The sequence below is a fragment of the Aulostomus chinensis genome, chromosome 20 (genome assembly GCF_037954235.1).
Source record: "Aulostomus chinensis isolate RoL2024-O1b breed Wild chromosome 20, RoL_Achi_v1.0, whole genome shotgun sequence".
Classification (NCBI taxonomy): Eukaryota; Metazoa; Chordata; class Actinopteri; order Syngnathiformes; family Aulostomidae; genus Aulostomus; species Aulostomus chinensis.
The window spans coordinates 12,500,055-12,615,847 of record NC_141339.1 but is presented as its reverse complement, the minus strand read 5'-3'; the positions used below and the strand labels follow the sequence as shown (position 1 = coordinate 12,615,847).

The following is a 115,793-nucleotide window of genomic DNA, read 5'->3' as shown; positions in this document are numbered from 1 at the left end:
CTGATTTGGTCTAAAGTCGGTTCAGCTGGATGCGCTGACTTGCTCCCGATTCAGAGATGCATTCTATGGAACCGCAGTGCTGTTATTACTCGCTATTACGCAACGTCAGAACGTCTTCCCCAGCCTGATTAACTTATCTCGAGTTCACTTCTCTTGTCATCGTGATCAAATGGCTTTCACAGTCTTCTCTAAGGAGGGGAGAGGTTAACGGCGGAGGATCATTCCCACACAAGTTGTAGTTAAAGGTTATGAGTTAAAACATACTTTTTAATTTAACATAATTTTAATTTAATTCGACAAAATGATTTCTGTCGCCTTTATCTCATTTTGAATTTCAGACAATTTGGGCTTTTTCTACAAATACTAAAAATACGCCACGAACGGTCTGAATCTGCTGTGTTGGAGGGTGAAAACTACCTTTGTCACATGTTAATCTCCCACTATGGGACGGAGACACATGCGTTATCCACCTGAGTACTGTTAGGGCCCTACTCATCAATAATTCAATCCACTGTTAAAACAGGGTGTTGTAAAGGCCCTGCAACAAACTGAAGAAAAGACACTCCCACAAACGATGTGCCGGCTCAACGTAAAAAAAATGAATGTCACAATTTGCGTGGATGTGTTCAAAGTTATTTCAACTTCGCAAGTATTGAGTACATCACAAGACTTCTCTCCTTTGGCAAACACAGTTCCTTTAGTATGAGCGACATGATTTGCCTTGTCCTCTAAAAAAGTATTTAAGCTGAGACAACTTCATTTCAATTGTGTTCGAATTACTCCTTTTAGTTTAATTCTCACTTATTTCTTTTCTTGTCATTCTACTTAGAAATGTCCGTTTTTAGCGCAAGAACTTACTCATCGAAGTCAGAATAAATCCCACATTGAAATTCCAGTTTTATGATGTAACTTTTTTATTTGAAACACCAGACAACATTTCACTCAACAGGACTCAGTGTAAGTGTACATTTTAATGGTACACAAAATTGTAACCCTCATAAAATAAATCATACAACAAAATAAAATAAAACTTACATCATTGTCTTAAAACTAACAATATGAAGTAGCCCTGTAAATCTCGAGCTCCTGAGACTGATTTGAGTTCCTTTGTACTAAAGTGCATTACTCTGAACTAAGTGTAGTTGATACTCTCACCTACTGTTAAAACACTGCAAATAACAGCACAACATTTCCTCTTTAATTTGAGGACAGCCTAAACACTTCCTAAAGTCACTAAACTTCACTTCTTTTTTTTAGCACAGCAGTTTATTTCTCAGCAACATTACCTTAGGCCTCGATTGCAGATCTTTTCAAACGCTTCAAAACTATTTTTCAGTTCTTTTGGGTAGCTGAGGTTGTGTGTTCTATATCAGCCTCATCAGCAGGGCACAAAAGAAATGGGCAGTGGGGAATTACGCACTCATAATTACTGTTAAAACAATGGGCTTTGTCATTTTAAGACAACTCCTGTGGCGCCTCAACAACATCCGCTTCGTCGCCGCGTTAATGGACTCCACTTGCTGCTGCTATGGCTGCCTGACAAACCGAATGTGGGCTCAGTCAGCTACCACAGCCTCGCCATGAAGCTACCGCTCCCCAAACCTTCAACGCGACTACAAACTTTAAATGAATTTGGAAGAAACAAAGTTTAAATTACTGAAATCCATTGCCAATTAACACCTGCGACTGAAATAAAAACTTAGACTAAAGTTCAACCGTACCACCACACCATTAGCCTCCTGCTATTTTATACATAACCACTCCTGACCAAGAAAAAGCATCTAGGGCTGTGTAAAACTATGTCTAGTACTGTCTAGTGATACAGTTATTAGCTGTTGTGAAGAAAACAAGTCTAAATTGTACTCACCAAGCCACAAAGTTTGAAAAACGCGTTTCTCAAAGTCTTGCGCTGCTCCGCGTTGTGTCTCCAAACAGGCGTACCACATGGTCTGTCTAGAGTAGAGGGCATACCTCCGCCAAGGCCTTTGCTTGGTTCTTTGGCGCCACCGAATTTGGTCAAATTTGGCCTCAAGGATTTTGCCTCATCTTGTTAAAAAAACAAAAAAAAACAAAAAAAAACAAGCTAAAAACAGACAACCAGATGAACAAAGAAAAAAAAAAACATGTATTGAAATGAAACGTAGTTTTAACCACATGTTGTCAGCTGCCTGCCTGGTTATCAAATGTAACTCAATCCATCCTCACATTAGCGTGTTATTCAACCACCACCACACCACTGACCAGTGAAACAATTAGTAAGAGATATTTAAGATTGTGTAAAACAGACCCTGCTGCAGTTGAAGGATTATAGGGAGAAAATATGAGGCTGATGTTTGCCAGATGTGGTAAAGTGGTGAAGTATGGGCCAAGGAGGAACCCATCATTTTATTTTTTGGGGGGGGGGGGGTAGTCCTAGCGCCACCTGGTTGTAACAGGAAATGACTTGGTGCTCCTCCTGGTGGCTTGACCAGATCCATCTAAAATACAGGGCCAAAAGATACTAGAGAAGGGTTCCTGTGATTTTACAGGAAAAGTTCTTACCATTGTAAGGTGGAAAGTTCTGATATGTTGACATTTATTTTGTGTGTGTGCTCTCTCTTGTTCCACCAAGTTTTATATTGGCTCAGCCTCAGTTTGGCTTCCAGGTTCTGCGAGTTTTCCACAATTCCATATTTCGACACGTCAAAATACGAAGATGACTCTGTTTCGGTAACTTGAAAGCCATACATAAATGAAGACACTGGGAAGAGGAACTGGCCCGCTTCGGTGGAACGCTGACCTCATAAATGCTGTGTTTCATACAGTATTCTTTATGCACAATAAGTCTCTCAAGGTGTGTTAAATGTAAATAAATCGATGTATAAAGAGATTTCAGATGTGCTCTAATATGTGGTGGGAACTTACTCCAAGTGACCAAAGAAGCAGTTTCGATTCCATGTGCATATGATTCATCTTGTTCAGCTGTCAAGGGGAAAAGGTTTACTTTACCTTCTCTAAGACGTATTCTAAATGCATTTATTTGAATGGTTCTATAACATAACTCGAAACGCTAAAAAGGCTCTGTTTGGTAGTGAGTATTTGCTTCACGTTTGTTAGGTTCAATAGTTTCCTTCAATCCCCAGAAATCAATGAATGGAAAACTAAATACCATGATTTTGAAACACAGACACAAAGATTTAAATGTATGTTGAAATGAAAAAGTTCCCCAAAAAAAATCAAAACCAAAACAAAACAAAACAAAAAAAACATTCCCCTCGCAGAAACTGGCAAATCATGTGTACACTGCCCTTAACTCAGGACACATATGATAATAATTTGTTGTCAATTATCTGACTGTACCAGTTTTTGAGATGTGTTTATTTAACACAGTTATGTTCAAACCTCCATTAAACACTGAAATTCATCGGCTGTCTCATGAAAACAAGCTCATATAATACAATAATAACTGTATGAGTAATTTGTAGTTATCGCACAGACTCCCTCCTCCCTCTCCTTGTGCTGACAGACATCTTTACCTTTGGCCTGCCACAAGGCTCAGACTTTGGAACCACAGCAACACATTTGCAAGTCCTGCTGATCACACAGTGTAAGATTGGAGTCCTATAAAAGCACAAAGACTGCAGCAGAGGGTTAGTCTTCACCGAAAGAGGAGGACTCTTCTTTCCTTAAGGTTTGCAGGAGCTTTGCTAAGCCCATCATGGGGGGTACCAGGCTCTGCCTTTTGCTGCTGCTGGGCACATACACTCTTGCCCGTAAGTATCGTGGTTTTAGTTTGCAGCTAAACAATGTAAGGATTGTTATATATTTTAAGACAAACTTCTAATTTTGTCTGTTTTACATTCAGTGGAATATTTTATATGATGGCAGCGGTCATACAATAGATGAAGAATGGTTCATTTCTGTTTTTCTTATGCATTTCTGATGATCAAAATGAGACACTTGTTAAGAATTTTACTTTAGGTGTAAATACAATTTTGAACTGGTTAAAAGGAAGTGTTTTTTGTAAATGGCAAACCCTTTTTTTCATTCTTTACAGAGCAAGAAGCTGGAAATGATGACCAGTCCCCAGTGTGCTTTTGTAAGTTACCACTTTTTTGCCAAAACTTTCTTATTATAAATTATTACAATATACGTGATATTTAGATTGATAAAACTTAAATGATGTAGTCACCTGTGGCAACCATTTATTATCCGTAAAGGGGTTTAAGCCATAAAAATATACCTGAGTGGAAAATTCCTAAATCTTGTAATATTCTATCTCAAATGCTTTTCAGTGGCTAAAAGGTTCAAGAACTTCAGGCGCTTTGTGTACGACTATGAAACTGAAACTTTTAACGGTGTGAACGGAGCCACTGACAACAAGAGCGGCCCCAAAGTTTCCTGCAAAGTATGTGCCCCACCGGCCCAGATCAACACTCGTGAGCCTTAAACAGAAAATAAATGTTCTAAAAACATGTTTAATCTGCTGCACAGGTTGAGCTTGATGTGCCCCAGACCTGCAGCTTCATTATCCGCACAACTGAATGCTCTCTGAGTGAGATCTCCGGTGTGGACGAGGACGGGAACCTGGTGTATCGTCCTGCTGCTGGAGCTGATGCTTTCCAAACTGCCATGGCCAAGTAACTTACCTTTACTATGCGGACATCTTTATTTTATGGTTTGAAATCTGTGTATCTAGAAAAGTGTCCCGCTAGGAGGAAGATTAGCTAAATCTGTTTTTAAATGAGCCCTTCATGTCATCAGGAACCCTCTGAAGGTCTCAGTTGAAGGACAGACTAATGTCGAACTCTTCCCTGAGTCTGACGAGCCTGTCAACATCCTTAACATCAAGAGGGGTATCGTCTCAGCTCTCCTGGTGCCCGTCGTTGAAGAGGAGAAGAACAAGGAAATGGTGAGAACTGCTCTTCCTATTTATTGCCTTATTCGTGTTTTCACATACACCCCAGATGATTCAGGGTAATGTCACCCTGTGGAGCTTTGTTACGATAAACAAGTTGCACAATGAGAAGATAAGCTGCCCTAGTTGCAGGCGATAAATGCGATCACATTATGTTCTCCTGTCACAAATCATCTGCTGGGCAAAGTCCTAGATAAGTTTATCTTACTGATGGCAACATCTACTTGCATAATAGGCATTAATCAACCAGATCAATCGCTTATCTGATTCGGGTATATTGCCATTGGACAGAAATCATGTTCACCACATCAGCAACCTGAGTGTTATTCATGATACTCTCATCATTTCTAGCCCACCGTTCATGGAGTGTGCGCAACCGAATTCACAGTCAATGCCAGAGAGGACATAGCCACAAGTGTAACTGTCAGTAGAGATCTTTCCAAATGCGATTGGTTCAGAGCCCGCAGGCAGGACACCAGTCCCCTGGCACTCATCTCTGGCATGGTAAGAAGTAACAACTCATTTCTGTACATTTTCACATACCTGATCCATCATTTCATAATCTAATAAAAACTGGACTTTTGGTTGTTGTCATCTATCCACCATCAGAACTACCCTCTGTCCAAGTTGATCAGCAGCAGCCAGACTTGCAACTACAAATTTGACAACCAGAAGAAGCACATGACCAGTGGAACTTGCACAGAGAAACACATCTTCCTGCCTCTCTCCCACCAGTAAGTTTTGCAGTAATAAAGCTTGTACAAAATCTTTTGTTATACTGTCAAAATGAATCATCTTTTAGATGACATTGAGTAGGCCAATACTGCTTAAACAGAGCTGAGCTAACAGATTTAGGCTTTCTTCGGTTATATCCTACAGAAACAATATTTTTCCACCAAATCCTACTGAGTTTTTAAAACATTTTCTACACACTAGATCCCTGTTGTGATTTGTCAGTGCTGCTAACTTTACAAGCAAGCTTGAATATTGTTAGCACGAACGCCAATGCTACACCCTAATGAGTATCCTAACTATATCTTGCTACGTGTGTCTTTAAGCATATGACAAAGTTTAATTTAGGAATATTAAAATGCAGTTTGTCATTTTATCATCATTTTATAGGTTTGTTATCATGTAATTGCTTCCAATTCGATACAAATTTCATATTCTTTGATTTAACTCAGCAGTTTTGACAAATGATTTACCATTCAATAAAACAAAGCGACAGATTTGTTTATTCATATGTTGCAATTGTGTGTTTCTGTCACCAGGAATGAATATGGAATTTCTACCCTGGTGAAGCAGACTGTGACCCTGAGGGAGACAGCCAAGATTAATGACAGAGTCTTTGACCGCGGTGAGTAGTTCAGTTTTGGTATGCTGTAAAACCTTCGAATAGTCTCAAATGTCTCTACATTTCTTGCATGAACTCACCGTTTATGCTCACTCTTATGCAGATGTAGCCAGCGTGAGGTTCTTACCCATGGATGTTGTTGATGACAAGTCTCCTGTACAAACCAAGGAAGCTGCCATGACCACAATGCAGCAGCTGAATACCCTGTCCCAGACCACTCAGGGCGAGGAGCGTGCCAGTCTCTTCCGCAAACTGGTGACCGAGCTCCGTGGCCTGAAGGCTGATATCCTGGGCTCTACTGCTCTGGAGATGATGGATATGTCCAACTCTCTGACAATGCAAGCTCTGGCTCAGTGTGGTACCCCAGAGTGCACCAGTGCCGCGCTGAAGGTTCTTAGGACCTTTGACACAGCCGCTCTTGAAGTGGATGCTACAGTTTATGCCCTGGGTCTGCTGTCCAATCCCTCCAACCTGATGGTCAAGAACATGCTGGAGATGGCTCAGTACAAGCAGAGCAAGCCCATCATGTACGCCCTAAGCAATGCTGTCAAGAAGTAAGTAAATGCATGGATCATCTTGTCGTAAAACTCAGAACTGTGTGGGTCAGTTCATGATACAAATGATGTCTTGCTTTCCTACTAGACTGTACCAGGCTGAGGGAATCATCACCCCTGAGATCGCCGCTGTCTCTGAGTTCATGTCTTCCCTTCTGGGCGCAGACTGTGCTGGGGATAAAGATCTGACCTTCCTCACCCTGAGAGTAGGCAACCATATTTGTTCTAATTTGCAGATCTTTTAAAACCTTTTATAGCAACTTTTAATCATTTTTTTTCTGTCCAAACCAGGTTGTTGGTAACATGGGAGATGTAATGGAGGCTGCTGATCCTGCTATTAAAAGCATTCTGCTGAAATGCATGAGACAGCCTGCAACCACTCTGTCTGTCCAGCTCGCTGCCATCCAGGCATTCAGACGCATGACTGTGACAGATGAGGTATCTAACTCGTCCACACTACAGACAGAAACTTTCCTTTTAGTAGTTTTATGTTGACTAGTGTCTTCATATTTTGTGACAAACATATTGCTGTATTTCTATCTAGGTTCGCTCTAACCTCCAGAGGGTCAGCCAGTACCCCAAAGGTGCTGTGCAGAAGCGCTTGGCAGCCTACTTGATTCTGATGAGGAATCCTCAAAACAGTGACACTGAGATCCTGAAGAAGCTGATTAAGCAGGAGCAGAACGTGCAGGTCAAGTCCTTCGTGACCTCCCACGTCTATAACATCCTTTCCTCCACTGACTCAGAGACCAGGATGTAAGTCTGGACTGCCCTTTGGTTGGCACTTTAAAAAATGTCAAATCATGCCTTATTCTACTGAAATACTGTACAGATTTAACAACTCAGCCACTAATATATTTTACTTTTTCTCCAGGCTCAGAGATCAGATTTTTGAGGCCCTGCAAGACACTGATGTTGCCACGCATGGTGACTACACAACTAAGTCTCGGAACTACAAGCTGGGCACACCTATTGAAGCTCTTCTGGCCAAAATTCAGGGAAATGTCATCTTTGATCCCAGCAGCCAATTGCCCAGAGAAGCCCTGCTGGAAACTACCCTGAAGGCCTTCGGTTACAACATGGACATCTGGGAGGTGTGTAATACAGTGATCTGTGATTTCTTGTAGTTTCAAATTGTAGTTAAAAGGTAACACTTGCAAAGAAATGATCACTTATGACAATGGAAAACCTAATGTGTTTTGTCCCCCTTGGTAGGTTGGCATGGAAGGAAAAGGCTTTGAGCCTACCATTGATGCTTTATTTGGAAAGAATGGCTTCTTCCCTGACACTCTCTCCAAGGCTTTGTACTGGGCTGAAGATAAGATGCCAATGAACATCAAAGAAATTCTGGAGAAATGGGTCGCTCCCCTGAAACTGGAGGGACAGAGGGTACATTTTGTGTTTTATATTCTGTTTAAAACTTTAAGTTTGTGTTGATTTATCAGTACAATTAACTCAATGATTTCCTTTTCTCAGGCTCCTGAAAATCTCATGAGGGAAGTTGTCCGCAATTTCAACAAACTGATAAAAGATCTGCAGACTCAGGAATCCCCAGAGGCCATGGCCTACCTCAGGATCATGGGAGCTGAGCTTGGCTTCATCAAGGGCAGCGAACTGAAGTTTATTGCTGAAAATGCATTAATGTACACAGACATTTTACTCAGGATCATTCCAACCCAGGTACTGTTTTAGATTACTTGTAGCCACTCAAAAAAAAAAAATACAAGCAAGACAGCATTTAAAATGACTGTTGAATCTTTTTTTTTTTTTTTTCCCCAGGCCATGTTTAAACTGATGTCCAGCACTGACAATGAAGTCTTTGTCCATTACATCTTCATGGACAACAAATTCATCTTGCCAACAGCCTCTGGCTTGCCTTTGACTTTTGCTTTGTCTGGCACCTTCACTCCTGGTGCAAAGGGAGGCCTTCGCAATGCTCCTGGCATGGTAAATATCCCAATATTCATCACAACCCAACCTATCCTCTGTTAGGTACTATGCTGCTGCTCTTCATGATTTATATCCTGCCAAATGTCCTTTAAGGTGTTATTGCAATGGTTATTGTAGTAAGAAATGAATGTTATAGAGATATTTTTAAGAGGTATAACATATTTTTTTCATCTGTTTTGTTCTCAGAAGGAACTGGTGTTCATGCCGTCTCTGGGAGTGGAGTTTGTGACCGAGATGGGAGTCCATGTTCCTGAATTTGTTGCCTCCGCTGTTGAGATGCACACCAATGTTTACCACGAGAGTGCCCTCAATGCTAAACTCACCATTGAGCAGAGCCAGGTCAAACTTTCCATCCCCGCTCCTCAGGGCACAACAAAGCTCTTCAGGATCAGGTAACATGACATACACTTGTGCTGCAGGTGACATAGCTTTTTCATGCCGGCATGCAACTAAGTTAGCATCTAGATCTAAGTTCTGAATCGTGACATATTTCCAAGTGAAACAGGATTTAAGGAAAAAAACAGGAAGGAATTTGATTTGAGTGCTGAAAATTTTGGGAGCAGACAGCCAAAGATGAACCAAGATATTGTTTTGCCTACTGAGCTGACTCGTGTATGTTAACTTGGCGACATAAACGCGCCACTAAAAGTTGAAGATTGATGGGTTGATGCCATTTTATGGTGAGTTAAAATTAGTTCTTTTCTTTCTTTGAAATAGCAACAAAGTGATGATTGTGGGTGCCGGCCAGGTGTCAGCTATCCCACACAGAGAGGGTGAAGAGAGCTGCGACCTGATTTCTGGATTCAAATATTGCATCCGCAAGCATTACACAGACAGCGGTGATATGACCACAGTTCCTTACTTCCCCCTGAATGGAGAGACAATGTAAGTTTTAAGGAAGGAAATACTATGAAGTAAATCTTGCATTTTTGAAGAGATTTTGTTTTGTGGCTTTCTAGATTCAAGAATCTTAATCTTTGTTCTATTCACCTTAGGTATGCTATTGACATCAAGCCAAACAAAGAGGTCTCTGAATTCACTGCTACCATCGCATACAAACTCCTCAGTGAGGGGAAGGACGGTCGCCACAAGGTTGATTCATTAAAGATGACCCTGAGAGCTGAGGGTACGCTCCCCACGAAATGATCTACATCAACTTCAGTTCTTTGGACAGCCCTTCCCTCCTTTTTCATTTGGGTTATACAGTATATGTGTATATGTAACTTTTGAAGCCATATAATTCCCATTCCTGTGATTTTAGGCGCTCAGTCCACCGAGGCTACAGCCACCATGAAGTACAACCGCAACAGGAATGTCTTCACCACCCAGATCCAGATTCCTGATTTTGATGTTGAAGCCGGTGTCAAGGTTGGCATGACTGACAGCAGCACTAAAGGCAAATCCCTCACTTTTGAGATCTCCAACAAGAATGTGCCCCAGCTCTCTCTGATCGGCCGTGCCCAGTGAGTCACCCCAGCCATGACAACAAAACAAACAAAATACATAACAATAATGAATGTATCAGACCTAAAGTTTTGCGGACATGGCAGTGACACCGGCATTGTCTTGATCATTTCCTAATCACAGGCTTCAGGCCATGACTGATGGCATGCTGCAGGTTCAGTTGTTGGTCCCCTCACTCCAGACTGACGCTGCCATCACTGCTACCATGAACAATGCTGATAGCTTTGCCTTGGAGATTAAGAGTGACATCAATCTCCCAAAGACCTCCTCCATTCAGGCAGTCACATTCAGATATGGTACGTCTGTTAAAGCACTAACGAATGTCATAGTTTGATCATTTCAGCTAATTTTTCACCCCCTTTTCAGTTGTAAAATTAAAATATCAAATTTCTTTGTATCTCAGGTGAAGAGCAAGCTGAGGTTCAGCTGATGTCCAACATGAATGCTGAAACAAAGATTCTGGTGCCTTACACCAAAGCCCTCCAGACCTGGCTCGGCCAGTTTTTGGAGGATGCCATGGATCAGAAGATTGTGAAGACTGACATGAAACTCCGTCATATTGTCAACAAAGCCGTAGAGGTGAATAAGCTGTAGAATTGGATTTAATCTTAGTTTTAATTCTCCCACACTATTGAATGACACATGTTTTTTTTTCCCATCAGGCCAGTGGTATTTGGATTGGCAAAGTGTCAGCTGATATTCCCTACATTGAGACTATGACTAACAGTATTGCAAACATGGAGATGCCCTCCATGCCAGAGAACCTCTTCCTGAATGTGTAAGGACATCACACGGGACTGACATTTTCCTGTGAATTTTAAGAAATTTAATGTTCATACTGATGAAATAGCAGAATAGTTTCGGTTTTGAATTGAACAAATGTTCTATGTTCATCCTTTCTCCAGAGAAAGCACATTCAAATACCAGTTCAACCAGGACAGGCTGATCATCAGTATTCCCATACCTTTTGGTGGCAAATCATCTGAAGAGTTTGCTATTCCTGCAAAGTTCACCTTCCCTCGCATCTTCATGCCACAGATGGGAGTACACATTGAGTCTCAGGAGATCAGAGTCCCCGTTTTAACCATTCCGGCCGAACAGGAAGTCATGTTGCCTCTGATGGGAATGGTGGACATATCTGCCAAGGTCAACAGCAACTATTATAATGTGGAGACAACAGTGTCTGCTGGCAATAACACTGTGGAATCTCCTAGCTACTTGGCCAAATTCAAAGTCATGGCTGAAAGTCCAATCAAAATTCTTTCCTTCACAGCTCAAGGTATTTTTTTTTCTCAATAGAAAATTTGTAGAAATTATGTTGTTGGTTTGTTTTGTAGAAACATGGACAGATATGATAATAATTCATATTTTTCTGAATTTTCTGTTTTAAAGGTGCCACAGAAATTACTGACACAGACGAGAAAACTCTGAAACTTACCGTTGATGGTTCCCTGGAGCACGAGCTCTTGAGTGCAAGTGCCAGTCTGGTGGAAACTGTTGGTATCTCAGACAACATTAAGTCAACAGTCAGAGGCAGCATCAATGCTGTGGTCCCTCTGGGTCTGGAGACATCCCTGACTATTACCAACCAGCTCATCTTGGAACCAGAAATGCTCTCTGGAGATCTGAACACAGATGGAAGTGTTACTATCGGATCCATGACTGCCAGCACCACTTACCTCCACACATTCTCTGTTGAGCCTGCAAAGAGAGAGGCAAGACTGGAGAGCACACTGAGAGTCAATTCTGACATCCTGAAGGTTGCACACAAGATCAAGGCAGCATATGAAAATAAGGAACTTCTGGTTGAGTCTAACACCAATGTCAACACTGAACCAATCAAGCACACAACAAAAGGTAGTCTTAGCTTTAAGGAGTTCAAGCTTATGATCCAGTCTAACTCTGTGACAAAGGCAGATGAGAAAATGCTTCGTAACCAGGTGGAGATCTCTTCCACTGGAGCACAGACCAGCCTCAGAATAGAGCATCAAGCTGATGATACAAAGAACCGTGCTTACTCTCTCTTAATTGGGTCCATCACTCCTTCTGGCATGGAGCTCAATGCTGATACCTCCATTAACATCTTTTCAAGCCTCGCCTCTAACAAGGCAACCCTGGCACTGAACGCAAATGGCCTGACCACCAGCTGTACGACCACTGCTCAGTTCAGCCCAGTGACCTTCGAGAATGTTTTCCGAGGTGGAATTGACGCTGCTGGTGCCACCATGTCACTCACCACAAAGGGCGCCATTAAAGAGAACAAAGCTGAACTCAACGTTGAAGGCAAGCTTTCAAGCGCAGACATCTACTTTAATGGCATCTTCAAGGGGAACCTGTTGAACCTCGACACCAGGAACAGAGTGAACCTCAGACTGAATGAAGATGGCTTGATCCTCTCCAATAACATTGTTGGATCTTTCAATGAGATGAGAACTGAAAATATCCATTCTCTGTCCCTTACAATGAGATCTCTTACCTTCCGCTCTAAGACTGACAACTTCCTTGACAAGAGGAACTCCTACATGCATGACATCACAGTCAACATGGAGCACTTTATAGCCTCAGTAGTTATGAAAAATGACCTGAAGATGATGGATATTAACTTTGTTAATGATGCCCACCTCAAGGCACAGCCCTTCACCATGGAGCTAACTGGAACAACAATGGGGGTCTTCTCAGAAGAGGAGCTCAAGCACACTTATGAAATTAAGTTTGCAGACATGGTGATGTCTATGAAGTGCAACACCAACGGCAAACTCCTGGGATCTCAAATGTCACATACCACCGACATGGAAGTTGCTGGCCTGAGCGTGAACTTAAACAATGTTGCCAACTTCAAATCACAAGCTCTTCAACTTGACAGCACAGTTAAAGCTTTTGCTGAACCCTTCACTTTTAACATTGATGCCATTTTCAACTCTAATGGGGCAGTGCATCTGTTTGGTCAGCACAGCGGTGAACTGTACAGCAAATTCCTCCTGAAAGCAGAACCCCTATTGTTCACAAACTCTTTTGAGTACAGAGCCTCAAGCAGTCATGAAATGGAAGACAGGCCCATCATCAAGACCAATATGGACAACAAATTCAGCAGTGTCCTGAGCCTCCAAGAGCAACAAGTCTCCCTGAGGACAAAATCCAACATCAACGAGCACACTTTTGATCACGAAATGGGTGCCTACAACAACGCAGAGCGAATGGGTATTGAGATGCAGGGAGCCGTCTCTAGCAGCCTCTTCAGTGAAGCCAGTCAGGACTATGCCATCTCTGGATTTGTTAAGTATGACAAGAACAGCGACAGCCACTTCATCCAGATCCCATTCATTGAGTATCTGCCTGCATTCTTTGAAAATGTAAAGAACACAATGATGACAATGATGGACCAGAGCATTCAGATGCTGAAAGACATCAACACCAAATATGAGGTCAGTACTAAGTTTCAGAACAAAATCTCTGAACTGAAGGAGGTCATCGAGAACTTCGACTTTAATCTCTTCATGCAAGACGTGAGAAAGTTTGTGAACTCAATTGAAAATGTCATGACCAACCTGGCAGAAAGGATCAGATCTGACAAAATTGTCACTGGAGCACTTGCAATCAAGGATGATATTGTGGCTTGGATCAAGACACATATAATCTCTGATAGGTTCAATGCAATTTACAACAAAATAGAAGAGCTCCTTCAGAAACATGACGTTGAGATGAGTGTATTAGACATTGTGGATGAAGTTATTAGAATCCTGAAGCAGTATGAGGTGAGGCAAAAGATTCAGGCAACATTTGCTGCTATCAAGTCAATTGACATCCAGCCTTTGATTAGTTACATTATGGCGCCAGTTCAGGAGCTCGTGACTGAGATTTATTCCATTGACTTCAAACAGCTGATTGATGACATGAGCAATTATTTCATGAGAATGATCCAGAAAATCCAATCTTTTGATTATGACACGTTAACTATGGAGATGAAGGAGAAAGTGGTAGATATGAGCAAGATTCCTTGTTTTGGAAAACTCTATGGGGAGTTCAAAATTAACTCACCTCATTACAACCTCAGGACCACTGCAGACCTGGAGAACACCACAACCACATCAGTCACACCCGATTTCAAAATTAACCTGATCTCCAAGGCTACGTCTACACTTAAAATTCTAGATTTCACAATGGATGCAAGTGCAAATGTTGCTATGCCCAAGATGAGCCGTCTGTCCATCACTGAGAGTATCAAGTTTGAGCAGTCCTCTTTCACCCTGGATCACAAGGGGAGCATGACATTCTATGGTGTGCCAACTCAAGCCTCTGCTGAGACAACTGCAAAGATCATGACTGAAATCTACACTTCTGAGCTTATCAATAATGCATTCTTTGCCATGGAAAATGGAATCTCTGCCAATATGGACACTGACTACAAACATGACCTCAACATGCCTCTTTTCAACATCTTCAGTTCTGCAGCGGTGAATCAGAAAAACATCCTTGTGCTTGAGGATGGCACTGCTCGCCTGAACATTAAAAATATGGCTAATGGAAAATATGCAGTTCAGGATGTCTCAGATGACGCTTCCCACGAGAGTGACATGGAAGTAGTCATGGATCTCCACACTGCCCATGTGACTTTCACTGGAGCAACAAGCAGCAAAAACTTCAAAATGAACCAAAAGGTGGAGGCTGATATTTGCATTTTCCGTCATGTAATTGTTGATGCCAAAGCTGAGACAGAAACACCTTTCATGAAGAACAGCATTGCAGAGATGAAGCTCCAGGCTAAGACTGAAGACATGAAAATTGACTTCACTTCTTCACATAATGCTGAGCTGAATGAGGGAATTCTGTCAAACGCTGCTGTTGCTTTGATCACACCTGAGGGACTTATGTTCGACACCAAGAATAAGGGAACAGTCAAGGTCGTTTTCCCATTCACTCTGTCTGGAAAGATGGATCTCCAGAATGACATCTCTGTTATCCTTAACTCTGAGGCACAACAAGCAAGCTGGACTGGTATGATTAGATTCAACCAGTACAAATACTCCCATTATATCTCCATGGATAACGGTGAGAAAGAAATAAGCATCTTCACCCAGATCAATGGAGAGGCTAATCTTGATCCACTGAAGGAGCCCATCACTATTCCCGAAATTAGCGTGCCACTTCTCTTTTTGAGGACACCAAGAGTGGAAGGGTTCTCCCTGTGGGAAGAAACTGGCCTGGGTAACCTCCTCACTACAACTCAGCAGAACTTTGACATGATGTCCAAGTGGACATACGTGAAGAATCCTGAGATGATCACCATTAACATCGATGTGGAGCCAGTCATCAACATCATCAACAACAACATGAAGGCCCTACACAAGCAGATGCTCATCAGCAAGGATAAAGCTGCTGATGCCCTCACTTCATCTTATGACCTAGTAAGGGCAGAATATGAAAAATACAGCATTGAATTGCCTAAAACCATTACAATCCCTGCCTTCAAAGCACCAGTGATAAATGTGGAGGTATCTACATTTACCATTCCCCTCCCTGACTTCACTCTCATCACAATGCCTACTCTGCATGTTCCATCTGCTCTCACCAAGCTGACTCTTCCAAAAATTACCCTCCCCAAGATTCAGCGCATCCAGATCCCAGTGATGGGTGATCTGACCTATGAGTTTTCCATGAAAACTGCAATGATCACATTCAAAACTGATGCCAGCATCCTTAACCGGGACAGCATTGTCTTCAAACTTGATGCATCCTCATCCTCTGAATTTGAGCTTCTGACTGGAACAATTACAGGCAACGCCAATATGATCACAGTTGATGGATTTAAAGTGGCTTCTGCCCTGTCTGTAAAACACCCAATGGTAGAAGTAAACCATGACAGTAGCATCATCTTGAGTTTTGAAAATGTGGATGCCTCCATCACCAATTCAGCAAAGGTCAATGTACCCGATATGCCAATGGAAATCTACCAGGAGATCACTGGAAATGCAGATGAAGGCCTTGTTGTCTCTATGTCCAATCCATCTGCTGGGCTGATTGCAATCCAGATGCAAATGAAGACCCCAGTCCAAGTGAAAGCACGACTTTATGGTCGCTACCCGGTAAGAGCACTTTACCTTAATTCTTAAGTCATCCTGGAAGTTAGAGTTGCCATGTGTTTCCTCGACCAAAAACAGCTGGAATTTATTTTAGTAGATTTTGGATTTGGATTGGAAGTTTAGGACATTTTAACAAATTACCACAGTTGATTTTTTGAAGTGTAAATGCAGGAGTTAGAAGCACAAAAAATAAAGGGAGCCATCTGTAGTCTTTTGAAGCTGCTGGCTAGCAGCCACTATTTTTAAAGCTCAGAAAAACTTCAAAATTCTCAATTGTGGTGTATACTGTCGCTCTTTATGTTGTAGAAGGTAATTTATGTTAACAGGAGAACCCTAAGTCAGTCACTTGACCACAATTTTTAAAAAAAAAAATCTAATTTACATCAAATCTAAGGAACTAGACACTCAATAATAGTAACCTAGCAGTTTTAGGACTCATTACTCTGTCTCTAAGCAACTGAAACTGTAGTGTATTTATGATTTTAGTAATTTTTTTTTTTTAATGTTTTTTCCTACAGTCTGAGCCAACAACAGACATTGATATCTTGGGGCTGAAGCTGTCTGTGATGAACTCTGAGAAGCTGAACCTTCAGACATCCTGGAATATGGAAATGCCATATGAGATGATGCTGGGACTCAAGGAAAAGGTGCCCGTGGTTATGGAAATCGTTTCTATGCCTGCTGTCAGCACATACAGACAGATTTCCAGACAGGCCAGAAACCTTGGAGGTTCCCTTGAACAGGCGAGACAGCAGGGTACAGTGATGATCAAGAGGGCTGTTAACAATCTCGCAGCAGTAAATCCTTCAAATATGCTGACGACTGCCACAGACAACGCCATTGTGATGCTCAAAGCATATCAACAGAAATTTGAAATTGTTCTTGACGCCATTGTTAAATTCCTAAGAGAAACCAGGTTCCAGATCCCCGGGTATGAAGAAAGGCTGTCAGGACTTGAGGTCTACCAGAAATTTAGCACCTTTTCTGCCGATGTGTCCGAGGAGGCAATTCAGAGGATTCCACAGTACTTTTCCTCAATGTTTACCGTAGTCGTTGAGTATATCGAAGCCATTGAATTCACCATCCCTGGCTCCAGCCATATTGTCAGTGGCAGAGATATTCTCGATGACTTGTCAACAGCTTTTAGGAAAGTCCAGGACAAAGTGATTGTCGCAGTGAGAAAAGTAGGAGAAATTCAGTTGGAAGACATCCTCATGAAATTTTCTGCATTCATGCAGTTTACTATTGAGCAAAGTGAGAAGTTTGTCCAAATGCTAAAATCTCAGAATGTAGATCCAGTCATCAACTTTGCTACCAATTTGTACGATGACGCCATGAATTCTCCAGCCCTGGGTGATGTTGCCAAGCGTATTGAAGAGATACACGGTGTTATTATGGAATACCTCCAAACTGTGAAAGCTAAACTCCACAACATTTTGGCCGACATCTCCAGTGAACAGCTTCAGGCTGACATTCAGTCCTGGATTGACTTGATGTTGAAACGTGTAAATGCTTTCCACAACAATGCCATTATGACCCTGAAGGAGAAAAGCAAAAGTGTCGAACCCTTTGTGAGAGTGAGTGACAGACAGATGGATGTTGACATTCCTTTAACATTTGTTGCCAAATTCATCTAAGCACAATGACTAACTAAGATATCGGCTTACTACTACAGTATTTGTATCTTCTGTGTAAACAACGACACAATACTATGTCTATTGTATGTAAACAAATGTAGTCTACACCCATGTTGTTTATCTTTAAATCATGAATGTTGTTCGATATTTCACAACCGGCTCTCAATTGTTCTAATACTCCCATGCTTCTTTTGTGTATTGTACTATTTAAAAAAAAAAAAAGTGGCTTCAATAAAGACAGTTTTTACTGCATAGCTTGAATCTCTGTGAATTTCTTTCAAATGCTGAACATATTCATGAAGAAAAACACATAGGATTTCATACACAAGCGTTCTTGGCACATATTACTGAGAGGATTGAACGTTGGAAGCGAGCACTCCAAATTTGCTGCAACAGCAGTGTGGAGGGAGACACAACTGCATAAAAAAAATCAGCAATTCAAGCCGGAGTTGGAACATTACGGAAGAATACTAGGGCCACCCATCCATCCATTTTCTTTCACTTATCTTGTTGAGGGTCACGGGTGGGCTGCTGGAGCCTATCCCAGCTGCTCTCAGGCAAGAGGTGGGGTTCACCCTGGACGGGTTGCCAGTCCATCACAGGGCCAACACATATAGACAGATAAATGGTTTCTTAAAATATAAATGCTTAAGATGGGAAAAAAATAGCAGTTTATTTTTTGTTTTAGATTGGCACATATCACCATCGCGTATTAGATGGCCATGCTTTCTTGGAGTGGGGGGGGGGGGGCAAACCTCTGAATTCTTCTTGTGCTGTCTTCTTGAAGGTAAAGCGGAGTGGACCACCAAGCTACTACTTGGATGTGCCTGACATGGGCTGGGGCACCTCTAGTGGAAACCAAATCATTGATTGGAGCAGTCATGATTACCTCAAGCAAGGCAGTAATACAGAAGAGACTGATATTGTTTTTATTTTATTTTGAAAAAGTGGGACTCCATGGCACAAATGAAAAAGGCATTAGAAGTGTTGAGTATGACAGCCACAGGTTTATCCAAACTGCACGCCAGAGCTTTTCCCTACTATCTCAGTCCTTGGTTGGTTTTGCTACTGAGAAGCTATCTGACTATCAAAGCAATGATGTTACCACCGGTGGTCCGTGGGCAAGTTACAACCTTCTTTTCAATGTTATTATATGCTTATGCAATTTCATTTGCACAGCTTGCATTCATATTAATTTTGTGGTCTCCACCAGTCACTGCGGTCTGCTTTTGATGGGCCGTTGCTTCTGCGATTGCGGGAACCACCATACAGAGGCCTTCTGTTTTCTTCCAGGTTCTTCTGTCTACGATGATTGGGCCGATCATAACGTTGTTCTTTTAGAGAACTGTTCTCTCTGCCAGAACTGTGCCTGTCAGTCTCTTTCCTCCACCAAGTACTTGCATCACAACGTGACAGGCCACGAGTACGGTGTTCACCCCGGGACCCACCACTGGGACGCCCCCAGTTCTCTGCCCTGCTCTCACACCAACAAGCAGGTCGAGTGAGGGGCCTCCATGACCTCTCTGGCTCTTCATCCAGGCTACGTCGTCCTCTTGTTTCATGATTATTGTTTCTTGTCAAGTAAATGTCAGCAGGAGCCTCATACCTGGAACCCCTGGAGTTGTCATTGCCCTCATTTTGACACTTTTCAAGGGAACTCTTCTGACAATCATTGCTGCCTCTGCTCAGTGACAGTGCAGCTTGTGGACCGATGGTTCCGTTGTCGATGAGGATTTTCAAAAGTTTATGAGTTTGCCTCGCGCTTCTCCCTGGCTTGGGGAGATCTTCATCATACTCAATGTCTGTGTTGGACTTTTTGAAGTCATCTCCAAAGTCAAACAAATCGAAGTTGAGCATTTTCGCAAGTTTGCAGCAATCTGTTTCCGTCATCTCATATATGTTGTTGACTTTGTGATCATCAGAATTCACAGAATTCTTTAATAATTTAATAATTGACTTTGATCTCTGAGCTCTGATCGTGGGGATAGGGAGGGTTATAGGTACTACTTACTATAAGTACTCCCTTTCACTAGTAATTTTAGGAGCCATGGCCTACGCATTGAATAATAAATCAATTTGAACATAAATGTTTCTGGTGTAAGTGCATCATCATACACTGATAAAGGTAAAGTGATAGAGCATGGCAAAAACTAAACAATATATTATTTACATTATATTTCCTGGTAGCCAGGACATCAGTGAGTGACTTAAGTCTTGAAAACCATGTGACAGCAGATGGAACATATGCCGCATTATTAAATGCAATAGTTGAGCTTTAAATGGTCACTAATAGCAAATTTCTTGTGATACAGAATATAATTTTGTCATTAATTTTAGTTTTATTTAATGGTGTTAAGGTGTACATATTTGTATTATTTTCAATATTCTATGCTTTTAGTTTATATTGAATATTATTATATTAATATAGTGTCCAAGGTAATGATGCGGTTATGAAGCCACCACCAGGGGAACAAGTCAGACTGGGCTTGTATCCTCCAGGTGAGTGTGACTGTTAAATAGAAACCTGTAAGTATTAGTTTATAAATGATATGAGAGAGAATTAATTACTAATCTTAACAATGTTGACATTCAGTGATTATCGAGGTGAACTCGTTCATCTGTATCAATAGTGCCTTTATGAAGTTTGTAATATAGTTTTTGATCTTGGTTCACGTTAATCCGTTGGTCCTGTAATTTGTAATGGTTGTTAAACATAACAGAAATCATTTAATAGTGTTATAAGTTTCCTTTGATTATGACTTTATTTGTACTGGTTTACTGAGACCGGGCTTGAATCCTTCAGATCCCAAAGTGCTTGTAAAAATAAATCACTGATTTGACATCGGAGCTGTCTGGGTGTCTTTGTTGGAGCCAACGTCTCTGACCGTCAGCCGTTAGTCCTACAACATCACCACATCACAACGCAGAGACTGTAGGCTGTCATTGTTAACATTTATTTAAAGCAATCTTAACGGGGGTGTTATGTACGGTCTCCCGTAAAACAAATATGTAGAGTGGAAAAGAAGCTTCTTTTTTATCTCCCCTCGGGTCAAGGATTGGCAACTACTGCTCCATCAGCTCATGTTGGTTCGGTCAAACTGAAGGTTGGTTTATTGCTACCTGAAGGTGCCAGGCTAGCTCATATGATCTTATGGTTTGGTGAGATTCCAGAAACTTCAGTTTACCAATCTGCAGAAGTACATTATGCCACCAACTTATTCTCACTGTTACAGTTCAAATAGGCGAGACACATCCATCAGTTGTGGCATCCTACCCTTATCCAGGCAAGGACCATGGGCTCAGACTTGGAGATGCTGATTTTCATCCTGGCTGCTTCACACTCGGCTGCGAACCAGCGAGAGCTGAAGGTCACAGTCTGATAAAGCCAGCAGGACCACATCGTCTGTAAAAAATAGAAACCCAATCCTGCAGCAGCCAAACTGGATCCCCTCAACACCCTGGCTGCACCCAGAGATTCTGTCAGTAAAAGTTATAAACAGAATCTGTGACAAATGGCAGCCCTGGTGGAGTCCAACCTTCGCCGGAAATGAATCCGCCTTGCTGCTGGCAATGCAGACCAAACTCTGGCACCAGTCAAACAAGGAGTGAGCTGCCGAAATCATGCAGACAAAACAACAATGGACACTACCAATTTTGGGAGATAAGCATAAATTTGCTTTACCTGCTCTCCATGCACTGCTCTGGCTGCAACTGAAACTGGTTTCCACTGGTTTGAAGAAAATACTGCTTTATGCTGTTAAAGTATAAAGAACTGTAATATACTGTTGTAATCCACTGTAAATTGACAGTAATTCATTACAAATACCATTTAGTGCTGTTAAATTAAGTTATCTTATGTTATCTTGCTGTTATTTTTAATTGACCATTTTAAGTGTTGATTTACATGAGAGGGATGAATATTTCACAGTATTTTACAATTATCATGAAATACAGTAGAATACTGTTGTAAATCCACAGTAAATCCACAGAAATTTGTTACAGTGCAGACAACCATTCACACTCACAGTCACACCTACAGTCAATTTAGAGTATCAATCAGCCTCGTCCCCTCTTGATGTCTTTGGACTGTGGGAGGAAGCTGGAGTACCAGAGAGAACCCACACAGGAACAGGGAGAACATGGAGACTCCACACAGAAAGATCCTGTGCCGGAGGTGGGACTCGAACCTGACAGTGCTAACCACTGCACCACTGTGCTGCCTTAGGGCCACCCATGAGAGAAAAAAAATGAGAGGAGGTAGATTCTTCTTCATCATGCACTTCGAGAAAAAAGTCAGAATGTCGGGAAAAAAGTCGAAATAAAATGTCGGGAATACAGTCCACCTTTCGAGACTATGCATGTGACTGCTTCTACAAAATGCTGTGCAGGCAGTTACATCAACTGGTGAAACTATACTTCAGACTCAGCTTTAGTAAAATAGAAATACTTTCTCTTTTAGCTCACAAACCCACTGTAGTTATCAGTGTTAGGACTTTGAAGAGACAGTGCCCAACACTGCGACTGTTCCGAAGGATAAACCGCACAGGCTTGGAAGAGAATCCAAGACATTCAAGACATTCATTCAAGACATTATATGTCGACTTTTTTCTCCTCATTTCCACTTTTTTGTCAAAGTGCAGGAAGAAAAAAAAACTACTTCCTCTAATCTTTTTTTTTCTCATGGGTGGCCCTAATTCTCTAAACACTCATTGGCATAAGCGTTTAGCACCGTGAACCTCTTGAAATGCCTCTAGAGGTTAGCATAAACTAAGGGTTTATGACATACGAACTATGTGCAAAGTGTTACAAATCTACCCAGAAAGAACATTCCTCCAATGAGCGCTGGGATTTGTAGCATATTCAAAAGTGGTGTTTCCCAACCACTGGTCTGTGGCCTTTGAGTTGGCTGGGAACGCTCTCTAGTGGGCTGTGAAATGCTTTCAAATTAAAACACACTTTTTGCAAAAGAAAATGAATTAAAGAAAATAAGAAAAAGTCCTATAAAATACATCTTTTAACAACTTCATCAATTTGTGACGCTCAGTCTGGCAGGCTAATCGGTAATGCTAGGCAGTGGTGAATAATGTTCCTGAAATTAAAAATGGCTGTGTTGCTATTTCACCACAAACTATTACATTTGTTCATGGATACAATCAGTGTTTCTTTATTTCCAGTTTTGTGACTGGAAGTGATGAAAGAGCCCACATGTGGGGTGCGGCTTGACTCTCATAAGCGAGACAGTAAAATCTTCCAAAGTGAAGTAACATCTTCATGCAATACACTTGCTGCATTTTTATATTAAAGTTCAGATGGATTAGATTAGAACGGATCTTTCTGTGTGGAGTCTCCATGTTCTCCCTGTTCCTGTGTGGGTTCTCTCTGGTACTCCAGCTTCCTCCCACAGTCCAAAGACATCAAGAGGGGACGAGGCTGATTGATACTCTAAATTGACCGTAGGTGTGACTGTGAGTGTGAATGGTTGTCTGTCTCTATGTGTTGGCCCTGTGATGGACTGGTGACCTGTCCAGGGTGAACCCCGCCTCTCATCTGAAGGCTGCTGGGATAGAGAGAGCCCCCCCCCGTGACTCTGAACAGGAATAAGCGGAAGAAAATGGATGAATCAATTCTGATTTTAATTGTTTTTAACAAATAATAGATGAATCCAAAACCACTTTCTATCATTTCCCTAGTGAATAATCATTTTAAAAAAAAAAAGAACCCAGATGTTCTGAACTCAGCCACAAACGATACAAGTTCCAAACACCCAAAATACACCGCTGTCATTTTCTCATTAGTCTTTTGTGTCCTCAGATCTAAATTTATCAGCGTTGGAAATAGCTTTGGTGACACACATGCGTCTTTATTATTAAACAATGAAAATGAGTGAGTCAGTATCAGTTTGGCAACTGGTCTGAACAATTGTAAAAAGCAACACCCTGTCATTACTTCATTCACTGGAATACATGAGGTGTTTTTCAGTGAAACTGACAGGAAATGAGAAGTTGGAAAACAAAAGTAAAATGCAGCAGGGATACTCTGCTTTGAGCCCAGTTCTCCTGAATAGGAAAACGCATCATAATGGACAAAATTCTCTGTTACTTTATTGATATGTTAGGAAATACTTACTGAGGCAGTAATATTTTAACACTGTAGCTGTTCACCGTTCCATCTGTTGCCAGTTAATGATGAAAATGCAACAGATGAAAAGGTTATTACTACTTATATATTTGCTATGTGGAATATTAAACAGCACAGTAAATGTATGGTAGGATATCTCTCAGCTAAATGTGTAATCTAAAAGTACATCATGTCAGTCGGGTGCAGTAAAAGTATGTAAAAGTATTAGGCATCATAAAACTGAAACACGGAACGGCATAGTGGACAAAGTACAAAATGTCAGTGCTTGAGTCAGAGTCTAAATATTGTCTAATATTACCTGAATCCAATAAAAGTAATTCAGCCAAATATTTTTACTTGATTTAATGCACTGGGTTATGTTCCTTTTATCATTCCTTCATTATTCAAATGTCCATTTTTCTAAAAGCGAACTTTCCCCATCCATTGAATACATGGTGTGTTTTCCTGTAATAGTAAAGCAATATGAAGTGTTTGACCAGGAGTATTTATATTTTGACACAAATGTAGGGATTTTGTAATTTCCACTACCACCTTTAGACCAGTGAGTCCATATTTCCTGCCATTAATCAGGAAAACAATGGCTGAAAGATTTAAAAACCCCATCCACTATCATTTATCTTTTGTGAGGCAGATAATGAGACAAGGCAATAAAAACATATAGATGGTGACACACTGATATTTTTATTGACTTTCCCAGAACAGTACTGCTTGTTCCCTCACGTGCTGTATTGGGTTTTTTTTCCTCACAAAATCCCTGTTGTTTCCAATCTAACGTTTTAATCAACATGATGTTGAATTACATGGACATGTAATATACAGAAACTGAACTTGGAAAAGATTAGTTTGGCACATTTTCAGCATTTCTCTTCTCCACAAATGTATGTAAAAAAACAAACAAAAACTAAACTTAACCGTCTTAGCGATGTCTTCACACCAACAGCATTGAAAATCAAGAGGCGCAAGAGAGGAGCAGTGTGAGGAGAAAAGCACAATGCATTCCTGTCCTGTAAGTCAGCAAAAAGCCCAGCAACAGAAGGCAGCAAGGAATGTGACTTTTACACCATCCTGACCAAGGTTGGATTTATAAAAGATGCACTTCTTTAATGTTTTTGTACATTAGTTACTTATTGCACGGCAGAAACATTGTAAACTTAAAAGAGTTATCGTGAACGCTCTGTCTTTCATAACCAGTAAAAGAATAACCCACAAAATAAATCCATTCGGGATCTTCCCCGGAACCCCACTCTCTGTAATTGATGTCCATAGCTGTCATTTGAACACACACTCCCACCGTCCTCAAAGAGAACGGTTACACAACACTTCTCCGCAGACACGGATCAACCTTGAGTTGCATTTATTCCACGCTGGTCAAGAAAATCAACTCAGTGACATTGATTTATGGTGCAAAATTCAAAGCCACAAGAATATTGATTTGCCCAAATAAATCTGAGGTACATTCATAGTCATATCACACACACGGTAAGATGAAAAACACTAAATTGGTGTATTTTTTGACTACATCACTTTTATGCTGTAAACTAACTTTCAAAAACATCACTACTTTAGCTTGTGACTAGTGTTTTAGTCAAAGGGATACCCTTTTACATTAGGTCATTATTATTAGAAGAGTGTGGTTATAATAACATAACATCACGATACATTTCCATTGAAATTTTTTCTTTTTTTTTTTGGATTGCCATCAAATGGCTTCATCCCATATAAGCGTGCGCTGTTGGCTCATGGAGCTCTGACATAGCACACGCTTCTTTTCATGACTCTTACAAAATCACCTCACATGCTCATTCCTTCCCCTGTTAGAAATACCACCGCTAAACAGTACACTGGAGAGAAAGAGAAAATTCAAAGATGGGTTTCCAAGTTGGCTGGGTTATGAAACAGCTGGTGAAAGACAGTCTGTGTGCTTTCAAATCATCTCAGCAAGGAAAAGAGTGGACTATTTACAGGGTGCAATAATGTTCATAAAGTTGTCGATGTCCCACCCAAACTCCTCACGTGTGTCCACTAAAAAGCTGAGCGTACATTTAGCACACTTTTAATAGAGAATTCCACTTGTACATATCATGTTGTGTCAAACTCCCTGAAATCTGCCATTTTCAAAACTGACAAGTGTGTGGTTCTTTAGTGACATTTGGCCAAATGCATACTTTTTAGAGGAGGATTGATTTCATTATTGATTGCATCACCAGTAAACTATATTTAATTCAAGTAGGCCAAAAAGCATCAGGGGACAAGTCCGTAGGCGTTCTTGTACAACCTTTTTTGTGAAGACAACACTGTGCACCTTAATACAGTCATTTGAAATAAAAAGTAGACATAAATAACAGTGCAAATGTTACCACGTTGCTTATTAAAAAGTGTCACCATGGCGGTTTAAAACATAAAAAGTGAGCAACAGAAATATTAAGAGGAGGTAAACAGGACCTCCATTGAAAGATAGAGATGTGTCCTTTATACCCCTCCAGCAGTCCAATAATCATGTGACCCGCAAAGGAAGATATTGCCAATAATTCACATGATCAGATGCTAATCGATCGAAGTCCCGCCTCACACCCAGAGTCACTGCCCATACATGTCCAGTCACGGATCCTTGCCCAGCTGTCCTCCTCACATCAAAACACAGCATTTGAGACAACTTCCTGACGGAGTTGTGCGTTTTTGCAAGGCCGCCCGTGTTGCTGTCTCGAACACTTCCCAGATCCCCTCTTTAGTTTTAGCAGAACACTCCAAATAGTCATATGCGCCAATGCGCATGGCCATGGCCCGGCCGTCCTCTGTTTTCACCGGCTCCAGCTTCAAACGGGACAACTCGTTCTTTACGTTTTCGTCGTTCCGCAGATCCTTTTTGTTAGCCACTAATATGATAGGCACGTTCGGACAAAAGTGTTTGACTTCTGGGACCCACTTTTCCGGGATGTTTTCCAGCGAGTCCGGGCTGTCCACGGAGAAGCACATGACAATGACATCAGTGTCCGGGTAGGACAAGGGGCGCAGCCGGTCATAGTCCTCCTGTCCAGCCGTGTCCCACAAGGCTAGCTGAACTTGCTTGTTGTCCACCTCAATGTCTGCCACATATGTCTCAAAGACAGTGGGGACATAGACTTCGGGGAACTCATCCTTACTGAATAAAATCAGTAGACACGTTTTGCCACACGCGCCGTCTCCCACCACGACCAGTTTCTTGCGTATGTCTGTCATCCCGGCGTTCTCCCAGGTTCTATGTACCGCTGTAGCAGAACCCTCCGCTTTTATATATACTCTAAGAGGAGGAACAGACGCCTCTAGTCGACATTCAGCAACACCACATTTACCAGAAACAACTGCGAACTCTTTATAAAGCACAGGGAGGTTTCCTAAATATAGCAACCCAATCGGAAATAGGGAAGGGAGATCCCAGTTTGTAAAGAACGAGGTGATTGGAGCTCATTGGTTTCCTTATGTAGAGGAGGGTCATGGACCACGAGGAACCACCCGACCCAGGATCAGCCCAAAAATGATCTAATTTCAGGATGATATATTAAAAGTAATTTAGATATATTTTTCGCGCCTTCGGTTATGACATTATCGACATTAAAAAAAAATCTAGAAATTCATTTCCTGCTACCAATCATATGGAAGTTATTACGGGGAGGGGGGCGGTCATTATGATGCGATGCTAATTTAACGTTATAAGATTTCAGACAGCAAATGACAGGAACACTGCAGCAGGCTGTTTGGTATGGTGATCAAAAGGTACGTTGAGGAGATACATTTTGACTTTGCTGTACGCATGTCTACGTAGTTCACGCTATTTACAGGGAGGGGGCGGTAGCGTAGGCAAACTCTTAGCTGCGACTATCAAGCTTTGGAAAATCAGCGCTCTCTCCAAGGAAACAAAACAATATAGAATTGGCTTGACGGCGTGCAACAAGAATAGACCCTCTCACGACACGACAACGCGTAAGTGTCTCGTCTTTCTTTGTTCACTTGGACTGCAAAAGCCCCGTAAAGCTATGTTTTGAACGCGGCCGCCGTTGTGTGAGTATTTCCCCTTTTGTTTAGCGGTTAAGGCCCCTCTGTTTGGAACTTGAAGGGGGGCCATGTTGTTTAGCCACTGTGTGTTTGGTTCATGTTTAAGCTCACACAACACCAACTTGGCAATTAGCGTTAGCCACCTCTTGTGTGAGCTACTTTTGTGTAATTGCCTTGTGCATTTTACCTTTTAAATATAACGTGACACAAAAACAGAAAATTGTCTTGTCTAACAATAGAGCCCCTCATTGATGTGCATTCGACCCCCAATTCGTGAATTTAACTTTGATGTCAAGCTTAGCCAACCAATAATAAACAGGCCAGCTGCGGCTAACGTGAGCTGGTTAGCTAAGCAGCTTGCTAACGCTCTCTTTAGTAAAGTAATGCAACGGCAACATATTCAACATACGCTTGTGCGAATAAATAAATTGACTCCAGGGAAACGGTAGCGTAATCCGAATGACGAACACTTGTTCGGTCAGCAGTAAATTACACGGATATGCCCAATCAAATCCGTCTAGCTAGCCATTTTAACAGCGGACTTGCTGGCTATGCTAGCTAACGTTAGCCAGCTAAAATGCTTGAAAATGGGGTTTCTACAACCAAGTAAAGTAATAATGAGTGAATTTGGGAACTTGATATATTTTCAGAATAAAAAGTTACACCTGCTATTACGGTTCAAATCTGCAATAGTTTGTAATCGCTGTTTTTTTTTATAAGTAGCGTTGGGAGTTGTGCGGTATGGTCTTGCTAGCAGGCTAGTGACAACCTTAGCATTCCTGTTATTACATGCTATTAGCATCCCTTGTTAGCCACTTGTTTTGTTCTGATCTCACCCATTCCGAAATTTCTAAGTATCTTATTTGTTCTTCTGAAATTCGCGTCAATGCCCCGTTGATACACAAGTGACGTTAATTTTGGATAGTCAGGGTTACAGTTTACGTCATTACAGAAATAACAATAGAATAGAGATTTTGAGTTAACGTTAGTAATTAGTGAACAAGCCGTATTCTTGCATAGACATATAGTTTGAGCAAGTTATCCAGTTAGTGTTCTTTGGGTATAACGTCATCCTCTCTGGAAAGCTAGCAACAAAGTTGATTTGTCTAAACTTGTACAGTGTAGTCAATTTGGTGTCACATGATAAGAGTGTAAGATTCATTATAAAAAAGACGATAACAGTATCATGACAGTTAAGTGAAATGGATGTTACATCAACTTTTGTATCGAATAACTCTTTTATTTGTATCACATTCATTTAATTTGGCTGCAAGTCAAATATATGATTTGACATTATACAGGGCAGCCCAACAATCCTGTGTTCTCTAATGAGACCAATGATTCATGTCAACATTAATATTTTTATCTCTATTTAATTGATGACCATTTACTTACTTATCATGTTCCGTGTTTTTAGGCTTTCCCGTGGAATGAGCATTCCATGCAGCATCCTAGGTATGAATGACGTGGCCTGGCAGGAGACGAGAGGTGGGATGCTGCATGCAAATGGTGCTCCTGAGGCTGGTGGTGTCAGAGTTCACAGTGGAGGGCCCCTCGCCACAGTTGGGGGAGCTGGACAGGCTCCCGGAGGCCCACATTTACAGGGAATGGACAGGGGTGCTAACCCTACTCCAGGGACACCGCAGCCGCCACTGAGTGGACGATCTCAGGATGATGCGACAGTTGGATACTTCTTTCAGAGGCAGCCTGGAGAGCAGCTTGGAGGTTGCACACCCAGCAAGCACCGCTGGCCCACTGGAGATCCCAATCATGTTGATCAGGTACAGAGCTCTTATTGAACTGTTCAGTGCAAGTTTGGTGTAAACATAGGAGTTTTTTTGCATCTTCTGGGATTAAAAAAATTCACATAATGTCTAAGTTGGTCATTTCAATCTATTTTACTTGTTTAATTGTATTTTGTGAAGGGAAATGTTTTGGCAGAAGGGTTATGTACTCCTAATGTGAAAGGAATACTTGAGAATATTAAGAAATTTAAATTTGTCAGGTGGAAAACTAAGCATGGACATAGTCATGATTTTTTGTTACCTTCTAGAGAACAGTCTCTCTGTCTCTCTCGCTCTCTCAATTAAGAAAAAGGCCTGCCTGACATGATTTAGATAAACCAACCCCAGAAAGCAAAAAATAATGAAGAAAATAGATTTACTTAAAGAAGATTTAATTCAAGAACTTGCACAATAATATGTCCACTCTCTTCAACCCCTCTGGGACCCAGGATAATGATGTCACCTACATCAGCCTGCCAGTTACCAGACACTGTAGTACATCACATGCTTAATTAGTCTATGATGATTTAAAGGCCCACTGTGAGTTACTGGTGGAAATGGAACAGAGTAGTTTCATGAGCGTGTCGTCACCTGACACTTCATGCTTGTTGGGTCAGAGCTAGCTTGGGATTATTTGGGGGGGGGGGGGGCATGTCATTGGTTGTTATGGCTTATCCCCATATTTCTTTTGTCCTTCATACGACCCTTACACACTTTTTTAATGGATCTGCAGTCTGCGACGTCACTGCTGGTTTTAGGCATTTTAATCACTTAGGACCGAGCAATTCTTTTATTTTTTTTCTTTCAGCTGCAATTTTGCTTTCAATGATACTGAAAACAAACAAGCCAATTTTACCAGATTTCCTTTCATCAATGATGTTTTCATTTTGTGATGTGAGGATAGAAAGATTGTGTCCATTAAGAAACATTTGTCATTCAAGAAGTCCAGTGAGGAGCAAAAACTAGCAAGGGAGCTTGTTTTAAATTGCTGTGATCTCAGTTTTAATTAAACAATTCATCAGGGTTTTGGCCATTATTGAGCAGCCCCAGCGAGATGACATAAAAACAGTTGTCCTCTAAAGTGATTTTACATCGATTAATTGATAATTGCAGCCATTTCCATTACTCATTGATTTGTCATAGCCAAACAGGGATGTTTCGCAGCAAACAATTCCATTAGGAAACAGAAGAAATGGCCTTCAAAAGAATAATATTTGTTGTTTCCCTACTATACAGTGGTCGCTTTCCTGTGACTGACTTGAAATAAGCAATTGGAATGTCTGTCACGTTGAAAGAACACAATAAACCTCAAGCAGCAACTGTTGAAAATAGTGTAGGTTCATTTAAGATTCAATGACACTTCATTAGCGATCCCTTCATGGTAGAGAAGGTGTGGTTCACACCCTAATTAATAGCTTGAGGTGCAGTACCCTGTCTGAAGCTGGTTAAACACTGAACCATTTGAACCTGTTCCTGACCCTGTTATTGAACCACACCTTGCGTAAAAGAGTCAGGCTGGATTTCATTTACTCCTGGCATTGTTTGCTGTGCAGTGTTGCAATGACCCATCAGCTCTGCTTAACCAGCTATTGTATGTGTAGGTGAAGTTCTGATACCAGAACTTTTGGCTGGTCATCTTCAGGCTTGGATGAAGCATGGGCAGACCACCCCGTGTTCATTCCTTTTTTTCTACTGGTTGAAATGTGACATTAGCATGTGTACCTCCTTTATATGTCTTAGTACTCCTATCTACCTTTTTGGTACCTTTTTTTTAAAATTTGGTACTGGTATCTATTATTTTCAATACTTTTGTAGTAACAGAGATGTAATTAAAAAAAAAAAATCCAAACTTCAGAATTTTATAAATTTAAATCATGGACACATTATTTCTTTGTATTACCAAACAGCGATGTGACACTGATCAATTAATTCTCTGGTGGGATAGGTAGGTAGAAAGTAGGTCAACTTAACACACACAACCGGCTGCGTAGAGCACAAATCCACGTAATAGATATTGGAGAAGAACAAAATGTACACGGTTTCAAAGGACATAACACTGGGCAAAGGATTGTCCTCACAACAGTGACCACGCTAAATTGATAGACGGTCGAGAGTGACAGATTTTGTCGAGGAATCAAAAATGACTGTTGTTTTCAAAAGACCAACTGTCAGACACAGATATCTTCATGGGTTGAGTCTTAAGGTGCAGTTTTGATTGAGCAACACAGAGGAGCCTCTAAGAAGCTCAGAGCATAGGAGGTCTGTAAAGAGTACACACTGGCGGATGCTTCTGTTTTCCGTACAACACAGTGATAGACATCATGCGGCAGTCGAGAGCTACTGTGTCAGTAGTCGATCCAGCAATGTTCGACTGACTGGATGTCCTGGCTTGTCATGTATATGATTTTATATGGGGTGTTCCAGAAAAGCTCTCCACAGTAGTCATCTCTCATTTGAAAACTGCCTTTCAAGAACACAAAAGCTTCAGCCGGAATGGAAGTTCACTCTTTTGGGGGGAAGAAATATTGGTGCAAAAATTGTGTTCACAAAGAATCTGCATCCCCTTTCTGTAGACCCCACCAGAGTCACACAATGAAAAGCTTCTCTTACACACACACACACAAACTGACATGCTAAAAGCGAAAAGGTTGGCGAAATATTGTTGGTGAAAAAGCAGAACAGATCTGACATAGTATGTGACATATACATCCTGGCATCCAGGACAAAGAATTCTACTGATCAAACTCTACACTGTGTAAACAAGCTTGTCCAGACAAAATTACATCAGAAGATATGACCTTGAGATTTTGGGAAACATTCCAGATGGAGGCACTCAAGGTGGACAACTGATCCCACTGATTGGAGAAAATGGAAGATTCTCCTCCATACGCCAGCAGTCAAAGAGATCAGGAGAGTTGTCAGAAGCCCTTGGTACTTGCAGATGGCACTGGCTGTGCTGTTTGCTTAGCATCACTCTACTCTTAGCTTACTAAAGGTGCTACCACATGAAAAAGATCTGTCTATTGTGTTTAGAGCAGACATATCACTCTAATACAGTTAAAGTCATCTGTCCATCAAGAGGGAAAAAATGGAAATTGAAGGGAATTATTGCTGTGCATCTATAAAAGGTAGTGCGCGAGCAAAGATTGGAGGCAATTGGTGGTATGCTTAAGTTTCAGTAAAAGACTCAAAATTCAAAGTGAGCCTTACTGAACCAACAACTTGTTCTCCCACAGTTTAACCTGACATTGCTACCGTGAAGTTAAAATTAGTACTTGATAATCCAGTGGCGACTGGAAAATCAACAAGCAACGTCATTTGGCTATTAATTATGTGAGTCTGTATTGATGCAGAATCATCGGCATCGCGATGAATCTTTGGTTTGGCTTCACTCCTTGGCTTTGCATTGCTAATTAATGGCAAGAAAGCTTAGTGTTTTAAAGAGGTTCAAGGTTTGCATCTGGAAAAATCTGGAAATACTCCACCTACACTTTTTGGTTGTTTTTTTCTTCTTGCCACCTCACCTACCCTACAAGTCTTTAGCAAGTTTGAGAAAATCAGGGCACCAGGTATAACCTAGTATCTGGCTTGATGCTGGTCAGAGAGTAAAATGTGATCCAATTGTTGCATAGATGAGTTTGGTTGTGCGAATGCGGGGATATTGTACGTTCATTTGTTTTCTATTGTGGTTCAGTAATGTTAGCCTTTTGAAGCGTGATGAAGCAGCAAAATGCATTACATGGTTCAAGTAGAGTTGTTTGAAATGCAGTTGTAAGGGAAAAAACCTGTCTGTCAGAGTTTCAGAGGTTTGATTTTTTTTTTTTTTTTTTTTTTAATAAAGTTGTGTTATAAAATTTATCCAACCAGGAATAAACCTGTTTATCTCAGCTACTTTGAGATCTTGGAGTGGCGTAACTGCAGGGTCACGTCATATACACTCCCTGATGTGCCTCGCTATAGTCACACTTATAATATCGCAGCTCTGTTAACAATGGCAAAATGAACAATCGAGGCATTTATCCACCAGCGCAAAGAGGGCGTGGCATTTTCTGTCAATAATTACGGTCGGCATAACCATTTTTGTTGCACTGTATCAGTTGTGGAGGTGCTTGACATACTGGAAAACCTTAATGACTCCAGTTTGTTAAAATCATTGGCTGGTCTGTTAAGTTACACACAGCCACAATTTAGACATTAGCCTGGGCGAGTGGCATTAGTGTGAGTCGGAGGGGGGCTTTCTTCTATCATTATCCACCTATATAATCATCGTATGTGCTCTGTATCAGTTGTGGAAGTCCTAGAAATGTTGTAAAACTTAACAATGTGTGTCTGTGTCTATAAAATAACGCCATGGTTTATAAAATGCAGGAGCTCAGAGTATTCACACATAGCACTGACTGCCGTGTCAGATTCAGTGACTAGACATCAGGATGTTCTTGCCTCCAGGACCTAAATGACGTCTGAGGAATATCAACACTTGACACGCGCCATACAAATCCACCTGAAGTGTTAATTTTTTTTTAAAAATCTTTAACTGTTTACTTTTCCAGTGCATGAAGCAGTTAGTTAACAAAAAGAATTTACTCCACATGTTGTTTTTATTTTAATTGAATAATTCATGAATCAAAATGAAACCATTTTGACGAACAAGGAACCAAATATAAGCCTCCCATATGTTTGTAATGTATGATTTGGGTTTTTTGGGGGGGGGGGGTGACCGGGTGCATGGACCTAAGCTTTGTTATGGGCATCAGTTCATGACAAGCGAACGTTTTCTTGCTGCTGCTGCTGCTGCTGCTGTACAGTAACTCTTTTGAACACAAGCAGCAGAAGCAAGCACCCTCTTCCCTGAATTTGTGGCACCAAGTGCTGAATGGCTTCCCGTTGCTACCATTTTACTCTATCCCTGCCCAGCACCGTTTGTTCTTAACTCAAGTAAGGCTGTGTCTTTGCCTCATTTACTATATTTTGCCTCCATTTCAACAAAGTTACATGGATTGCGAGCATTACCCACCCTACTTAGCCTCTGATTGGCTAACACTCGTTGGTCGGCCTTATACCATTAGTTGGTAGAGCTACTACCCCTTTCCTTCACCACATATTATGAATCCCATATGACCGTGTTTTTCTTTTCAAATAGTCAGACTGAAGTACCTTAAATTCAACTCTTCCTCCATCTGAAAGGACAGGAAATGGTGTTTCCTAGCAAACTGAAGAACCTGCCACACTTCTTGGGTGGTGACATGAGGTGACTAACCAGAGAGGTGACAGTTATTTGTTGTCAATTGCTGACTCCTCCCAGTTCATGTGAATCGGCGCAATCTCAGAAAAGCCAAAACTTGTCACACAGGTCTCTGTAGACAGCCTTGTTCACATTTTCAAGCATTACTTCAAGTTTGAGCCCCTCTTTGGTCCATACTCCCTCACACAGTCTCTCAATGACAACCTGGAAATTGTCCACAGCAGTCGTCACCTTTGCCTTCCTGTAGACGCGGCTGACTAGTTTCTGAATTAAAATGTCAACTACTACCCACCTATAGTCTGAACACATCAGGTGTTTTTGTTTTGTCTGGTGTGTTGCCCAAAAGGTGTTAGCCTTTTGGGCAAGGAGTTGAACTGTTGTCAGTTCAGGTAAAACACAAGACCTTCTTGTTCTTATACATATACATATATGACAGAGTAAATGTTCCTGCTGTCATCCTGACAGACTAAGATGTTGTAGAAAAATTTACTTTGTGGTAAAACCAAAGATTACAGAACTGGCCCTTCTTAGCTGAGGGACAGATTTAGCTAGAAATGAGGGATTTATTCTGGAACACACAAAGATTTTTGCATTTAATTGGTGCAAACAGGAATACACTTGTGTGTTGAAACATTAGTCTGAGTGTTTGCATCAATTAAACCTCTGAAACTGCCACGTACTGCAGTAGCTACCCTTCGATTCAAAACTGGGATTAAAATGGGGATTCTAGATAGCTTTGACGCTTTGTGACCTCATTACCCAGCCCGTGTTTCCTCCCCTCAAACAACAGATACCGCGCCAAGCTAGCGCAGTAAATAAGATTGAGATTATTACGATGATGTTTTTTTATGAATCTTTTCGTGAATTTCCTTTTGTGTTGTTTTTACTGTTGCACTGTTTTTGATTGTAGACAAAATCAAAATCTTTTAGAAAAGACATCTTGGCACTGCCTGCTTGAATAAATTAGATTGAAAAGAAATAAAAATAAGATCAACCACTGTAATAAATCCACTTGCCAGTGAGCAATTGCAAGGGCTTGATATACAATGGGATGTGGGATCAGATCCAGGTGATGGGCCTAGCCTGGTCTATTATGGTTGTGAAAGTATTTCAATCCCCAGAGTCCAACAGATGGAAACTCAACAAAAACAATATCCCACACTTTTTTTCCCCCACTGAAATGTGAGAGAAATGTGAAAGGGCAACTTCTTTCTCATGTGCTGTATCACCCTCAGCGAATATAGACGACTCAACCCGAGAAGCTGCACAAGCACATTTAAACTTTTCAATCAGTCACTCACCCAGCCACCGCAGCTGTTATGGGGCTTGCCGCCTCTGGCTTCAAGCCAGAAAAATGCATACAATACATACCTTCCTGTTAAACACAGCAGTGTCAACCCCTGCATTGCTGCTTGAACTCATGAACCATTTTGAATTTACTTAATCTAAAAGGTTGACACTCTTGTTGTTCTCTGCCCCCCCCCCCACACACACACACACACACCTTTTATTAGTTCTGTTTTCAAAGAGGTTTTCAGGTTTAATGTTCAATCACAAATCTTCAAGTGAGTTAATTCATTGTGTTTTTTAGGGTTTGCTATCATTTTGCCTGATGAAGACAGAGAGTCTGACTTTTTATTTTCACAGCATTTAAAGTTCAGGTCAATATTATTGCTCTGCCGTCGCTGTCAAACAGTCATGCCAAAGCTAGGTTTTGTATTTTGACAAGCCTACGTTTCACATGAACACACTGAGGAACCAGTGTGTACTATTGTATTGTATAATATTACAGTAAACTTGTCGAACCTCTGACGGGTCACAATGAAGTTATTTGTGCCCTAAAACATGATCAAGATACTTGGGTGGTTTTGCATTCGTTCATCACCCATCTATTCCGCTCTGAAATGAGAAACCAAACTAATGCAAGCTTTTTCCTTGTCTTTATCTTGCACTGCAATGTGTTATCTCTGTTTACACACTTATAAGACAAAATTGGTGTATAAAGTTTTATCCTTCTGTCCTCTTTTGTCTCAGGTACGTGCTGTTGATGAAATGAACTACGACTTTCAAGCTCTTGCTCTGGAGTCAAGGGGGATGGGAGAGGTAAGTATTTTTGTCATGGTTTTTTTTTTTTTTTTTGAGTGGTGAAATTAGATTTAAAATGATGTCTGTGAAATGGCTATTGGAGATCTGTAGTTTGCAACTTTTAGCGCAAACTGATTAAACTTAAATGGCTCAGTTTTCTTGATCATCTGAAGAACAGGATGTCAGCATTCTAACAGGACACCAGAAGCAGGGTGAAGGAGAGCCTTGTGCTCAAAACGTTACACGCACAGTCCATCGTCATCTTCCGCTTATTCCTACACATTAAGGGTCGCGGGGGGGCTGGAGCCTATCCCAGCGTCAACGGGCGAGAGGCGGGGTTCACCCTGGACAGGTCGCCAGTCCATCGCAGGGCCAACATAGAGAGACGAACAACCATTCACGCTCATATTCATACCTACGGTCAATTTAGTATAAATGTAAACCGGAACCTTTGCAGTGTGCAGATCAATTTTTGCTACTCTTGTTTTTTTTTTTCTCTCTGATCCAGCATCCGTCCCATCACAAGCTGCATTCCATTTATGAATGACTTGACAAGTTTCAGCTTCACTGAATCGATCAGTCTTAGATGGTCTTCCTTTCGGATTTCCATGCACCTGCATCTACATAGGGCCCCGGTCGCTTCCACAATGCATGTTACCTACACTCAACAATGTTATTCAGAACCTCTTGAGGACTGTGGAGTCCCTGTGGCTGATTTTTATTTATTATCCCCCCCCCCCCACTGTGTATTGTGTCCTTTTCGGGCATGTTTCTCAGGCTCATGTCCACCTCATCTCTACTCTATCCCTGCATGCTGCAGCTAGGCAGCTGAGTCCTGAAGCTCTGCCCTACGCTCATTCAGAGTTTGGTTTTATCAAAAATCGCACAGAGAAACAAAGTCTTTGGTTTATTAAGGGAGTGATTTAATAAAGCAAGGAAAAAAGAAGCTGTCATTTGGAGATCCCCGGTGTAGCATTTTCCTCTGTTTCCAGCAGACTCGGCGCCTCCTGATGAATTGTTTTTGGTGGGCATATATGAGTGGCCTTGGGTCACTTAGCATGGCTGTCTGTGATAAAACAAAAACCCCTCTGTTAAACGTCAGGCAATGTATCACTAGTGCCTAATTTAATCGCAGCTGTTGTGATTGGGTAGTTGCATTTCAAAGCACAATTTTGATTTTAAATCAATGAATCGTTAAGTCCCACTGTGTACACCTGGTATAAAGACATGTCCTGATGTGAGCCAATGGCAAGTGATCTGCTCTGCTGAGTGTGTTTGCACGTGGCTTCACACCAGTCTCCTGTGATCACATCTCCCCCCCCCCCCCCCCCGTGCCATAATAAACACGCAATATTTTTGTTTGCTACAATTTCATTGGTGAATTTGATCTAACCAGCAAATTCACATGATATGCCAAGAACACCCAGTCTTGTTTTGGAAGATCAATGACAACATTCATAAATGATCAATTTATACTCATCCACTATAGGTAACACAACAGCTTATGCATGTTGGTCAATAATTTCTGTGACTAGAAAACACTTGCTAGAGCTCAGACCTTCATAAAGGAGGCGTGTGGGATTTAGTTTAGTCACGATTGGGAAGGCTGATGATCCAGGGTTTCGAACTTTATCAACCTGAATTGCCAGGTTTATATTTTATAGCATTTTTTAATTTTATGTTCAGTAAGATCATAGTTAATGTAAATCATATCTCCACCTCTTACAAACAGATTTTTATTCAATGACTTTTTGTTGATCCAGGTTTTTTGCCGTGGTATCATTTCAGTATCAGTATCGAGATATTTTAGGCAGGTATTGTATCAACGTCATAATTTTGGTGTCATGACAACACGAGTTGTGGCCATATTCATATTTTAAAAATACAGAGAGTGATGCAGTGGTATTAGTTTTATGTCACTTTGAAGGAATTTTCTGTCTTTAAAGGATGTCAAACTTCATTAAATGAAGATGTAATGTGTCCAAACAATGATAATCTGTGGTTCGAAAACTGGGACCCTCCAAAACAGATAAAAAGATCTAATACATCCAGTAGGTTGCATTAGATCCCCTGAAGGGAGCAGGGAGACACAGAACCAGTTGGCCCTGATTTAACAGCTGATTACACTTAATGTACACAATGACAAGATGTAACTTTGTTCTTATAGCATTTTAAGATTTTTTTTTCGCCCTACTCTCTTCACTTGTCATTTCAATTTGAGTTCACAGTGATGTTAGACAAATGCAACTCATTGAAGTCAGTTTTGCTATTTTTGTTGCATCAACCATCATCAAGATAACTTATAAAGAGAGTTCGCCACCGTTGCTAGCATTGCATTGCCAGCATCTGTGCCCTCCGAGACTAGTGTGACCTCGCTTTCTAGCCAGTCCCAAGCATTGCGATCATTGCTGATCCACCGGTGTGTTAAACAGAAGCTGACCCAACATGGACCTGACTATCCATATAAAACATGGATTTGTACCTGTTTGGCTGGACCCCTGAAGACTTCTACATCATATTCAATATTTTGTTTGCCAAGAAATTCATCCACATCCTCTGTTTTCCATTAAAGACAGAACTCCTGCCTCTAATGCAGCATCATGTCTGTATAAATAATTTAATGTAAAAATGAAGTAGTAAAGTAAAAGGTTTACTAGTATTCTGACAGTTCTAGATGCGTCGTGAATATTTATGGGTTTTTTTTTCTCCTTTTTTTTTGGTGCAATTGCAACAGCTTTTGCCTGCAAAAAAGCTCTGGGATTCTGATGAGTTAGCCAAGGATGGGAGAAAAGGAATGCTTCTTGGAGAGGAGTGGAGGGACAATGCGTGGGGATCATCTCGTGAGTGACTCTTAATCATTGTTGTTTTCACTTAGGTTTTCTTTCTTAGGATCTATTAGAACTGTTTGTAAAAAAAATTGGTAACTACGGTTGGCAGTGTTGCCTTTTATCAGGCTGGATTTTTACCCACCCATCCATGACATGCACATCCATTTAGATATTTGATCACAACTTTTCATTTAGATCATTCAGTGTCTCAGCCAATCATGGTGCAGCGGCGACCAGGCCAGAGTTTCCATGGGAATGGTGATGCCAATTCTGTGCTTTCACCTCGCTCAGAAGGTGGAGGCTTGGGGGTGAGCATGGTGGAATACGTACTGAGCTCCTCTCCCGGTGACAAGATGGACGGCCGTTACCGGAACGGTGGCTATGTGAGTCTGGCTGTTCAAACTCACGGTTCCTCTCAACACTAGCTCACAGACTTACTCAGCATAATTGTAAATACAGGGTGGGGGCGATGCCGACCAAGATGGGAGAGAGAAGAGTGATGCCCAAGAGAAAGTGTCACCCTTTGAAGAGGATAAAAGCCCAGAGATGAAGGTGGGCGAGGATGGGGATCCTGCCAAATCCAACGGAAGAGGTCTACTAAATGGCATGGACAGAGACTGCAAAGACTTCAAGTAGGTTTTTCTTGTAAAGTAACAGACGGTAGTAAATTGCTTCACACTACACCTCCATCTCTACAGTCATCCTGATATTAACATTCATGAAGGTCTGACATGTCCGCACATTCAGAATGGAGCTCATTACTGATAATTAGCAAGTGAATATAAATGGAAAGGCTTAAGGGTTTCATATTGTGTTCGTCATCAGTTGTGAAGATACATGACCTGATGAAACTGATTTGGTCTCACAGTCCAACTCCTGGAAGCCGTCAAGCGTCTCCCACTGAGGCTGTGGAGAGGATGGGCCCCAGTCAGACGGGTTTGGAGATGATGAGCCAGCATCATGCCCATGCCCTTCAACAACAGAACCCCACCCAAAACAAGGTCACAGCTGAGGACTTTCAGAACCAGGAGGCCCAGAACATGGGCGGTATGGAGCAACAAGCCGGCGTGGAGTCCCTCCAGTTTGATTATGCCGGGAACCAGATTCAGGTGGACTCCTCGGGAACTCCAGTAGGATTGTTTGACTACAACTCTCAGCAACAGGTCTGTCCAACCACTAACCATTTCCACTAAGAGGTCAAATTGTAGGTTTGCAAACCAGATTGTGATCCTCCTCTGTTTCCAGTTGTTCCAGAGGTCAAATCCACTGACTGTTCAACAGCTCACTGCAGCGCAGCAGCAACAGTATGCTCTGGCTGCCGCCCAGCAACAGCATCTCGGTAAGTGAGGTCATATGTGTAACTCACTGTACAGTCTGTACTGTAATGAAGAAGCCGATCGACTTGCCTCAACTTTCCCCTTGATGGGATTTGTTCTCTCTGCCTAGAGTCATTTGAAAATGATATAACTTGGAAATATGAATATCCTAACCGTATCTTTTTATATTGCCTAGCTGGCCTTGCTCCTGCATTTGTGCCAAACCCTTACATCATTAACGCTGCCCCTCCCGGAGCTGATCCCTACACTGCCGCTGGTTTGGCTGCAGCAGCGACGCTTGCAGGTGATCCCACGGCACATCTGGTCTATTGTTTTCAATTGAAATGCGTAAAGATAGAGCAGCATTTATTGAAACATGCTCATAAAAGAGCCTGATCAGTTGTGTAAGAATATGCAAATCTTTTGCCACAGGCCCCACAGTGGTTCCCCCACAGTACTATGGTGTCCCTTGGGGTGTGTACCCTGCCAACCTTTTCCAGCAACAGGCTGCATCTACTGCCAATCACTCAGCTAATCAGCAAGCATCCAATCAAGGACCAGGGCCAGGCCAACCACAGGTAAGAGGTGGCTTTGTTTGATTTGTTTTCATGCTTCCACTTTGCTGCCAGCCCTGGCCAGAGGGATGATGTTAACAGGTCATGCATCCATTGTCTGTTCCATTCTTGTGTTCTCACTATCTCAGCAATGCCTCAATGGAATTTTTTGAGATTTGTCACAAATGGTGGCTCAGTAGTTAGCATTGTTGCCTGACAGCAAGAAGATCCCTGTCATTCCAGTCTTTTCTGTGTGGAGTTTTCATTTTCTCCATGTGTTTGGATGTTCTCCCCATTTCTGCATGGTTTTCCTTTGATTACTACTCATTTTTGAAATTGTTACTCATGAAACCAAGTGTCAGGGAGTTATAGCTCAAAAATACACTTAAAAGGCAATAGTCGAAAACTTTGGAAGCTCATTCATATGTGACTGTTTTTCTTCTTCAGGTGATGCGTACAGGAACCAACCAGCGTCCTCTTACACCGGGGCAAGGCCAGCAGAGTCAGCAGGAATCTCTAGCTGCAGCAGCTGCTGCAAACCCTGCATTGGCATACACAGGGATGCCAGGTTTGTATACGGCTTCATAACTGCCAGCGTAGAAGACCTAATTATGTTGTAACTGGCCAAAGAAGTATTTTCACTGCTTGTCAGGTAGGGTGTCTTTGCACAACTTTTGGAATAATTCCTCTGTCTTCAGACAGATTAAAATTTTTGACATTCGACGATAATTTTTGCTTTTTTTTGTTGTTTCCCTGTCCCCTCAGGCTATCAGGTGTTAGCTCCTGCTGCTTACTATGACCAGACTGGGGCCCTAGTGATGGGCCCAGGTGCTCGAACAGGTCTAAGTGGGCCAGTTCGTCTAGTCCAGACCCCCCTCCTCATCAACCCTGCTGCAGCACAGGCTGGTAAGTACCAAGACCATCTGTCATTGTTCATCATTTTCCACATGTGGACTCATGGTCATCCGCTTCATTTCCTCACCTTCCATTTGCTTTAGTGAGTCAAATCAGCGAGCCCAAGCAAGACAAATCAAATTGTAGGCCACAGAATTGTCACTTTGATCCACATTAATTTCCAAGGTGAATTCTGACAGCCAGAAATGATTTCCTGTGTTTTGATGCTTCACACTAAAACTCAGCCTTGCACTAGTTTTTGTAGTTGTTTGTGTTTATTTTTAACTCTGTGGTAATCACCACGCCTCCACTTTACTCTCTGTTCTACTTAATTAGTACAACTCTGGACCTCATCTGTCCTCTCATCCCTCCCACTTTGCTCTCTCTCCTCCCAGCAGCTGCAGTGTCAGCGTCTGGCTCTGGTAACAACATGTCTGGTCCTCCAGCCAACGGGCTGTACCGCTCCATGCCTCAACCCCAACCTCAGCCTCAGCAGCAGCAGGCTCCCCCACCTAGCAGCGGCCTGCCGTCTAGTTCCTTCTACGGCTCTGGATCAGTCCCCAACACATCTCAGAGCAGTTCCCTGTTCTCGCACACCTCTGCTGCCCCTCCACCAAGCTCCTCTCTGGGCTTTAGCAGTACCGGTGGCTCCCTTGGTGTGGGCCTGGGCTCTGCTCTTGGAGGCTTCGGCTCATCTGGTCAGTGGCTAATCCACAAGTTTCATTTGAAGAGAAATGTTTGATTTTGTTTTTTCTGGAGACTTTTGCTGACATTGTTTGATATTCCTGTGATGCTTTTGTGATTTGGCTATTACATAAAATTTATTTTTGTATCTCCTGCAGTAAATTCTCCCTTTTACTTTTGGGTGATAAGTGATTCTGTCTTCTCTGACTCTTAACACCCCCCCTTTTTTTTTTTCTTTCTCCTTTAATTTTCTTTATAGTATCCAGCTCTACCAGTAGCAGTGTGTCTCGCAGGGACTCCCTGTTGGCTAGTTCTGACCTATACAAGCGTGGCGGCAGCAGTTTAACTCCTATCGGCCAACCCTTTTACAATAGCTTGGGGTACTCCTCTTCACCCAGCCCCATCGGTCTCACACCAGGCCACTCCCCTCTCACCCCTCCACCCTCTCTACCGTCTTCTCATGGTTCCTCCTCCAGCCTTCACCTAGGTAAATGCAAAATAATGGAAAACATGTGGCTCTAATACACACTCCCCAGGCGTATATATTATGTTAATTGTTGGAATTTGTTCCTCATGTGAGTTGGTGAACAAACATGTTTCACTTTTACATTTTGCGCTATGATCGTTCTATAACCCTAGGTGGCCTGACGAATGGCAGTGGGCGTTATATCTCTGCAGCACCGGGAGCTGAAGCCAAGTACCGGAGCACTGGCGGGACATCCAGTCTGTTTAATTCCAGCAGCCAGCTTTTCCCACCATCTCGGCCCCGCTACAGTCGCTCTGATGTCATGCCGTCCGGGCGCAGCCGTCTACTGGAAGACTTCAGGAACAACCGCTTCCCAAATCTACAACTCCGGGATCTGCCAGGACATATGGTGGAGTTCTCTCAAGACCAACATGGATCCAGGTTGCCGTGTGATGCTTTTTGTCTTTAACCATCATTTTTTGAGGATGATTCTACTTCTGTAGTAATTCCCTGTTATTGTAACGAAATAGTCTCTTAAACGCTTCTAGCTGGGTGTTTTTAAAAGTGCACCTGGAATATTCAGCTTGTAGGAAACACTGGTGGATAAACTACAAAGTGTAATATTATATTTATAATACTTTTGTTCCTAGTTCATCTAATCTTAACCCCTTTTAATTTTGATTGCCAATCATTTAGGGGTTACAATTTATGAATAATTGAAATACTAGGATTATTTCCCTCTCATAAATGTCCTGCGGCTGTGTTCAAGCATGTACAAGAACCCACAAAATCTGTTTTCACAAATCTCTGTGCAAATTCTTCAGACATAAATTTAAGCTTAGTTTGAAACTGCTGGTTTTCTAGCGTTCCAACACCTGAACACAGTGTACGTTTGAGTTGGCAGTCTGGAATCTGGCATATTTCTTAGTTAAGCCTTTACTTTAATTCTGTTCTTGTAGATTTATCCAGCAGAAGCTGGAGAGGGCCACTCCTGCTGAAAGGCAGATGGTGTTTGGAGAGATTCTGCAAGCGGCATACCAACTGATGACTGATGTGTTTGGGAACTATGTCATCCAAAAGTTCTTTGAGGTTGGGACTGCCAAACTTAATCCTGGCATCATTTCAGTAACAGCACAAGATAAAGAAGAGAAGTGACAATGTTCCTTAGCATGTGTACATTCGACGTGATGTTTTCCCTCTTGCAGTTTGGAAGCGCAGACCAGAAACTGGCTTTGGCATCACGCATCCGTGGTCATGTCCTACCGCTGGCTTTGCAGATGTACGGTTGCAGAGTGATTCAGAAAGCCCTGGAGTCGATTTCATCTGACCAGCAGGTAATTGTAAGTGCGATTTCTCCTCTTTCAACATTTTCGCTTAGTTTATTTTTATTGGCATGTTCTTATCCATCCACCACACTGAAGTCATAGATTTCAACACAGTGACATATTTGAATTGGTTCCCCCTGTTCCCTCAATTCTGAATTCCAGAGTGACATTGTTCGGGAACTGGATGGCCATGTGTTGAAGTGTGTGAAAGACCAGAATGGGAACCATGTGGTGCAGAAGTGCATCGAGTGTGTTCAGCCTCAAGCCCTGCAGTTCATTATAGATGCCTTCCAGGGCCAGGTGGGTTTATTATGAGCTATGAATGACTCTGCTTCAAGTCATTGTCTATATATTCTCCTGTTCAGTTTGGTGGAAATGTAACTGCAGGTCAGATATCCATTAGTTACAGACCACAATCTCTAGTCTAAGAACTCTACATAAATCCGTAAAAAAAATTGTTTTATCCAGTAATACTGTATAGCAAGTACATGATCAGTTTCTCCTGCTCTACGCATGACAGCCCAGCCCTCCGGGCATACAAGATAACAAACTGCTAAATGAATACCTCATTGTATTAGAAGAAATGAGGCAACAGCAAATCATTGTGGGTTGTCCTCCTCACCTCCCACCCCTTTAGATCCTAATTTAGATCATTTTAAATGCAAGTCCATGATCCTTGTTAAAATGAGACATACACTCACTGAAGAAAACTTTGTCTGTGAAATACTGTAGATGCATGTTTCCCACTTTAAAACTCATCTTAGAAACCCACACAGCTGCACAAAGCACAGACGGAGCCAGTATAACAGGTACAAACACCTGTCAACACACACGCCCAATTCAGAGTCCCTGGGTTCACATGCACAGTTACAGTCCAACTATAGTTGCAGCTAGAATGAGGGGGGAAAAAAATTGTTCATACAGCAAAGCATTTCCACCTCCTGAACAATAGGTGGTGCTACAGCTGGTTGAAATCTGGATTTCCTCCAGCTCACCTAGCTTACCAAATGAGTTGGCGGTATAGGTGTCCCAACTCCTGAAACCAAGACAGCATGAAGTTTGTTTCCTCTCCTGTCTAGACAGGTTAACGGGTGAAACGCAGCAGTAGGATCGACAGAGCATATGCAAAACACGAGGCTAGTTTGGGACAGATCCCAGCTCACCCAATGGTCAGCACGGTGCAGCGGATCGACATGAGTGTTGGAATGCATTAATGTGATGTGTTCTGTAATCCAACACAGTCCTCGCACTCGTGTCTCTCTCCCCAGCTCTCAGTCACGCTTAGGTTCTCCACTGTTGATTTTCTACAAGGTCTCAACTCTCGTGAGATCTCAGAGAGTTGGTCTGAAACAAACCAAAACAGATATTTCTCCCTTCTATTATGTTGTCAGTCAATTATGATAACAACCTGAGCCCATCGTTGAGGGGGGAAATAGAGCACTCTCCCTGGGTGTAATATGATGATAGCCAGTAGCCCATTGGATTATATTGTAGTGTGGTCTTGGGCCACAGGCAGCTCTGTCGTTGCTCCATACTGGAACAATTTCCATAATGTTCATCATTTAGTTAAAAAAACAGTTAGGAAAACAGGGTCCAGAATTTCCCTTTTAAAACAGACTTTTCCCCTTCCTTACAGAAAATTGTCTCGTGAAAAGTTCCCAACAGTGACGCCATGTTTGTCTCTCTTGGCACTCAGTCGTCTGTAGATGAACTGTCATAGTAATCATCTAAAATTGTCTTTATCTTGATCAGAGTTGACCATAAACATTAGCACAGGTAACTTATATTGTCCTCCTCTTGCTGTTGCCTACTCCTGCAGGTGTTTGTGCTGTCCACACACCCTTACGGCTGCAGAGTCATCCAAAGGATTTTGGAACATTGCACCCAGGAGCAGACTCTGCCCATCCTTGAAGAGCTACATCAGCACTCCGAACAGCTGGGTCAGGTGAGCACATCTGTCTCCAATCGGTTTCTTGTAAAAGCCAAGAATGATCACTGATGTTTTTTGTTTTTTTTTTTTTTGTTTGGGTTCCCCCCCTCCCCCGTTTGCTAAATGTGGTTGTCTTGTGTATTTGCATGTCTCCCTCATGTTTGATCGTTTCATATTTTTAGCCTGTCATTGTGCCTGTGTAGTCATACTCTTGGAAGTGTTAAGAATAAGTGTAATTGTACTGTTAGCTGTCATTACATCTGACGTGTGATTATTTATACATCCACCCTGCCCCCTCACTTATTCCATCTAGAAATATCAAGGCGTATCATTGGAGATGACACCCAAAACATATTATACAGTGTCCCGCGATGCACTGTTCAAGGTCAGAGCAATTTGCCTCTCTCTTGCGGATTTCCCCGTGCTTCCTTCCTCTGTCTTCCCCCTTTTTTTGACTCTCTCTTTTGTAAAAAATCTGATATAACTTTTAGATAGATCTCCAACTCCCAACTTTTATGGGGCCTTCCTCTAACCTACTTAGCCACCTTTTTTCTTTTTCCTCTTTTCCCCTTTCTTGCTTCATGCAACAGAGGAATCACAAGGTTTCCCTGCTGTCTGATGATCCCTCCTCTTTGCCTACAGCATCACCTAATCAGTCTGCTCTGTCACATTCCTAATTTATTTACAATTGTTTGATAGAAGCTCCCCAAGATGGTGAAAGTTTTTGGACCACTTGACCTTGAGGACTTGACTGTAGGTTAAGCTCTCGAGCAAAATCGGACAGGTTAAAGAGATTGACGAGAAATGCATTTGAAGGCAAATTCTAAAAGATTTAGGTGGAGAACACATTACCTACCCAACAAATGACTACTTTCACAGCATAAATTCAGAGTATTGTTATTTGTTGCACGGTTAGGTGAGTCCTTGTCTCCATCTTATCACACTAAAATTACACCCATAACTGTCTATCACCCATTTCTGAAGGGGCAGAGATGCTATTGGTTGTGTTGCCTGGTCAGTAATCCTACCAACCAGCAGCATCTGTTTTGTCTGACCTTCCGCAGTGATGACGTAATGGTACTTGTAAGACTACAAATGGAGGTGTCTCTCATTCATCTACCTCTCATTGTTGGAGATGCATGATTATCTCACACCAGTTAAGTCCAGCTGTGACACGTAGTGCATGAGTTACCACAGTAAAAGTATTCCTCTTGGAAATATTGCAATGTTCTTCGTGCTCACTCGCTCTCTGCCCCCTGCAGGATCAGTACGGTAACTACGTCATTCAACATGTTTTGGAACACGGCAGACCCGAAGACAAGAGCAAGATAATCGCAGAGGTTCGCGGGAAGGTTCTTGTCCTGAGCCAACACAAATTTGCAAGGTACTCCCGAGATTTAATGCTGCAGTGGAGGTGAAGGCCGCCTACTTTTGTACTTGTTAAACTACCCGAATGTTGTTGCTGTTGAAACTTCGAGTCTCAACATCAACCACTGTCATCACTGTGCACTACACTTCTCAGATGGATACGGCAGTAAAAGCCCATCACACTGACACACAAACGAGGAACCTAATGAAGGGTCCACTCTTAACACCAGACACTGACTGGAAGAGTCAGCTGGCAGTGCCTCGTTTTTAGCCACATTCATCGACACTGGAAATAGGCGCCGTAAACACCGTTATTACACACATGACTATGCATGCACGACATTTGACGCTTTTCCTGATATCACACATTCAGATATTTGTCATTATCTGTACAAAAACAAGTTCACCCGACATTTGTATGTTCTGAATAACAGAAAACACATGTAAACATTGTAAATTCCAAAAAAAAAAAAAAAAATTTCCGCAAGTCATCAGGAAAAGCCCCGAAACTGCATATTTTCCCAAGCAGATGACAAAAGCGACTGAAGCAAAACTGGTCAAACACTGATGATATGATTTATTTAGGAAAAATAGAGAGATAAGGCGGTGGAACGATTGAAAGAGCAGACCGGGTGACAGGAAATGAGGAGAATAAATTATTTAAAGAGAAAAGACAAGATGAGCTGTGAATGCTCAGCTACTAAACTGTGTAATAAATACTCTTGACTCTTAAACAGGAAATGAATTCTTCAGTACAGTACTCGGTACAGCTTTCACCAGAACTGGCCTCATGAATAGATTTGATTCACTCCGATCATCCTGAAAGGGCAAAAAAAAAAAAGAAAGACAAATCAAATCTTTTCATGTTTTTGTAAAGTTTTAGGCCTTCTACACATTTGTTTATTGGCCAAGGAATAAAACAGCAAACTTCCTCATCCCCTGCTGCTCTCCAGCCTACCACAGCTAGAATGCAAACAAAAGAAAACATTGAGCAAATGAACCATGTTCTCTGGCTGCTCACTTCGAGTTAATTTGTCTGTTTTGTAGTAAATGCAGCCTCTCTGTTTTGTGTTCAGTAATGTCGTTGAGAAGTGTGTGATCCACTCTTCGCGGGCTGAGAGAGCGCTGCTGATAGACGAAGTGTGCTGCCAGAAAGATGGACCTCACAGCGCCCTCTACACCATGATGAAGGACCAGTACGCCAACTATGTTGTCCAAAGAATGATCGACATGGCAGAACCTGCTCAGCGTAAAATCATCATGCACAAGGTCAGTACATCAGTAAATGCCTCCTGCTTTGTTCGGTCATCCAATGATGATGTATCTGTTTGGTCCCTAAAACGCATGAAACCGCCAGTCACGTCAAATTCTTTAAAACAGTCCCGTCCAAAAACCGCCATTTTAGATTGACGCAAAGTCAGCCAGACTGAGCGTGGGCTCGCACAGACCTTGCGCTTCCACCACAAAACGTCAGCAGTTTCACGGCAGAAAGTTGGAAGCCGTTACATTTTTAGTGAATGTGGGAGGCTCCCATTTCCTAGAAATAATGTCAATTCCGTGATGTCAGTTTTGTGATTCTCTGTGACGCGTCGTGGTCTCGTGTGCATTCATGTGAAATCAATGAAGACGGCAAACCCATCTCATTCAACTTCATGAGATTTTTACAATCTTGCAGTTGCAAAAGTTTGCGACTTACTTTTTTGCTTCCAGTATTGGTGTTCGGGACATCGTTTTTATAATGAACCACTGGTGTTGTTTAGAAAGCATCTTGAGAAAAGCAGCTGAACAATTAAGCCTATTTGACGAGAATAATCACTCAAAAAAACAAGACCAGCTCCTGGAATCCTGGAGGGACTGTTTAGAGGGGAACTGTTGTTATGCAAGGGTCTGTGGTTCACGCTGGTATTTTGATTTGTTTATGTGGCATAAAATACATGAGTAATACCACCCTTGGGAATTTTGAATCTTTTTTTAAAGCTTTTTTTTTTTTAACAAAAAAAAAGTGACTGCTGACAAGTGGCTAAACACGACTGTAAATGTCATCACACGGATCATGTAGAAGGATGAAGCTGGTGATGGTGACGCGCAGGTGCTGCTCGTAGCCAATATTGGGGAAACGAAAGTCTTTAAATCAGACTTTCGATGGCCACAGAGCTTCCTCTCTGCAATACTCCAAACTCTGATTAACCAGCCCCCTGGCTTTCTGTTGTCGTTCACCCACGACAGTTTGCGGCGCTCTGAAAGTCCCCTTCATGATATTCACGAATCTTAATAATGTCGCAACAGCCGTAATTGTGACCTTTGCCCTCTCCCCCTGGTCCTGATCCTCAGATCCGGCCTCACATCGCCACTCTGCGTAAGTACACCTACGGGAAGCACATTCTTGCCAAGCTAGAAAAATATTACATGAAGAGTGGATCTGAACTGGGTCCCATCGGGGGCCCTACAAATGGCCTCATGTAGGCCTGTCGACACCCTGGGTCCCCAGAAGAAGAGGAAGAGGAGGAGGAGGAGGAGGAGCCCCGAACCCCCCTGTTCTGTGAGAGATGCTCCTTAGCCATAGGGGTTATAGCCTTTAACACCCTCTGTCCACCAAGTTTCGGGGGAATTACCAAAAAGAAAAGACAAGTCAACTTCACCTAAGAACGCTGTGACAACTGAGCCCTGCCACTCTGCCCCCCCTGGTGCTGCCCCCTACCCACCCGCTCACCCCGCCCCTTTCAGTGTGGCCCCCCCAGGGGACGCACAGTCAGCAGGCCCATTTTCCTGGGTAAAGCACAAGCCCATTGTTAATGATGTAATTGATGTATTTGACTGGTTTTCATATGATCTTGTACATTTAGTTTTTTACCTTGTAAATTCTGTGTAGAAAAGAAGAAAAAAAACATTTGCTGAAATTTACAATTCTTACAATTAACACCAGCAAGTGACTTTCTAAGGCTAAACTGAGTGATCCTTTTAAAAAGAGAAAAGAAACAAACACACAACTCCATTTGCTTTTATAACCAGACTTACCACAGTATGTCAGCTGTTCTAATTAAGTCCAGGTAATTGAATATTATATTTGTACACGATCCCATGCACACGTAGTGTCCTGCCATGCCAAAGCAGCTGATGGATTAGTTTTACAAATAACCGCGCATAGTAACGGACGGATCTCAAAGGCCTCCGTCCACAGGGGAGTACTATGTGTCAGGTGCCATATTCACCAAGACGTCTAGAAGAGCAGTTTTTAGCGACTTCGGGGATCGGCGCGTCAGTCATGGCGCAGTAGTGTTTTACGATGGTGGCTTTTTCTTGCCTTTTTTTTTTTTTCTTCTTCTTCTTCCATGGCCTCCTTTTTCCAAGCCAAGCGGATGACGGTTGGCCAGCAGCTAGCAGTCCCAATAGTTTTGGTACTAAATTTTCCAGACCGACTTTAAGCGGAGGCGTTTCATCTACTGACCCCCCCCTCCCCCCCTCCCCTCCCACGTGAGCTGTTATGACTCTTCCATCATCCAGGTTCTATCAGGTACTCGGGTTTTATGCAAGATAAAAAGTTACCGTTAACTTATAGAAGCAGAGTATGAGGTTTGGTTGTACAGTGGGCGTGTAATCTTCACATGAAATGACTGTAGTTATTTGGGGGGGGGGGGGGGGGGGGGCGGGTATGCGTTGGCATGCTGTGACAGGTTTTTTTTTTTTTTTTTTTTAATCCAAGGAATGATTTTGTTTTTTTCCTTTATCATGTTTAGTGTAACATCTGTCTTGTAGTTTTTGAGATGAACACTGCCCTAGCAGACTTTATGTACTGAATAATCATCTCTTGCATAAAAGTAGTTTAGCGATGTGTAGCATCTTTATGTATGAGTAAAATTGTTGCTTTTGGGTTCGGGGGGCTTGCAGCAAAGGATGGAAACCCCCACCGCCTGAAGGTCAGAGTAGTACAAAAAAAAAAAAATCAAGCAAAGTGTCATAAAATAGCTTATCCCAACTTTGCACATCTGAGATGGAATGAGCTTAGAAGTAGTGGGACTCTTGGAAGAAAGGGATGTTTAAAGACTTTTTAATGTTTCAATTTCTGTTTAATTTTTTTTGGAGGGGGGGGTGGGTGGGCGGGGGGGTTATGCAAGTGCGTTGATGGAGGCCGGTGGGGCCATCTAAAGCTATACAAACTCACCTGTAATGCTCGTAGTGACGGCTTCTTTGCTTCATATGAATAATTGTAGAATACATGTAGTATATGTGCAGTTAATTAAGTGTAAGATTATTAGTTTAAGAAAAAAGAAAACAAAAGTCTAGTTGTGGTGTTTGACAGGTCTTGCAAAATTTGTAGTGATGCTTTTATTCCGTCTGTACAGTTGTACATTTGTAAACGTTTATGCTGTAAATGGGATGTCTTTTACACTTTGTGGGGAGAAAAAGGCAAACTGTGCATTTTGATGTGTGTATATTCATCACTCCTTTCCCCTTGAATATAATGTATGAAGTTTTATTTGATCAAGTGTTATTTTAAAGAGAAAAAAAAAAAAGACAAGAAAAGAAAAAAACATGGCTTCACAATCCGGCATGGTTTGCTTTTAATTATGAGAAAGGCCAGCCTCTGTTGTACTGGAGCTGAAACATCCACTGTTTATAGTCTTTCTGATGTGTGACAATTACAGGAACACACACACACACATACACACACACACACACAAAAAGAAAAAACTGTTCTAAATCCGAGGCTGCATTTAGTCCTCCGCTACCATGGAAACTTCGCAGGATATGACAATTATTTTTGTACAGAAGAGTGCTGTATTTTGGAAACAGCTACTACCTTGTAAGGAAAAGCAATGTAAAATATTGTCAATTATATAAATATGAACATATGAGTTTTGTCACACTGTCAAAGTCATGTACATTTTCAGGTGGCCTTATGTACATTTCCAGATGTTAGATGAAGAAAACCAACTCATTTTTGGAAGCAGAATTGTGACTATGTATGATTAAACTGTTCTTCTAACATTTGACCTGCATTGTTTTGATTTTTTTCATGTGTGTGTATATATATGTGTGTGTGTGTGTGTGTATAGAGAGAGCGACAGATGGAACTGAGATCTATCATTCAGTAAAACCAAAGTCAGTTTTCTGAGAATGTCACAGTAAAGCTGTATGTTTGTTTGTTTTTTTGGTCTTTGAATTGATGAAAGCCTTTAAAGAATGTTCTGGAATCAAGCGCAGTTATTGATTTCTCATCAGTTTCACATGTACTTTTTAACGGTGTTTTTAAAAAAACAAAAAAAACAACAACTTAAAAATGTAAATCGGACAACAGATGTCCGGCAAACCTTTAGCCCTGATTTTAGTCTTGCAGACAAGAAGTAAAGCCAGAATGTCATTCATCTTTAATGGGTTAGGGTTAAGATATATTGTATATTAAAAAAATTTTTTTTTTACAATCAAATTTACTTTTTTATGAGACTGAAGGTCACATCAGTACCGAGTATTGGTGCTAGACTGGAAATGTAGAATGTACCTTTTGTATTTTATGTGAACAGTTTGTGCTAAACTCATTGCTCTTCATATGCTGCAAAATTCAGCTTCTACTCCTCATGACTCGACTGTAGACTTTTTTTTTTAAAGAAAAAATAGCTTCTAATTTGATGTAATTTAATTTGTTTGTTTTTTTTTAAGTACCAATGTCTGTCTGTTCAATAGCTTCCACGTGATATGACCCGGGTGCTCCAAAAGTGGTACCAGATATTACAACTGGACCGGAAATGTAAGGCACTCCACTTTTCACTTCATTTAAGTACATCTTACATTTTATAGAAACACTATAGCCCCCCCCCCCCCCATATACTACAAAAATTTCAGAGATATGTCGTACTCTGCATCTAAAGTCACGCAGGTATTCTTTCACCGGTGTGGAGGCCCCCCGCCCCCACCGGGTGAAATCCCTCTGAAACCTCATTCGATTAAGTTCCGCTTGTGATGAGTTCCAGCGTTCCATTGACTATCGGCGCTTCTCACCGCAGAGGCGCGGGGTGCGTAATTTAGGGGGCGGGGTTTCGCCTGGCAGTCATTAAACAAGAGAATACCTGCGGAAGAAGAGGACAAACTATCCGGTTAACCTTGTGATCCAAAACATGAGGATACCTTTCTTAACAACTCTGGTCCTGGATTTCTTCTTCATATTCGCTGTCGAAGTGCCGGTGAGTCATTTTCAGGTATTTGGTTGTTGCCCCCGAAGATTTCCTCAACGCCGAGATGTCAACTGGAGTAACATCGAAAACAACGACTTCTGAATGTTCCAGTGAGAGCTGAGAGCCACGACCAGGTGCTCCTCCCAAGATTTCTGACAGGAGTTAAGAGTTGTCCAAGAGCCGAGCACCGCTTGCGGAGAGCTTCAGAAAGACCTGGAATTAGCAGGTACGCACTCGGCGGCCTCGCTCACCACCCAAGACTCCATTGCTGAAGAAAAAAAAACATGTTGGAGCTCATTTAAAAGTTTGCTGCACAACGTTTAGACAAGCCTGCGAAATACTGAGAGAATAAAGTCTGGTCAGACGAGACCAAAAGTGAGCTCCTCGGGTGCGGCGATACACTCCGGGTTTGGAGGTCACATGGTGCTGCGCATCACCCCAAGAACACCACACCAACAGTGAAGTTGGGAGGTGGGAACTCAAGGTGTGGGGCTGCTGTTCAGCACACGACACCAGCAAACGTCACCTAATTGAAGGAAGGGTGAGTGGAGAAATGTACCGACATTCTTGATTAAAAAATCCGGGCCAATCCTCCAAGATTATGAAACGAAGGTGGACATTTCAGCAAGACGGTGATCCCAAACGCACAGCCGAGGAAACCCACTTGGTTTCAGAGAAAGCGACTGAAGCTGCTAGAACGGCCCAGCCAATCACCTGACGTGAGTCCAAAAGAAAATCTGCGGGAAGAACTAAAGGTCCGAGTTCACGGAACCTTCCAGATTTGACCAAAATGACCATGAGAGGCAGTCCAAAGCTGAAATACCGTTTGAAAGGATGCACAACACGTTTGCTTCAGATTCCGCTGTCGCTCTTCCCAAGCCCTCTCATTTGCCAACCAGTGGAACGACCCTGCCTCTTCCACAAGCGCTCCATCCACGAGTTGCTACCCCAGACAGCGCCGCATGGAACTGCTGCAGGAACAAAGACGTCCCCTAGGTGGCGAGCAGGGGAGCTGAAAATGTTTTCAGATAATAAACCCCGAGCCGTGTGTGTCGCAAGTGTTGCTCGGTCATGCCTCTCACGGCTGCACCGGTTAATCTTTCAGTGTACCACCACACACAGTGATGCCTGTGCATGAACTTCCACACACGTGTGAAGATATCTCGAACACCTTTACGATGTAAAGAAAGCAGACGGACACACACTTCCCGGCTGCTCTTGGACGAGCGTCTCTTCACGGAGGGAGACGCTGAGGCTCCTCAGGATCCAGCTCCTCCTGACGTTTGTGTCTTCACTGTGAAGCAAACACGCCAACAAGACCACAAAGCAAATGGCATCAGCTGCTGCACCCATTTTTACAGTTGAAAAGCTGTCGAACCTGCCCGCCACGTCATTCTAAGGACTTTGACGTCATTAAAAGTGTCGTGTTATGTTCTTATTTCTTCTTGGGGTGGGGGGGGGGGGGGTTGGAGTTTTATGGAGTTTTTATTAGTGCTCTATCTAGCACTCTTAGATACGGCAGCCCAGAAGGGACACGGAAGGACAAAACTGTTTGAAAACAAAAACAAATGTGGAATTAAACCGTGAAAACACGTACAATTTTATCAGTTCTCAAACTTCTTTTGCTTGATCTTGCAAATAAGGGTATTTGCCAGTACCCCCACCTCCATGACCCCTCCAGGTCTCCATACTTAGAAGCTTCCCTCAGTACTTATCTTTTTCTTTTTTAAAATCCTCCATTTCTCTTCATGTAATCAGGTTTCTATATGCTCCAAGGTCTTGAGGGGAGCAGACGTGGACCGTTCTGGGTCAGAGGACTTGTCAGGGAAAGGTAAAGCCTGCATGTTTATGACGATCCACTTTTACTCTCAGGTCTCCAGCACATCTCACCTTCTTCATTTGTGTCTCCCCAGTGATCGTTAAGAGCTCACAGGGTCTCCTCAACGACAATCTGTGTGCCGCAAAAGCAGGAAGTGGAACCCAGAACACGTCACATGTACGATGACGCGCGGTAACGCGTACGATTTGCCTCACAGACAACGTGAGCAGGAGAATAACAACTATGCACCTGGTTTCTCTTTAGGGTTCTTCAAAGCCGCACCTTGGTGATTCCGGTGTTCTCACAAAAGACACCAGATCAGGATGTGTGTTTTTAACGAAAAAGAGCGAGAGCTTCTTCGAGAACGAGGGACTTTTTGCAGGTACCTTACAAACGAACTTTGAAAATGTGAAGAGGGGGGGGGGGTGGGCATTGAATATGGATTTCTGGGCAAGTATGTTTGTTAATGTGTTCAGGAGTTGTTGCAGGAGGAACAGTAGGACTGGCCCTGGCTGTGGCGGTGTCAGCAGTATTGATCTTAAGATGCCAGGCGGATGGTGAAGGATGCATCCGTGGCCAGCAGGGGGCACCATACGATCAAAAGCACAGCAGGAGAGAGAATGTTGCATAGATAAACGGTGTTGATGCACAATATCCGTTTGGGGTTTTTGGGTTTGTTTTTTTTTTACCTCGTTTTACCTTGTAACGGACTGCAGTTAACCCAAGCCAATATGGCTCGGTACCGCTCTCTGGTCTGGTTTTTTAAATCAAAAAATGATTTGAATTTAAAAAAAAACAAAATAGAACTCATTGTCAGGCTTTCAACTCGGAATTCTGAATTTAAATTGAGAATTCGGAAAGGCCTTTTTTTTTTCTTTTACTTGAAAATAATCCCATACAACACTAACCCTCTTTTCCTCTTCCCCTGAACGCCGTCTGTCATTCAGCTGTCTAGCAGGAAGTTAGGTGGAGCTCCCGGGCCAGGAATTTCATTCTTGCTCTAGATAAATATGATCAGTTCCTGCCGCACTGATAATGCATTCATTGTCACTTTTAAAATCTGAAAAACGTTCTATGTTTGATAATTTATTGAATGTCCACCATGAGAGTTTAGAGATTATTTATCAGGTCCTTCTGGGGCTGTAGTAATCATAGCATTTTGTAGTTTGAAATTTATGTTGTGAAATGTTTTCAATATATAAATAGAGTCGAGGGAGGACAAATGCAAATATAAACCTTTTTTAACATCTTCAATTGGATGTTTGTGTTCAATATTCTGAATGTTGTAAAAAAGTGAAAACTGAACTGAAAGTATCTGAGGGCTAATTTCAGGACTAATTTTCCATGGCTATAAAGCATTTATAACCACTTAAAAAAAAAGAAGAAGCAACAACTGAAACACAAAATGCAATATTCGTGTGGTCAAAGTTGATGAAATTTAAATATCTTTATTGTATGTTTTAAATATGTTTATGTTCCGGGTACATGTGCATTTTAAAATAAATCATTAAGTGCGTTAAACTTTTTATTTTGGTCTATCATTTACAGTTAAAAAAAAATTCTACATGATTTTTGTCATTTTAGGCAAGTAAGAAAGGAACCAGACAGATGGGAAACCCTCTAAAAAAAATTATTACACACAGGAAATAATTCCTCCAGAAAAAAACACAATGTAAATAACCAATACATTAAATGAAGCAACTACATAAAAAAATCACAAATGAACAAAAAGTATCCGTACTTTAGTAACGCATCGTTTATATTTTATGATTTCTTGAACCAACCGAACAAACAAAAAAAATCACGAAAATAATTGTGGCGAAGTGTGGCACAAAGCCCACCAGAGGGCGTTAATGCGCACCTTCTTGTAGCCAGAGATGTTCTCGTTGGAGAGATTTCCGCTCCATGAACTCAGCGAGCACAGAAACGCCATCTTCGTCAGGTACTTCCTGTGACGATGTGGCAATAAAATAAGTTGTTGTTTAATATTATAAAGATAAGATTGACTAAGTCTGAAAAGCAATAAAATCCAATTGCGTACAAATAGGTTTCACTTTTGTAAGCTACGTGCTTTGTCCGTACGCTCATCAACGGAGCATCTCTGGGCTGGTCCCTCCTCTTCCTCCTCGGCAGAGCATTTGTTTTTATCGGCGGAGTCGTGCAGCAGCTCGCTGCGGAGGTGGTGGGCGTTCCTCTGAGTTCGTTCTTTGACTGCTGATAAGGTTTTATTTTATTTTCCCCCACGACCATCAGCTCTCACAAATGTTTCTCCCTACACTTGTGGAGGACATGCATCATTTTAAGCCGAGTCGAGACAGACTGTACACCACCAGGTGTTGTGGATGTTGCCATGTCCGGACGGGGACTATCATCCTGGGGACGTGGTACATGGTATGTAAAATGGTTGGTGAGGGTTAGAATGCTAATTTTAGCTGTCATTGTGTCAAGTGGGCGAAACTACCAAGTTATGTAACGAACGTTGAACCAAACAGTACCCGGTCTGGTGTGTTTGATATTAGCATCTCCAAGCAATAGCCTTGTCCCACTTTCAACTATTCCAACCAGCCGTTTAACGTCGAGACTAGCACAGAGCGCTACCGTTAGCTTGCTTACATCCCGGGGTTGTCCAGTGTTTCTCGATGCACAAATGTCCCAACATTGAAAACAACTGTTACAGTAATATTGAGCGGGTCCTACTCCTTTCACTCAACTGGTCCATATCTAACGTTGCCGCTTGAATGTTTAGAAATAAATGACATTCGGCCTGGCTAGCGCGCTAGCTAGCCGACCCCTGGCTGGCTCAACTACGGTTAACAAAGCATAACGAGTGTAACTTCGAAAGAATCCTGTGGAAACATGAATGTATTGATAGTATACGGCTAAAACCCTGTGTGCGTTTAATGTGATTTCAATGATATTTCCTGTTTATGTTGTTAAGAGACGTATTAATAACCAGTTGCGCTTCCTCTGCGCATTTTTGTAGCGCTAATCCCCTTCTGCTTCACATACTTCTTACTTCAGATAGCGAAATTGAAGAGCTGTTGCGGGGTTTTTTGGTGTGGTAATTTATCATCATTTCCCACATTTAATGTCGTACTAGTAGTCACAATAATGATAAGCTTGTTCTGTTAAATCCACAAAAGGGACGTCAAGTTTGTCAGGAGACTTGGTGCGGCGTTTCAACTTCGTTACAACTCGGCTCAACTGGAGAGCCCTTTTTAAGTAAGACTATGAAAAGATACTAAATTGATGAGTGAATAAAAAAAATGGTCACGGAGGGCTGGATTTGTTCACATTTTGTGCTACCACACAAAAAAGATCAACATAAACTAGTAGATATATGAAAGTACCAGCGCCACTCGGTGCTGCTGGTCCCCTGCCAGTAGCCTACCTATAGAAATTCATCTCTGCCCCCCAAAATTACGCGAGTGTCCAGAAACTAAGCATTAATGAGTCCTCAGGTAAATGAAATTATACTCAAATGAATTAAACTATATTCTTCACGATAAACAGCAACAAAAATACACAATTTAACATTTAATTATCAACTTTAATAAAAATAACATAACTTATATGTATTGTGTGTGTGTGTGTGTGTGTGTGTGTGTGTATATATATATGTATATATATGTGTGTGTGTGTGTGTGTGTGTGTGTGTGTATATATATATATATATATATATATATATATATATATATATATATATATATATATATATATATATATATGAGATTAAAAGCCTCTGTTTAAACATTGAATAAAAAACTAATACACACTGGTGTCTGTAAACCTGAAACGCTCTGATACAAGTTTTGAGGTGATGGTGGCCCCAGCTCTTAGAGGAAGGAGAGGCGAAAGGTTGCACTTGTCATGACAGGCAAATTCTGTAGATTTGCTCATGATTTTCTGAAAATTCTGTTAAAATTTCAATCTAACTGCTGTACTGTTTCCTGTCTATCCACTGGATCAAATCTTGGTTAGTCACTGCACGGAAGGTGGAATGTAAATGAAAAACGCACCGCAAATCATATATATTTGATTGATAAGGTGTAGTTGAATAGAAGGAGTCTATTGTAAGTTGTGTATTGTTATTTTCCTTCTTCTCAGGTTGTCAACCTGTTGATGGGCATCCTGCTCACCGTAGCTGTTACCCACCCAGAAAATGTCCCCTCTATTGACTTGCAGTACGAAGTTATTGACCATTACTTCGCCTCTGACAGGATGTCTGGTAAGCTACAGAAACTATTATTTATATGTATGTATGTATGTATATATGCACTTACACAAACACTGTGTCAAAAGTTTAGACATGAATGAACACATGGAATTATGTAGTAAATAAAAAAATGTTTAATAACTCCAAACATGTTTGATATTCTAGATTCTTCAGAACAACCACCCTTTGCTTTGATTGCTGCTTTGCTCACTCTCTCTCTGAGCTTCATGAGGTCGTCCCCTGAAATGGTTTTCCAGCAGTCTTGAAGGAGTTCCCAGAGATGCTGAGCCCCTGTTGGTCCTTTTGCCTTCACTCTGCTCCATCTCATCCCAAACCATCTGGGTTGGGTTTAGGTCAGGTGACTTGAGGCCAGGTCATCTGACGCAGCACTCCGTCACTCTCCTTGGTCTAATAGTCCTCCCACAGCCTGGAGGTGTGTTTGAGGTCGTTGTTCTGATGAAAAATAAACGATGGTCCAACTAAACGCAAACCGGATGCGATGGCGTGTTGCTGCAGGATGCTGTGGTAGCCATGCTGGTTCAGTGTGCCTTCAGTTTTGAATAAATCCCCACCAGTGTCACCAGCAAAGCCCCCTCACACCATCACACCTCCTCCTCCATGCTTCATGGTGGGAGCCATGCATGTAGAGACCATCCGGTCACCTTTTCTGCGTCACACAAAGACACGGCAGGTGGAACCAAAGATCTCAAACTTGGACTCAGACCAAAGCACAGACTTCCACTGGTCTGATGTCCATTCCTTGTGGTTCTTGGTTCAAACAAATCTCTTCTGCTTGTTGCTTTACCTTTAGCAGTGGTTTCTTAGCAGCGATTCAACCATAAAGGCCTGATTGGTGCAGTCTCCTCTGGAGTTGATGTAGAGATGTGTCTGCTACCAGAGCTCTGTGTGCCATTTATCTGGGCTCCAGCCTGAGGTGCTGTTAACTTGTGATTTCTGAGGCTGGTGACTCAGATGAACTCATCCTCAGCAGCACAGGAGACTCTTGGTCTTCTTTCCTGGGGAGGTCCTCATGTGAGCCAGTTTAGCACTTGACGGTTTTTGCGACTGCACTTGGGGACACATTCAAAGTTTTTGCAATTTTCTGGACTGACTGACCTTCAGTTCTTAAAGTATTGATGGACTGTCGTTTCTCTTAACTTAGCTGGCTGGTTCTTGCCATCACATGAATCCTAACAGTTGTCAAATGGAGCTGTCAGCTGTGCACCAACCTGACTTCTGCACAACACAACTGATGGTCCCAACCTCATTAGGAAGGCAAGAAATTCCACGATTGAACCCTGACAAGACAAACCTGGGAAGTGAAAACCATTTCAGGGGACATCATGAAGCTCACTGAGAGAAGGCTGAGTGTTTGCAGCGCTGTCACCACAGCAAAGGGTGGCTACTTTGAGGAATCTAAAGTATAAAACATGTTTAGAGTTATTTAAAAAAAATTCTTCACTACATAATTCCATGTATCTTGCTTCATATATTTGATGTCTTCAGTATCTAGATCCTGTGCATGAGTCAAGATAACATCCCCACTGAAGCATCTTGAATGAATAGCATCAGATTGGATATTCAGCTGCTTTCACTTCCCCAACAACTGCAGCTGTGCTGAGGTTTAACATGTGATTCCCCACACTGACAAGAAACAACACTGCGCTGTTGTGTACTGGTTGCTTGGACGTGTTATCGTTCATCTGGAGGTGTTTGCGTGTTAACGTGCCGGGCCTGATGGTGCAGCTCCACGAGAGGGACGTTCCTTTAAGCCAGTGGTTGTGTTGTTTATTGGCTCGCTGAAGGCCTCTTCATTTTACTGAAACTGTGACTTGGCGATGGGGGGGAGGGGGGTACAACCTTGGTGGGTTGACCTTCCCACCGCAGCTCATGCCAGCACTCAGGGCTGGGGAGGTTGTCCACATCCCGCACAGACAATGTCAGCATTTAGACGGCTACAGCTGTTCAGACCTCAACCAGGCTGTCCTAAAGCTTTACATGACTGAGTCGGCTGCTCCTCTCTGGCACACAGCACACCGCTTTGTATCTGCAAGTCTCCTCCAGATCTTCAGAGATGATACACCGCTTGTAGTTGCGGGTTAAACATTTAAGAACTTCCGTTAGTTCTGCACGATACATTAAATTGAACTGTCAGCCTGTGAAATGATACAACAGCAAAAAAAAAAAAAAAGGTCTATTTGTGTATTTTTGCACGAATGTGTATTTCTGTATTTTTTTTAACACTAGGTCAGTTTTGTATGTTTTGAGTTGAGAAATGCAAGTTTTTGGCAACGATTTGTGTGCTTCTTTTCTTAACCAAGCAAGCAGAGTCATGATACTTCTGATAATTTAGTTTGACTTTTTCACTAAATTGTACAGCACTAATTTCCCCTTTCCTTCGTAGAAATGGATTTGTTGGCAGTGGAGTTAAGGCAGCTCGGTCACTTTTTCTTTCCCGCTATGAGGTAGCTCGCCGTGCTGAATGAAAACCGACAGTGAAACTTAAGTTCATACTGACATCGATTGTGTTGGTAAAACTCAAGTTGTCCTTGGGTCTTGGATAGCCAGACCCTCAGACATAGAAAAAGGAGGGAAAAGGAACATAAAACAAAGAAAGCAAGCACCAAAAAAAAAAATCCCCACTTCTGTTTTAGGTGTTTCTGCGTTACCCTGCAGCAGCTGTGGTCAATTCATGCACGCACTCGTATCCCATCTGCGCGAAGGCAACAGCGAAGGCAGCGTTTAGGTGGTTTTTTTTCCGATTGACCAACAAGCACATTTGGCCTCAGGCATGAACTGATAAGATTTCGGTTTTTAAAGGTCAAGATCACTGTGACCTAAAAAAAAAAATAAAAAATGTCGGATGTGGATTCAATTGTTGAAATACAATAAAAATGTCCAGTAGCATGATTTCTTGACAACATTTGATGTCCAGAAGGTCAAGTTTCCTGGCCATTATTCAACACCGCTTCAATGTTGAAGGAGTAAAGAGGAGTTCTATTAGCGGAAAAGACCTTTACACCTTCTATTGAATATCTCATGAGTCTGTACCTCATAAGCTGTAAACTGCATCTTGAATATCTAGCAGAAGCCTGTAACCATTTCCTGTCTTGATAATGTCTACCCCTGTCCTGTGGAGCAGTTTGTCTTATCTCAGATCTCACTCGGCAAACGATATCTCAAGCATACAAACATCTTTTAACCAAGCAAAAACGAAACTGAATTCAGTCCATATCATAGAAGTAGTTCTCAGCCTCTGAAACGCGCTGGCCCCCTTTTATTAATTGAAAGAATATTAGCACTTTAAGCTGACCCGAAGATTCAGGAGGTCGGTTGAGATGTGCTTCAGGCAGTTTAGCGACAGACTCATGCAGCGATGTGCAAGTATTCTGCATGTGTGGATCTCTCACGCATCATCCTCCCAGTTTGATTGACGGAGAGAAAGAACGTGGTTATGAAAAGGAAAAGCAGGCCTTTTAATTATCCCAGACTGAGCTTCATCATGTCTTTGCTGACGCTACACAGCTTAGAGCGAGCAGCTTAATACTCCCCAGAGCACACAGGCTTAAGTAGAAGCTCAGGAGATGCTGCCCCCCCCATCATGCAGCTGCTTCCAGTGTTGAGCCATACTGACTTTATCAGTGCTGAAGCTCTCAGCGTGATTCATCTTTGCCTGCATTCATTCATTAATTCATTTATCTCGTCAAACAGAGAACGCCTGTGTGGGATTCGCCATCTCTCTGCTGATGCTCACCATCAGTGCCATGATGGTGTACGGAGCCATTACTGTAAGTCTGCCCACCCCTCACACAAATAAATGCGTGCCTAAACAGCATTGCTTTCAAGAGGTCAGTCAGAATCCTGACTCAACTGGAGTGCAGCTCACCGTCTGTCGTCTTTTACCTCGCAGGCCTGCTGGCCGGACGGCACCAGAACTGACAGGTTTGATAGCCTTCTGACATGGACCCATTTTAAGCTGCTAGTTGGGCAACTTAACTGCACAGTTACACTTAAGCTGTGCAGGTTGATGCTCCCAGACCACCCTAGTAGCCCAGACTCCCTTTTGTTCTCAGTAGCGTAGAGTAGCGGTGTGGAGCCGCTGAGCCCATCGTGTCCCAGTGGAACATCCCCACACACCACATCTGCACTAGTTTGCTACAAGATGTTGGAATGGAGTGATGTTGTGGTGATTTGTGCTAGAAAACTATATTTAAAAAAAACCCCACAGTTCCAGTAGAGTTTCCCAACCAGAAGATCCCTCTGCTGCTTGTCCTTGTTCCCTCTGCATTACGCTAAGACGAGCAGATTCTCATTTATAGCTGACTTTCAGTGCCAGTTTCAATATTAGAGAGTAAATTCCCCATCACATACAAGTTTAAAAACTTGCCTTGATGCTGCACACTTGTAATGCAGCACTGAAATGATTGTAATTGAGTAGAGTGCTCCCTGCTGGACAAACTGACTAACAACACCAAGGTACCGAAGACCCTATAATTTATTTATTTTTTTGCATGAACCAGAAGTTCATTCTGTTTCTGTTTATGCACTAAACTCAGTGTACAACCACATTTTATTTCATAGTAGGAGTTGCTGGGTCAGTTCTCCTCTAATTAGGCCAAATGCATCATTTCATCTTATTTCCAACAAAAGCTGATACAGCCCCAAACGTAGACACATTTGAAATAAATGCTTCAACACGATTTGATGTTATATTCTAGCCAAAAGTTTTAGTCCTTATTTAGCTACATTACAACATTTACTCTAAACGTTTCTAACCACCTTTGACCCTCTGGCCACACCACACCCCTCCCACAGCCTACAAGTTCTTCTGTTGACCAAAGTGCCAGAGAAAACAGAATGTTGAGCTCTTCTCTTGAATGCATCTCAGAAACAAATGTGTCAAAGATCCGACTTGTCCTACACGAGCACTCTGAACATGGTTGATGTCCGCTAAAATTGGTCCAGTTCTAGCAAGGATGTAAAATCCGGAAAATACCGCTGCTGCTCAGGATGTTAGTGCATCATCCACTGTTGGACTAGAACCCACTTCCAGGATAGAACGTGGAGAGATGAGGTTGGAAATAATCCAACTTAATCCTTTTCACAAAAATAGTATCTGACGATCGGGTTGATTACAGCTGTCTCTCGTCCTGTTCCCGTTTGTCTTCAGCATCGTGACGGCTGGCTCATCCCGTTCTTTTGCTACCAGTTGTTTGACTTTGCTCTGAGCTGCTTGGTGGCCATCAGCTCTCTCACCTACCTGCCCCGTATCAAGGACTACCTGGACCAGCTGGTGAGTCCACAGCTTCCTGATTCCACCCTTCCGTCATCCCTGTACTGGCAACACTTGACATCATTTCTGAGCAATTCTATTTTATTTAAAACTGATGATGTAATTTAAGATGTTTTCACACCTCTGGTCCGATTCAATTGATGACTTCATCACCTTGGTGTGGTTGGTTTCAGAGGAGAATCCATGAGAAACCAAAAAACTGAACACCCCATCATGTAGTTGTAATGAGCTCACAAGCTTGTTTGCCATTGCTTTATTTATTGGTTCACATCATCACACTGCCCACAGCTCCCCCGCGTGGGAAACATGGCAGGGAGTCTTCAGTCAGCCACCGGTTGCTAAAATAGGCCCAGTTTGATCCATTAAATGTCCCAGTAATAAGTTTATAGCTACAGCAGCCGCAAGTTCCCATGGAGTTCATTAAGATAAATATCATTTGGGGAATTGATTTTGTTGTCACTTTTGATGGTGACATCATATCCATAAGTTGGAAAAAAAAAAAACTTTTATCAATTATCTGACACTTGATCTTTTCCTCCTCAGCCGGATTTCCCCTACAAGGATAACCTGCTGTCTCTGGACTCCAGCTGCCTGCTGCTCTTTGTGCTGGTCTTCTTTGCCTTCCTCATCATCCTCAAGGTGACACAACCTTCGTTCCTCACCTGTAAACACGTGTTCGTCATCTAAGTACTTCTTAGACTCCTCGAAAGCAAAGGAAAATTTCATGGAATACTGTGACATTTCAGAGATTGTTTCGTCCCAGACAGAAGTGATGTTTATTTACTGTCTGCGTGTGTCAGCTGAGCGTAATTACACTGGTCATATTTACCTTTTCGTGTTTTTTTTTTTTTTTTTTTAAAGATTAATTGCAGTAAGAAGATGACATCATAGTAGAGGCCTGAAGGATTGTCTTGAATGCCAGACATGTCTGTGTGTTGTAGGCGTACCTGATCAACTGTGTGTGGAACTGCTACAAGTACATCAACAACAGGAACATGCCAGAGATTGCCGTCTACCCTGCCTTCGAGACACCCCCCCAGGTAGCCACCTCACACCCCCTCGTATCATCAGGAATATCTTGGGCAGTAGTGCAATTTACTTGGATCGGGCCCTTCCTCTCAGACTCTAGCACCAGAGGCCTATGCAGAAGCCCATCCTGGCTCAGAGTTGCTAGGTTTCTTCAAGAATTGTGCTGTAGTGCTGAAGGGAACTCTCTGCTATGTGTAATGTTTAACTCAGGCCAGCAGGGGTCAGTCATGCCTCATGTTCGCTGTCCCCTTCAGAGAATGGAGCATGTCCCTGCTGAGCTCCCCCAAGTCAAACAATCACATCAGGCGCTTTTATGATCCGTGAGCTTCTGGTGAGAATTATTGCTGTTTAACGTGGCTGCTGTCTTCTTCTCTGCTCCAGTACATCCTGCCCACTTACGAGATGGCCATGAAGATGCCAGAGAAGGAACCACCTCCTCCTTACATGCCTGCTTGAGTACTTGCCCCAACACCCAAACACACACACACACACACACACACACACACACACACACACACACACACACACCACATGCATTTCTACATTCCCCTCACAAACCCTTTCAAAACACCATCCCCCACTGTGTATATGTACGAGCCCTCTGAAAATAATTGGTTCAACCCTTTTCGCTGCATTTACAGCTTCTAAAGAGCATCCCAAGGTGGGTGGGTGGGGGGTTTAAAGGTTGGAAAGACTGAAATGAATGAGCCCAGCCTTTTTATGTTTCAGTAAAGGGATACATGTGAATATGAAATTGCTTGAAACGCTATCAGCAATCCAGCACCATCCTGTCTGTAGATTGATGTACGACAATACGACAATCCACTTATTCTAGCTCTTATTGTTGAATTGTGTTACCCACCACCACCTCTAATTATTAGGATTTAGATTCTTCCATCTCTGTCTTGAATGGAGTCTGTAGCTTTCTTTTTTTTCTTTTTTTTTTCGGTCTGGTATTTATTTAGCTTTGCCGTGGTTCAGTTCTCCACCAACCCCTGCCACTTCCGTCACACTCTGCTGCTGCTGCTCCGACGGTCGACTGCATCGTGTTAGCAAAGCTAGTGAATAGTTTTCCAGCTGAGACTTGACAGGGAGGAAGCAGACGACGAGGACGACGGATGATTTTCCTCTGCTTCTTTCCCAACCTGGAGCAAACGACTAGTCTTGTGAACATTAGTAGTTGCATGCTTTTATACCTGCCCATTATTTTACCGCTGTTATGATTTTATCTTTAGTGGGGAAAAAAAAAACATTTGACTTCAATAAATGTTTGAGAACTTTATATCTTTTTTTTTGTTGTTGTTTTTTGTGTCACAGCTATATCATTTTATCATGGTTTCCTAGTTTCTTGACATGTTTGCAGTTTTTTTTTATAGGAAAATGTTTTTTAAAAAATAGTCTTAAATGTCAATATATGTGATCAGCACCTTCATATACTGGGGCTTAATATGTTCAGTGTTTGCTGAATTAACAAGAAAACAAACAAAAAAAATCTCGATTTAGAGTTTAGAAAGCCACATTTATTACATTCTACTACTTATCTGGTGGTGGTCACTTTTTTTTTTCTCCTCTGCTCAGCTTTGTGTGAGGTGTATCCACCCCCAATTTGACCTCTTACCGTCTTGGCCGATGGGGCTCTGGTAGAGATCTTCTCAGGCTGCCGGATCCCTGGAGGATTATCTTTTATTTTCTGTGATGAGAACAACATTTGGGGCTAATCTCAGATACCAACAGCTCAGTTGTGGCTTTAATGTTGGCCACATTTTAAACCAAACATTCATGAAATGTGCGTTAAACACATTTGGTCTTATCCAGGAATAAAGTTTTTTTTTGGTTGCAGTTGCCTGGATGACTGGCAGTTAAAGGAGGAGCACAACAGGTGTCAAGAGCAAGGAGCTATTCATAGCCATGAGGCATCTCCTCCTGTCTATAAGACTAAACTGAGGGCTTAAAAACCCCAGTTTTAGAACAAATTTGTGATAAAGAGGGAATGAGGCCCACCATGATCTTACTAACAAGGAAAGCAGCAGATAGAATGTGTGCTGAAGATTATTATTTTAATGCATCATAGAAGTAGATGAATTGATTTGTGCCATTGAATGTTCAATGTTTACATTATTTAACGCATTTCCATTTTTGAAGCTTCAATATGTATGATGCTGTTAATTTGATGAGTGTTTGCTGTGAGGAAGAGGAGGAGGAAGGTGGTGGTGAAACCTCTTTGCTCAGACACAAGTTGAGTAAAGGTGTCAGGAGGACTGAAGGACTATTTTCTGGCGCTCTGCCATTCTAGGCTTCATTCTGTGGCCTAAAGGTCATCTCCCCCACCTCTGGATTGGACAGGCAGTCTGACGTGTGGGACTGAGACTCCTCATATTTGGAGGCGGAGTTGAGTGGGACTCTCAGACATAGAGAGGAGACCACCAGGACTCTGCATGCAGATACCATGAAGTCTTCAGTGTGGAGCTTCTTGTGCAGCGCCTCCCTGCTGCTGTGCGATGTGCTGGCAACGTATCACCTCGGAGCAGGAGACGCTCCTCACCTCATCACCTCTCAGAGCCTGGCTCAGACCAGGAACAACGGCCGGCCACCCGCCCGGGCCCTGAACCCTGCAAGTATGTCTCACTGATGCCTCTCTTGACAGGTTATGAGTATTTAGCAGGAAGAAGTAGAAAGTAAGTTGCGAGTGTAGTGTAAAATACAGTTCTGTTACGGAGTATTTCACTTGATGTGACTTCATTCTCCTTTCACATTTTACATTGAAGTCTTGCACTTTTTACTCCACTTATTTTAATACAACATTTTAAAAACAATTCCAAATCCTACTGATAAGATTGCGTTAGCAACTTCCCAGATTGTCTCAGTTAACTGAGCATCTAGGAGGGTTGCTTCATCAATTGGTTTCATTTTCTAAATATATTAATATGCAAATTTGTGAAGACAATATGTTCTTTTTCTACTGCTAATTATTAAACTACCCTTCAAATGTATCTCGTGGCCCTATGGAGGTCCAATCTAATTTAGACTCCAATTGTATTAAAAAAAAAAACCGCTAACAAACAACATTATAGTCTTATGTGATAATAGATCAGTCAGGTATTTTTCTGCAAAATGAGTATTTTGATAGTACATACATTTAAGTACATTTTCTGATGTACATGTCGAAAATGTCTTTGAATCCAGGACTTACATCCGTACTTTCTTCTTTTATGAAACAAAGTTCAGTTACATTGTAAGATTGTTTTTAATGATGCGTTTGCAGCAATTTTAATGTCATAATCAGTCAAAATGGACCCAATGAAAATTAATCACACAGAAAAATCATTTTTTGTTGTCTTTTAGTACGATGATAATCAGCAAGTTAATTAAAATAGTGCAATAGGTGATAAAGTAAACTAAAAAGGGGAATAGTTTTTCCTCAAAATAACAATAAATTGTTACAGAAATTTTTTTAAAAAACTAAAGCGCTTTAAGTAATGTCATGCTAACTTTTTGGGAAATAAATCTATTTGCTATTTCTTAACCCATCAAGAGGATAGACGCTGTTCTCTCTTCTGTGTGTGCAGGAGGGATTGAACTCATGAATGCTAACACTTTGCATCCACTATCATTTATTGTGCTAAGCTAACTAGCGGTTAGCCAGGCTTTGGGTAGGGCAGTAAATCGGCATATTTCCCTGAAGGCAGCATGTTCCTTTAAACTCCGTATTCGAGCGAAAGTTCCATTAAACATTTTCAAGCCACAGTAGATCAATTTAATGTCTCCTTCTCTTCAGTTACTGTCATATTTATCAAAACCTTAAATCTTATGTACATTTTTAAGCAGTTTTTTTTTGTAGGATGAAAAGGACATATTAAAGTAATACTTCATCCCAAAATTGTATTTTGCCTTTTGAGTACTCACAAAAAGATGCAGAAGAGCCAGTCACATATATTTAGCTTATATTGAAAAATTGAAAGAGTACTATAATAATCACAATAAGTCCCTAAAACATTAGGTAATGTGCTTAAGTGTTTGTAAAAGTATGTCAATGGATTTAGCTTCAAGCTAAATGTACGTAGCTGTCTCTTCCTGCATTTTGGAGTCTCACAAGAAATGGAGTGGTGAATTTGTGAGGCTGAGACAATTATTTGTGAGAACTTGAAAAGCAAATTATACTTGAAAGGTTAAACTGGTGCGAGTCAAACTGTCATTGTTCAATAATATAATCTAACCAGCTGTAAAACAAGTTTTTACACTTTTCTCGTATAAAAAAAAATGCATGAAGTCTACATTTGTGAGCGGTTGTTTCACAAGTGCAACAGTACGGGCTTGTTGTAAATGCCTCAGGTGGCTGCACGTACTCTCATGCTTCCACTAATCATGTATCTCTGCTCTGAGGAAAGCAAATAAATTGTTGTATATTGCATTACAACTTACCAAGTATACACAATGTCAACTTACAAAACCCTCCTGTTTACCTGCCTTTATCCCACTAATGATCTCTATCACTTCTCCTTTCTGGTGGCCCTGTAGTTCACAGAAGTGACTACACGTATAGAGGAGGGTATCACTACCACTACCAGCCACCAAGGATCCCTCCACCGGTCGTGTATCCACCTTTCCCCCTCTCTCCTCCAGTGACTTACCACAGACCCTCAGTCCCACTGCCACCTTATTACCACAGATTCAAAGGGCCGCTGCTACCACACAAACCCCACATGTACAAAGGTCCGGTCCCACCTGTAGCACACCATCCTCATCACAGGATCAAAGGTCTGTTCCCTTATAAATTAACAGGCCCGTGCCCATCAAAGTCAGACCCAGCAGTACCAACAACGCCTGTGGCATACCTCCCTACCATCCCTCCAACTCAGCAATACACAACAGCGCTGCCAACTCTGCCAGCAACTACTGCGGCACCGGTGACAACCATCATGCCAGTGGTGGTGACCACTGTGCCCCCGGTGCAGACCACCACTCCTGTGACGCTACCGGTCAGTACCCAAAGCGGCTTCAACACCACCGTCAGTCCTATGGAGACAGGTAGAATATTACCAGTCAGGTTTGCTTTTGCAACCCAACCAGTATACTCCTCAATGTTTTCCCAGTCAGGTCCTTTTGCTTGAAAGTAGGAAAGACTAGATTTATACTACAACCACTTCAGTAGTTAGTACTCTCTTTCTGATTGATACCACTCATGTATAAGCCAGCAGCGGGCTAACTTAGCTTGGTATTAGCAGGATGAAACGCTAATCCTGCCTCTTTAAAGTGTTTTGTTTTTTTCTTTTCCCGGAGAAGTTTATAGATGTGTGAGTTTGGGTCACACATTTCTATTTTTGATCTCAAACTCCTGTGCCATCTCACTCGCTTCTCTTACTGGTTAGCCTCATACTGACTGTTCGAGTCACCGTGCCAAGAAATGGACCTGGGGGACTTTTGACATAGCATTGCTAACCTGCCCCTCCGCAAACATTCATCGCACTAAATTGACTTGTGGTTGGCGAGTTAGCAGGGGCTAGCAGCCAGTCTCTGTCGACCTCAGGAAGTTAATGCAGAGGAGAGAATGGTATCTATGGACTTGTCTGGTTCTGGGGAGGACAAGAATTCTCCCCTTAAAGTTGGAGTGAACCTTTAAAGAATTTTCTTTGTCACCCCCAGGTGTTACCAGGATTTGTGCTAAGCTAAGCTAACCAGCTGCTGGAGGTAGTTTCATTTTTGCCCTACAAATAAAACAGCGTTATCAATCTGCTCATCTAACTCTCAGCAGAAAAGCAAATGATACTTTCCTTCCCACAATGTCAAATTATTTTTATCAGTTGTAATCGTATAAGTGGTTTAACTGAATTTTACACTTTACTTCACTGATGAGACAAAAGAAGTGTCCTTGTCAGATGGAATTGCATTTAATCATGATAGAGTTTCTGAAGAATAACAAAATCAACCATTTCACAACTTTTATTTTGAATGTAATTGAGTTAGTATTATTGTTTCAGACACGCGGAGGGGGGGGGGGGGGGGGGTTCTGGAACTAAACCACAGATACATGTATGTACATGTGTAAGTGATGGACAGGCAGGACTCCTAACACTGTGACGTCCCTTTTGCTTTGTACGGCATCCTTTCATTCAGGGATATGCGATGAAAGGATAAGACCAATGAGATGTCTGATGGACTGTTGACCGCAGAATGAATACAGTATGTCTCCTCACAAGCCATACTGTATCATTGGAGAACCTTTATCATGGCAGTGATGCACACGTTTTCTTTGTCACCACTGGAATGTTCTCTGCGCATCTCAGACTCTATGAATATTAAATACAGTTCCTAGCAGTGAACTGTATGACTCTGTTCAACCAACAAGCGTGATTGTGTCTCTGAGTCATGAGTTTTGCTGTTAATGCTGCGGTGGTTTGGTTGATCACCAGAGACGGACTCTCAGTGCAGGAGCCGTCCCCTGGACCTGGTGTTCATCATTGACAGTTCTCGCAGCGTGAGACCTGGGGAGTTTGAGAAGGTCAAGATATTCCTGGCTGACATGGTCGACACTCTGGATGTGGGTTCGGAAGCCACCAGAGTAGCTGTGGTCAACTACGCCAGTACGGTCAAGATCGAGTTCCTGCTCAAAGACCACTTCAGCAAACTTGACATGAAGAAAGCTCTTTCTCGTATCGAGCCCCTGGCAGCCGGCACCATGACGGGTCTCGCCATCAAGACGGCAATGAACGAGGCCTTCACCGAGCAGTCCGGAGCCCGGCCTCGCTCAAAGAACATCTCCAAAGTGGCTATCATCGTAACAGACGGGCGACCTCAAGACCAGGTGGAGGAGGTGTCCGCTGCAGCCCGGGCCTCTGGCATTGAGATCTACGCTGTCGGTGTGGATCGCGCCGACATGCGATCCCTGCAGCTGATGGCCAGCATACCTCTGGATGACCATGTCTTCTACGTGGAGACATACGGCGTTATTGAGAAGCTCACCTCCAAGTTTCGGGAGACTCTGTGCGGTAGGACAAAGAGGGGACCGCGAGACCCACCATTCACCCTGGTTCTAGTTCCTCAGTAGGAGGCACCTACAGTCTAACGGGGGTTATGTTGCACATGTGTAATCATTTGAAGTGTTGCAGATGAATCAAAAATCTAAACAGCAGATGTTTCAATCCCCACATGGACTGCAGATGTCAGCACTAGAACCTGATTGTATCTGCAAAACTAAACCCCAGTAAAGTCTTTGGGCCATGCGGCCCTAAACTTTCAAACTTAAAAAAAGAGATTCATAATTGTCTGTGTGCGACAGACAAAATTGTTTCGCAATCAAGGCGTCATCATAGCGACTGCTTTGAATTAATTCCATTTGTCCGTGAGAACCTCACTTTTTCAAATTAGAACAGACAAGTACAACGTCCTTGTATGCGTAGAGGCCGGCGGGATGAAGCCTTACGTGACATTTCTCCGCACCTTTTTGAGGGTGAAATGTGTTTTAACGCTCAAAATATCTTCATAAACACGAGAGTTTGGAAAAATGAGGGTCTGTTTTAAACACCTATATTTCTATGTAACTGCTGTTTGTCTCGTCCCGTTGGCTTGATGTGAATTACCTGTTTGTCCTTGTCATGTGGGTTGTGTACTTCAAGGTTCTGTGATTTTACCTGTGTTGTCCAACACACAGTGAACCTAAGCAGTTTGTAAATGACCTTGGCTGAGATGTGGTGAAGGTGTATGAATGGACCCAACGTATGTGACGTGTTGTCAAGTTGGAAACACCAAAAGTAAAGCTTGCAATTTTGTTTTGAAAAATCTCAAGCAAGGAAAAAAAAAAAAAAAAATTACACCAAACGCTTAAACTGCATGCTAGCACATGTAACTGTACCCATGCTGCACCATCCCTTAATCCCGACTTATTCTAGGTCTGGACCCCTGTGCCATGGGACATGACTGCGAACACATATGCGTCAACAGCAACGCCTCCTATTACTGCAAGTGCCGGAATGGTTATATCTTGAATGCGGACAAGAAAACATGTTCCCTGAAACGTAAGATCATACTGTATGGATTCCTGAGCTAAATATGTGTATAGAACTTTAAAAGAAATGTGCTTGGCTTGAAAGCAGGGCCTTTCACAACATCACAACCAATTGGTGCATCGTCCCTGACCTGTATATAACTGCTGACTTCAGAATTGTTGGACAATAATCGGGTAATATTATAGAATTAATTCATACAGTGCTGTAATACTGCTTTATATTGGACATCATTTAAGGTGCTTGGTGAGGTTTCTGTTCTTTCAAGCTTTAGTTTGTTCAGGATAGTTGAAGAAAGAAGAATGGGTGTTTTTGTGTGTCTTCTTCTCGACCCTCTACTTGATCCGTTACGCTGACGTGAAATGTCTTTCTATCGGAAAAGAGGTGAAGGTGGAGGTGAAGGTGGAGGATCCCTGTAAATGTGAAGCCCGACTGGCCTTCCAGAAGCAGACCCAAGCGGCCATCCAGCAGATCACAGCCAAGAATATCCTTTCTGTTGGAAACCACCTGGATAAACAGTGTCGGGGGTGGAGGCATCTGTTAACTTCTACCTGCCGACTGCGTTGGTGGGGTAATGTTTAAGAGAGCCATGAACCAACTATTGCCATGGATTCCACCCTTTCATCAGCCAAACTATCACAAAAATTACCAGCCAGGCATTCAACAAACCCGGTCGACGTGTTCAACAACATTTTAGCAGATTTGCATAATAAAGCGAACATTTAAGTACCAGGTAAACACAGAGGTAAACACTCTCCAAGGGCCTTCTTTTTTTAGTGGCGTACGAATATTTATTTGTTTCTATGGGACAAAAAGGAGAATAAAGGATTAAAGAAAAAAAAACCACTCAAACAATTAGAAAGCACTTGGGAAGGCACATACCTCCAACAAGGTAACCTCAGCTAAACCCAATATAACAAAAAAAAGAGAGGAGCCGTATAATTTTTGCGTAAACCTAACAGAGGAACAGGGCCGATCACATCACATCCTACATTTCCCAGTGGCGCATGTTGACTCTCTACTATCAGTTGCTGTTTCCTTGACTGAGCTCACTAGCCGACGTATCTGGGAGAATAGAACGCCTGGAGAACATAGTGGGCCGAGTTTAAAGACGGACACCGTGTAAGTGCTGGCGGGGTTTTTCTGCGTCACTGGTATTAAAACTTTCCCGCCCACCACACAGTTTGACCACTTGTTTATTTGCTTTCTGCAGGGGGCAGCTAACTGGTTGGCTTCCAGTGGGACACGCGGACCACTCCAACACGGGCGTTGCTTCGTCTCATTTCAACAGCAGATCGAGCGAAACTGTGACGAATAAACCAAAATCCCTCCAATTACAGAGTTGCGGACTTCCAACAGCGAAGACACAATTGTCCGAACCTTTTTAAAACTGCTGTAATGGCTACTTTTTCTTCCTCCACACATTTATATGAACATTGTGGGATTTATAATCACCCCATCATATTATTTCCTGTGTCCTGTTTGTGCAGACATGCATATTGTACATAGTATGGTTTTTGTTTATATTTTTTGTGAAAATGTCTGATTGGATTTACTTCGATTAAATAAGTAAGAGTAAGAGATGCTCTACTCTGGCAAGTTCATTTAGTAATAAAGTTTGCATATTTTCTTTATATGTACTCTTTTTCAACAGTTGTGTTTTTTATGATGTACTGCAGTAATAAATAATGACCTCTTGGGTTCGTGAATGTTCTGAGTTGATATTTGCAATGATCTATACAATAAAATCCTCACAAAGGACTTTTTTTTTTGGCCACACTGTTGTCTTCTTATTGAAGCGTGTGTGTGTGTGTGTATGTGTGTGTGTGTATGGGGGGGTCCTCAAACTCTTCAGCCTCGGACCCCCCAGGAGCCAGAGCTCCCAATCATGGAGGCGGCTGAAGCATAAAAAAACAATAGGTGACAATCAAACGTGGCCTACATTCACATCCGTCATTGAGATTTTATTTGAATGAGCAATCATTGTTAGGTTTTGCCACAATTATGGCTTTAAAAAAAAAAAAACGGTTACTTATAATCAGCGTTACTTGGTGGGAGATTTAGGGTTGATGGCATGATCAGCCATTAAAAAACATTTTTTAACAAAAGGAATATGCTTTATTCTCCTTTTGATTTGTTCATCTTGGTCTTTTTCTTATGATTGGGTGGGGTGTCGTGCGTGGTGTATACTTTTTAAAAACGCAAGGAATATAAATTTTCCATATTCATATAAAATGCAATAAAAGGGGTTTTTGAACGCGTCTGAATATTTCCATGAGGGATTGGTCATGTCAATGAGCAGACATTGGATATGAACTCATTCGATTTTCACTCATTTATATATTTTATCAAATATGGTTTCTGGAAATCATCACATGATCCCCCCCAAAGTGTATTAATAACATAAATACTGCAGCACTAGCAACATTTTTAACTTTCAGTGTTGATGCAGAATCTCGGAAGAGAAACTGATATAATATGTAGAAAAAGCATACTTGGTGATTTGTGTGTGCTGCAAACCCTTTTTGAGAACTCCTGAGCTCGAGAATACAGACAATATTGAATGTAAAACCTACTTTTCACCTGATCTTATGAGGCTGCAGTCAAGCTGATTTGATTTGATTTGATTTGATTTGATTTGATTTGATTTGATTTGATTTGATTGATTTGATTTGATTTGATTTGATTTGATTTGATTTGATTTGATTTGATTTGATTTGATTGATTTGATTTGATTTGATTTGATTTGATTTGATTTGATTTGATTGATTTGATTTGATTTGATTTGATGGAACAGCGCACAATTAAACTCGTCCCTGGGTAGGAAGACAAAATCTAGCAGGATATCTTACTACTACCAACAAGAATAGCAATGATAATAATAATAATGATGCTATCAGGCTCCACACAAGATGTACACTGCATGGCTACTGGCTCTATATATTCTAGCTAAAATCATGTATTTAAAGATGAATCTACTTGTTAACAGTTTTATTTTTCGCTCTTAGCTGATGACTCCTTATGGCTCAAATCGAATAACCTTCAGCAGAAAATGATTTTATAAAATACTGTGACACTGTTGTCGCTGTTGGTTAAGAGCCTATTTTAGCAGGTTCAACATGTGTTTTTGTACATCAAGGTATTATATAAGCTTCTCTTATACTACTGTACAAATTTGAAGTCATATCGTGTATTTTGGTGTCAATATAGAAAGGTAAATATGATCTCTGACATTTATGTTAACAATGTGTTACAAGTCACTCTTGACCTGCAAGATCTCAGATACCAGAGGTCAGGGGAAGATGGCTGCTTGACCTCAGCAACACACAAGATGGATTAAAGTTGACAGAGTGAGTCTGTTGATGTGGCTAACCTGGACTGACGCACGTTTGATTTTCCCAGAACCACCAACTGTTTTATCATCGTCATATCTTTTTAACACCCTAAGTATTGCCAAAAAAACAACAGCCAGGGGTCATGGCGTTGACCCTGGAATGACTGGGGTTATTTGCCAGGAAGAGCGCGGACAACAGAGCGCCTCTGTCTGCTATGTCTGTGTGAGGTAGTGAGTCAACACGCCAACATTTACCTCAAGTCTGGTTTGGATCCTTTCCCTCCTTCCTTTTACCAGAGCAGCTGTTTTATGTTTGTTTGCCGTTTCAGTGTCTTTCATGGTTACCACACACACAGGCGGTCAGAGAGGTGAGCCCACCAGTGTGTCGACAAGGGAAGACGAATGGGATTGACACACCACTGCGACGTGGAAAAGACACATAAAAGCTCGGCGCAGTACATTCCTGTTCAGATGGGTTACGCTGAGAGAGATGAAAACAACAACAACAAAAAAAGGACTTTAAAGCTGTTTTGTATCTTCGTAAAGTGTTGAGGCGTTAGACTGTGGAGGACATGTTTCAAATCCTCTTTTTTTTATATACGTACAGGAGAGAGATGAAGTGAGGCTGTTTAAAGTAACCATATGTAGTCATACCTGACAGGAAATACCAGGAAATGTGTGTTTTACAAGCTGTAGGATAGTTTGTAGTCAGGCATAAGAAATACTTTACGTCTCATGTCACACAGATGAATGCTTCCTGAGAGGATTCACAAAAACTGAATCTTGAGGATTTTCATTTTATGATTTGCCATAAGGACCTTAAGGAAGGTAAAAACTTAATAAAGCAGTACTGAGATTAATGGGATGTCCCTGTGAGTATTCAGTACAATAAAGGGATCAACAGAAAATCAAAAAATATTTCCAACTCTGTTAGAAAAATAGAGAATGCGTATTTTTTAAATATTAATGTGGGATGAGTATGACCTGCACATACAGTAGAACTGTAACAACAATTTGAGTATTTATCGCCTTTAAAGATGTTTTAATGCTCCTTGGACATCTTGATTTAGCCCCACATAATTATTTTTGATTAATCAGTGTATTTCACTAAACAACCCAATAAAATCCCAGTTCAGTCTGCATGAATCAAATTAAATTTTTTAAAAAAACTACAAAAAGGGGCTGTATTAAAATTTGATTTATGCAGTGAGCAAGTAGCTGAACTGAAGCTCTGGTTAAATCAGAGAGTGACCCCGGTGAAAGGTCAACTCTAACGACGAGTGAGAGCGAAGAGGACCCCTGGATAAAGGTGCGTGATGGATGTGTGTCCCGGCTCTGCCTCACCCAGGTGGACTTTGATACTCTGTGTTGAATTCTCTCAGTACACAGCAACATTTAGGACGTTAGAGGAAGTTCCATGTAGCTGCTGGACACAACAAACTTTACTTCAGGAGCAGCTTTGTTATCATTTCTAGTATAAATGACGGAACACTGAGATGTCACAGCTGTATTAAAACCCTTAAATGCATTCGCCTCGTAGCCCGTGTTTCCACCCTGTCTTGGAATGTTTCTGCCATTTTCAAATCGATGTCAGCAATAAATGTCTACATCCTCTTCCTGTGGGTCAAACTGCTTGATCTGTTTCAACTCGTCCACACACTCTTAAGATAAATGAGGCCCAAAAAAAGGAAGTGCGCGGCTTCCAAGTGATGTCTTCTTTCTTAAGTTGTCATTTATTCTGCGAAGAGTTGACTTCTTCACCTTGGAGATCGTCTAAGAATTCCTCACCACTTTACTTTGGGGTTGCCCCCTTGTTGTGTTTGTACTGCAGAGAATGTCAACATTATCCTGGGGTGGTGTGACAGACCTTTGACTCTGTGATGGTTGCTTTTTGTTGTTGTTGTTGTTATTGTTAAAATTTAAATTTTTTATTTGGAAATATAAATTAATATAAAAAAACTATCATACAAACGAAATAGCTCATAACAGGAATGCGTCTCAAAAAACATGCTTGAAAGGAACAAGAGAAATTAATGCTTTCATTAATAGGTCGTTTTCCTGAGATCTAAATCTGCCAGTAAACGCAGCAATGTTAAATAAATATAACATACGCAACCTATTCGCTCAGAATAAATAATACACTGAGTGTACTGGTTGTTTAGCTTTCTCGCTGAAGGTTCCACTAAACCACGCCTACTTCAAACGTAGTAAAACATGATTGGTCTACGTCACATCCGTAGTTGCGAAACACAATGGCGGAAGATAATTCAGAAGTATTTCAGTATGCCAGTGTTGAGTTTAATAAACAGAATTTCAAGCAGGCAGAAGAACTGTACACCAAGTTTATCTCCTCCTGTACACAATCCAGGTATTACATTTCTTTTTGGAGAAGCTAGCGGCTAAGCCACTTGCGGCGAAGTCAGTTTCTCAACACTAAATTAATTCCTGTTAGCTTGTCAGACGGTAGTTTTTACCTCGTATTTATCCACTTCCTCTTTCGGTTTCGTGTTTTCACAGGAAATGTGATGCTAATTGTTTGGCCAAGGCTTATAACAATCGCGGACAGATAAAGTACCTGAGGGTGGACTTCCATGAAGCGGTAGAAGATTACACCTCGGCAATAAAGGCGGACAGCGAGCTTGAAGTCCCTTTCTACAACCGCGGGCTCATAAAATATAGACTAGGTAAGAATAGTCTTTTGTCATAAAAAGGATGTTTTAATCATTTTTATTCTTTAAACAAAGGTGTAAGGTTATGTAGCCTGAGCAGATTGAACAAATCGCCTACTTCTAGCGATGTATTTCAAAATAAAATCTCACTTGAGGAGGCGTTGCAGCGTCTCTAAAAGTTTTTTTTTCATGAAAAAGATTTTTAAAAATTTACAATTCATTAAAAAAGTGCAATGAGTGTTCGTTGTATATGAAAAATCCTTTAAAAGGCTGCCAAAATAAATCGTAACAATAGAACATCATTTTTTTGTGTCTCAAATTCCCAGCAGGGTTTCACTTAATGGAAAAAAAGAAAAGAAAAGAAGAGAAACTGGTAAATAAAATCTGGCAGGCGTTACAACTATGATGTCTTTTCTTCTTCCTCTAGGATATAAGTGACAAGTGAGTCGAGAAGGACATGTCGATACCGATAATGTGAAAAATGACCAACTTTGGTGTGAGGCCACTAGATGGCACTGTGGTTACACTTATCAGACTGCTGACTTCGGAAGTGAAAATGCTGACTGTAATAATATCTCACCAATCATAAAAATCTTTTTTTTTTTTAATCACACAGGTTTCTTTGAAGATGCCAAGAGTGACTTCCTGCAAGCGCTAAAACTCAACCCAGATTTTGAAGATGCCAAAGTGAGCCTTCAACAGACACTGGCAGACCAGAAGCACAAGATCAGCAGAGGATACTGACATCCGGATGACCTGCAGAGCATGAGAGCGTGTGTCCTGCAATAAAACGTGTACCAGTGTGCTTTCTGTTATTTAATCCAAAGAATGAACATTTCAATTATTTAAATGTGTCTGCAAATGGATAACCCTTTAAGTGGCAAACAAATGAAGAAATCTCATGCAAACACACGGCTGACACTTGCAAAATCATTTAGTTCGTGAAAGGAGCTGGAGCGCAGGCCACATTGGAATGGATGCTGTTAAAAACATGATTACTGAGCATTTCTTGTCTACGCTGATTTCATTCTGGTGAGAAAATGAGCTCATAAGTGGCATTATTTGTTTTGTTTTTTTCTTTCAGTGGGCCAGGCAGGCTTAGTGACTCACTTAGGAAAAACAATGAGCTGGGTTTTTACTGTAAACGGGCATCATTTTACTTAGTGACACTCAAGGTGCTTTACAGTGTCACAGTATTACCTCATTTCAAACACCAGCTCATCAGTGTTTCGCTCAAGGACACCTAGGACCGCAGGCCAATCTGGTTTATTTTAAATCCTTTTTTCTGTCTACGCTGTTAATTCTAAGTGATGAATTCGCATTTGTTGTCACAGCCTCTCTCAAAGACACAAGCAGCAGGTAATAAAAATGAACAAAACAAGATGCAACTGATGAAAGAGACACCTTAAAATTGTTTTTGATTGTCCAGACTTTGATACATCTCCAAATTTGGTTTGTATCGGATTAGAAAATTAAATAAATAAATATATATATATATATTTAAATCTTGTGGGTTTTTTTCTGCTCTCCATGCTGCATAAAATGGATCTGTTTGTTTAAAAACCAGGTTTGGACCATTAATCTGAGCAAGGCCTTAAACTGGACTGACCCGGGGGCTCAGACCTGCACTCTTAATTACCGAACAGCCATTGTTACCTCCTAAGCTTTGCCACCTTGTATCAGTTAAAACTGGATTTTTGGAGGTTTGTGACCATAAATGAACCATGATCACCAACTGGTTTTCTCAAATGAGGCACACGGTCACAGTTTCGAATCCTTAATTTCATGACAACCTCAAATAATTTTTGAAAAATAAGTACATTTCTGATATGTTTTGAACCAATGACCAATAAACCAGGGGTGTCCAAACTGGTCCAGTAAGGGCTGTGGCTGCAGGTTTTCATTCCAACCGAGCAAAAGCAACACCTGATCCAACAAATGAGCTGTGTGGACACAGCTTGATTGAGTTAAGTAGAATCAGGTGTTGCTTTTGCTCGGTTGGAATGAAAACCTGCAGCCACACTGGCCCTTACTGGACCAGTTTGGACACCCCTGCAATAAACGATTCAATCATCATATGGGTTCACGTGAAGCTGGGCTGCCCCGGAGGACATATCAAACACACCTGTTGCTGCGACGTTAATGTGTCACTGAGGAGCTTCACCTGTGAATTGTAATTCACTGACATATAAAGCAGCTGATGATGGCTGAGTAAAGCAGTCAGCCCATTCACTTCAGAGTTGGGGATTCCTGGGGTTTTAGTACCAACCTCTGATAGTGGTTGGATTTCTGTCATTTTTGTTTGACTCCGTTCAGACTGTAATATGAGGAGACTTGGAAAAGAGTAAGTTCATCTTCTAATTGTGTCAGTGTTGCCTTTCCTACATTGCTAAATGTTTAATTTGTTCCCAGGCTGTTATGGAGCTTGATGGCTGTAGTAGTTGTCATAGGTCAAGCGAGACCAAACATGAAACAGCATTTGCAGTCAGGTAACACTAAAATGAAATGAAATGTTCATACATCTTGAGTTGGTTCACTCTCCCTGACCTGCATTGTCCCTTCAACAGGTAATGGTCTAATGTCAGACTGTGTGGGTAACCTAATGAGGCTGTCGTTGGACAAGGCTTTAGCTGTGGGGAACCAGCTTGAGGTGGAAGCAATTAGTGAGTATAAAATCAACTAGTCTTATTTATTTTTTTTTTTGTCATTGGCGACCTGGGCCCATAACACCCTTGCAATCTCCTCAGATGGCACCCAGCACACAGTGCTAACACCCAGTTTGGCTGCTCAGTGTGGATACAGCATGGAGTCTGACCCGTGGGGTAACACCAGGATCTATGCATCTCTGCTCGGCTGCTATGTAGACAACAGGGTATGATTGACCAGTTGTGTCTACCAAGCTTTTTCCAGTACAACCTTCCTACAAGTAGGAATACTTGCAAAAGCATGTATTAAACTGCATAATGAACTTGTATCCTCACAGTAGTTCTCTTGAGCTTAGCTCCGCTTGCTAACCCTCCACTTGGCAAACTCTCCTCTCCACACTGGACTCAAACTGACTTGTGAACTGCAGATTCTGCTCCAGATGGCATGTAGCCAAGTTGCCTCTAGCAATGCAGCTACAGTAGCAAAACTTTGCATTGCCTTTTCTTTTGCAGGGAGACACAACATTCAGTGTTGGCTTGAGACTCCATATGTATGGCCAGAGTTCGTCTGAGGTGGCTAGCCATGATGTGAGGCAGACATGCAGCTACTCCCGGTGGGCCTCCAGAGAGATTCTTTGTGACAGAAACTACATGGAAGTAAGTTTGACTTGCTGTCACCCTTAGCTGCAGGTGTGTTCAAATGTTAACAACTTGTTTTTTTTTTTAGGTGTCAAACTACATGGCCAAACCTGATGCTGAAGGAAAAGGGCAGGTTGCTGAGATTAAAGATGGTTCCAAGAATCTCCTCCCTGGTGTATGTTGACAAACCCGTGTACTGTTGCATCTGAAAAGGATGTATAGTGACATGCTCCCTTCTTTGAGCAGGCCTCTGATGCAGAACATGGGATCTGGAAGATGACATTTTACACCCCAGAACCAGTTGTGATGGTGCTGAGGGAAGCAGAACAAGCTGGCTACAGTGCTAAGGCCACCTCCACTCGCCTAGTTGTGCGAGGCCCATATAGCACAGCGGAGACTTACTCTGAGGATGTAAGAAGCCCCCTCCCCTCAAGTGTTTGCTGCTTCTATAAATAACTAACTCTACTTTCAGGTGGCTGGAGTCCCCATGGAGGTCTTCAGGGTGAGTGCTTACTACAAGGCATCACAGGGTATGACTGTCGTCAACTTGGCAGCTGCTTGTCCTACAGGTGAGTCTCAGAACTACTTTTCTAAACAATATTGGCAGCCTTCATCACAACTACTTCTCATAACAGGTGGCATCCTCTTCACCAAGGAGACGATCTCTTGGCATGTACCTCGCCGCTTGACTCCCATGATGGAGGGAAACTTTAAAATCCATGAAATGCACATGGGCATCAACGGGCAGAGGCTGGATAGATCTCAGATGGCTGCACGGGGATACACGTTATCCACCACAGATTTTCACATCGTCATTGAAATCCCAGTGGGCTCTCCTGATGGTTACAACAAGGTTCAGAAACCTCTAGATTTGCTATGCAAGACTTGGGTCAGTGGTCCATTTGCATGTTTTATTAAAACGCCATGAATAATTGCAGAGCCATGCCCCAGATTACCAGTACCATATATCCTACACTGTGGAGCCCATGTTGGAAGTGCTGTGGAGGGCAGATAACGGGCACGAAGACACCCGATACAAAGTCCTGTTCCCAATTACCACACCTCTGTTGCCCCAACTGCCCCAGGCCATTGACTGTGAGTGCCAGTGTCCAGTGGGATTCTGGTTGAGGGTTGTGTAAACATCTAACATAACAATATCCTTCAGATACCAGTGCAGAGGACCGGCTGTTCAGTGTTCACCTGGGAACATTTCTTCATGATGTGATCCTCAAGAACATCACCTTCCCTAATGGCGTTCTCACCGTTGACGAGTGCAATGCCAAAGGCTTCCATGTCCAGGAGCACAAGTTCCCTGGTGGAACCAAGAGCTTCTCTCTACAAGTTCCCTTTGATGCTGATGAAGTCCTGAAACATGTATGGAAAATGATACATCCAGCTTTAATTTGAAGGTCTGACTTGCAAACCATGAGGTTTCTTTATTTGCAGAACCCTGAGACTTTAGTTACAACCTACTTCCTCCCACTGGTCTTTGGGTTCCTCATCCTACCTGAAGAGACTCCATTTGGTCATGAAGTGGCATTGCAGGAGTCTCTACAGGATGTTGGTAAGGGATTATATCAGTTAACTACCAAAGGAGCATTACATGTGTAATAACTTCATATTTTCTTATCTCCAGTTCTTCCCACAATCACTGGCTCTTGTGGTGACAACCTGTTCTACATTAGTGTTAAATATGGCAATCAAGGAAAAAACTTCCAGACTCTGGTTGGGCCCAGTGAGCTGACACCAGAGTTGAGTGATGGATACAAGTTCTGGGAAAACCAAACTCACTTCACCCTCGCTGTACCCTTTACTGCTGAAGACACAGTATTTGAAGTAAGTAAATGACTATTCGCACAGTACTTGACTTGGAAGCACAGGATGACTCTCACAACTCTTTACAGCTGATAACATCAGAATCCATCAGAGCCAGACTTGACCTGCTGCTTTGGGACCCTATCAACAACTGGGTGCTCGCTGACCTCTACCTGGCCTGCAGCTTTCCCTTGACAACTACTGGTAAGAGCTCTCATCACAAGAACACTGTTATGTGACTTACTCCTGACCCCTGTCTCCTCTCCAGAGTGCTTCTCCAATGGCACAATGACGGCTCTAGCTGTGAAGGTCGAGTCTGTGCCGAACCTCAACCCAAGCCTCCTCACACTAAAGGACCAGTACTGCAAACCAGTTTTCAGTGACCACCGTTTTGCATACTTTTCCTTCAATCTTGATTCCTGTGGAACCACTAGGACGGTAAGTAAACATTTTTTTTTTTTAAATGCCTTGACATGTACTAACATCTGTTTTCAGTTCTTTGACAACTACATGATGTATGAGAATGAGATCAGCCTGTACTACAACAACAAAGGCACAACCTACACATCACCGATTGACCCTGAATACAGGTACAAATGCACTCCCTTCACCCTGGTCACCTTTCAGACCAATGTCTGACACATCTGGTCTCCTGTAGGCAAACTGTCTCCTGCTACTACATGGTCAATGACACTCAGACAGTTGGCTTCAGCTATAAACCAAGAAGCAGTGACCCCACAGCAGAGATTGGGTCAGGACATCTTGAAGTCCAGATGAGACTTGCTCAGGGTAAGTTTGACCTTGCACAGCAAGACTTGTTCATAAATTAAGGCTGTGCATTTCTCCCCCTCTAGATTCATCGTATGAGCTCTTCTACCAGGCAGAAGATTATCCAGTAGTGAAATACCTGAAGCAGCCCCTGTATTTTGAGGTGGCACTTATCCAGACTTCTGACTCTCACCTGGAGCTCATCTTGGAGAACTGTTGGGCCACGCTCCACCAGGACAGGACCTCTCTTCCCAGTTGGGACATAATTGTGGATACGTAGGTTGAGCATGAACTTGCACACATCAGGCATTTACCATAACTAATTTGGTAGGAGTTCAAGGCTTCCAGGAAACGGGACCTCTTTATAATTCAATACTCTTTCCTCAGTTGTGCAAACCAGGATGACAGTTATGTGACCATCCTCCATCCTGTTGGGGCTGATGCCAGAGTCCCTGTCCCATCCCATGTAAAACGCTTCTCCATAAAGATGTTCACATTTACCAAAGACGAAGAAATCCTCAAGGATGAGGTATGGATGTAAATCACAAAACTGCCATATGACTCTTCATACTAAACCGTTTTCTTTTTGCAGATTTATGTCCACTGTAATGCAGTAATATGTGACACAAACAGCAAAGCAGACGGCACCTGCAGGGGCCAATGTGTACATCCTTCTGGCTTGAACAACTCCAGATTCCCAGGGATAAAGGGACAGAGGAGGCGTAAGTTTGGACTTGCTCATTATACTTAACAAATGAAACCACAAGGTACAGTTTTTGACTCTTCTGTCATTCCAGAACAAAGAAGTACCAAGCCATCCCAGCAAAGGCAGATCTCCTCTGGACCAGTTCACTTACTAGATGCGCTGTCAAACCTCTGAATAAACTGCTTAGTTTCTTAAAACTTGGTGTTCTCTTTCAAACTCTCTTGTAGCCTTGAAACTCTTGAGGGCTCCATCAAACAGTGGCATACTATCAAAGCCAAGCACTACATTGGCAACATTATTCCAAGAAGCTATGCTGGTGTAATGGCTCTGAAACATCACTTGACTCTGCAGAAACTTCAAGTGCATCTATGAAGTATCACTGACTTGAAAGGACAAAAGGGTTACATAAAACAAAGTTTAGCTCTTCTCTATGCAGCATGCATTCCTTCCTGTGGAATCACCTGGAAGGTGTGTGTTTTTTTTTTTTTTTTCACTGTTTGCCTGTGAATTACCACTGCAGAACACAGGCAAATTTAGGGCATAAATGCAAAAGTAAACTGATTCCCAGCCATGTTGTCCAGTCTCACTGGAAGGTAAAAGCTTCCAGTCAACTTTATGGTATTACCCTTAGGTTTAGTCCACAGGTGAGCTGTCTGCATTCCAGGCAACATACAATTACCAAGGGTACACTAACACCTGTAGGCTTCAGTGCCTTAACTGATTAAACCAGGTAGAAGGAATTCATCGAACGCCTCCTCCACATGTACAATTACAGCCACTGACTCCCAGGGCTTCTCCTAATTGCATTGTTTCCTGGTTCATCCAGAGCAATGACCCCAACTGCTCCCAAAGGCCTGGTTGGTGCCTTGCATGGTGGCCTGCAGCAGTGTAAAGAGTTTTGAGTAGCACTAATCTGGGAGAGGAGCTAGATAAATGAAGCCCATTTAACCCCGTGCTGATGCCTCACAATAAGAGTGATGTCTTGGCAAGCTGGCAGCTTACATCGCCATCTCTGCCAACACTATAAATGTGCCATACAGAAGCAATCTATTTACAATTCATTTGGTGAGAGGGGACTTCAGTGTGTTTTTCCAAGATCAACTCACATCTTTGGCAACAAAAGTTCGAGTTAAGTATCAAAGGCCCTGGGTAGGTGTTTTAGGCTAATTCTACAGGAATGGTAAGGGTTAACATCCATGCAGCTTGAACCACAGGGTTTTTCTCTGGCTTCAAAATGTCAGACAGAAAAATGAAGATTTTAAATGAGAAATAACTGCAAAGATCCTGGTTACTTGGAATGAATTCCCACAGGAACTGCCAATATATTTGAATAATGGTTTGCAACAATTTTTGGATTTATAGAAAAAGATGCTCTAAAAAAATTAGCGCAATTAATCACACTGCTGACTCTTGACCCCATGAGTGGATTTAGCGTTGACGTGGATAAAATACATTTCAGCTTTATCTAATTCCAGATATGAAGTCACCATACATCATTGAAATTGAAGATTTTAAAACACCGAAGGAAGCAAACAGACATCGTATAATTGTGACCTGAGCTGCTTGATACATGTTTGGCTCATATTTTGATCGTCATCATTGCGTTTGAACAGTGAAGTGTTCTGAACAATGTAAAATGAAAAAAAAGAAACTGCATCCTTAAATGTTGTCTTTTTTGTGCCTTTAGAAATTGGGGACAGACATACGGATGTAGAATGAATATTCATATTAACTCAGTGACATTTCAGAATTTAAGAGAGGTATTTCACAGCTTATCACTGATTCATGGTTTCATCACATTTGAAAGATGCTTAAACCCAAATCTGGTGATTGTTTTAAAGTAAAAAAAAAAAACCTGAAGCTTCATTGTCCAAATACAGTGAGATTTGATGGACTGATGACTTAAAAAAAAAAGTCACTGTTGGTACAAGAAATCCATGTTTAAAAAAAAAAAAAACCTATACTGGTGGGCATTTGCAAATGGAGGTTTCCATTTCAACATCTCATACACTGAGAACAGGCTGATGAACCCGATGGTCCCAAATGTCCCATAGATGCTAATTAGAGGACATCTGGTGAACAGGGATTTTTTTTTTTTAGCTCGCAAAAAACTGCACAATAAAGCCACCCAAGGTTTGTTGTGCTGGAAATTGACATTGACAGACAAAGGGCACAACAAAGACTCAGAATCTCAACAACTCATGTTCCCTGGGATGATCTGCAGCTGTGCCCAGTGTCCATGACATGCCAGCCGAGACCATAACTCACCAACTCCATGAACCGCTATGGATAAATTTACGTCATACAAGTGCTTGCCGATGTGACACCTACACACTGCATGAGGTTAAAATTTGATTCATCTGTGAAGAGAACTCCTCTCAGCACGCAATAAGTCTGTTCTTGTTCCAGACAGCAAGTCAGGTCAAGGCCTCTGTGGGGTGACTTGCAAGCCAGCTCATCTTGGGCAGTAACAGACTGCAGAGGTTGTTGCTTCACAACTTTCCAACTGAAAAACTGACACTGCTTCTGAGGACTATTGTGACAAGACAAATGTTGAGGCTGTTTTCACACCGCCTGTCAGTCAAGAAACACTGAAATTTGGGGAGGAAAAAAAAAAAAAAAATTCAAGCACATTGAAAAAGCCATAAATGCCATGCAGATCAGGATTTAGTCTTAGTATGAGCAACTCCAATTTTTGGAGTCTTCTGCACCCCAAGATACATACTTGCTGCTGGGTAACACCCTTTACCTCCAGATGGCACAGGCACCCCAAGTAGCTTGGTTAGCTGTGACCAGTAAGAGCTCAGGGTCCTCAGAGGAACTTTGATGTACTGCATCATTGTTCCTGCTGCTTTCATCCCCATTTGAAAAGGCAGGCAACATATGACAGTTCTGTGCCCCGGATGAGGGGTGGCACAGTAGGCCAGTCACAGGACCGAGGAGAAGGAGCAGGCCCCCCCCCCAAAAAAACCCACGCACACTGAGGGGATAACATTGTTGTTCAGCCTATCCCAGTTGGAGGGAACATTTAGTAACCTCAATATCCCAACTTCAATCAATTTACAGACCAACACCATGATTGTGTAAAAGTATTTTATTAGGATTACATCAGTTTATACATTATGGGTCCTACAGACACATGTTGAAATTCATGCACATCACGTCTTTGAACTAGGGAGGAAAAAAAAAAAAAAAGAAGTTTGAGACAAGTTTATCACAGTGAGCCTGAAAACTTCACACCTACCTACCTTTCATCCTGTTAGCCTGGTTTGAGCACTGTCCGTTACAGATATGGCTGTGTGGTTTTTTTGCGTCACAGACCACCACATCACAGTGGACAAAGAGCTACAAGACAAGAAGATTTATGGTTATTCTTTTGGGTGACATTTTAAATCTTTCCTATAAATTTAAGCCATCAAATTACCTCCTGATTCAAGTTATCCTTGTCCTCAGCGAAGGCAAACATCTGGACCTCAAAGCGCTTGATGTGATGAGGATACTGTACTCTAGCATCAGGCCAGACAGGATGGAAAATCAGCTGGTATGGATCTGCAAGGTTTGGACAGCTGGAACAAGGAGATTTAGTATGAATGCAAGTATTTTGCATGCAGGTTGAGTAGTAATTTACTATCTTAAATATATATATATATATATATATATATATATATATATATATATATATATATCTATATATATCTATATATATCTATATATATATATCTATATCTATATATATATCTATCTCCAGGGCCATATTCTACTTCCGTGCGTATGCCTGAAAGAGCCTTTTGATTCTCAGTGAGACAAGAAATCAGAAGTACCCGTTAATGATCAGATTCCATCTGGGCTGGGATGTCCTGTCATTATTCCGTGTTGCCCAGCAGCTCTCCAGTGCCAGAGATAATTCTGGGTTTTTAGACCCCACCAACTCAACCTCAAAGTACAGCGGATGTTGTAGGTATTTTGAGATAGGATAGGCCCCGGGACCATGAAAAGTACTGTAGGAGTTGTCTACAGGGAGACAAAGGTTAATGTCTAAACTTCAGTCAGGTGATTTCATTTTTTACTAATCGAGTCATGTATCCTCACTTACCCACAGCCAGTCTCATTGCAACTTGGAGCGCCCCGTGTCCATTTTTAGCATATGGTTCATTCACACGAGGTCTGATGTTGAGGGCCACCGCATGGCTTGTACCGATGTCATAGAAACAAGAAACCTTCATCCTGAAGGAAGCCGTGAAAAAAAGTTGAACTGTGCAGGTTATGCAGAGATCTGTTGCTTTTATTAGTCACATTTAAAATGGACTTTTAGATCGTGATTGTACGAAAGATGATTAAAATTAAATGCATCTTAAAAAAAACAACCCACTCATATGCAGGCTCGGAGTCTGATCCAGATTGTTTTTCAAGTTCATCAGGCAGAGAGATTTCGTTTTCATACAGCATGCCATTGGAGAGAAACTAAAGACAGAAGACAAGGTTACTCATGGGCAAATATCATGAGCAGTCTGCAGTATGACTACAGAATACCTTTCTGGTTGTCCCGCAAGAGTTGCCAGTGAAGATGAAATATGCGTAGCGATTGTCGCTGTAGACAGGACCACAGGTGGGATCGGCAAGTGTGAGCTGACTGGGGTTCAGGCTGGGAACAGACTCCAGTTTCACAGCTGTAGCAGTGATGGTTCCATTAGGTAAACATTCTAGAGGGAGACAAAAAACACCCCATCAGTAGGTTTTGTCTGGATTCCAAAAATCCCAGGTACATTTTTTCCCCCCCAAACTCACCAGTCAGCATTGAAGGGAAATTGCATGCAACAGAGAGCTCTTTTATGTTTTTGTTGTTTTCTGGATTTCTCAAAGCCACATCAAGCCTGCCCCGGATGGTTGTTGACTCAACAGACTAGAGAGAATTTAGTGAGGTTGTCAAGTATAACTGATACATGTAGGGAATCTACAGATTAACTAGGAGTTCCACACACCTCAAACACAACACTGGGGGATGAAAATGGCACTGCAAAACTGGAATGTGTTCCATTGTCCATGAACCTGTACTGCTGAGCTAGTTCCGGCATCAATGGGCGATTTCCCACAGTGATGTGGAAGTTGGAGCCCCCCGTTCCGTGTTTGACAAGAAGATAGAAGCTCCCATGATCGCAGCCACCGGAGACAGCAGGAGGCTCTGAAGAAGGAGAAACCAACCTTTTGCTCATATAGATAAGATGTTTTGAACAGTGCCAATCTGGCTTTGTGCACATTGCATTAGCTTGATTGAGAATACAAACCAATGTCACGTAAACGAGTTTCCAGATAAGCAGTGACAGCGAAAGGAGTGTATTCTGGCAGGACCAGCATGCCGAAGATCAGGTGAAGGGAGAAAACCATGAAGCCCATTTCTCTCTGTTTGGAGACAAATTATCAGCCAAAACCACAACGCAGTTTACAGTATATCCTTAGACAGTAAGGCTAACCTTCTGAAGGACGACACGGTCTGTGAAGGGTACTTGCAATGTGAAGACCTTTGAGCTGCCGTTATGGGACCAGTGCTCTAGGATGTTAAAGCCTCTGGCATTGCAATCTGCCACAGACAAAACCTCTCCAGGGAAGCTAATGTTCACAAGTGCCACATCAGCAGCGAAAGGCCCAATCAGCACTTTGAATAGCCGCTCCTCTGGAACAGTGTCTGGGGGGGGGGTGAAAATTAGGGCAGCTCAAGTGTATTTAAAAAAAATGATCAATATAAGAAGACTCACTGTCTAGAATTTGCGGGGCTTGAGCCAGTAATGGCGTAGTGATGGGAAACAGAACTTTATATCGCGTGTCCTCGTGAGTGGCGTCTTCAGTCCAAAGCAGCTCAAGCATCGGTTCAATGGAGTAAGAGGTGAGGTACTGACCATCCTGAACATGACTCTGCAAAAAGAATCCTGTGAGTACATCCTTGAAATACATTATGCATATGTAGCATGTTATTGAATTAATCATGTTCAAGAAATTAAGATGCCAAGTTGAAGACTGGCATCTTGCCTCTGGGGTCAAATTCACTGAGAGAGATTGAAAGTTTTAGTGGAAAGTCAGTTAATTCTCTTGCCAACTGTCAAAGGCTCCAAGAAAAAAAAAAAATTTGAAATTGTAGCCCTTGATTAGAGGTTATGGTTGAAAGAAGTTTCAAAATTGGAATTCATTCGGTTAAGAATGCACTTTAAATCTGGTTTTACCAACCTTATATTCGCCACCAATGGCTCCGACAGGAATTTCAACAATGACGTGTATGTCGTTGACAAAAATGGAGTATCGTCTGGCAGCCATCTCAGCGGCATTGATTCTCTTGCCATTGATGCCCATATGCACCTCCAAGAGTCGGAACTGGCCAGAGGATATCAGCGGGTCGATGTGCCTTGGCAGGTACCAGGTGATCTTGTTTGGAGTGAACTGAACACTTCCTGTACATTGACATACAGCAATTAGCAGAGTGAAGCCTAAACATTGATTGATGCTGGGAATGAAACTCATGAGACCCTTAAGTAGCCATTTCCATTAAAAAAAGGTTCATATTTTACAGTAAACAACATGCCAATACCAGCAACTGGTCAACTTACCTAGCTAAATGGAAGTGTACCAAAATGTCAACTAGTTTGAGTGTTTACGAGTAACACTCATTAGCAGAGCCATGCTAGCCAGATATATTCCTGCCCTCAAGAATCAATATGAAGGCCACTCTGCTGTAGTGTTTACCACTGCACAAGTGGAAATTCCCTTCCATGACCTTTTAATTTTACTCTACTCAAGGTCACCAGTTCCATTTGTGTTGTGCTTAAGAGGCAGCTGGCTTCATATTTTACTTTGTGGAGTAAAAGGGCATGTCATTCTTACAGAGTCAGGTGTTCCATTTGACTCTCACCTGCCAACATCAGGCGCATCCTACCAAGAAAGTGATAGTTGGTGCAAAATCAGAATTACTTCTAATGCTGAAGACAATTTCATACGCCATTTTGAAAAACTAAGCTTCAACCATATAGCATAATGGATTTTAGGCCGTGGCTCCTTTTGAAAATGACTTCGTGGTAGCTCCAGCTGCCTACAGTTCAGAAGATTTCATTACCCTGTAGTATTGGGCAGACAGCTGCAGTGTCAATCTGGGTAACAAGCCATTTCTTCTCAAAGATTGTAGAAGTTTTGAGCACCGTCATGGGCATTCCTGCAACCTGTGGAGGAGGAGATGTTTACTGGTATCATTCACTTTTGGAAACTAGGTTTCTAGAGGACAAGCAATTCAGCGTGGCAACTGGATTTAGACAACCAGGCCTGTTTTGAAAGTAGTTAACTCACCATTTCAGTGTACGTTTCAGACGAAGGCTTGGAACTTCGTAGAACCAGTCTGGATGGAGTGTTTGCTATTCCATACCCAGCTCTCTGGGCCTCCGTCACAGCCATAGCACTCTCCAGAGGAGTGTGGAACACAACCGTCGTGATTCTGAATCCTGGGTCTATGGGCTGGTTCTGGCAGTCAAATATCATGGCCATTACACACAAGTTTCTATTCCATTTAAAAGAGCGGCCTAGACATATGAGCTCGACAGACCTCAGCAGCTCGTCGAGGATCAAACTTTGGATGGGCCCCTGGGACAGGTTGAGGCAGGACGTAATCATCTGGAATGGCCCTTTTCACGGACACCTAGAAATGAGGCCACTCTATAAGTGATGATCCATCTTTTTTCCCCCCTCCCTGGCAGTGACATCAGATGCACCATCCTTGATGCTCATAAGGACACGAAGCCACTTATGTACACTGGTAAGTGACCTCTGAGAATCCTGCTGCATTTGCGTACCTCCATGTAGTTGCGGTCACAGATAATCTCCCTGGAGGCCCAGGCTTTATAGTAGCAGGTTTCAGCTACCCGGTACAGCTCATCATTAGCCATGTTGTTACCATGCAGCCTAATATTTAGTGTTGTTGTGAATACTTTATCATCCTGTAGATTTACAGAAATACAATTTAAATGACAAACGCATTAAGTTTTTCCTGCAGATACACACGTTACATTCCCAGGCTTGTTACCATATTTTGTGCAAAACAGTTTTGAAGACTGGCAAAAATCATGGCATTCCCCCGCTGGTCTATCTTCATGCTGAATCCACACTGAGATGCCAAATGTTGGGTGAGAGGGAAGGCAGAGTTATCTAAAGCAAGAAAAGGGAGAAAAGTTGAAGTGATGTTTGAGGAACACCCCCCCACACACAGTTTGAAGTTTAAAAAAAACAAACTTACTAACAACTGCAGCAACTTCAAGAAGTCTTCCTCCAAGTGGGCCAACATCCACACGCATGATATTCCCCAGACATTTTGAGTGAATATCTAGAATTGAATAAGTTGTAGAGGTAAACAGTTGTACAGTTAATGTGATAGTAGTGTTTTTTACTTGAAAGCAAAATTAAATTTAGAAAAAAAAAAAGCCACCCTACTTATAGAAGATTTCTTTTGAGCCTTTGTTGTCACAATCGCTATCAGGAGAATAAACCACCTGTAAGACATTTAATTAAGTTCAAAGAAGCAAGAAACCAAACCTGAAAATGTGTAATTAAATGGAGATGAAACTACAAACCCCAGCCTAAATAAATGACCCATGGCACAAACAGTCGAAAACTGTTCACCCTCCTGTGCTTGCAGCTTTCAGCTAACTTTAGAAGAGGGTAACAACTTTATAGGGGTACCATCTTCAGGGAGGCTGAGGGAGGTTCCTTCCTCACAGGTGGACCCTATTAAAGCCTGATGATGAGTCTCAACTGCTCTGCTGAGGCTGATTGCAAAGCTGACTTGAATCTTAAAGACTGCATGTTCTGCATTAGGCTGTCTGCACTGTGCTGTAAGATCAATAAAGTATTAGCTGTTCTGATCTACGGCGCCGCTTCAGACACATATGTGCAGAAGTAGAGGGCCTAACAGGTATTCGGAGGAATAAAAGAAAGAATATAAAAGAGAATGTTTGAAGTGTGTTTTGAACTTTCAAGATCAAGGGTCATGGTCTGTAATATTAGTAACAATAATAAAAACAACAATAATAATATCACAGAAATTTGTCAAACCGATAATTCTGGGAGAATAGATCAGACAGAAATGTATTAGATGGAAAAATGTGATCATTAATTTTTTGGAATATTGAGGAGAAAATACAATAAATTCATGAATAAAATAATCATTAATATTTCAATAAGTTGTTCCCAAATTCTGCACCTAATGGCCATGAATTAGTCAAAACATGAGAACTATATATATATATATATATATATATATATATATATATATATGTATATACACAAATAGAGAGAGAGACAGAGAGAGAGATACATACATAGAATATAGATATGTATCAGATTGCAGAGAATAAAACATACATTTTTGCATACCTTAAATAAACAAAGATCTGAAACCTCACCCTGTATTTTTATGTATTAATTTACTAAACCCAGTGCCGAGAAGGTGCCCTGATGTGTGAAAGACAAATAAACAGCAAGATATTACATTGCACCATACAATTTATTGCCTGGAGACGGTCATAAACCCTGCAGAAGTGGTGCAGCTTTGCCTAATGAATGGATACAACATGGGGGGGTTTTAAGAAATTCTTTTTTTTACTGTTTTGCATGAATTACTGAGATCATCCAGTTTGGTATTAAATTTAAAAACAAAAAGCAACTCAAAACTGTTTTTTCACTTGCAGCGTATTTATAATGTCTGATTCTATGTGTTTTATGTTATGTAACAAGTATATTTAATTTTCTTTACTTCCCCCCGTACACAATCATTTTGGCTTCATGTCATTCAAATAATATCAAGCAAGTTTACAAAAGTAGACTCCTGAGATTTTATAGAGATTAATCATCCATCAGAGGTGTATTGAGTCTTCGGGCACTGGTGATGTTACAGTCGTCAGGCTGTTTCCACATCTCTGCAGTCGCTCCCTCCCTCCCTCCCTCCCTCTCTCTCTCTTCTCCACATCTCTCGCCCCTCCCTGTTCCCTGTAAAAGGGAGTCAGCGACCGCTGAGTCCACTGTCCCGCCTCCAGCTCCTCTTGTCCTGTCCGAAGCTGCTGCAGCTCCACTGTCCACTGACCTGCTGCTTGGACTCCTGAGGAAGAATGTGAAAACTAAACCATTTGGGCTAGAAAAGTTATTTTCATGGAAAGAAAGACTGCACATACTGGTAGGTTGCTACTTCTCATGTTTACATTTTTGTGCAATTACAAACGACTATCCGATGAACTCATGTAACATTATAAATCAGCATGCAAAGCAGAATCTTAATATCTTGACATAAAAAGAAGCAGAGCGCATGCTGGAAAACAATCCACGGCTTTAACTCCACAAATGATGGCTTCAGTTTCAACTTGTTGCTTCTCATTTCCTTCGAGTTTGTGCAGTAAGTCCGATCTGTAATTTGATGCTTCTGCTGATAATCCTGCACTTGAGCCCTCCAAGAAGTGACAGTACCTCTCGCCTCTTCACTCACTCCAGCACAAGCCATTTCCTTTGTGTGCTGTATTGATTTTTTTTCCTTCAGAGGACGAATGTGCTCTACAAACAGAGCAATCAAACATTTCAGGATGGCACCACTCATATCATGAATGTAGATGTTATTTCTCTAAAACATGTCTCACATCTCCATCTGTTATCAGGACCATGGGGTATGGGCAATTCCTCCACCAGCGTGGGAATAAGGAGGACCAGGTCCACCTCAATGTGGGAGGGGTACGATATGAGGTGGATCGGAACACGCTGCTCCGCTTCCCTCACACACGCCTGGCCCGTCTGCTGCACTGCCAAAGTGAGGCGGCGATCTTGGAGCTGTGTGATGACTACGTCCCAGCTGAAAAGGAGTACTATTTTGACAGAAATCCTCGGGTCTTCCTCTGTGTGCTCAACTTCTACCACACGGGACGAATCCACATGATGGAGGAGCTGTGTGTCTTCTCCTTTAGCCAAGAGATCGAGTACTGGGGCATCCAGGAGCTCCACCTCAGCCCTTGCTGCAGCAACTGGTTCCATGAGCGCAAGGAGTACATAGAGGACAGAGACTGGGACGTCAGGAGCGATGACCGGCAGCCGAGCTTGGACTCATCCTTCGAGGAGCTGTCCGCTCTCGATAAAGACCTGGCCAAGTTCAAAGGTGCCTGGTGCGCAGAGGTTAGGAGCTACGTTTGGCTCCGGCTTGAGGATCCAGGTCACTCACGAGCTTCAAAGATCATCGCCGTGGCGTCACTCAGCGTAGTGTTAACCTCCATCATTGCCATGTGCGTTCATAGCATGCCTGAGTTCCAGCGTGTTGACGACAACGAGAGGCCCATCGAAGACCCTGTCCTCGCCATCCTGGAGGAAATCTGCATTGCCTGCTTCTCTGCTGAGTTCATCATCAGGCTGATTGTTGCACCTTCCCGCAGGAAGTTCCTCGGAAACCCCTTAAACATCATTGATGTTGCCTCCATCTTGCCATTTTATGCCACTTTAGCTCTGGAAACTGGTGATGAGGAGGGCGCAGAAGAAAATGAGGACATTGAGAACGTGGGTAAAGTGGTGCAGGTTCTGCGCCTCATGAGGGTTCTTCGAATCCTCAAACTGGCTCGCCACTCCATCGGGCTGCGAGCGCTGGGCGCCACCGTACGCCACAGCTACCATGAAGTGGGTCTTCTTCTTCTCTTCCTCTCGGTGGGGATCTCCATCTTCTCTGCCCTCATCTACTTTGCAGAAAAGGAAGAGGATGACACAGATTTGGGGACCATCCCTTCAGGCTGGTGGTGGGCCACCATCACCATGACAACAGTGGGTTATGGAGACACCTGCCCGGTGACACTAGCAGGAAAGATAGTAGCCACATTGTGTATCATCTGTGGGCTCTTAGTAGTGGCTCTGCCCATCACCATTATCTTCAATAAGTTCTCAAAGTACTATCAAAGGAACAAAGCCATGGAGGGGAAGGGCATCACGAAGCCAGAGAGACAAGACCCAACCCTCCCTTATTACAACATCCGAGACTTGTTCACGGGCAGTGTCTACCCTTTCATTGGAGGCATCACCTTCAGGAACAGTGAGAGCAGCAGTGGAGATGATACAGATGCCTCCAGTCTCCAGGACATTGAGGTGTACCATAATGACAGTTGTGGAAATGGGCCAGCAAAATGAGCTCCTGCTGCCATTCCATCGAGTGCTGCTCCCTTTATGACTGCGCCCTCGTGTGCCTCTCAGGGCTTTGACCATGCCTTCCTTCCCACACTGTCTTCCTGCTGCAATTTGACAGAGAAATATCCAGTGAGATATACAGCGGCGCTAAAAACCCAGAGATCTAAAGGGAATTATCTGAACTTTGCTCAGAGGTTTGAAAGCCCATTTTCTGCTTGAGAAAACGTCAATGATGCATGTAGGAGGCCATATTGTTAATGTTTTGTCAAAGTTATGTCCTGTATTGATTTGTCTGCTCGCTGCAAGTTCAGACAGTGAGTTTGGTGAATGCAGAAGATGACATTGTTTTGGTTTTGGTGGGACGGAAGGGACACGGACTGCATGATGCATTATTGTCAATACAGAAGAAGAGAGTCCTCTTCATTGACTGGAAGCATCCATATACCAGGTTAGGACATTTTAGACAGCTGTTTCAGCATGCTGGGTTACTCTTGTGGGTAATTTATTGACATGAAATAAATAAAATCGGTGAATCAAAGGAAATTTCATCTCATTTCTCACTTTCAGACATTGAATGGAATTCGCTGCAAAAGAGTCCAATCTTGTCTTTAGTCCACTCAAAGACACAGAGGAAAACTCACATAGTCAGGCTCTTCTTATTGATTTCCTGCCCAGCATTATCATCTCTGCTTGGATGAACTGCTGTCCTACTAGAGCGAACAATGTGGGATTTGGTTTTCTCTAAGATTGTGATGCAGTCGGTCCTCTCAGAGCTTAACACTTTTTATGTGAGGCCATTTTTTTTTTAAATAAGATTTGGTTCCCTCTGTTTCTCATCTTGGCGGCACGGTAGTGCAGTGTTCAGCACTCTCGCCTAAAAGCAAGAAGGTTCGGGGTTCAAGTTCAAGTTCCGGCTCCAGCACAGGATCTTTCTGTGTGAAGTCTGCATGTTCTCCCTGTTCCTGTGTGGGTTCTCTCCTGGTACTCCAGCTTCCTCCCACAGTCCAATGACATCTAAATTGACCGTAGGCCCTGCGATGGACTGGCGACCTGTCTAGGGTGAACCCTGCCTCTCGCCTGAAAGCTGCTGGGATAGACTCCAGCCCCCTTGCCAACCTTAACAGGATAAGTGGAAGAAAATGGATGGATGAAGGGGTTTTCATCTACAGGCTGATTGGGCAGTTGAGTGGGTGAGGAGTTGTTGGCAAACTGTACCCTCACCTGGACAGATGAGCTTATTACCCTCTCATTTAATAGTATAGCAAAAGAGTTCCATCCTGTTCCTGTTGCAGGTGTGCATCACACGGGAAGTTAGCTTATTGCTTTGTCTGTAATTTTCTGTTTCTTTTTTTTGCGTCTATTATGGGTCATTTATTTGAATGACAAACAAGGGTGTATTGAAAGTGACAAGCTTTTAATAGGGATCTTACTTGACAGCTACTGGTGTGAAGAGTTAATGACATACATGATGGTGTGAGTGTCAGGGGTCATGACAATATGAGGGGTCACCAGATGACTCATATTCATGTTCCTCATAATTTTTCATATTGTTCTACAATTTTAGCCATTTTCCAAAAGGCTGTGCTAAGAATACATGATTTTCAGGTAGGAAGCCATTTGAGATTTAATTCAACGTTTCATAATTTATATCCACGCTGTGCCTGTAATCTTTGGTGAGGGTCACCTTTGCTGAGGGTCAAATTTTAATTAGGGTCACAATAAGATTTTGCTTCATTTTCGAGGCTCAAACCAGGAAGGCTGACTCATTGTATGCGTAAAAGTAAAGGGAGGTCATGCTGAGGTAGGGAGACTAAAGGTGTTGTGGCGTATTGACAAGGGTTGAGACGGTGAGCCTCATTTGTTTTTCAAACAAAGCTTGGAATGAAGCAACCCCTTTACCCATCCTCGCATTACGAATAGATCTGTTTCCACAGGGTCGCCCAAAGTGGAGCCCGAGGACTGAATTTGTACCGCCATTATGCTTAATTTGGCACACTGTTTAAATTAATGAGGCAATAATAACAATAACCCTAAAATCATACTTCATTATGTAAATCACAGTTTATGCTGTTTTACTTATACTTTTTGATGTCATTTGGTCAGCCACCAGACGAACACATGGATGTCTGTTTTGTACATCTTACCAACACGTGTTTGCTTTTGCTTTTTTTTAGTATGATTTGGGGTCATAAAGGAAAAAAAAAGAAAAAAGAACCGGCCACCCCAGATTTTTAAAATCATAGTTAGGTTATATGATCCATTAAACAAGCAGTAGCTTCGTCAAGCTAGCCAAATGTTGCTGTTTTACATAACTTCAGAGTAACCAAAGGCAAGTGAATGGTATGTCCTGAGTCCCTCTGCAGCATAGATATGGCACTCCTTTAAATTTCAACTGTTCTACATGTTGTCCTTTGATAACATAAACAATGGTGGAAAGGACCTTTTAAATGAATTTTAGTTAAGATTTCTTCAACTAACTCATAGAGGCCTAATCTATCTGCAGTTTTATCCATGCCAGCACGATGAAGTATACACTTAAACAGTTGAAACACACACATTAAGTTAAAGAACATTTTCATAAACATTCATATTTTCACGTTATGAAACTCCTGGGTGTGTGAGAATGCCGGGGAGCTGAATGTCATGTGTAATGTCTTGTTCATTTTGTTAAAATGGATTTTAACCAGTATTGATTAGGAATTTGTATAGAAGCATCTGTGAATAGCAGTATTGAGAATTTTGTCCTAATGATAATGAATGCATATGATGATTAATACTGACAATAAATGTCTCCTTATATGCCTTTAAGAATACAACTATCTCACCATGAGCTACAGGATGTAAGGAAAAATAAGAGAAAATCAATAGCGGTGGATAGCAATGTGTATTGTTTTCTACTCGGTGGAAGTAGTGTTAAAAGACTCTCGGGGCACCTCTTTAATCTTTACTCCATGTTTGAGTGAGCAGAGAACTCTGTGTTGAGGAATCTATCGAAGGAGTCAAAGATGCACCGTCGGCAACGGATAATAATTTGGTGTTCCTCACCATTACTCCCTCACAGTGACTTTAGGCCCTGGTTCTACTGAGGGAGGATTTCAATATTCTGCCCTCCTTGCTGCCAGCAAAATGCTTTCACTTATTGAACTTACGTCAGGCTGTGTATCGTATGTTTGTTTCCTCCAGCAGCTGGCGTCTCTGATGTTTGACTTTCAAACAGTTTTTCTACTTTCAAATCAAGTGTGCAGCTGCAGAAGTCCAGTCCCCCTCATGCAGATAATATTCCCAAAGGTTGTATGTTTTGTCTTATTTTGTGTAAATGTCATCTATAAGCCTCCATCACGCCGCCTCAGATACCGAATCCCGTTCACTTTTCCTGATTTCATGTTGAAAACCTAATTTTGACTCAATGACTTGTGTCAGCAGCTTTATAAAAAGAACAACACTTTTGTTTGGGCTCTCATAGACCCTGGGAAACACGAGAAACACCTAAAGGTTCTGTATCTGGAAGTGAAGGCAAAGTTTTAATTTAGAACTACATTCCAAGTCATCTCTTTTGATTAGACTTCTGACTGGACTTCAGAGGGAGCTGGAACTCTCTGCAAAATCATCTGTGACATTACTTTTCAGCAAACAAGTGGAAAATTCCCTTATTGACCATGTAACATAAAATCTAAATTAAGAAATCTCCAAAATGCTGGAACCAGTTTTTATTCTTTACTGTATTAGTCATAGTCAATAGTCATGGTCTGTTAAAGTTTGACGTGTGGTACTTACAGGTAGAAATGAATTTTCCTCGTTTTTCCCCAAGTACTTGTGCATAAAAATTGAAAAGTAATGTCATGTTTTGTGGTTCTTAAAGGGCACCTATTATGTTTATTTCCAGCTCAATACTCACTCTACTTTCCTGTATTTACAGTCTCAGTGTGTATTGATGGCTGAAACAAGCTGCTTTTTCACCTTATGTAACCATTTTATCAACGTCTTTCTGGCTGCCACCGTCAAACCCGAAACTCACAGTCTTCACTGTTGAAACTTGATACTTGCTGACTTGGACACTGTACAGTTGCATGAAGCTGCTGTCCACTTACTGTAAGTGTCAGTCACGCTCAGAAACTTGTTTCGCGATAGAGAGCCACAGGGGTGGTAGCCATGGGTTACCACGACCAGAGGCCCATGGGACACTACATTTTGGATTATTGTTGAAAACAACATCTGGGGCAAACGAGAGCTCATGAGACACACGTGTTTTTTTCAGTAACCTAATCTTGAAACTGGTTTTCTGATGTTCTGTAAATGAAATCCTAAGCTAACGTTATGCGCTGAAAGATTTCAGCGTGATGATTTCAACATCATCCCAACTCGCTTCTGTTTTCAGCGTGATGATGTCTGCAACAACCTCTGTAGTCTCATTTCGTCACTTGTTAGCAACTAACAATTTTAAGACAAATAAATAGCTTCCAAATTCCCAATTGTGTTAATTATTGGTGTATTTTATGCCAAAGGTAACAACACATCAAAATATTGTAATCTTGTGTTATATCAGCCATGAAACCCCAAATAAAACCTGACTTTCGATAATAATAATAAATAAATAAATCATGCTATTTGTTCTAGAATGAATGTACCTTCAAATTGGCGTGATGTTTATGAGAAGAGACCACTTGCGAGAGTAACATTAGCTAAAGGTAAAGCCATCAAGTGGTCTGATTACCGCGGTCAATGGGCTAATCGTTGTATTGTACGTTTTTCTTATAGTGTTACTCAAAGCGCTTTACACTTTCATCTCATTACCATACCATGCAAGATGTCGACCACCAGGAGCAACTAGGGGTTCAGTACCTTGCTCAAGGACACTAGAAGTGTGGATCAAACCAGCAACCCTTCGGTTGCTAGACCGCCACTCTACCTGCCGCGCTACCCCCAACCTCCCAGCTATGCCGCCTCCTTCATGCAACTTCACAACACAGATTCATGAGCTCCATCTTAGGGCAGCGATGCCTCTTCATTGTTCTGTGGCTTGAGGGCTGACAGATTTTTTTTTTCCTGCTCCAGTTTCTAAAAACCTTTTAACGGGAGAGGAAACTGACATGGTTGCTTTTTCTATGTTAAAGTTTTCTAAAGGAAACACTGTAGAGGGTTTTAATGGTCTGTAGGCTAATGGCCTCTCCCTGGCCACGATACTGAAATAATGCCTCTTAATGTTAGCATATATATGTTGTGGTTCCATACTACTCATACCTATAGTAGAGCTACGAATGACATTATATACATTTAGAACTGTTTATTTAGTGTGTGTGTGTGTGTGTGTGTGGGTGGGGAGGGGGTTTGTTTTAAGCAGAGCATCTTTTCAATGTGCCTCTGCTGTTCACGTTCCCACAGTCCCATTTTTCAACAAACCAAGTTGAACCGTTAGCTAACATGTGATTTTGAATAGAGTTGAGGTTTATTATTTTAAAGTGTATCCACCAGTCTTTCAACAATCCTTCTCCAAGCGTTAGTCAGCAGTTTTTCGGCACTCTCCTTCACCAGTGTTTTGTCCCGGCCAAACCCTTCACATCACAGTAACATTAATAACTTAACAGGATTATGGTGTCACACGCTGTCTGGTTTTTACATTTACAAGAGAGGAAATTAGAAGAGACGAGACGGATGAGAGGAGGAAGAGAAAGTCAAAGATGTGCGACTGATTCAAGATTTGTTGAAATCACACGACTGAGTCACATGGCGGCTGAGAGTGACTTGTAATCGTGTCGTACTGTAACTTCAAGATCAAGAGCTAATTATTGCGTTATCTCAAGATAATCACGATGCTGATTTTCGTAAGATCATCTTTTATAGCGCCCATAGCACATCCTGCAATATAACTCCGCTTATCTGTGGTTATCAAACTTTTCTGCTTTACGGCCCATCTGTAAGTACGTGCAACAGTTGCCGACCCCGGTTGTAAGCACTGGAACTGAATGTTTCATTTATCGTCAAAATGTTGACTTGACGTTAAACAAATTAGCAGTTTTTCCTTTCTGCTGCATCCGAGGTGGAATTGTTTAGGCTGTTGTGACCGTGAAGAGAGAGAGAGAGAGAGAGAGAGAGAGAGAGAGAGAGAGAGAGAGAGAGAAAAAAGAAGTACCAATTACCTGTAAAGGTTACAGTTACTGTGTCGAGATAAATGCCAGTGTTGCAGAAATGACCCGCTTTTTTTTTTTTTTTTTTTTCATTCTGCATGTGTGTTTCAAACTTCCCCTCAAGGTTTTCTTTTTTTCCTGTAAATGAAACAACAGCCTTCATTACATTAAGGCCGCAGTCAGGTTTACGTCTGTGGGCTCAAATGAAGCCTTAATCCACAGCTGATTGGATGTGGAGGAGCATTAAAGGACCTGGGTAAAAGGTGTCACCGGGCAATCGAGTTTCTGTCAGAAACACTCCGGAAGGTTTCGCGATTGGAAAGTTTAAAAAAAAAAAAAAAATCGATACGATTATATAAGCTTCTTCTTTTTGAGATTTATATTTGTGATGGTCGGCCAGAGCTTTGATGCTGATTTGAAGCGAGGTGTTGCACAACAGAGATGGCCATGTTTCTCAGCTTGCAGTGTTGTCAGAGGGGAAAACTTCTGCAGCGTCTGATGGACAATAAACCAAAGTCACTCTAGAGGATGATGGAGAGGCTTTCAGACTCATCAGTGTGGTCTTTTTTTCTTTTTTTTTAGAAAACATGAATCTTTCGCCGGAAAAACCCCTCCTTTCAGGTCAGCGTATGAGCTTGAATATTACATAAAGCCTTCAGGGTCTGTACAGGTACTTGTCCTTCTGCCTCACACCAAAGGAAAAGGTCACTGCGGTGATGAATGTCCAAAAGGCAAAATAACAAGCAGCTTATTATATTGCACACTGGAATCACTAAATGGTTTTATGAATAATACACCTGTAGTATCTTAGGCGGATATAAATAAGACAACATAGGGAGCGGTGCTCGGTTCTTTACTGAACATACTTAGAACTGACAAGCGCATGACGTAGCACGTACATATTACAATAGCCTGTACACAGAGGCTCTTAAAGGAGCCTGAACCATAACAACACCGATGTCGTTTTTGTCCCTAAAGTGAAGGTATGATTACGCACACTCATCATTAAGAAGCTCACAGTGTGCACGGGAAACGCTCTGAAAATGCTTACCAGTTTGCAACTGTTGCTATTGTTTGTACAGGTAGCAACGTGGCCTGATACAACTGACATATGGTTGCACCGTAACGTCTCTGCAAATGTTTCAGTGACCTGGGAGCATGACCTCCAGCGTGAACTGAGTTGAAAATTATTGCACGTAGGCGGCACGGTGGTGCAGTGGTCAGCACTGTCGCCTCACTGCAAGAAGGTTCCGGGTTCGAGTCCCGGTTACAGCGCGGGATCTTTCTGTGTGGATTCCGTGTGTTCTCCCTGTTCTTGCGTGGGTTCTCTCTGGTTCTCCAGCTTCCTCCCACAGTCCAAAGACATCAAGAGGGGACGAGGCTGATTGATACTTGACCATTGATGTGACTGTGAGTGTGAATGGTTGTCTGTCTCTATGTGTTGACCCTGTGATGAACTGGTGACCCGTCCAGGGTGAACCCCGCCTCTTGCCCGAAGGCTCCCGGGATAGCCCCCCCCCCCCCCCCCCCCGTGACCCTTAACAGGATAAGTGGTAGAAAATGGATGGATGGATGGGTTTGATTTGCATTCTGACAATATTTTTCAACTACTCTTACATCATTTTATGTTGTGCTCATCACTGAAATGTTTACATGTTCGCGTATATAAAGAATTATGAAGGATGTGTGAACAAAAGAATAGTTTCTGAATCAGTTTTGGTCTCTAAGTGAACCACTACAAGTCATCAGTATCACTGGATTCACCTTCACCTCACCTTCCACCCTGCGCTGTGACTTATTCCCATTAACCACAAGGGAAGCCTACAGCATTTCAATTAGCTTTTCTGGTCATACATATTGTGCGCCATTACACTCAGACTCAGAAAAAAAACCCAGCAATGATGAAAGCAGAGACGATCAGATAATCCCATGTGGACGTGGTATCCCTCTCAGTGGGGGTTTCGTGACCTGACCTCAGTCCTCACCGTGACCACTCAGCAGCTTCCGCTCCACAGGGACCTGTACAGTGTGTCTTTGGACGGGTTACAAGAGCTTAGACTGAGTTAAAAACATGTATGACAAGAATACACACATTTACAACTTTCACAACGTTCACAAGTCAAATATGCTGATGCATGGCCCCCCCCAAAAAATGGTGGGTCCCAGATTACAATCAAATTCATGAATAGTTAAGTTTCTTTTAAACCAAAAATCTATCTAAAGGGTTTAAACTGTGCCAATTTTGTATTTCAACAACAGGCAGAGGTTAATCTGGAATCTTTTAACAGTTTCTGTATCGCCCCTCATGTTAATCCCCGGTTTAGAAGTCTCACATGCATTGAATTTGTGTGTGTCAGAGTGACAGAGGAGATGTAGTTTTTCTGGGTATGGGTATGGCTTTTATCTCTGATGATGAACCGACGCGCTCGCACGGAGAGTCACAATGACGAGAGCAAGGATTTAATGGAGGCAGTAAAAGAGGGCAGGAAGGTTTCAAGAGGAGGCGAAGGGAGGGAGACTGGACGGACGAGGGTAGGGTCAGCCTAAGAGATGAGGACAAGAACAGGCTCTGCAAAGTGATATGGATCTCCTTCAACAAAATTTAGGATTAGAAATAGCTTTTAGATGTAATATAGCCTGATAATACAATAAAGACTCAAAATGGAACATGTACTGAAAATGTCAAAATGATTGTACTTGACTTTGAAAAGTTAATTGAGCTGTTGCTCTTGTTATAATATCTTCTGCTACACTGTAGCCTCTACTGAATAAAGTGTCTTGCAGGTTTTTATGTTCCTACCCAAGAGGATGAGGTCATCTCCTCACATTGTCCCTTCACTTGGGCCACAAAGAAAAAATGATGGTGAATCAGGAGGGGGGGATGTAAGGTTTTAATTAAAGTTACATGATTCAAATTTTTATTGGAAGAAATGTGGCAAATGCCCTCAGATTAATGTTGTTCCGACTGTAATGTCAGCAAATGCTGATATTACAGCACTGCAGAATGATTTAGAGTCGTGAAGCTATTTGTTTTGGCAGTATGGCCCAAAATTTACTGCTCAACTGTTCAACAGCGTTTGAAGGGAAAACGCGATGTTTGTCTCACTTGCTATCAGCGAATCAAAGTATCACACTCTACCAACAGTGCCGACTTGAAGCTGTGTGGTCAACAACAGAGACTTAAAGCAATACTGTACCCAAGATGTGCATTTTACCGTTTAAGTACTCACACTTCACTTGTTTGGGACTTCAGAATGTAGAAAGAGCCAGCCATGTATACCTAGCTTTCTGCTCAGTGCTACCATCAGCAAGCATGAACTTGTCCACGCTCGTTCCTGGTTGGGCTGTTTTAGTTCCGTTTTTTTTTTTTTGTTCAAATCAGAGTTTGTGGATCACTGAACGTACGGATGAATAAAGATGTGGATTATATGGGACAGCGTGCTTGAGAGTTTGTAAACAAATGCTTTTGGACAGTTTTGCTGATGTTTGTAGTTGGCTACATGTATGGGTCGCTATTAGCTTCAGGTTAAATATACGTGGCCGGCTCTTTCTGCCTTCTGGAGAAAGATGTGATACAGTAAAGAAAAATGTTTTTGCGAGCACAAGATGCCAATTTGTGTGTACTTGGGTCAAAAATCCCGCTAACACTTGCTAAGCAGTAGCGTAAGCACCTGCAGACACAGGTTGCGGGTCTTCTGCAGGTATTTATCGATCCCTGCTCTCATCAGCACTGTCAGTCATGTGACTTCATGTTGCTAATGCTTCATGTGTCGGCCAAGATGTTTGTCACTTGAGCTGCAGTTGACACTAATGTGTCAGTGTATAACTAAGCGTTACTACGCATAAGTGAACAAATAATACAACCTCCAACTGTGAGCGTCTGCCAGGCATCATTCCAATTTGAAAATCCTGTTTATGTTTCTGACAAAAACCTGCAGGTTTCGCTCTTGTTACAGTTGACCACCTGTAGCTGCTCGCCGTTGAATCTGCTTGGTTGGCACACGGCTTTATTATGTGATGATTTTTAGCCAATAACGGTAAAATGCATCACTTACTGAGGTCCACGCATCCATAAAAATCCATCAGAGCTGAGCCTGAAAGCTCTGCAGCTTGTTTTATTTTTCCTCGACTGCGTGTTTTACAATCATCTCACTGTAGCCGAGTGAGCTGTGGAACACTTGTGCTCTGCAATTGTGTCCACTCACCCTTTTAGAACATCGATAAATGTATGTAATTAAAGATCAATGAGAATCTACAGCTTTAGTGAATCCTTGGATTTTTTTTTTTTCCTTGGGTTCTGTTAGATTTATACGGCGCGTTTTGATCTCTCTCTTGTTGGCGATTTGATGGTGAGCTCTTGTGCATTCGTCTTTGCTGCAGCATGACTTTTTGGCAATCCTAACAAGGGAATGCATGTGATTAAACAGATGGATGGTAACACCGAGCTCATAAAGTTAATGGATGGTGATGATATTATGACCGCTGGCCTCAAATCTTGGAGATGTTTAAAAATGAAAAAGGAGAGAGACATTACAGGTCACAAATCTTTCTTTCTCAGTCCAAATCAATCTATGAAAATGCCTGAACTACAAAACTGTGTGAATAAAGAAGGGGGGAAAGCCCAAGGTTCTGTCAATGACTTCTAATATGGTGCCATAAAGACAATCTGCAAATCACACGCTAACAATGAGAGAGTGAGTGAAGCTGACAGGTATAATGGTGATATATTACACACACACACACACTAATCACTGTGATGAAGGTCAATGGAAGAAATGTTCTGTTACTTTTAAAAAAGTATTTCATGTCAAAGTTTTCGGATGATTGGCTCCTCACAGGCGTGCTGCTTGCGGGGTCACTTCTCTCTCTCCCTCTCCCTCTCTCTTTCTCTCTCTGAGACCAATTTCCTGCCATCTCCTTCTTCTCTGTTTCTTCTCTTTACCCATATCAAGTCCCAGTGTGTCCATATTAGTTACCAGCAGCGCTGTGTTGTCAGTTGTGCATTACAGTGGATATCGACGCGGACGAACTGTCACACCCGAAGCTCTTAAAGCACTGAAGACATTTTTCAGTCAGTAAGTGGCTGCTGCATTGCTGAGCATTAGCGTGGCGAGCGTGATTGCCTTGATTAGCCTGAAACAACCTTGTGGATAATTGATTTGTGAATTTTAATGCCACTGCAGATCTTATTTGGAGAAGTTATTAAAATCTTTTTGCAATATTTTTTTTTTACCCTCCTAATTCTGCTTATTTTTTGCATTTGTACATGCAGGTTTTTATCTTGGGATATATGATGATTTAAAACTGAAAATGTGAAACAAAGCACAACCTTGGTCTCCTGTTCTGGTCTGTTGAGCCAGAAAATGATTGTAGGGGCTCTTGGCACAGTGATTAATCGGTTAATTTGAAGAATCCTTCGCATTTCTGTCTGTATCTGTAAGTGGCCATCCTCTCCACTGTTGTCAGCGGACTATTGATTAACTTTCTGATTAATTTCATCAATCTATCTTGGTCTATGTTGTTATTGTAATGAGCCTTCAGCAAAGTCTAAATGCAGAAACACAGCTGGCTTACAAATGGACTCCGGTATAGTAAAGCTCCTCCTAGGTCACAGTGTCATGGTGAGGTGCCGTTGGAGTGAGACAGAGCCAACACCCGTGTAATCACTCTCCTCTCACAGAACAGTTCACCACCTCCAGCTTTGTTTCATGCCCAGACAAACAAATAACATGTAGTTTTCATGTAGTTCTTTATTTGCTCGCTCCGAAAAAAACACTACATGACTCTGGAAAAAAAAGAGCAAAACCCTATAAAATCCATCTCACTTAACGTAGATTTGGGTCTTTTTTTTTTCCCCAATAAGTTTTTGTAATTTGAAAGAAAATACAAGAATTTCTGTTTTCAAGGGTGGTAACATATTACGTTCAGGGTCAATTTTCTTTCACAGGAAAGAAAAAGATATTTCAGTTCCATTTAGGGCAACGGAATTATAAAGAATGGCTTTTCCCACAGCGGCACGATGGTGCAGTGGTCAGCACTGTCACCTCACAGCAAGAAGGTTCCAGGTTCGAGCCCCGGCTCCATCACAGGATCTTTCTGTGTGGAGTCTCCATGTTCTCCCTGTTCCTGTGTGGGTTCTCTCTGGTACTCCAGCTTCCTCCCACAGTCCAAAGACATCAAGAGGGGACGAGGCTGATTGATACTCTAAATTGACTGTAGGTGTGACTGTGAGTTCGAATGGTTGTCTGTCTCTATGTGTTGGTCCTGTGATGGACTGGTGACCTGTCCAGGGTGAACCCCACCTCTCGCCTGAAGGCTGCTGGGATAGAGAGAGCCCTTAACAGGATAAGTGGTAGAAAATGGATGGATGGATGGATCGATTTCTTCTTTCCTTTTTTTTAAAGTGGTTGTTTACTCTATCTATCATCTTTGTTGTTTTCATGTTTTTTTATATTGGGCCTTCAACATTTGTTTGTTTTTGATGGGTTTTCTTGGTATGTACAGTCTGAAGGGACAAGACATTCATCTGCAGTCACATGGGTCCCTGACTTGTGAGCAGAGGGTCATCTTTCCTCACCCGCTTGGCCCATACATCCTGTGTTGTCGTAAGTTTGTCACGCTTTCATTGGCGATTCTCTGTTATAAAAGGGTATGACACGAAGGGAAAACCATGAAATGGTGGCTGTAAATATCGCCTCTCACATATCATCCTCCCAGGGGGGGGGTTGTTGAGTATCACAACATAGGCCTGCGAGTGATCATTTTCAAGACATGTCCCCCCCCCCCCCATCCTTGCTATTACCTTTTCAATTGATTACGTTATAGAGCACTAAATTGCAGATTTTATATCCTGTACATGAGTGACAGAGTATATGATGGCGCCTGCAAACATTTCGATAGCCTTTGCAGCACTAAGTCAACTTGCTCATTCTCACATAACTTTCCATTTTTGAAGAGCTCCATGTCTGCAGACACATCATAATCAGGCTCAGTATGGCCCTCTGTCTCAGTCACACTCCCCTCTGTGTCACTTTCACAAGTAAAGGCCAAATCTTACTGAGAAAAAAACAAAACAAAGCTGAGAGGTCATTTTCAATTACAAAGGAGCACCGGGTGTCAGTCAGGGAAAAGGACTTTTGAAACATAATATCACAAAACTTCCTTGTACACTGACCTCAATATGGACTGCAACACTCTGAGGTCATATCGGCCCAAAAGATCATTGATACCAACACTCATTGTGCATGGAACACTGAAAACAGAGGTACCACTGTTGATACTACTGAGCATCCCCAAATGTGAGGTAAAATAAACTTATTTACTATCCTCCCCAGACCCAGAGATGTAAGCTAGATCCCATTCTGTCCTGCGTCTGTGTGCATTAGGGAGCTGAGAACATCAGAGACCATCAAAGACCAACAGACCACTAGTTAGCTTAGCCCCATAAATGCTAGTTGATGGACTTTCACACGGCACCTCTTTGTAACTTTGACCAACCAAACAAAATATTAGAAGATTTGACGCTAACACTTCCCATCCACTACAATTCATTGTGCTAAGCTAACTAGCAGTCAGCTGCTCCCTCTTTGTCTCAGCTTGCTAATTCAGACAGATGAGACAAACAGGGAAGTGGTCTTCTTGTTTGACTCTTGGGAAGATGGCAAGTAGACATATTTCCCAAAGACCTGTTTGTGGTTGTTTTATAGCAAGAAGAAGATGGCGGTACCTCTGGAGATACATGCAATGGTTCTGTCAGGGCTGCGTAGCACGATTTTTACCAGCCATGCGTGTTCTGTTAAGAGACATATTTGTGTCTATGGTTCTGCACCACAGGCACAGCCATTTCTATTGAGATTATGTAATGTCAAAAGCCCCAAGGATGGTGTTGTCATGTGATGCGGAAAAAAATTGACCTACAGCAAAAAAATAAAGACGTGTGTTTGTGTGCGGTGGCATGGTCAGTGTAGCTGCTAAAAATCGATTATAGAGATTATTGAATTCAGTGAGCGTCACTGCATGTTACAGACAATCCGTACGCGTGTGTGCGTGGTGTAGAATACTTCATTCTAAAATTAGCTGTGTATGACACGAGGTGTTTCTAAAATCCATACACAGTTACAAATACAAAGATCTATGCAGCTGCAGAGAACAAGCCTAGCTGTTTATGTTGGCCTCCAGATATGGATGTTATGAAAAGCTGAACAAGAGCCTCTCTGCATAATGGTCACTGACAGTGTATTTACCTGACTATGTAAACACAGAACGCACACTTGGGGCAAAGCAACCATCTAATAACATAGCGGGTGCGAAAATGTAGCCAGTAAGCTGAAGCAGCATTCTGTGTGGTCATTAAGAGACAATAATTCTGATTTACATTGTTCCAAGGCACCAGAGAAAATGTTCCTATTGATCGAATGTGCAATAACCAAAGAAGATTTATGCACTGTTGTCTCTATTTCTGCATATATAAGCGTCAAGAGGAAGAAATAGATGTTATTCTTATGAAGACAATGTTGCGGTGGTATTATGATTTCTATCCTATTAAATCACAGAGGCCAAAATATTATGTATGTATATATTTATATATATATATATATATATATATATATGATGTATTATTTATGAGCACATACACAAGTTTATGAGGCCAAAAGATGTTCTAGAAGGTTGTAAAATCACTAAACTCCAAATAAGTGTTGAAGAGTGACGTGAGAATAGAAACATTTACCCTCCCAAAGCGAAATGACACAACTCCTGTCTGCAGGCGCGAGCCAGCGTGTTCATCATGTTTAATTTATTAAGGCACATTCAGTCACAACAAAGTCTGAAACATGAAACCTTGAGGGAAACACGAAGATGTCTCAATGTTACAGAGAGAGGTAACTCTACTCTGCTGCCTCATCAGACAACAAGAGCTTAAGCTAGTTTCAGCGGGCTAAAAGCAGGATTATCTGAGGGAAGATACATTGGGTGTTGTTGTCTTAATAAAATTTATTTTATTTTCTTACAACACCCGCGAAAGAATAACCTCACCAAAGTGGAGAAAATGCATAAATATTTGTTTTATGATTCAATATTTTGAAAAGTCTCGAGCACAGGATCTTTCTGTGTGAGTCTCCATGTTCTCCCTGTTCCTGTGTGGGTTCTCTCTGGTTCTCCAGCTTCCTCCCACAGTCCAAAGACATCAAGAGGGGACGAGGCTGATTGATACTCTAAATTGACTGTAGGTGTGACTGTGAGTGTGAATGGTTGTCTGTCTCTGTGTGTTGGCCCTGTGATGGACTGGTGACCTGTCCAGGGTGAACCCCGCCTCTCGTCAGAAGGCAGCTGGGATAGGGAGAGCCCCCCGCGACCCTTAACAGTATAAGTGGTGGAAAATGGATGGATGGATTTTAAAAAAACTCATCCCTTACTACCATGTTTGGATGTAGCTTTTAAATGGAGAGTTGAAAATTAAAAATGGTCAGCATCACACCTCGGCTCTGTTTGAAATTAAAAGAATATTTCAACCTCTAAAATGAATTCACACTTTTACAAAAATCTATTTGAAAAATTTAAAGTTCTTGGCACTGCCAAAATGGATATCCTTCCTTCTTCCTTCGTCATCTTCCGCTTATTCCTACACATTAAGGGTCGCGGGGGGGCTGGAGCCTATCCCAGCGTCCAAAATGGATATATACAATTCAAATTGATATGCACAAATACATGCATACACACAAACCACATCCATCTATCCATCCATCCATCCATCCATCCATCCACCCACCCACCCATCCATCCATCCATTTTCAAACACTTATCTTACACCGAGGGGCTAAAAGTTAGAGAAGCTA

The 115,793-nt window shown here is 42.0% G+C and overlaps 10 protein-coding genes across 20 annotated transcripts; 8 read left to right on the top strand and 2 right to left on the bottom strand.

Annotated features, from left to right (window-relative positions):
- The first annotated feature begins 3,576 nt into the window (after positions 1 to 3,576).
- On the top strand, positions 3,577 to 18,186 carry LOC147242863 (apolipoprotein B-100-like). Its single transcript, XM_086190594.1, has 26 exons — positions 3,577 to 3,752; positions 4,037 to 4,078; positions 4,275 to 4,387; positions 4,474 to 4,619; positions 4,744 to 4,891; positions 5,249 to 5,401; positions 5,507 to 5,631; positions 6,169 to 6,254; positions 6,355 to 6,805; positions 6,894 to 7,011; positions 7,097 to 7,243; positions 7,350 to 7,561; positions 7,680 to 7,899; positions 8,021 to 8,194; positions 8,282 to 8,485; positions 8,585 to 8,752; positions 8,942 to 9,147; positions 9,473 to 9,640; positions 9,751 to 9,881; positions 10,017 to 10,218; positions 10,343 to 10,515; positions 10,623 to 10,798; positions 10,882 to 10,997; positions 11,125 to 11,498; positions 11,612 to 16,299; positions 16,815 to 18,186. Exons 1-26 carry the CDS (start codon positions 3,698 to 3,700, stop codon positions 17,931 to 17,933), a joined length of 9,915 nt encoding a protein of 3,304 aa, XP_086046720.1. The 5' UTR covers positions 3,577 to 3,697; the 3' UTR covers positions 17,934 to 18,186.
- Positions 18,187 to 26,254: 8,068 nt separating this feature from the next.
- On the bottom strand, positions 26,255 to 27,426 carry LOC147242862 (rho-related GTP-binding protein RhoB-like). The gene has a single exon (XM_086190606.1). It carries the CDS (start codon positions 27,285 to 27,287, stop codon positions 26,697 to 26,699), a length of 591 nt encoding a protein of 196 aa, XP_086046732.1. The 5' UTR covers positions 27,288 to 27,426; the 3' UTR covers positions 26,255 to 26,696.
- Positions 27,427 to 27,592: 166 nt separating this feature from the next.
- On the top strand, positions 27,593 to 52,195 carry pum2 (pumilio RNA-binding family member 2). Of its 8 annotated transcripts, none has more exons than XM_086190602.1 (23): positions 27,593 to 27,821; positions 29,518 to 29,881; positions 37,161 to 37,229; positions 39,946 to 40,051; positions 40,331 to 40,422; positions 40,499 to 40,671; positions 40,908 to 41,202; positions 41,285 to 41,378; positions 41,552 to 41,659; positions 41,788 to 41,933; positions 42,357 to 42,477; positions 42,675 to 42,815; positions 43,199 to 43,501; positions 43,747 to 43,974; positions 44,127 to 44,394; positions 44,913 to 45,042; positions 45,159 to 45,293; positions 45,441 to 45,578; positions 47,098 to 47,223; positions 47,522 to 47,593; positions 48,471 to 48,592; positions 49,653 to 49,845; positions 50,908 to 52,195. In XM_086190602.1, the coding sequence occupies exons 1-23, from the start codon at positions 27,808 to 27,810 to the stop codon at positions 51,037 to 51,039; spliced, it is 3,570 nt and encodes a 1,189-aa protein (XP_086046728.1). In that variant the 5' UTR covers positions 27,593 to 27,807; the 3' UTR covers positions 51,040 to 52,195. The 8 variants fall into 8 exon arrangements, with proteins under 8 accessions (XP_086046728.1, XP_086046727.1, XP_086046722.1 ...); XM_086190596.1 differs by having other exon boundaries at positions 27,594 to 27,821; positions 40,235 to 40,422; positions 43,202 to 43,501; XM_086190597.1 differs by having other exon boundaries at positions 27,594 to 27,821; positions 40,235 to 40,422; positions 45,159 to 45,287.
- A 2,397-nt stretch (positions 52,196 to 54,592) lies between these two features.
- LOC147242860 (uncharacterized) lies at positions 54,593 to 58,298 on the top strand. 3 transcript variants are annotated; one of them, XM_086190609.1, is made up of 5 exons: positions 54,593 to 54,752; positions 56,520 to 56,574; positions 56,657 to 56,739; positions 56,827 to 56,944; positions 57,039 to 58,298. In XM_086190609.1, exons 1-5 carry the CDS (start codon positions 54,687 to 54,689, stop codon positions 57,191 to 57,193), a joined length of 477 nt encoding a protein of 158 aa, XP_086046735.1. In that variant the 5' UTR covers positions 54,593 to 54,686; the 3' UTR covers positions 57,194 to 58,298. The 3 variants fall into 3 exon arrangements, with proteins under 3 accessions (XP_086046735.1, XP_086046734.1, XP_086046733.1); XM_086190608.1 differs by having other exon boundaries at positions 56,502 to 56,574; positions 57,051 to 58,298; XM_086190607.1 differs by having other exon boundaries at positions 56,502 to 56,574.
- A 206-nt stretch (positions 58,299 to 58,504) lies between these two features.
- laptm4a (lysosomal protein transmembrane 4 alpha) lies at positions 58,505 to 68,382 on the top strand. 2 transcript variants are annotated; one of them, XM_086190604.1, is made up of 8 exons: positions 58,505 to 58,953; positions 60,670 to 60,790; positions 64,490 to 64,566; positions 65,949 to 66,071; positions 66,615 to 66,710; positions 67,013 to 67,111; positions 67,482 to 67,556; positions 68,066 to 68,382. In XM_086190604.1, exons 1-7 carry the CDS (start codon positions 58,825 to 58,827, stop codon positions 67,554 to 67,556), a joined length of 720 nt encoding a protein of 239 aa, XP_086046730.1. In that variant the 5' UTR covers positions 58,505 to 58,824; the 3' UTR covers positions 68,066 to 68,382. The 2 variants fall into 2 exon arrangements, with proteins under 2 accessions (XP_086046730.1, XP_086046729.1); XM_086190603.1 differs by having other exon boundaries at positions 58,508 to 58,953; positions 67,482 to 68,382.
- A 752-nt stretch (positions 68,383 to 69,134) lies between these two features.
- Positions 69,135 to 76,623, top strand: matn3a (matrilin 3a). The gene is made up of 7 exons (XM_086190611.1): positions 69,135 to 69,715; positions 71,616 to 72,125; positions 73,508 to 74,083; positions 74,984 to 75,109; positions 75,480 to 75,581; positions 76,151 to 76,219; positions 76,311 to 76,623. Exons 1-6 carry the CDS (start codon positions 69,547 to 69,549, stop codon positions 76,204 to 76,206), a joined length of 1,539 nt encoding a protein of 512 aa, XP_086046737.1. The 5' UTR covers positions 69,135 to 69,546; the 3' UTR covers positions 76,207 to 76,219; positions 76,311 to 76,623.
- Positions 76,624 to 80,662: 4,039 nt separating this feature from the next.
- Positions 80,663 to 82,539, top strand: ttc32 (tetratricopeptide repeat domain 32). The gene is made up of 3 exons (XM_086189649.1): positions 80,663 to 80,799; positions 80,949 to 81,115; positions 81,717 to 82,539. The coding sequence occupies exons 1-3, from the start codon at positions 80,684 to 80,686 to the stop codon at positions 81,842 to 81,844; spliced, it is 411 nt and encodes a 136-aa protein (XP_086045775.1). The 5' UTR covers positions 80,663 to 80,683; the 3' UTR covers positions 81,845 to 82,539.
- A 747-nt stretch (positions 82,540 to 83,286) lies between these two features.
- On the top strand, positions 83,287 to 87,868 carry LOC147242856 (uncharacterized). The gene is made up of 21 exons (XM_086189842.1): positions 83,287 to 83,444; positions 83,513 to 83,589; positions 83,668 to 83,763; positions 83,848 to 83,972; positions 84,259 to 84,402; positions 84,473 to 84,559; positions 84,631 to 84,795; positions 84,857 to 84,953; positions 85,020 to 85,237; positions 85,323 to 85,479; positions 85,550 to 85,758; positions 85,831 to 85,948; positions 86,021 to 86,220; positions 86,289 to 86,403; positions 86,468 to 86,637; positions 86,695 to 86,789; positions 86,858 to 86,988; positions 87,054 to 87,243; positions 87,355 to 87,496; positions 87,560 to 87,689; positions 87,765 to 87,868. The coding sequence occupies exons 1-21, from the start codon at positions 83,425 to 83,427 to the stop codon at positions 87,845 to 87,847; spliced, it is 2,769 nt and encodes a 922-aa protein (XP_086045968.1). The 5' UTR covers positions 83,287 to 83,424; the 3' UTR covers positions 87,848 to 87,868.
- Positions 87,869 to 90,752: 2,884 nt separating this feature from the next.
- On the bottom strand, positions 90,753 to 96,371 carry LOC147242855 (uncharacterized). Its single transcript, XM_086189385.1, has 21 exons — positions 96,271 to 96,371; positions 96,131 to 96,189; positions 95,937 to 96,023; positions 95,727 to 95,848; positions 95,497 to 95,640; positions 95,250 to 95,342; positions 94,997 to 95,167; positions 94,770 to 94,872; positions 93,890 to 94,110; positions 93,424 to 93,580; positions 93,142 to 93,353; positions 92,956 to 93,070; positions 92,653 to 92,852; positions 92,459 to 92,573; positions 92,204 to 92,373; positions 92,043 to 92,134; positions 91,767 to 91,897; positions 91,495 to 91,684; positions 91,098 to 91,239; positions 90,922 to 91,018; positions 90,753 to 90,844 (listed from the first exon to the last, which is right to left on the bottom strand). Exons 1-21 carry the CDS (start codon positions 96,291 to 96,293, stop codon positions 90,777 to 90,779), a joined length of 2,712 nt encoding a protein of 903 aa, XP_086045511.1. The 5' UTR covers positions 96,294 to 96,371; the 3' UTR covers positions 90,753 to 90,776.
- A 1,363-nt stretch (positions 96,372 to 97,734) lies between these two features.
- On the top strand, positions 97,735 to 100,193 carry LOC147242854 (delayed-rectifier potassium channel regulatory subunit KCNS3-like). The gene is made up of 2 exons (XM_086189386.1): positions 97,735 to 97,868; positions 98,341 to 100,193. Exon 2 carries the CDS (start codon positions 98,345 to 98,347, stop codon positions 99,839 to 99,841), a length of 1,497 nt encoding a protein of 498 aa, XP_086045512.1. The 5' UTR covers positions 97,735 to 97,868; positions 98,341 to 98,344; the 3' UTR covers positions 99,842 to 100,193.
- Positions 100,194 to 115,793: the final 15,600 nt, after the last annotated feature.

What these genes read in the sequence shown, in the direction of transcription:
- LOC147242863 (XM_086190594.1), top strand. Translation starts at nt 3,698, where the DNA reads ATGGGGGGTACCAGGCTCTGCCTTTTGCTGCTGCTGGGCACATACACT. An exon ending in GCATGACTGTGACAGATGAG is followed by an intron (nt 7,244 to 7,349) that starts GTATCTAACTCG and finishes ATTTCTATCTAG; the next exon opens with GTTCGCTCTAACCTCCAGAG. An exon ending in GAGAACCTCTTCCTGAATGT is followed by an intron (nt 10,998 to 11,124) that starts GTAAGGACATCA and finishes TCCTTTCTCCAG; the next exon opens with AGAAAGCACATTCAAATACC.
- LOC147242862 (XM_086190606.1), bottom strand. Translation starts at nt 27,287, where the DNA reads ATGACAGACATACGCAAGAAACTGGTCGTGGTGGGAGACGGCGCGTGT.
- pum2 (XM_086190595.1), top strand. An exon ending in GTTACCGGAACGGTGGCTAT is followed by an intron (nt 40,423 to 40,498) that starts GTGAGTCTGGCT and finishes TTGTAAATACAG; the next exon opens with GGTGGGGGCGATGCCGACCA. An exon ending in ACTACAACTCTCAGCAACAG is followed by an intron (nt 41,203 to 41,284) that starts GTCTGTCCAACC and finishes CTCTGTTTCCAG; the next exon opens with TTGTTCCAGAGGTCAAATCC.
- LOC147242860 (XM_086190607.1), top strand. Translation starts at nt 54,687, where the DNA reads ATGAGGATACCTTTCTTAACAACTCTGGTCCTGGATTTCTTCTTCATA. An exon ending in TATTCGCTGTCGAAGTGCCG is followed by an intron (nt 54,753 to 56,501) that starts GTGAGTCATTTT and finishes TCATGTAATCAG; the next exon opens with GTTTCTATATGCTCCAAGGT. An exon ending in GAACGAGGGACTTTTTGCAG is followed by an intron (nt 56,945 to 57,038) that starts GTACCTTACAAA and finishes TAATGTGTTCAG; the next exon opens with GAGTTGTTGCAGGAGGAACA.
- laptm4a (XM_086190604.1), top strand. Translation starts at nt 58,825, where the DNA reads ATGTTTCTCCCTACACTTGTGGAGGACATGCATCATTTTAAGCCGAGT. An exon ending in AGGACTACCTGGACCAGCTG is followed by an intron (nt 66,072 to 66,614) that starts GTGAGTCCACAG and finishes TTTCCTCCTCAG; the next exon opens with CCGGATTTCCCCTACAAGGA. An exon ending in CCTTCCTCATCATCCTCAAG is followed by an intron (nt 66,711 to 67,012) that starts GTGACACAACCT and finishes TGTGTGTTGTAG; the next exon opens with GCGTACCTGATCAACTGTGT.
- matn3a (XM_086190611.1), top strand. Translation starts at nt 69,547, where the DNA reads ATGAAGTCTTCAGTGTGGAGCTTCTTGTGCAGCGCCTCCCTGCTGCTG. An exon ending in CCGGGCCCTGAACCCTGCAA is followed by an intron (nt 69,716 to 71,615) that starts GTATGTCTCACT and finishes GTGGCCCTGTAG; the next exon opens with TTCACAGAAGTGACTACACG. An exon ending in CCAGCAGATCACAGCCAAGA is followed by an intron (nt 75,582 to 76,150) that starts ATATCCTTTCTG and finishes GACTGAGCTCAC; the next exon opens with TAGCCGACGTATCTGGGAGA.
- ttc32 (XM_086189649.1), top strand. Translation starts at nt 80,684, where the DNA reads ATGGCGGAAGATAATTCAGAAGTATTTCAGTATGCCAGTGTTGAGTTT. An exon ending in TCCTCCTGTACACAATCCAG is followed by an intron (nt 80,800 to 80,948) that starts GTATTACATTTC and finishes GTGTTTTCACAG; the next exon opens with GAAATGTGATGCTAATTGTT. An exon ending in GCTCATAAAATATAGACTAG is followed by an intron (nt 81,116 to 81,716) that starts GTAAGAATAGTC and finishes TTAATCACACAG; the next exon opens with GTTTCTTTGAAGATGCCAAG.
- LOC147242856 (XM_086189842.1), top strand. Translation starts at nt 83,425, where the DNA reads ATGAGGAGACTTGGAAAAGA. An exon ending in ATGAGGAGACTTGGAAAAGA is followed by an intron (nt 83,445 to 83,512) that starts GTAAGTTCATCT and finishes ATTTGTTCCCAG; the next exon opens with GCTGTTATGGAGCTTGATGG. An exon ending in GTGACAGAAACTACATGGAA is followed by an intron (nt 84,403 to 84,472) that starts GTAAGTTTGACT and finishes TTTTTTTTTTAG; the next exon opens with GTGTCAAACTACATGGCCAA.
- LOC147242855 (XM_086189385.1), bottom strand. Translation starts at nt 96,293, where the DNA reads ATGGGTCATTTATTTAGGCTGGG. An exon ending in TGAAGTTGCTGCAGTTGTTA is followed by an intron (nt 95,849 to 95,936) that starts GTAAGTTTGTTT and finishes TTCTTGCTTTAG; the next exon opens with ATAACTCTGCCTTCCCTCTC. An exon ending in TTTCCCTTCAATGCTGACTG is followed by an intron (nt 92,374 to 92,458) that starts GTGAGTTTGGGG and finishes GTCTCCCTCTAG; the next exon opens with AATGTTTACCTAATGGAACC.
- LOC147242854 (XM_086189386.1), top strand. Translation starts at nt 98,345, where the DNA reads ATGGGGTATGGGCAATTCCTCCACCAGCGTGGGAATAAGGAGGACCAG.